Source organism: Lissotriton vulgaris, chromosome 7, assembly GCF_964263255.1.
Source record: "Lissotriton vulgaris chromosome 7, aLisVul1.2, whole genome shotgun sequence".
NCBI lineage: Eukaryota > Metazoa > Chordata > Amphibia > Caudata > Salamandridae > Lissotriton > Lissotriton vulgaris.
In genome coordinates this window covers 391,780,965-391,925,143 of record NC_141695.1, presented here as the reverse complement: position 1 = coordinate 391,925,143, position 144,179 = coordinate 391,780,965, and the positions used below count along the sequence as shown (strand labels likewise).

Genomic DNA, 144,179 nt, shown 5'->3' with positions numbered 1-144,179 from the left:
GCAACCTAGAACGAGAAAACCAGTATCATTAATCTAGCAAGATAAAATGTTCCATTTAAAAAGCACCCCAAGTGCTTTTCATTGTCGAAAGAAACATCCTAATTAATAAAAAACATTATTCTGAAGTCAAGGAATAATTAAAATCATATACTTTTAAATTTGTTTGGGCAAAATCTAATTTTTTCATACACAGCCAGAAGGGCTGGGGCATAGCAACACCCTAATCCTCTGTGAGACAGCCCCTCCCTTCAGAAAGATGTTCGTGCTCAGAGTTTTGAATCCGTTCCAAAAAATACACAGAAGCCAGGCTACAGTGTGATGTAATTTGAATCACTGCCAAGTGCTGATCTCATTGCAGGAGCAAGGCGCTGCCAAGCACTCGGTTCAAACATCTCTAGTCTCTAATCAGGGAAGCTCACCCAGGCCTACTGTATTTAACTAACTCCAAGGGCCAAGAGTCTGCCAACTATTCTGCATGTACAAGGATCCCTTATCTGAAGGCAATGAAGCTGTCTGCGCCGACAGCAAGGAAGAGCGACTTGACCCCTCCCTTACATAAACATTTCTTTCGCGGAAGAAATTGGAGGTTGGCCAATGATAACAAGACAGGCACTGCTCGGCGCTCCTAAAGGGAAAGGCCCTCCCTTCACAAAACAGCTTTTCTCTGAGAGCCGAGCGAATTCAAGGTCAAAAACACATTCCCTGGAAGTCAAAACAACTCTGTTCCCATGAGAACCACTGTTCTCAAACTAACTAAATTAAATTGAAACGTGACGAAAAGCATCCTAATATTAATAATTAATAAGGGCATATATTTTTTTGTAACTAAGTGACATGCAAGCATTTCAAAATAATTCAGTACTGCTACTAGCTGCAAAGGAAAAAATATTAGCAGACACATTACATCGTAGTTTTGGAAAATAACATGTGAAACACCATAATTTTGCATTGCAGGCCAGATTCATCAGTTTTTTCAAATAGTCATTTTTCTAACTGAGTGGGCGCACTCAAACAATGGTCTGCTACATATCAGAAACATTTGCATTTGAAAAAGGTTCAGCTTGCATTTGGAAAAATAATAATGAGAACACATTTGTTTTAAAAACACACGGTTGCATTTCACTAATTAAAAGCACATGTTACCATGCACTGTTGGGCAAGAGTAATAATTCACAATCTGTGATCATTCTAAAACACCGGTTGGCATATTTCTTCCTAGTTGGAAAACCCTCAACGAAATAATTAATGAAAACAGCCTGTAGCGTGCACTCTAACTGGGCCATTTATTTTTTTAATCTTTCACTCATTTTAAATCATGCATTCAAAAATAATTCTCCACACGGCTGTGGATGCATATCAAGTAGCACATTTAAAAGAACACAGCTCCCTCCGTGCAAACCCTTATCTCAATCCGACTGGTTGATTTATAACTTACCGACCTCTAAGGGTCAGAACATGAAATCATTAGTTCCAAGGCAAACCCACACAAATTCGTAGACGCATTTCAAAAAGAATGTCAAATGAACACAGCTCTACTCTCAGCAAGATGTTACATTTCCGTCAACAAGCTGACAAAGCACATAGGCAGACCCAGCAACCAATGAAAGTCAAATCAAACCAACATTCATCAAAACACTCACTGACTTTTAGTGTCAGCTCAAATAACCATACATGTTAAACAGCATGTTAAAATAAATACTGCCATCTCAATTCAAGATATTAACCCTTTGGCAGCTCAAGCACAATCATTCCCCAATGACTGCAGTACATGGGAAATTCAAGAACTTATCTCTCCACGTTTTCACATAACACGTACGCACATCTACAAAACAAATCCCCCAAGCATTTGAAAGAGAACCAGCTCTCTCCTACCTAACGCAACAATAACATGCTCTGTCCAAGCCATAACCACATGGCGCTATTCACAAGCCATATTTACAAGAAAGTCAACAAGTTCAAAAAATGACAAGCTCTTCACAGGGAATATATTCAAGGCGCAATTCACAAGGAACACAGCAAGTCAAAATGAGAACATGCTCCTCACAAGCCACAATTACATGGCGCTATTCACAAGCCATATTTACAAGGAGCTATTTACAAGGAACTCCACAAGTCATATTACATTGAACACATTTCACATTGCACAGCATAAGCAGATGCAGCAAGCAATTTAATGGGCAATTTAAAAGCATTTTTCACACACATTTGTACAATTGGATCATCACAAAGATGTTACTGGCTCCCTCATGTAATGTCATCCTTCAACCCTGACAGGTCAAACACCAAGATGAAAAGCATTTCTTCCACCCTGCATAAGCCAAATGCCATGATGTACTCCAATCTCCTTACACTGCAACTGTAAAAGCCCATAGGCCAATTTTCGTGCCAAGTGCAAACCATCAAGATAAAAACAAATACAGCGCACACAGGCTTCGTAAACGGTTCGTTGACGCCAGATGGAACTGGCGATCAGGGCACTCCCCCACAACTTATGGGAAACTATCCAAGCACATGGCCAGGTGACACAGGCTTCGTAAACTGTTCGTAGACGCCAGATGTACCGACAGGATTTTCGGACCAGATGAGATCAGCTCCTGAGAGCCCCTCTAACCCAGCCGGAACGTAACCACCTCCCTCCTCAGGACCATCTATCCAGGCACCTGGGTACCTACCTGAGGATGGGGAACTCGCAATATACAAGCTCATATCATCAGAAACACCACTAAATCTATAGGGATACTAAGAATACTCACTGATTACTAAGGACATCCATGCCCTACACCACACTCATACCTCATAGTCTCGCGACCTCATGGGTCCAGACTAATCTACCCTGGGGCAGTTCTGATTATCTACCATTACACACTGATTACCCTCAGTGCTCACTCAAGCCGCAATCTTGCGGGTATACACACTGCTCACCCTCAGTGCTCACTCGACACGCAATCCAGCTTGTCTACACACATGGGCCTGCAGTCCCAGTGCTCTCATTTACACACGTATTTACAACAAGGGGTGGTGAGGGACAGAGTCTCTGAATTAAGCAGAAAGCTCTCACCCAGTCAAGAGATCAGGGCTAGATCCAACACCGTTTTTTAGCTCACTGCACCATCCCAGTTTCAGAACCTGGCTGTATGCAAATTAGTCTGTTCCTGTCCCAGTGCATGATGGGACCAGGGCAAACCAAACTACAAAAGCCAATTCTTACACTGGGAAGGAAACAAGCTCCCGGGGACCGGTTTCTGGCATTACAGCCGTCTTCGGCCCGGTTTGCTTGAATCCTGATGGTGCAATGAGCAAGGGTCTCATTTACACACGGTCCGCAATCCGGCAGACCTACACACCCCTCTGTCTTAGGTGCTCTCATTCACACACGGTCCGCAATCCGGCAGACCTACACACCCCTCTGTCTTAGGTGCTCTCATTCACACACGGTCCGCAATCCGGCAGACCTACACACTGACCACAATCAGTGCTCTCACTAACGCCACTTACCAATGACGACCACTTTCCTATGAATACCTTCAGCTCTCTGTCTCTCTATGTTGGGAAGTCTCTCTCTCTATTCACTAAGGGCTCGCTACTACAATAATATTATGGGATGGCCGAATTACTTAGTGTCAACAATTCCCTAGCTCAAGGGCTCCTTGTTCTCCCTACTTGTTCAGACTTACCGGATCAGGGGCAGCATCTGTTCTGGCTGTAACATCTGACTAGAAGAAAAGGTTACCTGTTCTCTGAAATAGGAGACACTGTTTGCAGGAGTAAAAACGCTCTCTATCATAAGAAAACAACACACTAGTTCACTAAGAACTGGGGTCTCTTTATTTTAACAATGATGAAATACACATACATAAATCTGCGGGGTCTCTATGACTAACAGGAACTTTAACACACCGCTGAAAGAAAAGGATTAGACATACAGTACAAGGTTATCTGCGGGGTAACAGGAACTTTTAACACACCGCTGAAAGAAAAGGATTAGATATACAATAGCCTAGGGAATAAGGACAAGATTAAGGTGTAATTGTAAAGGGGACTAATTTAGACTACCTCACCTATTAGAAGGAAGATTTCTCTCTGACTCTGGTGGGATCAGGGCTCTCTCTGTCTCTCCCTCCGTCACCACAGCACCACGCCTCTGGTTCAATTGCTCCAGCTGACAGCCTTAGCTCCTCCATCTGCTTTGATGCTCTCTGCACTGCTCTCTCTTCAGCTTCAGCAATCATCTGCCTTCTTTCTCCATTCCAGAACTGCACTGCATTCTGCAGCTCCAGCAGACATCCTGCTCTCTCCTTTGCAAGAACCAAACTGCACTGACCCCAAACTGCACTGACCACTCCTCCTCTCCTGCAGCTCGCTAATATGGATTCCTCTCCCCTCATGGAAATTTCCAACAGAGGGCTGCCTCCCACCGAATTCCTGTGCTAGCTCCAGAGCTCTTTGCGCAACCGCAGTGGCCAGCTGCTTGTTACGTCTGGGCCCAAGAGACAAACACATTCCTCGGATAAGAAGCAGTCCTGACTGGTTTTCCTCTAGCAGTCAACAGCCTTAACTATAAACTTTACCTTTACCCCTGAAGCCTCTCAGCTCCATCAAAATGGAGTTTCTCTAGTTCTGGGCCTTGTACGCCTGAAAAGGATGAAATAACCCTTAGCTCTGTCAGAGTACCTACATAAACCATACCAATGTGTAATATAAAGTCAGGACCACAGGATCCAACCTCTACTATAAGCAATAATGACAGGCCAAAGCCAATAGGCAATAGATGGCCTCTTCTAGGTCTGGAAGAAAGGGCTTAAAAGGGCAAACACAAGCTAGGAATACATATCCTAGATGTGAGCAAGATTAAAGTCTATATCACTGCCAACTAGAGCCAAAAAGCCTGTCTATACAGAGACAGAGGCTCATCAGTTTAGAGAGAGAAAGTGGTAACAAGAAGACAAGGAGAGGTTACAAAAAAAAGTAGATGGAGAGGTGGGGAGAAGGAAAGGTGAAGCATCATAAACATCCCACACCATAGCCACATCACCGGCCACCTAAGATACCTTCACTGGCTACCTGTCAACAAAATATTCACCTTCTAGCTCCTCATACACCCCTACAAAGCCCTCCACAATGCTGGACATGCATACTTCAACCACCACCTCTCCTTCTACACTTCCACCAGACATCTCCGCTCCGCCCAACTTGCCCCGGGCCACCCTCCCATGGATCCGCAACACCATGGCTGAGAGAAGATCCTTCTCCTACCTTGCTGCAAAGTCCTGGAATGCTCTACCTCTGCACCTCAGGCAATCACCATCGCTGCCGCAATTCAGGAAGGCCATCAAGAACTGGCTCTTTGACTGAACCACAGATACGCCTCCCTCAGCACCTTGATTGATTGATTATTTGGAGGCTATACTGAGAAAGACAGTTGAGAAAGAATGGGACAAGGGAGTAGGAGGGTGGAGACAGGTGAGAGGTGAAAAAGAGACAACACGGGTGAGAGACGGAAATACATGAGGTATAAAGAAATTAATGAGAAAGACAGTTGAGATAGAAGAGTAGGAGACAGGAGGGGTGACAAATATACAGCAACAGGTGAGAAACACAGGAGAAACATAATAAAAAGACTCACAGTTGGGAAGCAGACAGCTGATGGGAGCATGACAAGTCAAAGTCAATTTGACATCACTTCCTCTGATGTCGTTGGGGGTCAAATGACATGTGATGCCATTTCTGCTGCACCCTACATTTTGAGGAATCAACGTCTGTTATGTTAGCACAATAACACGAGAGCTCAGTGAACATTGCTACTTGGAAATCTGGTCAAAAAGCACGACTGATATCGTATTAACAAACTTGCAATACTATTAATTTAATGTAACTGGCAGCGAGGGACCTGTTGACGAGATGCTCACATGTCTCTCAAACAAGGAGAAAGGGCAGGAGAGAGGAAGAGGACATGACAATGGGGTAGGCGGGAGAGGATTATAGAAAGAGACAGACAGAAAAAGGGAGAGAGAGGTGGAACCCACAAAATCAGGATGTAGATGGTGAAAAAGAGGGATAGAGAGCAAGAAAGACAGAGACAATGGACTTGGGAAACAGAGCAGTTCAGAGTAAATGGACTCACAAAGAGAAAGAAGAAATAGGGGCAGCGAGGGGAACAGGGCAAAAGTGAGACAGAGAGAGTGAGAAAGAAAGAGGGAGGAGACAGATATAAAGGATGAGAGAAGATAGAATAAGAAATCAGTAATGCTGAGGCAGGCATAATAAAGAGGCAGTGTATAGAGCGGAGACACAGACAGAGAGAGAGAGAGATGCTATAGGAAAGAAAGAGAAGAAAGACCATCAGAGGTAGGGGACGATAGAAACATGACCAAAAAGATATGAGTCGAGAAGGCTAGGGGAGAGGCAAAGCAAATGACAGGAGGGAGATATAAAAGGGGATAAGTGAGGGGGTAGAGCAGGAGAGAGAGACATATAAGACAATACATGTCATACAAGACAAAGTGAGAACAGAGACACGGAAGGGGAGATATACGACAGGAGGAGAAAAAATAACAGAAAGCAAGAAGAGTAAAGAGCCAAGAGAGAGTACATAGATCTGTTCTCTTGTACAAATTTCTCATGGACGTCGATTCACCAAAATACTACATGTAACAGTAGTGGCATTAAATGGCATTTGACCCACAATCTTCCCACAAAGCAATGTCACAGGACTGTAACCTTGAGTAAAATTGAAAAAATCTATAGCTCTTTCCAGGAATCTACACTGAATAATACTTCACAGGTAATTGGGAATTCCTACCTTCCTTCTAATGTTGTGCTCATTCAGGCTGATTTGTCTGGTGAGCACACTGACAAACTTGATTTCTGGGCACCCTTAGAAATTAACTCTTTTAGGCGGATTCTGGAGAGCCTTAAATCTGGCTCCCTTAGAGACCCCATTCCAGTCGCTGTACTGCAAAAGTTTGCACAATCTTCCCTGATACTGATCATGAAGTTGCTCAATGCATCTCTAAAAGAGGCCATTGTTCCATCTATTTGGAAGCATGCAATGGTTCTCCCATTACTAAAAAGGCCTCTGCCGACCATACTCAGCTATCTTATTTTAGGCCCATCTCCCTTCTCCCTGTGTTTTATAAAATTTTAGAAAAGCATATCAATTCCCAATTGACATCTTTTGTGAATTCCCTGAACTTCCTTCATGGCTCCCAATCAGGTTTCAGAGCAGGTTTTTCTACCACAACCGCTCTGCTTGGCGTTACAGACAAGTAGACGCGGGCGGCACTGTGGCACTTACACTTTTAGACTTAAGTGCCGCTTTTGACACTGTCTCGCGCACCGTGCTACTGCAGGCCTTGCAGTCATTGGGGGTGACCGATAGAGCACTGAAATGGCTTGCTGATTTCTTGACGAATCGCACGTTTCAGGTTTTTTCGCCAATAGCGTGCTCCGAGATTCACAAGTCATTGTATGGGGTTCCTCAAGGCTCTATTCTTAGCCCTCAATTATTTAACATATATGTTAGGCCTATGGCGTTGATTGCAGAGGAAGCTGGGATTTTTTATTTTTTCATATGCTGACGACACCCAGATTGTCTTCTCCCTCTTTGCTGATGGGGCATCTAAACCTTCTTTACTTCAGGCCGGCTTGAGGAATATTGCAGACTGGATGCATACTAACCTGTTAAAACTCAATAGAGAGAAAACAGAACTGTTGATTGTGGACAATAACAAACAGGGCCGGACTGGGTACCACATCCGGCCCCGGCAAAGTGCTCGGCCACCCCCCCCTCTCCACTCAGGGGGGTTGGAGGTGCCGTCGAGCTCTTTGCCGGGGCCAGTTTTTGGCCGATTTTGGTACAGTGCCGATTTTGCAGCTATGCTGCAAAAACGGCCCTGTAACAAAAACGGCCCCCAGGGGCTCAAAACCGGCCCCCACCCATGCGGCGCACCGGGGGATTGCCCGGTGCCCGCTATGGCCAGTCCAGGCCTGATAACAAAGATTTGTGGGGTCCACAACATTGGCCCGCTGAAATGGGTCCAGTGCCTCAATCCAAACATCAAGTCCAAAATTTGGATGTCTTAATCGACAACCAATTGTCTATGAAGCAGCAAGCAGTTAGAGTAGCCTCTACCTGTTTCACAATCCTTAGATGGCTAAAAAACAATTCATAGATGTTACCTTCCTCCGCCCAACGTCCAGTGGTCCAGGCTCTTATCACCTCTAGGCTGGACTACAGTAACATTTTGTACTTGGGGCCTCTAAGGAAGTGCTACGTAAGCTGCAGCTAATACAGAATTCTGCAGCACGGCTGCTTTGTAAGATTCCCAAAACCGTGACTATTTTAGGACCAATTCTAGATCTCCATTGGCTCAGGATCGAATGCCGCATCAAGTTTAAGGCTTTGAGTCTTATGTTTAAGATAAAAGCTGGTAAAGCCCCCCCTACTTGATGACCCTTGTTCACCCTTATGTTCCCTCCCATACAATTCAATCAGCTACTCAGGCTAAGTTTGTCATTGATGAGACTAGTGCGTAACGGCGATCGCTCTTTTTCCCACCTGGGTCCTTCTTTATGGAACTCCCTCCCGGTAGGTCTCCGAAGCGAACCTTCTATGAGATCTTCCGGAGAGGCATAAAAACTTGGCTATTTGATATGTAGATCTCCTTCTTTTTCTGTGTGCTCTTTTCAGGTGGCGCTGGGAAACCCTAGGGTAGCTGTGCGCCTTATAAAATTAAAATAACAATAACATCACCATAATTTGCATTGCTGAAGTTTTGTAATAACTGCATTATTAATATAAAATAACCACATACAAATATTTATCGTAGATTTCACTCATATTAGGGTGATAACATGATATACCAGGGGAACATTACTCTTCTGCTTTGTATTACATAAAAAATTGTGTGTTCGTCTGAAGAGGATATATTGCCACAAAACACAGACCAGCATTGGGAACCTGCTTTAGTATACCACAAACTTCCTTTCCATAGAGCATACTGCAAGAAAACGTATTGAAAATGTATAGGAAGAGGGGAAAAAAGAGATTAAAAAAACAATAGTAATGTCTACATGTATTAATTGATACACATTATATATTGAATATGTACTATGTCAATAATTATTCCTTACTATTAATGCATTTTGATGTCTGATCCTTTGCTAGATAATACCACTTGTGCAAAGTAAAAACATGAAATTTCTACTCAAACACATTAATCATCAAGCCTGCCAGACAGCACAGTGGTCTGTTTGAAAAAGTCCTATTGACAGATTATCAGATCTTAAAGTGGGTTTAACCCTGCCCCAGTCCTAAGGGGGCAGGGCGGCCGCGCGGCGGCCGCATGCTGGTGACGGAACCGCTCCATCACCAGCGTCGGTGGCACTGTGCTTATGACGGAGCGGTTCCGTCATGGCCCGTCCCGCTCAATAGAACGCTCAGCACAGGCGCGGAATTCGCGCCGCGCATGAGCAGCGAGCGGGCCATGACGGAACCGCTCCGTCATCAGCACAGCGCACCCGCATCTGATGACGGAGCGGTTCCGTCATCAGCATGCAAAGGGTTAAAGCCTGCCCACTGCTAACTATTGGTTGGCATTTTTGTCATCGTCATTTGCTCGATTCTTATTCAATGGCTTGCCTTATACATCATGTGTTTGTTCCTCTCCTGAAGCATGCCCTCTTTACTGTTGCTCTTCTCTGCTCATTTTTAAAGAACAGCCTTTTTCATTTTTCTTAAGCACTCCAGGAGACAACATGTGTTTTCCAGCTGTGTCCCTCATGTGCTTCTCTCCCAATCCTTCACTTTGTGCTGTCGCCTCTCATCAAGGTACTCCCCCTGCACGTCTCTCTTTCTCGCCCAGGTGCTTCTCTTCCCCAGTGCTCAGTGTTGCTCACTCTTACATATATGCTTCTCTCCCCATGACCCTTGTTGCACCCGCTCCTCTGTTGCACCGCGAACCTGGGTTCGGATTTGATGTGGCCACTGTTTTACAAAATAGTGTTTCTTTTTCAATTATACTGCACTATGTGTACAATGCAGTGCACATGGTGCAGTATATACAATATATTGTATTTAAATAAGTTTGACAGTGATGTCTGCAGGCTCGACTTTAGTGCTTGTGGCGCCCGGTGCCACAATATTTTGGCGCTCCCCCGTGACATCCTTCTCCACTGATTTCTTTGCTACCCCTTACTAAAGTGACCCTCCCCACGTCGTAGCCCCTCTCTCACCTGCATTTCATTTGTTGTATAGTGCTATTCAGGCCAATGTAAGGTGCAAGAGCATTTTACATCACACACACATTGTACAGAGAAAATGAATCATATGTGTATAAATCATTTTATAGGAAATGTTACATAAAAAAATGAGGATTCAACTATGTAGAGATCACATGTCATCCAGACTACTAGGCAGTGTATTTCAAGAGTGTTTAATGTGGAAAAGCACAAACTCAGGACTTAAAATGTAGCACAGTGGTTGGGGTTGGCTTTCCTAATAAGAATGTATTCTACCCAAACAAACCCTTTTCGGCAACATTAGGATAATGAAAGACTGGGGGAAAAAACATAACTTTCTAAGGTTTAGCAAGCAGTTTGCATGCAGCTTCTTGATGACAGTACATAGGTCACTTTCCTATTTTAGGATTGTAACTCATAAACTGCAAGTACGAAAAGTATCTTTGAGACAAAAGCACTAACCCACTGAGTGAGTCACATAAAATACATTTCTGTGATCTGCATTGTACACATTCTTTGCAGCAGGTATATGAACCCTCTGGGTCACTTTATGATGAGACAAATCTCTGATCTCTATACAGCAGAAACATTCATGACAAGAATTGTCTTGACATTTTTATTGTTGCCTGAAAACTGCTTGTCACGCAAGGAACTCTGCAACAGCTGCTATTAAACACATAAGGTATTTTGAAACACAGCGACCCCCATGAGCTCAGCGCCAGGTGCAGGTGCACGGGTCACACTGCCCTAAAGCCGGCACTGAGTGTCTGATTTCAAGAGCAGTTCTTTAAGTTCAGTTGTTATATGAATGCTTCAGTGATTTTTAACAAGTTAACTGCAGAAATATTAAATTTAATTCTCGCCTAATTATCAAACATTGCGCCTTACCCTCTTCCTGTGTGGACCAGGTTTCTGTATAATGTTGGCACTATTTAGCATGCAATCACCATTCTACACCCACCATCCTTTCAAATTTCATTCACCATCCATTCGCCTTCGACCATTAATCATTAACAAACCACCATTCTTCCATTTTCTATCTGTCACCCATTAAACATCAAGTAACCAAACAGATCAATTTACTATCTACCCAGTCACCATCCATTGATTCACTACTGCAGACATGACTTCAGCCACATGGCACACTACTCCATATGACCTCTCCAGGACTGCACACAACAGGACAGATATAACCTCCATAGCTGCAATGAAGCCTCCTAGTGTGGCCCCAACAACTGGGCCCTTAGGGCATAATTTATAACCATTTTTAGCAGCCGCAAATGGAAAATTGGGCCATTTGCGACCACTAAAAAGGGGTGTCGCATGTACAAACCCTATTTTGACTCAGTGAATGCAACCTATCACCGACTTGCAAAATAGGGTTTGTGAGTCGCCATTAGAAAGGGGCCTGCCTAGGGCATCCATTACTAATAGCGAGTCGCAGGGAGATGTACGATTGTTTTCGGACCGCAAATGTGGTCACAAAACAATTGCAGTTACCACCAATATCAAATTGATGGTAAGCCACTCACAAGCCAGAAGGTGTTCCCTTTTGTGTTTGGCAGCAAAAATGTTATTCTGGACCACTGCCTGCTCTTAAAAAATGAAAAGAAAACGTTTCATTTTTTCTTTTAAACGCTTCCTATAAGGAAAACGGGCTACAAATTGCAAAAAAAAACATTGCTTTATTTAAAAAGCAAATACAGACATGGTGGTTTGCTGTCCCCAGCAGGCCACCATCCCTGTGATTGTAGCCCATTCCCAATGGGTCGCAAATTGTGACCTGCCTCATCAATATTGATGAGGTAGGTCATTGCAATCCCATTGGAAATCGCTAAATGTGTCTCAGACACAGTAGTACACTCCATTGTGCGAGTCTCAATAAATCCCAAATTGTGTCCAGCAAAACGTATATTTGAACTCTAGTGTCATGCAGTCAAGTGGTTTCAACCACTGAGATGATACTGGAGACAATGCTGGACCTCCTGTCTGTACCGAGAACTACACATGAAAATACACCAATGCCCTAGTAAACAACAGGTACAAGGGGCTCTATGGGTTCATGCATCTTGGGGTGGGGGATCAAGTGCACAGGAATCACGGGGTTGAGGGGGATGCGTGCAGAAGTGCAAATGCAATGGAATCATAGGCACTGAGGGAATTGGTAGGGACATCATAGCAATGCCACATGGGTAATACAACATGTGCTCTACTCGCAAGGCTCAATACATGGACGGCACGTTACTATGGAGGTCGTGACAGAGAGGGAACAGGAGGGGTTCGTGACAACTAGACCCACACACATCACTTCAAATGAGGCCTTTAGTACTAAATGCAATGCAGAAAGGTGGCACCTACATTGTGACAAAGTAAGGCAGAGGATTGTTCTAGATGTAGGGGCAGGACTTAGCTGAGGGATGCACCCAGTACATTAAACTAGTGTACAATATCGCAAATGAGCCCCCTAGGTTTAAACTCAACACAGGGTCAAAAGTGGCCTTAGTAGCTTTTAGCAATACTCCAGGTGAGGAATTGTGTCTTGGCACAATGGTATAGATGGGGGCCTTAAGAACTGAAGGCAATGCTCCAGAAAAGGCCTTACTAGTGATGTGTGCATAGTACTGTTATAGCATAATAATAATTTTCTGCCATTTGATTTATTACTTATCTACACCCCAAAATGTACTTTGCTTTCTTTGCATCCTTCACATATTGTTTAAATACTTTATTGTCATCCAATATTGAAACTCAAAATTAACTTCAGGACGAGGGAAGCTTGAACTACTTACTGCCCTCCTGCAGCTATGTTGCGCATGTGGGGGGAAAATGCAGTACTGCCACCTCTGCTGTCAACGTTGTGTGTGTATGTGTGAAAGAAGCTTGCACTGTTTGCTGCACATGCTGTACCTGTTTTGTGTGACTGCGTGGGTGCGTACGCACTCGTCGATGCTGTTGGTGCTTGCGTTATAAGTGGTCTGTTTTTTAAGGTAGCTTGCATTGAAGCTTGAATGTTGAACTGTGCTGTGTGCTGTCAACGTTTAGTAAAATGTTTTCAGTATAAAAAAGCCAATATGATTGATTTGTCAAGGGTTGTTTTTAATTAGGGCAACACTGATTCTGAGTCAATTGAAGGAATGTAGTTCAGGGAAGAGCCATTGTTATGTTGCGCCTAAAAGACAGTACAAGCAAAAACCATTACAGAAGGTTTAAAGCCGCCCATTGCTTACCATTGGTTGGTTTTAATGTCACTGTCATTTACTAACTTCGTATTTTATGACTTTCCTTCTCCACCATGTATTTGCCCCTTACCTGGTCATAGCCTCTTTACTGACCTTTCTGCATGGCTGACCTGTATTCTTCCACTGCTTACTTTTAGAAGTTGATTTTTAGGTTTTACCTCTATGATAGGTTTTAGCTGTCTAAGGGTGAAACCTTATTGTGGACCATATCAAAAACTTAGGGCTTGATTTAGATCTTGGCGGGACTACCACTGTCCTTCGCTGGCAGTGATGGAGCAGGGATTCGCACGTAAAGCGACTTGCTCTTACTCAAGAACCTCGCCTAACCTGTAATAATATTAATTCAACCTGTCCATCATTTATTTCGCCTTTTTCCCCAACACGCGGGTGTCCCTAGGAGGCTTGCCTATGTGTTTTTCCATAATAACAAGCTTGCACTACTGAATGGCCGCTTCGCAGAAATCCAGTCTGCGCATGCGTCGATCATACCCACGTGATGTGACGCACTCGCATTTTGGAGGGATATTGTTGTTCATGCGCATTGTCGCTAAAAATGGCCGCTTGTATTTAACCATGCTCTCTGCCCGCTCCTGCTGCTTTTGCATATCTGTCTTTTTCGCACTAACTTTAATGCTATAGATATTATAAAGTAAGGGGTGCAGTGAAGCATTACCTGGTATACAGTGTATTCATTTTATCTGTGTTTCTAATTTGTTCTCGCTTACTTTTCATGTATTACACATCCATGGGCCTGGGTCAGGAGATTGAATCCATTTCGAAGCCTGTAAACTCCCCGCACACGTGATGAGGGAAAAACCCAACTGCGCAGAAGCAAAACTCAGCCAGCTGGCTCCTGAAGCAAGATGCGCCTGGGAACCTACCTAGGTCGTGGGAGAAGATGCTGCTATCTACCTAAATTGTGCTACAATGTTTCTATATTCTGTACACTCTCATTGTTTTCCATATTCCTATGCCTGGGAACGTGAACGCAAGGGGCGGGTATGAAAAATTAAATATTCATTGTGGGAACACAGAATTATAGGTGGTAACCATGACATAACCACCTCTCCTGACCAATCATAAGTTGGGACCTTGTCACTTGCAACATTTGTGGGTGGTCTAGGGGTCCCAAAAGAGTATAACTAGTCTAGTTTAGCTTAGAGAAATCGTCCGACTTGTCCGAGTAGCAGATCTGTCACTGACCCTACGAACTCTATAGGTGATTGATACAGAGCGCTGCGGAGCACTCTGTCCACACTTTCCACAAACTCCAAGGGGTGGAAATAGACCTAAGTGCTGGCGAAGCACTTTGCTGGGAAATTCGAAAACCCAATCGGGGTTACTGGCGGATTCCGTGCAGAAGAGGGGGTAACGCAGGCGTTGCATCCGAGGCTGCAGGTGTTGGTCGTGCCCTTTGGTGAGCCCAGTCCTGACCCAAATCCTGAGGGGTATCCTGTCTTGACTGTCCGTGAGCTGTACCTGCTCACCTTCTGGTATTCCTGATTCCTTGAGGGTCCTTGTCCCCGAACTTGTCCCAACTGACCCGTGGCCAGGGTTAGTCTTCATTCCCGTCCTAGGTAAATATTTTATGTGGGTGTCCGTCTGACTATACTCTTACCTTTCCTTTTCTTAATAAAGCACTCTTGCCTGTGATATTTGCCCTATCACCTTTAAAGTGATTTATATGCAGTTGTTTATTAGTGATGTTCCACTTCTCTCCCTACCTGTAGGATATTATTAAATTGTCATATTATTTTAGTGTGTTCCATTTTCCCTTTCCTTTAGTATGTTGCAGTGAACTTAGTAAGAATAGCATAAAGTTTAGAATAAGAAATAAGTGCACATGTTAGGTCCTTCTCACGTCCCTTGCCTTAGTTTAAGCCTGTGCTGAATAGCATGTTCCTTAATACTCATACTCTGTAGTGTTCCCTAATACTCCAATGGTACTTGCCCTAATCCATAGTTACATTGTGGCTTTAATCCTAATTATTGATGTACTGATTTGTGTCTGCCTCATTATCCTGGCATATTCATTTTAAAATTCTTTATATAAACTTTAAAAACCCATCAGGTGTCTGTGGTCATTATACGTTATCAAGTGTGGATAAATGTACTAAGTGTATAAAAGTTCTACTCCTTTTAAGGAATCTTGTTGCCTGTCCACTGCTAGCTCCTGATCCATCAGGAGTAATGTGCCTGTGGTAAGTCAGGTACATGAATAGTAAGTGGTGTGAGAGTCACCCCCCGAATTACTCATAGTAGCGTGGAAAAGGTTTCACCTGGTTCATGCAAAACCCGTCATCATATGCACGCCAGGGCCCAGTGCGTGGTAATTTGGTAAATTGGTGACCCGGGTGACCTGCGCGCTCTATCAGTAATTTTCTGGTAGCAGAGGTATGGTTAGGACTAGTTAAGATAGGTAGACAAGATAGTTAAATAAATAAACCGTAAAAATAAAATGTGCTGCTAAAAATTTTTTTTTTTATATTATTTGCATTGCTTCAAATATTGCGCAAATGTTTAAAGGATATATATATATATGTAAATGATTGTTGTATTGCTGCTATAAGTATTATATGTAATATTAACAAAATTGTCTGTAAGCGTTCAGTGTAGTCCGAATCCCCGGGGAAGTCTATAGCTAACGGTGAGCAGAATCCGGTTAGCTGATGAGGTAGCTTGTCGTGAGTTATTAGTGCATGGTTAGGAAGGACCGGAAGCACTAATTAGGGGCTTTTTGTATCTGGATAAATGATAGCCATGAGTCCTTTAGTAAAACTTCCATTGTGATATCACCTAGTAAGGGGCACATGCGGAAGGAGTAATAGGGTCTCCGAGGCTTGACTGGTAAGCAAGGTAGTCCGCTGGTGAAAGCCTGACTTAGTATATATCCCGGAAAGAAGTGGATGAGTCAGAGGAGTAGCAGGTTCTATATTGCTCGTGTGGGAGGTTAGACAGAGAAGTCTATCCGCAGTGAATGAAAAGTAGACAGAAGTGGTTTACTTGTAGTGAGAGAAAAATGTTCTTTCTATTTAGAACACTCAGACACAGCGGCGAACGTTGCATATTGTTAACTAAAATTTGCACTCGCACTTTAGGGAAAATTCAAAGTTTCCGTTACCTTGTGAAGGAGGGAGTCAGTCGGAAGACTGCCCTGACGTCACTCCGTGCCGCGCTGGTATTGGTCGAGACAGCGGGCGTGTAGTGGAGCTGAAATTGTAAGGGAGGAGTGAGTGCCGGAGCGTGAGACCTCGTCTCACGAAAGGCCGCGCACCCATTGGACAAGGATTTTTGTAGTCACAGCGTTGATTGGTTACTGCGAGATAGAAGTCGCGTTAGCATTGGAAGCACAAAGGTAAACAAAATTAATCAACAGGAGCTTGAGAAGAGTTTGGAAAGGTGTATGTGGTATCCTGAGTTTATACCTAATCCACAGTACTTAGGCTTTCATAAGGAACAGATTCTACGAGGTAGACCGCGCATAATGTACGGAGTAAAGAGAAAAATGTCATTTGCCGATAAAATAAAGAATTTTTTTAAGACAGACAGGCCCATTAGAACGAGGGAAGGTGTGATCATTCCCCCGCCAAATACTCCTGCCTCCTTCATGATGTTTGAAAAAGGGTATCATACCTGTGTATGGTTAGAAAACTGGGTAAAGTACACTGCAGATGACGGAGTCCTATCATTTCCTATTGATGGTACCTTTAATGGCAGAGTCCTGTTTAACTTAAGAACCTGAATGAATGAATTGCATCCCAGACCCAGATTAACCCAGTACGAAGCACTAGAAGAATGGGAGATTGAGGCTCTGGAAAGAGATAGACCCCGGATGGACAAGGGAGTAAGCAAATGGTATCCAAAGGTCCAAAATGAAACCAAAGAGCAGAAAATGAAACAGTGGAGACAGAATATGATGGTTGAGGGGTTGTTTCCAATGATGGGGGTACTCGAACAAGAGAAAGGGAAAAGTACTGAGAAAACCCGCCACTTAATGACCGTGGGGGACTCAGAAGATGAACACCTAGAGGATTTGTTGATGAAAAACCCCCCTCCCTATGTTGCAGAGTCAGAGCCTATGAGTCCAATGAACCCGTTCTCTAAATATCCCAGGTATCGCAGGGCCAGTGAGACAGACGTACCTGGCACTGAAAGTAAAGCCAGTGATGGTGATGGGTTTTGCAGACCTAGTACCGCGATTCCAAATTATCGCCCTTTTGGGGAAGACCGACCGAGTTTGGTCCTTCCGACTGCCCCAAATATCTATCCTACATTGGTACCCCAAGTGATGCATGACAATTCTTCAGAAAGGGTTTTGCGTGAGCGAGAAAGGGAAACCCTGAACAAACAGCGAATTGAATTGATTCAGACCATAGCTCAGATAAATCCCAGTCCGGATTCACTGACTATCCCAGTAACTATCGGTCCAGCCATACCCCTTTATGGGGATAGACTGGCTAGTCCAAGAACTCCAATCATAACTCCAATTATACCTACCCCTAGTATTCCTCCCCCAAGAAAAGAACCACTCATAGTCGATGATCAAGAAAGTGAATGTGAATCTGTAATCTCCCTAATGGATCTGCCTATAAGGGAACCTGGGACCAGTGTACCAAGGGCAAGAACCCAGGCTAGGACAAAGGAGGTCCTGATTGAAACCACTTCAGGGGTCAGAAGGGCCACTGTAGTTTCTCCGGAAGAATTGGATAGATGGACCAAAGAGTTAGAAAAGGACACCCCCCAACCGAAACCCTTAGAGATCTATAGACTAAGGATAGAAATAGAGGAACTAATGGCTGGTAATGTAGGATTGGACCGGTTAAACTCCTTTAGTGAAGACGAGTTACTGTTCATCAGCAAAAACCTTACCCGGAACACTAGATTGCTCCATGAGAGATTGATGGACACTGCCGCAGACATGGGAATTGATGTTAGTCGTTCCAAAGTCCTTCAGAAACCCTACAGAGCAGATTTTTCCGACAAAGACTTAGAGAACATGAATGTGTCAGAAAAACAAACCCAGATAAAAGAATTGTTGAAGCTCCTACAGAAATGGGGGGATGTAGAAAAATGGAAAACCCGGTGGGCGAAGAAAAAGGAAGATAGTAGGGCTAAACCCATGGCGTCAGAATACGTGCTGAAAGGAGTAGGTCCCACAGAGAAATTGTGTCCCATGAGAGAAGTACCTGGGGGAAAATATGTCCATGTTCCTTGGTCCCGACAAGATATTGTGTCATTTACTAATGACTTTCCAAAATTACGGGAGAAACCAGTTGACTGGTACCGACAGGTCGAACGCTTCATAAAAGTTCAGAAATGCCTTCTGAAAGACCTGGATGGGTTTTTCGACATTGTGGTGCCTGTAGATTTATGGACTGAGTGCAAAATTGAAATTAATTGGCCCAATGATGAATATGAGAGAGACGCCAAAACCGGAGCTCCCTCACCTGAAGTAATGAGGAAGTATGATCAAGTCATACAATATTTAAAGAAAAAGGTGCCCGCAAAAGAAACTGATTGGACCCGGATAGATAGAACTACCCAAGAGCGCGATGAAACCGTCCACTCCTTTTATGAAAGGTTACTGCAGGTGTTCAAAACCTACAGTGGAATTGATAATGTGGACATGAAGGACATGACCCATTTCAGTTATAGATTTGTGTTAGGATTAAGACCTGAAATATCCCAGTGGATTCGAGATAATAAAATTAGTTGGCAGGGAAAGCCCATAGATGATGTCTCAAGTATGCCAAGTACTGCGAGGATGAGATAGAAAACAAGAAGAAAGCCCTCAAGGAGAAGGTTATGTGGGCGCAGGTGAAATTGGCTGAACAGCAAGAAAAACAGTTAAGTAAATTGAATACTAATAATAATGCCCAAAATTCCAATGCTGGGGGAGGAGGGAAACCCCGGGTAAAAATGAGTCGGGAGGAGGCTATGAAAAAGTTTCCCTGTAACGGGTGCGTTCAGATAGGGCATTGGAGAGACGAGTGTCCACATTTGCAGGTTGGTAATGCCCCCGTAAATGGTTTAAATCCACAGGTGCAGAAAGAGGGGACAAGAAAGAACCAGCAACAGGTAAAGCTGCCTCCATTGCCTCGCGCTCCTAGACAGAATTATAAGAATCAGGCTCAGCAGAATGAAAGGGCCGAGGTATGGGAAGGAGAGAATGAGAGAAATGCAGCAATTCCGCAGTTTTTGTTAAATGATTCCTTCCTCTGTGATGATCAAGATTGACGGGGCCTGAGGGGGGAGGACAAGGAGTGCGTACTTGGCGCCTCCTTACCGGTAGACCAGACTGGACCATACATTGAAGGAAAGGTTGAGGGAAAAGACGTCACCTTTTTGTTGGACACTGGTGCTACCCTTTCTACTGTGAGAACAGTGGATGTTCCTAACCTACCCCTCTCGGGAGAAGCAATCCAAGTAGTGGGTGTCTCCAATCAGATAATCAGTACTCCAGTAACTGAACCCATGGAGATTTCCATAGGAAATTTCAAGGAAATGCACAGGTTTGTGGTCTGTGACTCCAGTCCCGTGAACCTGTTAGGACGAGATTTGTTGTGCAAAATGAACTGTACCATCTTTTGCACACCAAATGGTGTCGAGATTCAGACCCCAGATGAAGATGGCCTGTACAAATTGATGTTAGTAAGACCTGACACCGAAATTAGACCCCTGTCCATTGAAGACCTTCCTGAAGAACTGCAGTCAAAAGTGGTACCTGAAGTATGGGATTTCACAGGAAGAGATGTAGGCTTAATGGCAAATGTAGATCCAGTTAAAATAGCAATACAAACAAATGCTGTGTACCCAAGAACCAGACAGTATAAAATGAGTGCAGAAGTAAAGGCTGGAGTCGCAATTGAAGTAAACAGATTACTCGAAGCAAACATCATACAGGAAGTAATGAGCAGTCCCTGTAATTCGCCCATAATTGGAATTAAAAAGCCTAGCGGAAAGTACCGGGTAGTGCAGGATCTGCGCAAGGTAAACCAAATTGTTGTACCTTGCTGTCCCATTGTGCCCAACCCCGCAGTGATACTGTATCAGATTCCTTGGAATGCGGAATGGTTCACTGTCATTGACCTGTGCCATGCATTCTTCTCCATCCCATTGCATCCTGAAAGCAAGTTCTTTTTTAGTTTTGAATTTGACAGCCATGTATATGTCTGGAATCGTGTCCCCCAGGGGTACACCGAAAGTCCATCGATTTTCAACCAGATCCTAAAAAGATGCCTTGAATCTTTAGTACTGCCAAGAAAGTCTGTTCTGGTACAGTACATAGACGACCTTCTGGTGGCGTCTAAAAGTCAAACTGACTGTGTCACTGATACCATTGCCTTGCTGAATCACTTAGGAAAGGGAGGACATAAGGTATCACCAGACAAATTACAGTTCTGTAGGAACTCAGTGAAATATCTAGGGCACCAGATAGAGAAAGGGATCCGAAAAGTCACTGCAGAAAGGATCAAGATAATTCAAACTATGGACCTGCCCAGAACCCAGAAAGAAGTAAGAATGTTCCTAGGAGTTGTAGGATACTGCAGACAATGGATTGTAGGATTCGCAGCTCTAGCCAAACCCCTGATAAAAATGACCAAGAAAGGAGTGGAGGACCCAGTCAGTTGGGACGATGAAAGCATGTCCGCTTGGGTAACATTGCAAAATTGTCTGTGCTCAGCTCCTGCATTAGGAATGCCTGATTATTCCAAGAACTTCGAACTTTTCTGTGACACAAGAGACAATTGTGCGCTCTCAGTCCTAACACAGGAGCATGGGCTGATCAGGCGTCCCGTGGCCTATTTTTCGGCCACTTTAGATCCAGTGGCTGCTGGATTACCCGGATGCCTGAAGGCAGTAGCTGCTACTTGCGCTAGTCTGGAACAGAGTGAAAATATTGTCATGGGACATCCTGTCACTGTATATGTTCCACATTCTGTTGTAATCTTACTGACCCGAACCAAGACCCAGTATCTCACCCCTAGTCGGCTGACTAAATATGAGAGAATTCTAATAGGTGCTGAGAATGTAACTATTTCCCGGTGCAATGTCTTGAACCCTGCAACCCTGTTGCCTATTCCTCTGGATGTAGAAGCAGAGGGTGAAATGGAGCATAACCGCATAGATTTAACAGAATTCAGCACTAAGCCACGTCCTGATATCAAAGAAATAGCCTTACTTGATGAGGATATTACGATGTTTGAGGATGGCTCATGTTTGAGACATGAAGATGGAGGTTTAAGTGCTGCCTATGCCGTAGTCACATTGGCGACAACCCTGGAAGCATCTTACCTATGCAAAGTAAAATCTGCACAAGTAGCAGAGCTAATCGCATTGACAAGAGCTTGTAAGCAGGGGAAAAACAAAAGAGTAACTGTTTATACTGACAGCCAGTACTGTTATGGGGTTGTTCATGACTTCGGCCAACTATGGTTACAAAGAGAATTCATGACTTCCTCAGGTACCGCTATCAGGAATGGAAAGGTGGTACAGAACTTACTGGAAGCAATTCAATTGCCCAAAGAATTGGCTGTGGTCAAGTGTGCGGCTCACAGATCTGGAAATGATGATGTGACAGCCGGAAACCGATACGCTGACCAAATCGCCCAGTACTGTGCCCGATATAAAATGTCCCTCCAAATAAAAGCATGGGGGGAGAAACAGCTGCCAACTGATGTTGTTTGAAAGTGTATCTACGTGGGAGGAATTGAGAGACTTACAACAAGCAACAGACAGGGAAGAAAAGGACAGATGGAGGATGAACGAATGCAGAATCAGGAATGAGGATGGGGTGGTGGTTAACCAAACTGGTGTGCCTGTACTACCAGATAGCTTGGTAGATCCAATGGCCAGAATCATACATGAATACACACATATGGGGAGGGATGCAATGTGTCGTGTGTTTGAAAAGGTATTCTATAATTCAAAATTCAGGAACACAGCGAAAAAACTTTGCCAGAGGTGTCTAGTGTGCCAGCAATTCAACGCAGGAAAGAGGACAGTAGTAGAACAAAGTACAATTGGAAAGGCAGAAGGTCCCTTTGTCAGGATGCAGGCGGACTTTATCCAGTTGCCCATGTGCAAAGGATACAGATACGTCCTGGTCATAGTTTGCCTATTTTCTAGGTGGGTGGAGGCCTACCCAGCAAAGAAAAATGATGCTATAACTGTAGCCAAATTGTTACTTAGAGAATTGATACCTAGGTTTGGAATTCCAGAGACTATTGAAACAGACCAAGGTGGGCACTTTTCAAACGATGTCCTAAAAGAACTCTGTAGAGCATTTAAGATGGAGCAAATGCTGCACTGTGCATATCATCCAGAGGCTTCTGGAATAGTGGAACAAGTGAATGGTACTATCAAGTCCAGACTGGCAAAAATATGTGATTCCACCAAAATGAACTGGATAGAAGCTTTGCCCCTTGTGCTGATGAGTTTGAGAAGTATTCCGAACCGAAAAACAGGCCTGAGCCCCCATGAAGTGCTAATGGGAAGAGTGATGCGACAGGCATGGGTACCGGGACACAAACTGCTAAGTATTTCTGATGATTTGGTGCTAGAATACTGCAAGCAGCTGGGTGACCAAGTGCGTTCTATCTCTCACCAGATTGGAGAGACTGCTGACGAATGGCCCAAGACTCCAGCACATAAACTGAGACCAGGTGATTGGGTGGTGTTAAAGAAACACACCCGGAAGAGTTGCCTTGGACCAAAGTGGGGAAAGCCAAGACAAGTGATCCTTGTCACCACAACTGCTGTAAAGTGTGCTGGCGTACCGAAGTGGATCCATGCCAGCCACACGAAGCGGGTAACCGGAGAAAACGCGACTGAAGCTGAAGGTAGTCCAGCTGAGGAGACTCCCGAAGAGGGTCTGGATCTCGCTGACATCGAACTACCGAGCACAAGTCAAGACGTTGATTGGTTCCCTGCCGACGATCAAGTTCTAGATCCGATACGAACAAGAAAATATTCCTACCTAGATAGTGAGTGGGATAGTGAAGGTGAGACAGAACTAGAGGACGAAGGTCAGGTCGTCGAAACTCACACCAAACCTGATCAAGAAATAGGCCAAGTAGTTGCAGGTCAAGTCATCGACACTCCTCCTGAAACTCCAGAGACTGGAAAGGGTCAGATAGTGATTAAAGTTGAAGTTCATGCAGAAGAAAATCAAGGGATCGAAGTGCATGAACAGGAACAGATAGATATAGACGAACGTGTTCAGGAAGCAGAATCCAGATCGCCTGAAAGTAAAGAGCAAATACAACTCCAACCTGAACAAGGCCAGCTTAGAAACCAGGCAGAAGAAATAGATGAAAGACCTGGAACTAGTCAGACAGGAAGGGAAATAGACACTGCCAAGACAAAAGTGCCACAACGAAGTGAAATCAAGAGAGTTCACGAGGAAGGTCAAGTTTCCTCGACCACTGAAAGCCTCAAGAAGAAGGGTGAACCCCGATACATCAAAAGACTGAGACTCCGAATAAAAACAGTTGAAGAAAAACTAAAAGACCGAAAAAGGGCTGAAAGTGAAAGGAAAGAAGCCCGAGGCAAGTCTAACAGGAAAAGCACCAGAGTAAAGAAACTGAACAGGTTGTATCGGAGCCCTGAATGGACTTACTTGGTGTTGGAAGAAATTGACGAGCCCAACAACAGTGGCAAAAGTGATGAAGAGTCCATTGCTGATCGGAGTTCTGACGAAGACCCTCCTTGAAACACACCCAAGTGAGCCTCTGGTGTAAAGAGACAAAGAGGGGTCGGAAAAAACCACCTGTAAGCTATATTGTCTGATTCAAGTGTCAATGGAAGATCCAAATTTAGTTGTTGCAAAACCTGCTGTAAAATATGCTTATGTAGTGTAGCAATGTTGATAGTGATATGGATAGGACTAACAGTCTTTATACCCTTTATGATAAGTAAAGATCCTAACTTGTACCCTACTGAACCAGTGACGTTAGACTCAGAAGTTGTACAGACTGAAGAAACACCACGAAGTTTAGAAAAACGTGACAATACAGTTAGCCTGAGACACACACGACCTAAATTAGAAGCATCAGATGAGGGTGGACTACATTTTCACAAAATGAAAAACAGGACACACTTAAATGTCTTTGCTAACCTTTTAGTGCACTATGTAGAAGCTATGGAAATAGAAGATTGTTATGTTTGCATGAAGCTACCCACTTCAGTGGCTGAAGGCGTGACATATCACCATTTACCCCTGACCTACGGAATTTCCTATAGTATATTAGCAAGCTTATTCTATAGAGGCACTTTACAGTACTATTACTCAAACACTGACGTAATCTTTTCAGAACTTCCTGTTCGTGGAAACCTAAACCTTGTACATATTAGAAGTGAGGTGACCCGTTACATGGGAGAATATTTCCTGACTATAGGTGACATAGACTTAAATGAAGCTAGACAAGCTAATCTGACCTGTTCCTTGCAAGAGCAGGAAAAGATGTTTGTAAAAATGGCAGAGAGAAGGAGGGAAAAGTTTCAGAAAAAGGCCACTGACGAAAAGGATAGAACCCCTAGGTGGGCAGAAAAGATGGAAAGCACCTCAGAAGGCGAAGCTGCTCCTGCTTTGTTGCTGGATTTTGAACGGAAAGGGAAACTCTGTCTTCATAGAGAAAAGACTAGTTATTATAACAATGTATTCATCGGTTCCAGCGAGTGTGAACATAATTATAAGGTGATTGGAGGTTGGGGTTTCAAAAATGGGTCAGAACCTGTGTTTCCTGGAATATATTATATATGTGGGAACAAGGCTTATTTCAAATTACCGGATCACTGGTATGGAAGCTGCTACTTTGGCATTGTTTTCCCCAAAAATATACCATGTGAACAACGCTGCTGGAAGCAATGAAGATACTAATGGCTTAGCGCGTAGAAAACGTGAAAGTGTAGGAGAAATAGTAGGTGATATTTTTAGTGCACTGATACCTGGAATGGGGGTAGTTCTGAATACTCACAGAATCTGCAAATTGTCTACAGTAGTGGATCGGTTATCAACTGACACTGCTGCCGGATTCCTGCTGGTCCATACTGAAATGGTTGCGATCAGATCAATGGTTTTACAGAATCGCCTTGCTCTTGACACCTTATTGGCAAAAGAGGGCGGAGTCTGCAGGATGCTGAAGGCGCAACATTGTTGCACCTACATACCTGACAAAAGTATCGAACTTAAGAAATATGTAAGGAACATAACTAATTTGGAAAAAGAACTCAAACCATTAGAGGTTGACAGTGCCTGGAAGAGACTGACTGATGGTCTCTCCTCTGTAGGTAGTTGGTTTTCTAACTTAGGTAAAAGTCTTCTGTGGAAAATACTGATGCCAATAGCTGGAATAGGTGTGGTTGTACTGATCATATTCATCTGCTGTAAATGTCAAAAATGCAAAAAGAAGTACACTGTGAATAAGAGAGGAGTGAAGAGAAATGTTGATGAGCTAGAATTAGAAGAGTTAAGAAACCAGATTTATAAAAAGGCAAAAAATCACCACTCTCATAGAGAAGCTGAAAGAAAACTCAACAATAAATTTGTCGAAATAGAAATGAACGAATTGGAAGAATGAAGTTGGCATCTGTTTCCTTTATAGTGATGATAGTAAATATCATCAAAGAGGGGATTGATGGAGCAGGGATTCGCACGTAAAGCGACTTGCTCTTACTCAAGAACCTCGCCTAACTTGTAATAATATTAATTCAACCTGTCCGTCATTTATTTCGCCTTTTTCCCCCAACACGCGGGTGTCCCTAGGAGGCTTGCCTATGTGTTTATCCATAATAACAAGCTTGCACTACTGAATGGCCGCTTCGCAGAAATCCAGTCTGCGCATGCGTCGATCATACCCACGTGATGTGGCGCACTCGCATTTTGGAGGGATATTGTTGTTCATGCGCATTGTCGCTAAAAATGGCCGCTTGTATTTAACCATGCTCTCTGCCCGCTCCTGCTGCTTTTGCATATCTGTCTTTTTCGCACTAACTTTAATGCTATAGATATTATAAAGTAAGGGGTGCAGTGAAGCATTACCTGGTATACAGTGTATTCATTTTATCTGTGTTTCTAATTTGTTCTCGCTTACTTTTCATGTATTACACATCCATGGGCCTGGGTCGGGAGATTGAATCCATTTTGAAGCCTGTAAACTCCCCGCACACGTGATGAGGGAAAAATCCAACTGCGCAGAAGCAAAACTCAGCCAGCTGGCTCCTGAAGCAAGATGCGCCTGGGAACCTACCTAGGTCATGGGAGAAGATGCTGCTATCTACCTAAATTGTGCTACAATGTTTCTATATTCTGTACACTCTCATTGTTTTCCATATTCCTATGCCTGGGAGCGTGAACGCAAGGGGCGGGTATGAAAAATTAAATATTCATTGTGGGAACACAGAATTATAGGTGGTAACCATGACATAACCACCTCTCCTGACCAATCATAAGTTGGGACCTTGTCACTTGCAACATTTGTGGGTGGTCTAGGGGTCCCAAAAGAGTATAACTAGTCTAGTTTAGCTTAGAGAAATTGTCCGACTTGTCCGAGTAGCAGACCTGTCACTGACCCTACGAACTCTATAGGTGATTGATACAGAGCGCTGCGGAGCACTCTGTCCACACTTTCCACAAACTCCAAAGGGTGGAAATAGACCTAAGTGCTGGCGAAGCACTTTGCTGGGAAATTCGAAAACCCAATCGGGGTTACTGGCGGATTCCGTGCAGAAGAGGGGGTAACGCAGGCGTTGCATCCGAGGCTGCAGGTGTTGGTCGTGCCCTTTGGTGAGCCCAGTCCTGACCCAAATCCTGAGGGGTATCCTGTCCTGACTGTCCGTGAGCTGTACCTGCTCACCTTCTGGTATTCCTGATTCCTTGAGGGTCCTTGTCCCCGAACTTGTCCCAACTGACCCGTGACCAGGGTTAGTCTTCATTCCCGTCCTAGGTAAATATTTTATGTGGGTGTCCGTCTGACTATACTCTTACCTTTCCTTTTCTTAATAAAGCACTCTTGCCTGTGATATTTGCCCTATCACCTTTAAAGTGATTTATATGCAGTTGTTTATTAGTGATGTTCCACTTCTCTCCCTACCTGTAGGATATTATTAAATTGTCATATTATTTTAGTGTGTTCCATTTTCCCTTTCCTTTAGTATGTTGCAGTGAACTTAGTAAGAATAGCATAAAGTTTAGAATAAGAAATAAGTGCACATGTTAGGTCCTTCTCACGTCCCTTGCCTTAGTTTAAGCCTGTGCTGAATAGCATGTTCCTTAATACTCATACTCTGTAGTGTTCCCTAATACTCCAATGGTACTTGCCCTAATCCATAGTTACATTGTGGCTTTAATCCTAATTATTGATGTACTGATTTGTATCTGCCTCATTATCCTGGCATATTCATTTTAAAATTCTTTATATAAACTTTAAAAACCCATCAGGTGTCTGTGGTCATTATACATTATCAAGTGTGGATAAATGTACTAAGTGTATAAAAGTTCTACTCCTTTTAAGGAATCTTGTTGCCTGTCCACTGCTAGCTCCTGATCCATCAGGAGTAATGTGCCTGTGGTAAGTCAGGTACATTATTATTATTATTATTATTATTGGAGATTTATTAAGCGCCTGGTTACGCCACTGGCGTGTCCCCGCGCTATGGCAAGCGGAGTAACTGTCCCCCCTACTCCCAACCAAGCTACCTACTGAAACAGATAAGTTTTAAGTTTTTTCCTAAACTGAGTTTCGGAAGATTCAAGCCGAAGTTCCAGCGGCAGATTGTTCCAACATTTGGGGGCAAGGTATCTGAAGGATCTGCCTCCCATGCGAGCTTTAGAAATTCTGGGTACTTTTAGCAGCCCGGTCTGCGAGGACCGAAGGCTGCGTGTAGGCTCATAGTAAGCTATAAGACTTTGCAGCGGGAGAGGTGCCTTGCCATTCAAAATACGGTGGCAGGTGGCAAGGGCCTTAAACTGCACTCTCCTCTCAATAGGGAGCCAATGGAGCGCTCGCAGGGCTGGCTTGGCAGATGCCCTCCCAGGGAGTCTGAGGACCAGCCGTGCTGCCGCGTTTTGGAGAACCTGCAGACGACCAATGACCCTGCCGATGGCCCCCAGATAAAGTAGATTCCCATAATCAAGTCGGGAGGTGACCAGGGCATGCACCAGCGTCTGACGCGCTGAAATAGGAAGCAGATCTAAAACTTTCCTAAGGGTTCTCAGAACACTGAAACATACCCCCGCCACCCGACCGACATGTGGGCCAAAGGTGAGGTCCCTATCGAGCCACACGCCCAAGTTCCTAGCCTCGCGGCAGGGTACGGGAACTTCCCCCAAACACGGTGGCCACCACGCCGACGACCACGCCGACGGTGCACCCCCCACCACGAGCACCTCGGTCTTGCTCCCGTTCAACTTTAAGCAGTTGGCAGACATCCAGGCAGCGAGATCGTTCATGCAGTTCCTGAAAATGTCTGCCGCAAGACCGGGCGCGCGTGAGAGGGAGATGACCAATTGCGTGTCATCGGCGTAGGACACCAGGCGGAGGCCATAGCCCTCCACAATGGCCGCTAGGGGGGAGACATAAATGTTAAATAGGGTTGGGCTCAGGGACGAACCCTGTGGTACGCCCTGGCCCAGCTCAATCTCCCTAGAGTAACACTCACCTAGTCTGACCTGGAAGCACCTCTCAGAGAGGAAGGACTTAATCCACCCAAGCGCAGCTCCTGTCACCCCACCTCCATTCAGACACTGTAGCAAGGTGGAATGTGCTACAGTGTCGAATGCTGCGCTTAAGTCTAAGAGGATCAGTGCCATCGTCTGGCCCTCGTCGACTCCCTGTCTGAGTGCCTCCACCGCCACGAGGAGAGCAGACTCCGTCGAGTGACGGGGACGGAAGCCAAATTGCGAGTCGTGGAGTAGCGAAGCCCTCTCCACGAACTGCATAAGTTGTATATTGGCTATTTTTTCCGCCACCTTCGCCATGTAGGGGAGAAGGGAAATGGGACGGAGATTCTCCAATTTTTCAAAACTAACATTTGCCTTTTTTTGCAGGGGGAGTACCACTGCCTGTTTCCAGGCCTTCGGGACCACTTGCGACTCAAAGGAAGTATCCAAGAGCTGACGCACATAAGGCTCTAGCACTGGCAAGCTATCTTTGAGCCGATTGGGAGTGGTCGGGTCTCTGGGGGAACCGGATTTAATAGATCCACAAATACGAAGAAGCTCCGTAGTGGGGGGGGTAACAAACCCGGTAAGCCGTTGTTCCCCTTCCCTTCTTGGAAGTTCCAAGAGGGCAGTGCCACTATCTGTCCTCTGGGGGAAGGAATTATATATATTGGAGACCTTGGTTGCAAAGTACTCCGCAATACGGTTACAACCCTCCGTAGTACAAAGTTTTTCTGGTGCTGAAACAGATTTTCCTATTGCAATAGTTTTGTAAATAGAGAAAAGCTCCTTGGTGGACTGCTTGGCTTCCTCGATTTTATTGCAATAATATGAAGATTTAGCTTTCCTAATCAACATGTGATAAGCACGTCTACAGTCAGTGTAACCGTTTTTGGCCTGTATGGAGTATGCGATCCTCCATTTCCTCTCGGCGCGTTTGCATGCCGCCTTGGCCGTGCGCAGGTCCTCATTGAACCAGGGCGCCGACCGTTGTATTCGGCCGCCTGGTTTCGACGAGCCCAGAGGTGCCACCTGATTCAAGGCTTCCAAAATGCGTTGGTCCAGGTTGTAATTCGCTTCATCAGCCCCGTCACCCCCAGGATGACCATTCTCGGTAAGTGCCCGATTGAATTTGGCCAGAGAGAATGCTGCCCATCTGCGCCTGGGATGTTTATCAGCGGGAGGGTCATCGGGGCGGGGTCCCTGTATTCCGATGGTAAAAGGGACGAGGAAATGATCGGACCAAGCAATGGGAATCGGTGCTTGAGCATTCACTTGGCTCCAGTTAGCAAAAACTGGGTCCAGAAGGTGACCCAACTTGTGGGTAGATGATAAGACCTTCTGCTCAAACTGTAGACTAGCCATTGTGTGGCATAACTCGCTAGCCACTCTGTCCGAGGGAGTATCTAGGTGTAAGTTAAGGTCTCCTAGGACCAGATATTTATCTGAGCGTAGGGCGGCCTCAGTGACACCTTCGACTAGCTTTCCAACAAAAGCTGTGGAAGAGCCTGGTGGACGGTAGTATAGTAAGTGGTGTGAGAGTCACCCCCCGAATTACTCATAGTAGCGTGGAAAAGGTTTCACCTGGTTCATGCAAAACCCGTCATCATATGCACGCCAGGGCCCAGTGCGTGGAAATTTGGTAAATTGGTGACCCGGGTGACCTGCGCGCTCTATCAGCAGAACTTCAAAGTACTGCACTAAGCTTCTGAATCCTGCTGCTTTATTGTGATGTGTGCCGGTTGGACCACAGTCTACGTCGACAGTTTGTCCCGTCATGTAAACGGTTTGCCGCTGTTGGTGCAGTGGACTTCTCTGCTGACTAACGTTACTCTGTGCTGTCAGGGTAGCAGAATATTGCCAAGTCTATTTAGATTGTACAGTTGTGCTGGCGGTGTTCTAGAGGCGGGCTGCCAAAGGAGTGATTCTGTTATGGGACACAATCAACATTGGGCTATTCCTGTGGCTGTAAGATGGATGCAAGCATCACACACCGCATGTGTTTTGCCTAATTGTTAGCACCTGCATACCACTCTATGAAACACACTCCATTTCAGACCATGCTCCTTAGCCATTCCAACACGGCACAACATTTTCCTGGGGAAATTTTGGAAGAGTATTCTTTGTTTATATTTTTGCTTCCTCTGTTTTTTGTGCATTTTACAATTTATTTTATATTTACTTGTGGGTTCACAAATTCATTTAATTTAATTACATTAGCAGGGAGGAGAAATCTCTGTTTTACAGAGGGAGATTTGCCAGTCATGGTGGGTGAAATTATTAAAGTAGAGCCACAATTGTTTCGAGGCAAAGTCCAAAATACAACCATATCTCAGAAAAGGCAAATGTAGGCTAGAATAGTTGACAGAGTGAATGCTGTAGCAAACTATTTATTTATATAGTAAAGAGGTACGATGACGCAGGTTCTGGTTACACGATTTATTCCAATAAGAAGTACAGCTTTACAACCACCAAGGAGCAACTGGGAAGCACAACCAGTCAGCTCGTAAACCGTCTCTCCACCAGCCCACATTCCTTCACATTGGTCATGACATCACAACATTCTAACAACATTCTATGATCTAGAATACCACACACCTCCCCCCTCTAGAGAAAAAAATAAATTAATTAAAAAACAGTAAACACAAACAAAATCCTTGAGCTTAATAGGAACATGCTTAACCCAAACACTTCTTCTAGTAACATCAAGATCTTGATTGATATTTGACTCCTCAGCATTAGAATCACTAACATGACTAAAACTCATATTGTGACAAATAGGAACAACATCCCTGCTGACATTCTCTTTAGGTTCCCTAATAATCAAAAGCTTGATGGAAACCTGGGAAACCAGAGATATTGTCAATATGCTTATCAGATGAAAATCTTGGAAAATTATCTTTAACAATTTGTGACTTAGAATTGGTTAAAGCAGAATCATTAGAAATCTGTGAATTACAAACAGATACACGTCTAAAATTCCAAATCTTACCACCATCTACTCTTACCGCTTTACTGAAAATTTCTGTAATTTTCACAGGATCAGACCATTTAGCTTGTCTTCTGTTTACCTGCCCCCAAACTTCACACGGACCAAATCCCCAACTTTTAACCTATCATTATTTGGAATCATTCTCTCTTGATATTTTTACATGCATTCTAACTGCATCAAAATCTACTTTAGAATCAAAAGCGTTCTTGGTCTTCAACCACCACGGCATCAACTTAGAACCAGGTTTCCTACCACGTAACATTTCCAAAGGAGACAGTCTAGTAACAGAATTAGGAGAAGTGCGATATGTTAACAAAGTAGCTTGTAAAGCTTTCCTCCATTTGAGTCCACTTCTAACAGCCAATTGACAAGGTTCTTTCACAACTCTATTGAACCTCTCAGTCTGACCGCTAGCTTGCGGAAAATAATTAGAAACCCTTCTATGCACAATATTGCAATCTAAAATAAAGGACTCAAACTCTTTACTTACAAACTGAGGCCCATTGTCGGAAACAATTTCCTCTGGTAAACCCTCTCTGGCAAAAACTTCTAAAAATTCAATCACATTCCCAGAACAAACTTTTTCCACAATTTTCAATTCCGGCCATTTAGAGAAGTAATCAATCAAGACTAACGCAAACAATTCTCTTCCAGATTGATAATTAAATGGTCCAATAATGTCAATGCCTAATTTCCTCCAAGGACCATTGGCAAATTCAATAGGTGTGACTCCAACCTAAAGTGCTTTAGCAGATTTGTCACTTAGAGAACAAGGAGAACAATTCCTAACCCATCTGTCCACCATACCATCTAACCCAGGCCACCAATAGAACTCCCTGATTCTTCTCTTCGTTGTAGACATTCTCAAATGAACTTCATGGGCAAGCTTGCAAATAAGTTCTCTCAAACTCCTGGGGGGAATAATCTTTTCGGATCTCATTATCATATTCTGATTTAACATAAGTTCATCTTTCACCTTCCAAAAAGAAGCTAAATCACCACTCAATCTCCTTTCTTCAGGCCAACCTTTACTCAAAAAAACCTGGACTTCTTTCAAAACGTCATCACATTCCATTGCTTCCGACCAACTTGATTCAGAAATATGATCAGAGCACAAATTAAATTGACATCTTCCATTGTAAATGCAACATCACAATCATCATTGACAGAAGAATCACTTACTTCTTTGACAGGTAACCGTGACATGCAATCAGCGTGAACATTGAACCGACCAGGAACATAAATCACCTGACATCTAAATTCCTGCAATTTTGCAGCAATCCTTGCCAAACGCGCTGTAAGCGTCCTTCCACCTCCCACTGATAACATATTGACAAAGGGTTTATGGTCTGTTCTCAATGAAAATTTCGTACCCCACAAAAATTGGCGAAAATGTTGAGCCGCCCAAGTACATGCAAGTAACTCTTTTTCGATAGTGGAATAATTGCATTCGGAATCGCGAAGAGACCTAGAAGCATAAGACACCACATATTCACCCTCTTTGTCTCTTTGCATTAACACAGCACCCAGTCCCATGTTGCTAGCATCGACACAAACTATGCATGCATTACCCACTTTAAATGGTCTCAAAAATGGTGCACCAGAAATTCTGTCCTTTAAAAGATCTAAAGAATTTTGTTCTCTACCCCACATGAATTTTGCATTTTTCTTCAACAAAATATGCAATTGATGAATAATAGTAGAATCATTCTTGACAAATTTTCCGTAGAATTCCGTTAAACCTAAAAAAGATAAAAGTGTTATTTACAAGTACTAATGGGGCCAACTTAATACTCTTTATATGATTGATTTTAGGTTTGATTCCCTCAGACGAAATTTCATGGCCTAAATATTCTACTTTAAGCTTCCTAAATTTGCATTTGGCAAATTTTAACCTTAAACCTTTCTTCTGAATCCTCTCTAGAACAGATTCTAAATTCTCGTCATGCTCCATACAATCCTTCCCAAAAATAAAATGTCGTCTTGGAAAGCAATTGCACCATTGCAACCTTCCAACAACTCTTTCATCAAACGTTGAAATACAGAAGCAGCACTAGCTAATCCAAAAGGCATTTGTGAAAACTGAAACATACCCTCAGGGGTTACAAAAGCAGTGAGTTTTTTAGACTCCTCGTGCAATTCAACTTGATGATTAGCACTTGCTAAATCAATAGTAGAAAAAACAGTGGCACCAGCTAAAGTTGAAATTAACTCATGGATATTTGGAAGCGGATGTTTGTCCACCCAAATCTCAGTATTTAAACTGCTAGTCCACACATAAGCAACGATCGCCAGTACTCTTAAGGGATAATACAATGGGGGAAACTCATGGGGATGATTCAATAGGTTCAATATTTTGTTTAGCAACCAAATCCTTAGGCATTTCTTTGAGTTTAGGTCTATATGTTAGTGGGACATTCCTGACTTTGTGCCTGATAGGAATAGAATTATCATTTAAGATGATTTTGTGTTGAAAACCGACATATTTACCTAAAGCTTCCTCGAATACCTTGGGGTATTTACTCTTTATATTTGTAACAAATAGTTCATTGTTAATATTTTGTTCATTTTGGAGACAAACAGTGTTGATGACCTCCAAATTTTTATATGAACTACAAATCGGTCCTTTACTAACAGGAGGAGATGCATTAGGGTCTAATTTTAATCCCAAATCTGTGTGGTGTGGCCACCCGAGAATTAACACACCCCTAGTTGCCACATACACTTTGCCATTAATAACTCTACCCATGAATTCAATCTCCGCTCAAAAGTATCCTTCCATCTCTATCCTTTGACCCGTATACCTTCCTAGCTGTATATCGGGGAGAGATAATTTACGATCACTCCAAAACTCTTTGAAAAGTGTTTTTCCAATAATGGTATCACGTGCACAAGAATCTATCATTAATTGAGCAGGTATACCATTTATGTTGATAACAGAAGACGGAAACTCTTCACATTCAGACTCATCCACAGAAAAAATGCAATTCAAGCTTTGTAAGGCTTCTTCTTCCTCTTCTGAAATATAATTAACTCTCTGAAAGGTACGGCAGGCGCTACTGAAATGAGCTTTTTTCTTGCACTTCATGCAAACTTTATCCCAAGCAGGACATCCCTTATAGTTACCCACATGTTTCGAACTACCACATCTGTAACAAATAATACCATCTTTTTTGAAAAAAGTCTTATTATCTACATGCTTTTTCTCAAATTCTTTTTTAACAAAACTCTTCTTTGGACCGCTTGTTTTATCTTTCACTAAAGATACATCAGGTTCCACGGACTGTGCTCTAGAAGATTGATTCCTTATCTCAGACACAAACAATTCAGATTGTTCGATTCCTTTCGCAATGTTGATAACAGCACTCAGAGTAGATTCTGTACCCAACCAAAGTCTTTCCTGTATCTTTTTACTTTTAGTTCTCATCATTATCTGGTCCCTGAGAACTTGTTCATAAGAGATATTCTCAAAAGCACATGAACAAGCCAGTGAACGTAAAGCAGCCACATTGTATTCAATAGTTTCCTCTGTTTTTTGAGTACGTGAATACAATTTGAACCTTTCCATGACAATATTTATCTTTTTCCCAAAACGAATTTTCCTTTGTTTTGCAGCCTTCTCAAAAAGATCCATGTCTCCAGCCTCTTCAATTGGCGGTAAATTATCGAATTCTTTCATTCCTGCACCACCTAAACAATGCCTTAATAAAGCAAGTTTCCTTTTGGCTGAGCACCCATTTTTCTCCAAAACATCCACATAAGCCAAAAACATGGGAAACCATAAGTCCCACTCTATATTTCGATCTCCAGGAATTTGTAAGAAATGTGGTGGCGCTGCGATATTGGACATGTTTATGATAATAACAAATAAAAATGGAAAATAATACCTTTTTCCTTGGTTGGTGAAGAAATATGGAGTTTTGAAAAATACTCAATAACAAGTTTTTAATAAAAGAAGGTCGTTCTGGTGCATTCCGTTTCAAAATCGCACCAAAAACGCTGAGTTGCCATGAAAATTGACTGATTTGCATGCAAAATGGCCACACGTATGACGTGAGGTCAAAATTACAATGAAAGGGTTATAGGGATTACGCACACCGCTGTTAATCCAATTGAAAGTTTGTGGCGTGCACTAGAGAAATCACTTCCTGACAGAAGTGTAGTAATCAATAAACAGTCCGTGACACCCAGTGTGAGTGTCAGCTCTCTAGGCACAACCTCTGAAAACGAACAAAACGTTTTGAACAAAATAATCCAATAAATTCAGTTCTTTTTGTGATATCCTTGATAATCACGAATATTTATTGCATGTTATTATTCACATGTTTTTTAAGTTCATTGCATCGAGGTAAAGTATTGATCCAAGTATCATTCCAGATACAAAATATTCAATTCATCTTTAACATCACCCAATGCATTTCGGATCAAATCATTCATCAGGGGCAGTCTGCAAATAATACAAATAATACAAATATAATCCTTGTCAAAAATGCCAAAAATGCCTACTCAACACATTACATGTTTCAAAAGTGTGTGACAACTAGCAAGACAGAAAGTGTAAAGGTCACATGAACGGGATAGATGGGTGAATGAAAAATCAAACGGTGTCATTATGTGGGCAACTGAACGTAAATAATTTAGTAAAAGGGTGAACCCATGAAAGGAAACTCAGTAACGGAAAAACCAGTAAAGGTAACACTGGAGAGACCCCACAACATTGTGCGTCCTACGCTACGATTGAAAGTTAGTGCACTTGTTATATTTGTTATACTCCCATTTCTATGCTTCTATGTATTACGTTATTGATTCGTTCACTGTTTTGCTGCAATTTTACCCATCATTTTGTGTTTCATTAATATGAAGTTGTCTCTTTTCCATTTCACCCGGAGTGCTACACTCCATTCCAATATGGCCACCGCTCTCTGTCCGCTTTCTATGCGCACGTCACCTTGAATTTTAAACGCACACGCGGTATTGACTAACTTTCAATCGTAGCGTAGGACGCACGATGTTGTGGGGTCTCTCCACGCTGAATCTTTGGTGAGTTTTTGCTCCTAATGCTGGCACGCGTTTCGTTTCACCATAGTTTATTAACCGCACCGTGGCTATTTTGTTACAATCACGTTGAACGCTACTGTTTCTATATGCATGTCGCTGTTCGGCAACAGTGTTATCTTTACTGGTTTTTCCGTTACTGAGTTTCCTTTCATGGGTTCACCCTTTTACTAAATTATTTACGTTCAGTTGCCCACATAATGACACCGTTTGATTTTTCATTCACCCATCTATCCCGTTCATGTGACCTTTACACTTTCTGTCTTGCTAGTTGTCACACACTTTTGAAACATGTAATGTGTTGAGTAGGCATTTTTGGCATTTTTGACAAGGATTATATTTGTATTATTTGTATTATTTGCAGACTGTACCTGATGAAGGATTTGATCCGAAATGCATTGGGTGATGTTAAAGATGAATTGAATATTTTGTATCTGGAATGATACTTGGATCAATACTTTACCTCGATGCAATGAACTTAAAAACATGTGAATAATAACATGGAATACATATTTGTGATTATCAAGGATATCACAAAAAGAACTGAATTTATTGGATTATTTTGTTCAAAACGTTTTGTTCGTTTTCAGAGGTTGTGCCTAGAGAGCTGACACTCACACTGGGTGCCACGGACCGTTTGTCAAAATTACAATCCCATGAAGCAATGCGCTACAGCGATCCCAGCATGCAGCGCGCTAATAATTCTTTCCGTAATCGAACACAGATGAGTGAGGATGGCGCACGCAAACAATCGCTTTTGAAAAATGCCGCAGAGAACAGTTACACCGCTCGATAGTGCGGTCGATAGTAATGGTGATTCTAAATAAGATTTGAAATCCGCTCTCCACGCAAATGTGCAGATTTGAATTACACTCTCCAATCAAATGTGCAGACAGCACTAATTAGCAAAAGAGTAAATTTTTACGATACCTGTATCTTTCCTTTGGCTGTCAGCGCGAAGGGAAACCAAGCGCTAAGTTGAAGGAAAACACAAAAAATATGGTAATGTGCAACAGCCAAATGACCAAAATATGAAGTCGAACCGAAAAAAATAATCAAGTGAACGCTGTCTTCTTCAATCTCCCGATCGTCGCCAGTATTTATATAGTAAAGAGGTACAATGATGCAGGTTCTGGTTACACTATTTATTCCAATAAGAAGTACAGCTTTACAACCACAAAGGAGCAACTGGGAAGCACAACCAGTCAGCTTGTAAACCGTCTCTCCACCAGCCCACATTCCTTCACATTGGTCATGACATCGCAACATTCTAACAACATTCTATGATCAAGAATACTACAACAACCTGCGCAAACAGGAGGCCGCCTCTCCCACATTTTAGCGCGTGGACACGCCGGTGCGCGTAACTCAGCGCTTTATAAATGTCCCTATTATTATTATTATTATTTAGAAAGAGGTCTGGTGGTGGTTCTCCCAGTTTCTCATTGCAACTTTTTTCCTGGGTGAAGGTCTTGGAGATCGTGCATCCTGAAGGCTTGACAGGAATCCTTAGTGGGGTGAAGACTGGTGAATTATACTTTTGAATGTGTCACTAAACCTAAATCTTGTTTTACATTTTATTTTTGCTGTTGCTAAGTGTTTTGCACCTTTGTTAAACATATAAACCTGTTTGTTTGAATGTATTTTGTTGTAATTAGATTAGAGGTTTCAATCTGCAGTACAGTACATATGATGTAATAGTGCTTTTACACCAAATAACACATTTCTTAAATGGGATTTATATTCTAAATGTACATTTTTTTAATCGTACTTCATATTTTCAGACGTGGACCAGGGGGCCGAATGGTGGGGGCTATAGGGGTGAGCCTAGCGTATAGGTTTACTCCCCTAAGCTCATTAGAAGATTTCTACTGACGGTGCGAGGGTTCTTTGGACCCTGAGGCACCTATACAACAGAAAAAGACACAACCCCCAGAACAGGTATCCAGGATGAATGGAGGGTGTAAATGTATTTCCTGGAACTTTGCGAGGTTGGCGAGTAAAACAGAGGTCTCTGAATGGCTGTCTTTTGTTAAGAGCTTCAACATGATATGCCTCCAGGAAACTTGGTCTATAGAAAACAGCTATCACTTGGATGGCTATAAGACTCTTTTTGTGCCAGCGATTGCTTCCAGGGTAGGAGAAGCTAAGGGGGGGCTTGTTACCTTTGTCTCACTAGCAATCCTTGGCATCTATGTTAGTTCACTATATGTTTTCCCCAAATTACTTGCTATGCTGTAATCTAGTGGCCAAGGCAAGCTTCTGCTGTTAAATTGTTTTATAGTGCAGGAGCTTCATACATGGAGGAAGGCAATATTGCACAGCTGGGGTCTGTTCTTTGTGATATTAATTTGAAAGGTCAGAATTACCATCACATTTTTCTAACAGGGGGTTTTAATATTCATATGTGTTGAGATATCAGGCGAGGAGGAGTGGAAGCTGTGGGCTGCGTACAACAAGCTGTCTTGCATATGGAACACACACCCCAGGGAATTGAACTCAATTCTATCTTGAATGAATTCGATCTAACATCTGTTATGAACAAACTGCACCCGGGGAAAACTGATATTACTCCTACTTTTATTGAGAGAGGTTGCGAGTCCTTTATTGATTTTGCCTATCCACCCTGTTTTTCTCTTTGGTCATTGATTTTTCTGTCGAGGTGAGTGTACACATCGACCACAATCCTGTTTGTGTTTTAACAGGTTGGTCACGAGCACACAGTAACAACAAGAAGGGGGTGCGGGACCCCCAATAAAAGTGGGAGAAGCAGGAAGAAGCTTAAAGTGGGGGCACATAGTACCAGAGCTATTTCATGAGTCCCTCCAAACTCAGTGTCATAGAGAGTTTACCATCTGTAATGAAGGTGAGGCAAGTGCTTCAGACATTATGGACGCATTTGGGGTAATGTCTACTGCTATAGGGAAGGTACTACCGGCCCCAGGTGAGGGATGCAAGCAGTTAGGCACAAGATGATTCGATTCATCTTGTTCCCAGTTTACCAGGACCCTGAGTGATTGAGAATCCAGACCCCCACTAATCAAAGGAAGAAGGTGTCACTGGGAGGAAGGCACCCAGAACTGGTTTGAACAGGGGTCAGTGCCCCCCTGAACACAAAGACTTCAAAGTAATTTAGGGGTATAACTATGAGAGCTGAAACCCCTGAGCGTTGGAATTGGATAGATCAAGACTGAAAAGGATTGAAACTACTTCGTGGTCAAGAGGAACCTCTGCCAAGGAAGAAACAGCTGAAGAGATTGAAGGGAAGGACTGACCCTTGCTGTGTGTTCTGGGGCTGGCCTGCAGTTTGCTCCTTTAACCAAGGAGAGGCTAAGGGACTTTGCTGTGTGCAGTGTCCCCCTGCTTGAAAGGACTTTGCTGTGTGCTGTGTCCTGAAGGAACTTATCCCAGAGGGCCCAAGTAGAGCTGGCTCCCTGTTGCGGAAACTCAGGAACACAAGTTTCCAGGAGTGTCTCAGCAACGCTGTGTGCATGTGCTTTGTGCAGCTTGAGACCTTCGTGAGGATTGCCCTGTTATTGTGCACACATGGAGTCCAAGCAAGTCTCAGCAACACTGTGTGCGTGTGCTTTTTGCATCCTGACCCCTTCGTGAGGATTATCCTGTGATCGTGAGCACTTGGAATCCAAGTGAGTCTCAGCGACGCTGTGTGCGTGTGCTTTGTGCAGCCTGAGACCTTCTTAAGGATTGCTCTGGTATCGTGTGCACCCGGAACTCAAGTGAGTCTCAGCGATGCTGTGTGTATGTGTGTGCACTGTTGCAGCCTGAAATCTTCGTTTCGCCAGTGTATCGCAAGTGGCCCGGACTGGCAGCCCCAGAGGAAACCCAGAGGAGCTGTGCCACCCCCACCCACCTCGCCGGACACACACTCGACGCCGTCTTCTCATCCAGCACAGACATCGACTTCAGCCACGCCACAGAGCTTCAATGGACGGACCACAGCTGCGTCCACTTCACCTTCAAGAGAACGACGACCCACCAACACCAGCAACACACCGCCCGCAGGAGCTGGAACAAGATCACAGCAGACCAGCTCGCCACCTCCCTGAGCCAACACCCTCCTGCCAGCTCAGCGAACCCCAGCCAGGCCGCCGATAACATCACGAAGTGGATCAGCAACTGCGCGGACGAACTCGCCCCGCTGAGGACCCCGCCCAGCAGACCCGGCAGCAAGAAGGCCCCATGGTTCACCGACGAACTCAAGAGCTCCAAGAAGAACTGCCGAGCCCTCGAGAAAGTCTGGAAAAGGGACCCGACACCGGACAACAGGACCTCCTACAAACTGGCCACCCGGAAACACCACCAGCTGATCCGCGCCGCCAAGAGAACAGCATTCAAGGACCGGTTGGACAACAACGCACACAACAGCAAGGAACTCTTCAACATCGTGAAAGAGCTTTCCAACCCCAACGCAGGAAACAACGACATCACCCCATCGCAAGACCTCTGCAACTCCCTCGCCTCATACTTCCACAACAAGATCACAGACATACACAGCAGTTTCAACAACCAACCAACGCACACCACGACCGATCAGCCACCCCCCCCCACCACCACCCTCCACGCCTGGACCCCGATCAGCACAGAAGACACCATCCGCACGATGAACTCCATCCACTCCGGATCACCAACCGACCCCTGCCCTCACCACATCTTCAACAAGGCCGACGCTGTCATCGCACCCCACCTGCGAGACATCATCAACACATCCTTCGACACCGCCATCTTCCCCGAGAGCTGGAAACACGCCGAACTCAGCGCTCTACTCAAGAAACCAACAGCGGACCCCACCGACCTCAAGAATTACCGCCCCATCTCGCTTCTCCCGTTCCCAGCCAAAGTCATCGAGAAGACCGTCAACAAGCAGATGGCCGCCTTCCTCGAGACGAATGGATCCCTCGACCCCTCACAGTCCGGCTTCCGAGCCAAACACAGCACCGAGACCGCCCTCATCGCCGCCACCGATGACATCCGAGCCCTGATGGACAATGGAGAAACAGCGGCCCTCATCCTCCTAGACCTCTCCGCGGCATTCGACACGGTCTGCCACCGCACCCTAATACGGCGCCTCAGCAACATCGGAATCCAGGACAAGGCGCTGGAATGGATCATCTCCTTCCTCGACGGTAGAACACAGAGAGTCCGCCTACCACCGTACAAGTCAGAGGCCTCCGAAGTCATCTGCGGCGTCCCCCAAGGATCATCCCTGAGCCCCACCCTCTTCAACGTCTACTTGAGCCCCCTCGCGGCCATCGTACGCAAACACCACCTCAGCATCATCTCCTACGCCGACGACACCCAGCTGATCCTCTCCCTGACCAACAACCCCGCCGCCGCCAGAGCCAACCTACACGAAGGGATGAAAGAGGTAGCCGAGTGGATGACGACCAGCCGCCTGAAACTGAACTCGGACAAGACGGAGGTCCTCATCCTGGGCTCCTCTCCCTCCGCCTGGGACGACTCCTGGTGGCCTCCCGCCCTGGGCACCGCTCCCAAACCGACTGACCATGCACGAAACCTGGGATTCATCCTGGACTCCTCCCTCTCCATGACCAAGCAAGTCAGCAGCGTCTCCTCGGCGTGCTTCAACGTCCTACGCATGCTACGGAAGATCTTCTGGTGGATCCCCACAGAGACCAGGAAGACCGTCACCCAGGCCCTCGTCACCAGCCGACTGGACTACGGCAACGCCCTCTACGCCGGGACCACCGCCAAGCTCCAGAAGAGACTCCAGCGGATCCAAAACGCCTCAGCCAGACTCATCCTCGACATCCCACGATCCAGCCACATCTCCGGACATCTCAGAGACCTTCACTGGCTCCCCATCAACAAGAGAATCACCTTCCGCCTCCTCACCCACGCACACAAAGCCCTACACGACCAAGGCCCGAGCTACCTCAACAGCCGAGTCAACTTCTACGCTCCCAAACGCCACCTCCGATCAGCCAACCACGCCCTCGCCGCTGTCCCCCGCATCCGAAGAGCGTCTACAGGAGGAAGGTCCTTCTCCTACCTGGCCGCCAAGACCTGGAACTCCCTCCCGTCCGACCTGCGCCTGACCCAAGACCACCTCTCCTTCAGGAAGAAGCTGAAGACCTGGCTGTTCGAGCAGTAGCGGCACCCCCCCCCCCCCCCCCCCAGCGCCTTGAGACCCTACGGGTATGTAGCGCGCTTTATAAGTGTCAATGATTGATTGATTGATTGATTGCCACCGGCCCGAGCCTGCCATTGCCAGAGCGGGACTTTGAACCAACCCCGTCGGAGGAGGGCCGGAGTCCCACAGCCCGGAATCTACAAAGTTGCATCGGAGCCCCAAGTCGCTGGAAGAGGAGAGGAGAGCGAGGTCACACCCCACAGGTAACTGGGGCGGGGTGCAGGCTCGGAGGGAGACGCTCTCGGCCTCTCCAATTCTTGCAGAGCGAGCCTCTGCTTTGGCTTGTATCGCTGCCCGTACTTGCCAAGGAGTGGCAGTACCGGGGGCCGGAGTGCAGAGCTGCACTTTGGCTTGCACCATACCTGTGTTGGGGTATCTGTTGGCAGAAGCTAACTGCGAGTCAGTACGAGTAGCGGAGAGACCGACTAAGGCAAATTGATTGGTGCTGGAGTGTGTTACCGATTGCATTAGTTCTGCATTACAAACTACCTGATTGTTGTATTACGCATTGCATTATTTCTGCATTACGAACTACCTGATTGTTGTATTATGCACTGCATTATTTCTGCATTTCGAACTACCTGATTGTTGCATTACGCATTGATTTATTTCTGCATTTCGAACTGCCTGATTGTTGCATTATGCATTGCACTATTTTTGCATAACAAACTACCTGCTTGTTGCTGTGTGCTTTGTGCAGCCTGAGACCTTCGTGAGGATTGCCCCGTTGTCGCGTGCACCAGAAACTTGTGAGTCTCAGCGACGCTGTGTGAGTGTGCCCTGTTACAAACTGAGATCTTCGTATCGCCAGCAGCCCGGACCGGCAGCCCCAGAGGAGCTGTGATGCCAGCCCAAGCCTGCCGTTGCCAGAGCGGGACCTCGAATCAACCCCGTTGGGGGAGGGCCCAAGTCCTACTGCCCGGAATTCACAAAGTTGCATCGGCTGCCCAAGTCGTGGGAAGAGAAGAGCGAAGTCGCACCCCCCAGGTAACGTGTGTCGCTGCCTGGGGCAGGGTGCTGGCTCGGAGGGAGACGCTCTTGCCTCTCCCATTCTTGCAGCGCAAGCCACTTCTTCGGCCATATCGTGGCCCGTACTTGCCAAGGAGTAGCAGTACCGGGGCCGGAGTGCGGAGTTACACTTTGGTTAACAGCATACCCGTGTTGGGGCCATCTGCTGGCGGAAGCTGACCGCGAGTTAGTACGAGTGGCGGAGAGACGTTGGTGCTGGAGTGTCTTACGCAATGCATTAGTTCTGCTTTACGAACATAAGGATGAGGGTTTGTAGATATATATTTCTTAATATATTTTCCCCTTGAATTTGGTTTATGACTTTACTTGACAAACTAAGCAGCTGACTTGTTTGCTTTATCGCTGTATTTGTAACACATAACAGTAAGCGATCTGTACTTGTACAGTTGTTAACTGTGCTGTACCCATCCAGTGAGAGTGAGGGAATCTTGCAGTGCTGATGTCCATAATGCATCCAGACCTGCCAAGTAGTTCAAGCCATGTGTGACACCTCCAGTAACACCTGGTGTTTTAGTCATTAATTTGCTGCAATTTGTAAACACGTGTTCTATGCTAACACACAAACTACAAGTCCCAGTATGCAACTTGTTTTAACTGCAGGGGTCACACTGTGACAAGTTCCACTTCGCTGCAACACATACCTGTTACGTGCTTAATTTTGTAAGGCAAGCACGCACTGCTGCAAATCGTGTCTAAGCCGTATCTGTGAAAGAAGCCTTCAAAACATGTTTAGTTTATTTAAAGAAGCCAAAACGAATTCTTTCTTCCTCGTTATTTTTCTTTTCCTCACGCATATACTTTTTCCTTCGCCTCTTGTTACAGAGTTTTCTCCTTTTGGCTGTCTACCTTGGTTTCTTTATTGTATTCTCTGTTCCTTTTATTTATCTCAACTCAATTCCCCTCGTTTATTTAACACCCTCGTTTATTTAACATTATTTTCACTGCCCCCATGTCTTCCTTTTCTTTACTCGTCCATTTCACGTTCACTTTTTGTATTTCTCTAACCCCTCTGTCTGACTCATTTCAGTACGAGCACCAATAACTTCGAAGTTATTTACACGCTTCCAAAGCCGAAACAGGATATAAACTGAAATCAATCAGCACTAAATGAACCACAGCTTGACTGCCCAATAAAGGGAACGAACGTTGTATTTGGAGGCGGCTCGTGTTTTTAACAACAGCCAATGGGAGACAGTAACGTTTCGGCCAATCAGAGCCTGCGTTGCCTTTTCCCTTCCTTTACCAAGATGGCGGAGAAGAAGCAGGGCACGTGTAAGGATATCAGAGGAAACGAGGAGGAAGAAGACGAGTTTATGGAAGGGACTGGTAGCGAAGATGATGAGGATGACGGGGACATCATGGAGGAGGAGGAAGAGGATGGTGGTGATAAGAGCCCGAAGAAGGTGTATGTTCCTGGCCTCGAACCCCTGACGGATGGTGAAGAGCTGGTGATGGATCAGGAGGCTTATGTGCTGTACCACCAGGCGCAGACAGGTGAGGCGGATCGGCAGATTTTCTTGTGTCAAAGCAGTGCTTTAAATGGAAAAGTGCAGGTACTCATTAAATTGAGTTGGGGGCGTGGCTAGTGGCAGGGATGAGAAATGATAGAAACACTTCTATCGAGTATGCATTTGCCCTTGACAGTTATCTCAAACTTTCCGTATGTATGTATGTGGTCTTGTAAAGCGCACTGCTGCCCTGAGGCGTCGTGGCGCTGTAGATATGTGCAGATTAACAGGTACATGTGCTAATAAAGGGTGGTGTTAAGTACTTCTGGGAGCAATGCAAGGAGCTTCTAAACCCTGAATGCAGCCAGGCTATCAACAGTAGTAATAGAACTTTCATGTGCACTAAGACGAGAGAGACTGGCATAGCATCATTAATAACCAGTATTAGATGCATTTCTTTTCAAATACCTCCTGGGTGTCCTGATTCTCTTCCTCACTGATTTAGTTTCTCTCTCACACAGAACATACACACTACCAGGCTAACACACACAAACAAGCAGACAAAAACTCTATCAATCTTCACATCTCTAATCTCTCCATCCCACTCCCACATACTTCTCTCCCATGGGACTTTGAATCGGGTTACTGGCATTTATGGGCTTTGGAAGTGGCTGCTGCAGGATCGGACATTTGAAACGTAATGCACGTATTTTTCTAACCTTTCAGAAGCATGGAGCATAATGGCAGGCAGAGAGGGGGGTTCAAGTGTTGGGCACTGGCCTGGCAGGTTGTTGGCAGTGCATGCACCCCCTCCCCCCTGTGGCAGCTCGGGCTGAAACACCTTCCCCTTCCCCACCCCCACTTCGCAGGTCTTTAAAAGAAGATTCCCTTGTTAATGACGCTTTGTTGGTTTTTCACCCCTTCGAGAGCCCCTGCATCGCCACTCTTTGTTGGAAGAATTAGCACTTTACACAATACCAAACCCTGTCGGCTGAAACCCCCAAGGAATCGGGTTTTTGCTTGTAGGAATCGGGAGGCGGGAGACTAGCCTTCAAATCGGTAGTCTCCCGCCTGAATCGGGAGGGTTGGCATGTCTGCATCTCTGTCTGCACTTACCCCTTCTGTCTCTATGTTTTCCCCCTTTAAACTCTAATGTGCTCTTTCTGTCTCTACCCCTCTCTACCTTCTTTCACCTAATTCTCCTCCCTCTTCCCTCTGCAGAAGGCCACAGGGCAGGAGAGCTTGCTGTGGCAGGCAGTGAGCACTGCAGGGTCGTGAGCATGTGCAGAGGTCAGGGGAAGAACAACACTAGTCTCTGATGGGCAGGTCAGTACACCTCCTCCCCCCTCACCTGTGCTCCAGGCAGGCTGCTTTGGCAGGCCATCTCCACCACCTAATCCCTGTCAAGGTCCCAGCAGGTGGACAGGGGTGGGGGTGGAATTGCAGGCGCAAGTGAGTCAGGCCTCAGTGGGAGGCCAAGCATTTAATGGCACGGTCATTTATGCAGGTTCTCTTCCCTCCCACCTATTCACTGTGCCCCTGGCAGCTGATGTCCAATACACTAACAAGACGACCCAGCATGGAGGCCCAGCAGGGAGCGGCTGTCTGAGGACAATGAGAGCATCGGGAGCAGAGGCCACTTACCCTGTTGCAGGCCTCCAGCAGGCACCAAAACGGAAAACATGCTGCCAAATAAACGGGGCACAGCTGGCCCAAGGGCATTGGCCCAGTGCCCATCTGATCAATCCGAGTACCGGTATTCTCCTTGGCACTGGAAAAGTGCCGGTACTCAGCTTGATAAAAACAAGAAGTGCCTGTACTCAGTACCTGTGAGTACCGGCCCATATAAAGCACTGGGTCAAAGCAGCTTTAACCTGTACACATGACATTGACATAGAGCTCTGCAAGGGAGAGTTGACCCTGGCCACTTCAACAGAAGGTGCAAAGAAGCTCTTGTACAGTACTTTGCGCTGTGGAAATGACCATTTGAGTCTCCTATCCTGAACAAGTGAATAAAGTTAGGAGTTTGAAATTAAAGAATGATTGAGATGCCCCTCCTATGAGAGGCGCAACTAGAGCCAGATTTCGGAGGGTGGAGGAAGGGCTAGGGCGTGGAGCCTGAAGACTTTTGAGTCCTATTTTCTCCTGCCTCCTATATACAAGAAAGACACAAATGGTACGCAATCGGTGGAAAGTTTATTTCTGTAGAATGGGGTATATTTCAATCTTATGTTAACTATATATTATACATTGTGGAATCAGAAATCGGGTAGAGTTTGTTTGAAAGGCCTGCGCCATAGCATCTGTTGATAGTGAAAGCCTCTTGGATAGAGCGAGGTGTTGGGACTGCGTGGCTGAATCGACCCAACTTGCCGTTTTTTAATGCAGTGAGCAGGTGAATCTGTGTTGCAAGTTACACACTATGGTTTATTTTCAAGAGACCTGCGCCGCTCAGGACACTCAATTATATGTATGAGGCGACGCAAAGCTACCCTGCGTGGCTTTGCATGGCCTTATAGATATGGAGTATTGCAAGGCAGCGCTTGACTTAAGCTGTGTCAAGGAGGCGTTCCGTGGGCTTTCCCACGCAACACTCATGGATGTTGATGCTGCCTCAGATTTACAAAATCACATAATCCTGGGGCGGCGGCGAAACCTAACGCCTCCTCAGAGCAGGTGTAACAAGGATAAATGTTATAATTGCGCCTCGTCTTTTCCTCTTTCCAAGTGTGCATAGAATGAAGAAAACTCCTCTCAGGATTGTTTTTGTTTAGGGAGGTGCCCCTTCCTGCACAGAAACAATCTTCCACTCCTCTAATGTTCAATATCATATGTACGCGGACGATATACACATCTACCTAAAAATCCACTCACCATTGTAGTGTAGTTCGTATATTCCCAATAGGCTCTGCGCATTGGAATAATATATCCTATAGATGTGACGTAGGACTTATGTCTGCTAGGTCTCTATCGAATATATTAAACTTAATTGGAAGTGCCAGTTCGCTCAGAGGTCACTAGAAACTTTCTCGAATAAACAAGAAGGGATTGGTTTCTGACAATGCATGAGCATGACAACTTTGTTTCCCCAAGATAAAACGTATCTTCAGAGTCGTGGAAACAATAGATAGATATTTTACTCCGTCATTCGTGCATGCTTCGTTTCACTAGAGGTGCAGAGAAAATAAAGAGACTGGCGTTTTCAATAAAAGTATTTATTGAACAGTCTTTCTCATGCAGAAGAAATGAACTGTTGCAATGGTAATACTGGCTGTAAAGTATAATGCATACAGCAAGAAGAGTATTATAAAATAATACTGTAAAAACATGGTATGGTTTCTAAACCATAAAATACATACATAACTAAATAAAGACTAAAAGTTCTCAACTGGTGCTTCTAAAATACGCCTACCCCGATGTACCTAACCTAAGTCTAGTACGAGGGAAGAAGTAAGTGAGGTGTAGCATAAGTGTAGTATTCTTTTGCCAAGAATCTATCCAAGATTTCTCTTAGGGTCTAATCAGCTTCGTACCTGGGTTTAGAATGAAGGAGGTCTGGTATCTCTTTGTCTCCAGACTCGATATCCCAACACCCCGCAAGGGGAGCTTGGAAACACTGGAGCTGGATTTCTCGGCAAGAGAAAAGACAGCTTCTCTCTCAGTGCGTCTGCTGGAGGGTCGGCTTCCTTCGGCACTTGCTGTAGTGAGATGCGTCGGGCAAGTAGATAGTCGAACTGCTCCAAACCACTGTGTGTTTGCTAGGGCAAGTGTGGGCATATTTATACTTTGAAGGTGCCCAGTTTGACGTACAGTTGGACATAATAACGTCATCAAAGAGTCGTAGTTCTTTGAAAACTCCAAGAGTTCTTGGACAAATCAATATTCAAGAAAGGGGAAGTCCCTAACTGCTGAAGCAGAGTTTTCCAAGAAATCGCTGTGGCTTATCGGAACTAGTGGAAATAGCCATGCCATGTTTGGACTGGATGGGTTATGTCTAAATATGGTTATGATTTCTATGCCTATATAAGGACCAGGTGATTTATACCTATATAAGGGCATGAAGCGGGAAAATTACACTAGGGTCCTAAAATGATATACAACACCCACTCCACTTTATTATGTTCGACATTACTAAATGTAAGCACTAAAAAATATCTAAAGCATGTGATTATAATCCCACCCAAAAATACATAAAATGCAATTGAAATGGTTATACATGAAAAACGAGTATTTGTACTGTACGCATTTCAAAGCAATTATGAAATGGCTCTTAAATACAGAAGGAAAAGGTCGAGACCATCCCATAGCAGAGTATATAAACTGGTTTGGTTTTTGGAAAAGGCCAATATTGTCTCTAGGAAGTATTCAAAGAATTCTTGTTCTCTAAGAATAGTTCTACTTCAAGCAGATTACTTTGTGCCAAAGTTCAATTTTGGGGAAAAAAACAAATCGTAGAAAAATAAAGTTCCAAAGTTAGACGTTTTTGTTTAGAAAAACGAAGGTTGAATTCAAAGTTGATAGAACGCTGTGTGCTAATTTCACAAATTATTCTCGTGTCGGGAGAAAGCATTAAATCTTCTAAGCTGGCAAAGAAATAGTCTACCACAGTAGGTGAAAGGTGAACCACTTCATTAAGTAGATCAATCGTACACAGATGAGAAGCATCCCCATCAGCGTCAGTCGCATTAGCAATGTTCACAGTAGATGGTACTTGTGTGCCTGTTGGCTCCACTTATCTCACCCTCAGCTGGAATTGCTGGTGAGACCTCAATGAATGCGGTCATCAGGATTGGGAGCCGCTGGGGACAACACAGTGCATGAGCCGTTACTGAACCAAGCAAAGCGTCAACATCCGTTGGCAGTGCTGATGGAAGTGTCAGACAAATATCCAACACGCATTCCTCTCCACTCAGCAGGCATCGTAGAACAGGTAAGGTGCAATCTTGCCAGATTGGTCTGAATGATAAGAACCACGTGGTATTCAGATCTCTTAAACGAGCCAAGCCAAGAATCTGTGTTATGCGCTCACGATACTGCATTGCCAGAAGAGTGTTCTCCATGGTAATATGGGTATCGCTGGTGACTGGACTTGCCATATCGGAGCAGAAGGAACAAAAATAGTATCCCTGCTACGAATCCCGAAATGAGTCAGACTGCCAAACACAGAGTGCACGAAGTTTGGAAAAATGCCTAGGAGTACCTTAAAGGGTACTAACAGTCCCGAAACAATCATCTTAAATACATGTACAATACCACTGGTATCAGACATGTTTAAGATACAACCTAACATTTCTGCGAAATGTATGGGGCAGTTTGTTGATAATAGGGCATGTATCTCCGCAGAGGACCTTGCAACTTGCAGATCATACATCTCTCTGGACGAGGTCAGTGGCATTAAATCGCTCAACGTAACGCTTCTAAAAACCCAGTCCTGGCTAGCTCGAAGCCATCTGAAACTAAACGCCCTCAAAACAGAATTCCTCCTTATCGCTCCCCCCAATAAATCGACTATCATCACTGTCTTGCTGAAACACCTCAAAGCACTCAACTGCCAACCTCTTATCATTGACTCCACTAAATCACTGGGAGTTACCCTCGACAAAAACCTTAACATGCTGAAACACATCAGCAGCGCAACAAAAGGAGCAACTTATCAAATGAATATCCTAAGAAAACTCAAACCCTTCCTCTCTGCAAATGACCTCAAACTTGCTGTTCAATCTATTGTACTCCCCAGAATAGAATATGGGAGTGCTATCCTTTGTGGGCTACCAAGATCAACAACGTCTCCCCTAAGAGCCTCAATCAACTCCGCTGCCAGGCTCATCACTGGCTCTAAAAGAAACTGTCATATCTCCCCAGACTTAAGAGCTATCAATTGGTTACCTTTTGAAGCTAGAGTTCAACTGAAAATCGCATGCATGACACACAAGGTTATTCACCACAATGCTCTGAGCTACCGCACACATAAATTGGTACTATCTTGTGGCAATAGATTCTCCAGAAGCGCCAGTAACTTTCTTCTAAAACCACAACGATTTTCTAAGAAGAAAACATACAATCAGGTCTTCTTTGGGGGTGCCCCTAGGATTTGGAACTCTTTACTCCCTGAAACCCGACGGAATCCCTCCACTCTATTGTTGACAAAAGAAGTGAAAGGTATTTTCCTGTCCAAGTTCACATGAACTATGTTTACATGCTGTCATTCTTTGTATGATGTGTTCGTATCATAATTATTTTAGTTTGTCTATAATCTGAGTTTTATTTGCTAAATCTGCTTGTAAAGCGCTCTGATACCCGCAAGGGTCTTGTCCGCGCTATATAAAACCTTCAAAATATAAATAAATAATTCTGATAGGAGTTTTCCTCGTTCTGTGCAGAAACTCTTGTACTATGGGGAAAGGGTGCTTGGTTGGTGCTTAGATGCTCACACCCCTGATAGTAATGCTAGGTGTCATATTACATGTCTTGTAGGCGTATGCCTACTAGAGCAGAGCTACCACCCACGTGATATAGATACTATAGTATCATGCAACTCACAGCAAACATATATATTGTGTTACATATTGTACAGGCTTATATCTATGACAGCGAAGCTGGCCTTCAATTTATAAATGTTTTGCAGGGTAGGGTATGTCATAGCACAAACATTCCTTGGTTTATTCAAATATGCAAGGTTCAACCCTTTGAGACAACAGAGCTATCATTCATGTTACCGACTATTGCCTATGCAGGCAAATGAAAGCATAGCCATCCCTCTGTTACACTCTCCTGCGGACTAGGACTTTAAACATCAACCATGTCCCTATACAGCAGACCATCCCTTTGAGTTCTTACACACTTGTATTCTCAAAGCAGATCTATCTCTAGGGTTACACAGATCTTTCAGGACTATATCTATAACACAAATATCCTTAGGCAAGAAATAACTTGTCCATGAGAGAGATGCTCTAAATGACTGCCTGAAGACTGGGCAGTGAAGCAGCATTCTGGATGGTAAACCTTCAACTTTAACAAAAGTCTTCCATATTCCAATTGATTCCGTCCCAAAGAGCAGAAAAATAGCTCCACTCTAGATAATTGAGGTTGAATACATTTCAGTCAGTCAAATGAGGGGTTTGTATAGCGAGGCTACTCAACCGTGAGGGTCTCAAGTTTACTTTATTAAGGCCATTGTTTTATTCAGGCTTTTAGTAAAGGAGACCCACTGAGGTAGAAGTCATCAACTTGATTGATGCTTTTTTCTGCATTTTGTGGTGCAACTGCGCGCTTCCTCCACCCCCCAAAAACACTCTTGTCATACACGGAGCAGGTGCTGCACTGGCAGCAGCACGTCTTCTCAACTTAAACTGTTGATTATGAAATTTTGGATACTAAAGCCCCATTTTCAGTGCCTTAATATATCTCTTGATGGAGTAAGTCATCGTTGGTCGGAGGAGACACGTACTAGATATGGATCAACGGAAGACAGTGTTGAGTTAGGCACTGTCATGAGGAAGAAATATCCAGTGCAAAGACCTAGACCAGCAGTTTTTAGGTCTCGTGACCTACAATGCGCGCAAGCGCATTGAGGGAACGAGAATTCAAGTGGCGAAAATCATCGTCAAACCAAGGGCTTTCAGCCCCGCGGTTTTCATGCAGTTCACGTGAATCACGTGATTAAACATGCACGTGCATCGGCAGCATTTCTCCTGCAGGCTCGCAAAAGGATCTCCTCCCTCCCCACATCAAAGTCATCAATCACCCTCCCACAGGCTTCCCCAGCGCTGCCCCGCCCCCTGCTTCACGGCCAGGCCATCTGTTCCCTGCCTTCTCTTCTCTCTGATCTCCCCTCAGGCGCCCCTCCCAGCACTGCCTTGTTTTCCTTGAACCCCTGGCTTAATTGAGCAGCTCTGCTCATACTGGGGAGCTTGTTTGTTTTGTTTCGTGTTTTTATTTATTTTGTGCTTTCCCGTCCAGTTGCTTGCCCCCACCTCCCTCGCCCATTCTCCTGTTGCTCCACCATGCCTTCCAGTCCCTTTTTCTCTTTTTTTTAAAACTTCCTTCAAAATAGATATGATGTATGCTTCCCTACTTCGCCATTTAGAGTTCATTCTAACTACCAAAACATGGACAATTTCTACACATTGATTGATCGCGCAGCGGTGGGTTTACAGCAGTAGTATCATGTTGGCGCTATGTCCCCGTGTCTTTTGCAGCTCGCCATGGCCCCCGCTGGGGCGCATTCAGTGCCTGTACATCGCACGCCTCCGAGCGCCCCAGCTCGGTGATTCTGAGTGCATCTGCCCAGCTATAAGCTGTGCAGGGACAGCGCGTGCCTCGGGGACATGGCAGCTGTCTGCATGTCTCTGCCATTTGCTCTTTCTGCCTGTGAGTCCATGGTAACACCTAGTACTTCCCATTGTCCCTTTGTGCCTTTTAGAGCAGCACGGCCTTCAATGTATAATCCACGTGATTCTGACTCAGATGGAGCTCTTGTTTCAGGCTAACCGGTTCCTGTGATTTATATAATTTCCACTTGTGTTCAGTTGATGTTTATAAAGTCTTGAGAGATGGAGAGTGTGGCAGCTTGCTTTCTTGTCTCCTCCACTGCCTTGAAGTTGTTTGCCTGGTGTGATTTATCTGCAGGTTGAGTTCCGGAGCAGAACACACACACATCCAAGCATATTGCACTCACTTGCACAAAGTGCCTGAGAGCTCGGCCCGCTTGTTAGAAGGCATTGTCGGACTGGGAAAGATTACGGCCCCGGACATCAAAATAAATGCGCCCCCCATGTGTAATTAGATAGATAAAAAAAAGCGGCCCATATTTCGAACTTGTTGCAGGTTTGAACTCGTAAAGACACGCAGTACACATGATTTTTCAGGGTATAGAAGACTGCATGGATTTGAGCTTTCTACAGGCTGTTATTGTTTTAACATCAGGGAAGTCAACAATAACCAGCATTGGCATAGACAATAGGTCTCGCTTGTTATATTTAATTAGCAGCAGCAGCATTTCTCCTGCGCCAGGCCACATCAAAGGCTCTGTGCCACTTTCACCCACACAGCAACACTTACGGACACGCAACACCACTCACACCCACGCAAGCCCACTTTCATCCACGCAACACCACACTCACCCACGCAACGCCACTCACCCACGCAACGCCACTCACCCACGCAACGCCACTCACCCACGCAACGCCACTCACCCAAGCAACGCCACTCGTCCACGCAACGCCACTCGTCCACGCAACGCCACTCGTCCACGCAACGCCACTCGTCCACGCAACGCCACTCGTCCACGCAACGCCACTCGTCCACGCAACGCCACTCGTCCACGCCACTCACCCACGCAACGCCACTCACCCACGCAGCACCACTCACCCACGCAGCGCAACTCACTCACTCACGCAAAGCCACTCACACCCACGCAGTGCCACTCACACCCACGCAGTGCCACTTTCACCCACGCAGTGCCACTTTCAGACACGCAACTCCACTCACACCTACGCAAGCCCACTATCACCCACGCAATGCCACACTCACCCACGCAACGCCACACTCACCCAAGCAACGCCACTCACCCACGCAACGCCACTCACCCACGCAACGCCACTCACCCACGCAACGCCACTCACCCACGCAACGCCACTCACCCACGCAACGCCACTCACCCACGCAACGCCACTCACCCACCAAACGCCACTCATCCACGCAACGCCACTCATCCACGCAACGCCACTCACCCACGCAGTGCCACTTTCACCCACGCAGCGCCACTTTCAGACACGCAACTCCACTCACACCTACGCAAGCCCACTATCGCCCACGCAATGCCACACTCACCCAAGCAACGCCACTCACCCAAGCAACGCCACTCACCCAAGCAACGCCACTCACCCAAGCAACGCCACTCACCCAAGCAACGCCACTCACCCCCACGCAGCGCCACTCACCCCCACGCAGCGCCACTCACCCCCACGCAGCGCCACTCACCCCCACGCAGCGCCACTCACCCCCACGCAGCGCCACTCATCCCCACGCAGCGCCACTCATCCCCACGCAGCGCCACTCATCCCCACGCAGCGCCACTCATCCCCACGCAGCGCCACTCATCCCCACGCAGCGCCACTCATCCCCACGCAGCGCCACTCATCCCCACGCAGCGCCACTCACCCACGCAGCGCAACTCACTCAAAGCCACTCACACACACGCAGTGCCACTTTCACCCACACTGTGCAGTGCACAATAGGTCTCGCAGTACGAAAGTTGGAGCTATTGGTTTTGTAAATGACAAAGCCCTTTATGTTTTTAAAATGAAAACAAAAATAAAAGGCATTGTTATTTGCAATTGTAATAGCTCCAACTTTCCTACTGCGAGACCTATTGGCAATGCCAGTGCTTGTTAACTTTTTTGACTTCTCTAGACCCCCCCCACTAAATCATTATTGTAATCATCAGGCCTTCACTGAGTCATTATTGGAAGCTAGTGACCCCGGATAAGCAATTTCCAGGATTGATTTTCAAAACTATGCACAAAAATTAAAAAAAACAAGTATACAGCAAATATTCTCAAGTATTGAAATATTTGGTTGAATTCACAATCCAATGTAGAGAACGTTTTTCCATTTTCTATATTGCTTCATTATTGTTATATAATTCTTGATTTTAATGTATTCATTTTATTATTATATAATTTGATAAGTCTCGGACCCCAGGGTCCTCGGATCAGGGGTTAAGTGTCACTGGACTAGACAAGGCAAATGTTGTACTATCATCGCTACAACATTTTCCTGCACCCACTCCCCCCCAACCTGCATATGCGTTCTGTTTGGCATACCACCAACCTCCAGGTCTACGGACAAAACACGGCTCGCTTAGGGGAGCAACACCCCTTGAGTTTTAGTGTTGTAATTTGGACGTCACTAAGGGTGGTGCAGAGACCGCACCTGCCATATTGCTCTGATTTCGAACTGCCCAATAGATACCAGGTATTGAGAACCTTAGATGATAATGAATGACTTAGTCGTGGCAGATACCATTTTGGGGGCTCCGGGAATTATTGAAGAAGGGATTTTATTACCGTCCAGGCAAATCATCTGTATTTATTTCTGGGACGGCATCAGATTGTAGGTTGGCTGTAGCTAAGGCCCTAAAGGCAAGCTTCAACGAACATCCTAGTCCCCTAACACATCTACCTGTGCTTCAAATGTGGATCCGGTAAGTCACTACTCTGAGGTAAGGTTTAAGTTTGCAACATGGAATGTGAATGGGCTAACGAACAAGATAGGAAATGATGATTGGATTAGCACTATATCGGGATATGATATTATATGTATGTATGCAAGAAACCTGGTGTACAAGCCCAGAACACTTAGAAGGTGTTTCCTCCCACTTTTTGGAATTTAGCGCCTCAAGCAGGGCGGGCAAAAGGGGGACTCCAGGTTCTTATTCCTGTAAAAGCTATGAAGATCTCATCAGTGGCTCCCCATTCTCCATGATTGTGACTGAATAAAAAGGGCAGGAGAGATCTTGTAATTGTGAATTTTTATAATAATATCTTTGATTCACGCATGGTAGTGTGTCTACAGCTCTTGACCATGGCCTCGAAGCCTTCTGAGGTTCTATTCATATGGATTTTGTAGTTGGAAGGGGTAAGTGATTTTAATTTTCAGGCATGTGCATCATCTGCCACCCAGGCATGCAATCATATTTATCGGGATGGGGTGGGCAACGATCACTTCTGCCACAATGGTGAAGCACTGTACTCTATCTCTAAATATGACTGTCAATTACTTTGGCATGGCTGTGATATCAATGGAGAGTTAGCCCCAACATTTACCGGGAGAAACTTATTTTCCAATATAGATCATGTATTGGTGTCTGTCTCTGCTAACCATATGTGTAGTAACCCCAGTATTGTACCCTCAATTTTTAGCGACCACAATCTACTTACATTATCCTTCTCTTGGGGTCAGAGGCAGGCCTGATTTCAAATAGTAAATAGTATTAACCCACCAGGGTAAACAGAGTAAGAATTAAGTGGACTGGTAGTGACCCAGTAGATGTTTTTAAATCTGCCCCTGACCTGTGGGGGCCTATCCTTTGGTGTTTAATACAGCCGTAATAGATATGGTCCGATCTTCTTGGGGCATATCTACTATTGTACCCATATTTTAAACAAGCATTGGCATACCCAATAGGTCTCGCCTTTGGGACCTTATAAATGTTTAGTTATCCAGCACAATATCCTTGGTGCAACAACATCAAGTGTTGCATGGCTAAACTCTTATAAGGTACCAAAGGTAAGACCTATTGGCTATGCCAATGCTTGTTTTGAGTGAGTGGCTCATAAAGGTATGTCACTGTAAGGTAGAGATGCTGCAAGTGCTTTTTACAGAAGCCCCTGTGACATTGCGCCTCTTCAAAATGTATCTTGGGTCTGGTGTAATACTTCTAGCTCCTATTCCCGTCTTCTCGCAACCAATGCATCCTTAAATGTCCCATGTACAGCTGGGGTTGACACTCCTATTACCCCTGCCTTCCAGAGACACTTTACCTGCCGCGGGAAGGAGACAGTGGCAGTGTCCCCGACCCGTTTAGCGTCCTGACCTTGGGCAGTAAGATAATAATAGCGCTCGTTTTTTTAATACTTTGTGAATTTCAGTTGTAACTTGTGTAACCTGATTAGCGCTTTGTAAAATCGGTGACTTTTTAAAAATACACTTTCCCCCTGCACCACACGCCTCACTGACTGTTGCTGGACCCGCCTCCCTGCATCTCTTCGTAGGGGCACTTCCGGTCGCCCTGCAGGAAGAGCGGTTAGCACTCTAGTGTTGTACTTCCTGTAGGCTACTTAGCCCTCGCAGTCCCTCGGGCGCGCAGCGGTCGCGCGCAGCCCCGCCGAACACCCGCCAAAGAGCTGCCCGTCTGCGCCCGTCCGCGCTAAGTCAGCGCCAGGCGCCAGTCTCCCTGGTCTTTTAATTTTTATTAAAAGGTAAGATGTGCTATTCCAAAGCTGAGTTGTTGGGTCTTCAGCACCCCACTTGCTCCTGTGCTAGACGCAACACGGCCCATATACGACATCCCTTATTACATCCCTCTCAACTCTGCTCCACTATAAAAACTAAACCCAAACCCCCCATGACCCACACTTTCAGCATAGGTCATCTTAATGTTAGATCCATGCATAAGCACCACTCCGAAATTTTTGACCTTCTAGCTGACCACTCTCTCGATGCCCTGTTCATGACTGAGACATGGCTTCTTGATGAAATGGACTCGGTCTGCAACCTGGTGACCCCCACGGGATATACCATTCACACGGTGAATAGGAGCACGAGAGGGGGGGGGGTTGGCGCTTATAATCAAATCCCATCTTGATTGTCAATTTAGCAAAGTGGATATCAAAGGCAGTGAAAGCGCGCGTTTCTCGATCAAAGCTAACTCACACTTCTGCGCAACTGGCCTTTTGATCTACAGACCCCCTGGCGCAGATACTCCTTTCATTAATTCACTTTTACAATTTCTGGACAGCAACATTCTTAAAACAGCTAATTTTACGATCATAGGTGATCTCAATTTACATCTTGACAGGGACTCCGAGCCCAAAATTGCCACCTTTCTTGCAGATCTTGCGGCCTTCCAACTTAATCAACTTGTGACTGGCCCCACCCATAGAGCGGGTCACCTTCTTGACCCCATTTTTTCCAACATCACAAGTTGCTCCGCAGGCTCGCCCATCCCCATGACCTGGACCGATCACCATCTAGTAACTCTGTCTATCCCTTGCAACTTGAGATCTGCAGCGGTGCCTAATCCATCAGTTCAGAAACGGCCATGGAGAAAACTTTGTCTTGAAGACCTACACAACCTCCTGATATTAAATCCCCCACCCCCCAGTGAAGATCTGGACATAGGTTATGACCAGTTCTGCCTCTGGATCACCCAGGCACTTGATACCTTGATCCCGGCCAGATGTACCAAGGTCCGCACCCATCCAGTTAGCCCTTGGTATAATTCCGAACTAGCAACCTTGAAAAGGGAATGCAAGAAGGCAGAGAGGGGTTGGAGGAAAAACTACGACGCTAACCTCAAACAGGACTATGTCCTGCTCCAAAAAACCTACCATCGTAAGGTTTGCAGAACAAGGGTGGCATATTATGCCAATGAAATCAGTAACAGCTCTAATACCTCGAAAGCTGTATTTAAAATTCTGAAAGACCTTACTGCAAAAAAAACCGTTAATACCACTATCAGTTCTCCTGACCTTTGCAATAATATGGCTAATTTCTTCACCAATAAGATCAAGAAAATTTATGACACCTTTCCTAAAGGCCCGCAGCCATTGGCTATATCTGACCCTACCAGGTCTTCTCTCTCCTACTTACCTACGCTCGAGCGAGAGAGTTTTCTAAAAATCTGCAAAAAGATCAAATCTGGCTCCCCGGCAGACCCCCTAAAACCGGATACCTTTTGTGAAGCCCACGAATTTATCACTGAACACATCCGAGACTACATCAATCTGTCCCTTTCGACCGCCAAAGTTCCTTCCAAGTGGAAACAGGCTTGGGTTTCCCCCATCTTAAAAAAAACCCACTTTAGACCCCTTGCTTCCTGAGAACTTCAGACCCATCTCCCTGCTTCCCTGGCCTGCCAAAATCATCGAGGCACATGTCAACAACATCTTATCCGATTTCCTCCTCACCAATAACATCTTGGACGACTCCCAGCACGGGTTTAGAGCCGGTCATAGCACCGAGACCGCCTTGCTCAGTGTTTCAGAGGATCTCCGTACCATCCTTGACACCGGCGGCACGGCAGCACTGGTCCTGTTGGACCTTAGTGCTGCCTTCGATACGGTGTCACACGAGGTCTTCTTGACGAGATTGGAGGAAATTGGAATCACAGGGACAGCCTTGGGATGGTTTAGAGACTTCCTCTCCAACAGGTCTTTCAGAGTCTCTACCCCCCCTTACATCTCTGAGGAACATAACATTGGACAGGGAGTGCCGCAAGGCTCTTCCCTGAGCCCCACCCTGTTCAATGTATATGTCCGCCCTTTGGCGGAGGTGGCTAGAAGAAACGGACTTGCACTGGTATCTTATGCAGACGATACCCAGTTGGTGGTGGCACTTAATGACAACAGTGGTCTGGAGGCCCATCACTTTAAACAGACACTCACTGACATCACCAACTGGATGACGGCGAATTTTCTTCAATTAAACGCCGGGAAAACGGAGATACTGCTCCTGGGGAAAAACACTTCGTCCTGGAGTGACAACTGGTGGCCTGATGTCTTAGGCCCACCCCCTATGCCTAAGGAATGTGTCAAAAATTTGGGAGTCTGGGTGGACTCTGCTCTAAAGTTCACTCACCACACTAAAAAAGTAGCTGCCACGTGCTTTGGCATCCTTCGTAACATCAGGCCCATTCTGAAATTCTTTGACTGCCGCACTCGCCAACTAATTGTCCAGGCGACCATCCTTTCCAGACTGGACTATGCCAGCTCTCTCCTATTGGGGGCAAATCTAGCTGAAATCACTAGATTGCAGAGAGTTCAGAATGCGGCAGCCAGGGCTCTGGTAGGTCTTCCGCGCTATTCTTCGGTATCTGGAGCCTTGAAAAAACTGCACTGGCTCCCGGTGGCCAAAAGGGTCCAGTTCAAGGCATTGTGCCTAGCTTTTAAAATTCTTAAACCCCCCCCCCCCCCCAATGCTTTGCCCGCTTTTGTCAGAGTACATCCCTAGAAGATCGCTCCGTTCAGAGGGGCAGCATCTTGCGATTATCCCCCGCACCAGACTGGCCAGAGTGGGCGGCCGATCCTTCAGCTTCCTAGCTGCCAAGTTATGGAATAGTCTGCCCGAAGCTATCCGTGGGATACAGGATCTCTTAGCCTTCAGAAAGGCTGTCAAAACTCATCTTTTTCAATAACTGTCCCATTTTCTGCGCCTCTATCTCTCTGTAAACTGTCTGTTCGCAGCGCCGGGGCGCCCCTTGGCTGGGGCAGCCGTGCGCTATACAAATCACCATAACATTAACATTAACTGGATGTGGTGGACATGTTGGTGTTGGTAGTGGACGTGGTGTTGGTGGTGGACGTGGTGTTGGTGGTGGACGTGGTGTTGGTGGTGGACGTGGTGTTGGTGGTGGACGTGGTGTTGGTGATGGACGTGGTGTTGGTGGTGGACGTGGTGGTGGTGGTGGACGTGGTGTTGGTGGTGGACGTGGTGTTGGTGGTGGACGTGGTGTTGGTGGTGGACGTGGTGTTGGTGATGGACGTGGTGTTGGTGGTGGACGTGGTGGTGGTGGTGGACGTGGTGGTGGTGGACGTGGTGGTGGTGGTGGACGTGGTGGTGGTGGTGGACGTGGTGGTGGTGAGTGTGGTTGTGGTGGGGGATGTGGGATGTGGGGGAGGACGTGGTAGTGGTGATGGTGGACGTGGTGGTGGATTTGGTGGTGGACGTGGTGGTGGTAGTGGAAGTGGTGGTGGTGGTAGTGGAGGTGGTGGTGGTGGTAGTGGAGGTGGTGGTGGTGGTAGTGGAAGTGGTGGTAGTGGAAGTGGTGGTGGAAGTGGAAGTGGAAGTGGAAGTGGTGGTGGTGGTGGTGGTGGTGGTGGTGGTGATGGATGTGGTGGAGGATGTGGTGGAGGACAACTATTGGGTTGGAGGGTGCTGGCACAATGCGGAAGGAGAGGAAGATCTCGAAGGGGGCACATGTGAGAGCAGAAAGAGGCCGAATATTAGAAACAAAAAATGGAGAGTAGATGGAACACAAAACAGATTTAACGGGGTGATACCTTTTTTATAGCGCATGTGAATGTTCCTTATCACCCCGTTTTTAATAAACAAATGTAAATGTAAATGTACAGGAATTTATATAGCGCAAATCACCGAGCGGTTTCCAAGCGCTTGCTTAGGGAACCCGTCCTGGTATTCCCCCGTGAGATAACCCCGGCAGGGTATCCGCAAGGTGAAAGCCAGGCATCCCGCCGCGAGGGGCCGTTGTGGAGATTAAGCAAGCTATTGCCCAGAGTCGCAGAGTGTGAACCCGTGAATCGAGTCGGCACCAGAGCGAGAATTGTCGAGTCCATGGACATTTTAGGACTCAAGACCCCGCCGAGCCGGGAATTGAACCCTGGTCCCGGGCTGACCTCTGCTTCCAGGTCTGCCTCCTCTAACCAGTGAGCCACACTTCTCCAAACAAGGGGGCACTGGGGAGATTAATTGATTAATCACGCATGATGATTGCGTGCGAATAATTGATTAATCACGCCTGATAATCGCGTGCGGAAGCTAGGGTTGTTCGAGTCACGCGTTGGCTTACCAATGTGTGATTCTGGGCAAATTAGTTAATCTCCTGTGCCTTCTAAAAGGCAATGCGTTCCTGTGTGAATTTGCTCTTGTGTAATGTAACTGGGTGTCTTGTAAAGGTCTCTACTACTCTTGAGTTCTGTTTGCTCTGTATGAATTTGCTAAACAAACAGCCAGCAGACCTTGTAGAGCAAGAGCCTATTATATCCGTTCATGTAGCACACGCACAGCAATGAGGGCTCTGTACAGCCCAGTACTGCATTTAAATTTTAAAGCGCAATGGTCTGTTTATAAAATAAACATGTTGTGCCTGCAGTGAGAGTGGCTCACAAAGATAAGAAAAAAAGTTTTTAGCAGCTAGTCAGGGCTCGAGAAATTCACTCGACCGCTCGCATTTGCGAGTGAGATTGATTAAGGACGAGCTATTTTTAGGTCCTACTCGCCCTTTCTGGCGAGTAGGAATACAAACTTGACACTTGACCTCTGCCTCTGAAAGCAGAGGAAATGTGACAAGAAAGCAAGATTTAAAGGCATCTTTATTGCTCACGAAGTAAATGAGCAATAAAAATGCTTTTAAGTCTTGCTAACTTGTCACATTTGCTCAGTTTTCAGAGTTTGAGGTCAAGTTCATTTAAGTTAGGTCGAGGAGATTTTGTAGTTTACTAGACCTGCAGGTCTAGAGCATTTTATATGATTTGTCGAGCCCTGCTAGTTAAGAGACACTGTCTCCCGCCGCAAGTAAAAGATCCAATCCCGGTGGGCAGGCCAAAAGTGAACAGGGTGGTAACCAGGAGGGACTAAAGCCTGCTGGAAAATTGTAACATCCGGTTTTGCATAATTGGTGACGCAAAATGACGCGCACCAATGCAAAACACAAGCGGAGCAGAAAGCGAGCTTCTGCAATCGTATAGATTCCAAGAAGCCCTCGCAAGGTGAGGTCAGCGCATTCGCTGCTCACGCCAGGCGAGACCTAAAAAGGGGATAAAGCAGACACAAAAAACGATTGCCCTATTTCTCTCCTGGACTACTCCCTGAAAGTAATGAGTAGAGTCCTGTTAGTAAGACTGGAGAAATGGGATTCAAATCGGTAAATATACTAGGGCTATATGTTTTGCCGATGAGTTGGTCGACAATATTTTACTTTGGCCAAATCTAATCTCCCTGGGTGCTCCCAGGGCAATCATTATGTTTTTTCCTGTCTTTATGAGAACCTAACTAGCCACGTTTGGTTTGGACCCAGGGGGGATGTTTGACCAAATTTAAAGTGGGCTGAGATATTCGGCAAAGGTGTGTTAGCCCCAATATTATTATCCCTTTTTAATATTAGGGTAAATAATTACAGATGCCCTGAGTGCAGCTGGTCGTCTGATACTTGTACTGTTATATGCCGACGATACGATCTTATTAGCACAAACCCCAGTTGGCCTCCAGAGACTGATGAATGCTTTCGCAGATTTTATGACCTCCAAGAAAATGGTAATTAACAAATCCAAAACATTCTCCATAGATTGTGGGTTTAAGCATACATTGTTATTTAGGTCGAGCCTAGAGGCAGCGCACATGCACTGCTCTGCGAGGCATGGTGTAATGTCTCTGTGAAGTTAGAAGACACCCACCACACGCCCACTGCTTGTGATTGTTATATAGTCCGTCCTTCTAAAAGCTATTGTTTTGGTTTGTGAATACATTACATTTGTCCCACCTTGTAGCTGTTATGTGTCCGCACTTGTGTTTGCCTCTGCTGCATAGATCCTTTCAATACGGCCCATATGTTTTGGTACCCGCACTACTTTTTCTTTTGCCTCAGATTTTTTAAATTTTCCTGTTGTCTTTTACTTTGCTCCTGCCCCCTCCCGTTGTCTGTGTTAAACGTGCTCCCGCCCCCCTCCCATTGCCCTCATTTGCTTTGCTCCAGCCCTCCTCCCGTTGTCCGTGTTCAACATGCTCAACATCTGCTGAAGTGAGTTAAAATGGTGGTATACCACTTTCACCACCCCACCATCAGAGTTGTGGGCTGACTAACACAATCCCCCACCCGCCCCCAAAAAGACACAATACCCACCCTGAGGAGAAACAAGAGTGCATGAGCATAGATGGAGCTGGAGACTGCCAAGAGAAAGGATGGGCAACAATGGTCCGTCATTGATTAAGGGAGCTTAACCCGCCGAACAAGCGGCAAACTGCACTCCCGAGCACTGTAACTTACGGGGTTTGTTATGACACTTTCATGGTACTCAATTTCTCTGCTTTTGCAAGAATGGAGTAAAACTCTAGATCTGGAATTTACTGCATGTCTCAATGGTGAGCGTTCAACTTGTCGATCCAACCTGCAGCCTAGCGTATGCACCTCTTTGTTTTGTAATGCTCAGCTTGGCGTTGTGGGGGTCCTCAGAGCACAAAGATATTATCACTGATTCCTGTTAAAAGGCACCACATTGACATCTATAGAATTGTTTACTGTACTGTTAAGTTAATTTGAATGGTGATTGTGTAGCGCTTATTGTAAATATTGTTATTGCATTATCACCGTTATTTCTCTCCGTGTGGTGCATGTGATATTTTTGTTTGCTCCTGGGGGTGTGTTTGCCTGTAGCTTCCCATGTTGAGTTCTAGTGCCATATGGTCTCATGGGACCTCCCTCCCTACCCCGTCCCCCGTGAGACGAGGCTCCCATATGGCCATGTCTCCTGTCTTGTGCCTGTATGTGGGTGAATGAATTACAAAGTGATGAGAGGGAGGGGATCCTAGGCGCTCTACTGGGGCTGTGAATTCACATTCTGCAAGTGCCCCTGAATGAATATTTTTAATTAGGTCTTTTGTCAAGCCTCAAAGAGAAAGCTTAACAGATTTCTTTGATAGTGCACAAAGTCATAATATTCATGCCACTGGATGTTTGTGAAGATTCGTTTCTGGTTCGGACCAGGAAAACTAAGACTTTTTCAATTCCACTATTAATTACATTTTTTTTTTAACTGAACCTATTACTCTTTAATGATTTCCATTTTTACAACAAAAAAAATGGAGCAGGCAGCTCCAAATGTTTTTAACCAGAGAAACTGACTCCCTATTAGTAGTTTTTAACCAGAGAAACTGAAGTGCTATTAGCTTTTTGTTATTTATTTGTGACATAGCTGAAATGATGCAAACACGGCTTTCTCGCTGACCGTGTGCATATTCAGGCTTTTTCGCAGTTTCTGATTTGATCTTTTATTGAAAGCTGTTACTCTTTAAACAAGAACTCAACCATACCCGGAGTTCGATTGTGAGAAAGCTCAACACTCATCAAAGAAAGAGTCCCCAGTAGAAAACAAAAATTTCCTTTGCCGACATCGAGGAAATTCAGCCAGTATTTTTCTCCGGTTTAGTATATTTACAGACTAGATTTACATCGTGATCGTCCATCTAGTTTCTGACATGCAGTGGTTTTAGAATAGTGTGGTTGAAGATAGAAGGGTGAGAGGCAAAGCTAATAGCTTCAGCTAAACGCTTATAAGGTCCCAAAGGCGAGACCTATTGGCTATGCCAATGCTTTTTATTGTTGGCACCCCAATTGTTTTAGTGAATTAGTTTTGCTATTTGGATATCTTATTTGCAGGCAATGGGTAATGGTCACAACAAGTTTTAAATATCAAAGCTAAAATTAGCAGGGCTTCGTAAGGGATTTTTTAATTCTTCTCAAAATTGGGGAATCGACCCATCACCGAAATGGTTGCAACATATAAAGCAAAAGGAGTGACTACAGCCGTATATGGGGCAGGTCTTTGGGGCTATACGAACAGCAATGCCCTGCAAGTAGAAACAAATAGCTTTTTAAAACATGTATTATGCTTACCTTCATCTGTATCAAATACTATCTTACATCATGAGGTCAGCATACAGTTTTTAGAAGATCTTCTTTTGGCCAGACCTCTGTTAGTGTGGGAATTCCACGAGCTAAGGAAGAAACTGGTTTTACCAGAACAATAATTTCAGATTGTTTAGCTTTGAATTATGCCCTAAGGATCCCCTGGCTACTGTATATCCACTCACCCTCTGCAGGCTGCTCAATTTATCTATCTGGTCAGAGCCTACAAAGGTATTATTATTAACTAAGAGAAGAATTAAAGAAACCTTTCTTCAGTGCAAAGTGGATCAACGCTCGATGGAATATAGGAACAAATCGACAGTCGCCTTTTGGAAGTCTTTGAACCTGGAGATGGGGGGAAATAGCTATTTATCATATGTGACTAATATGCAGCATTGCTTTGTGCTAGTAAGAATGTGATGTGGCATCGCGCACCATTTAGTTGCCTTTCCAACTATGAAGTCCCGTCCACCTGATATGGCTCTTTGCCCCTGCGATGACCAAAGCAAAGAGCGCACTGCACTTTTTATTGTTTTGTAAATGTTATCAGAATCTCGGGTTTTTATCTTAAACCTGTTTGTTGCACAGAATATTAGGTCACAAAGTAGCTTTGAAATATTTGGCGATACTAAGTGAACCTTTTATGTGTTATAATGTTGCCCTATTTATCTAAAAAACTATTAATGTAAGGAAATGTATTAAGTAATAGTGCAGCAAATTAATTTTATAGCTATTTTGTATGTTTTACATCAAAAGGTCTTAATTTTTTTATTTGTTTTATTCCATATGTACATTTAGCCGAATAAAGTTTTACGACCGATTACTGTATGCATATGTTATGTCATTGCTGAGATGTAAAACTTTTTGAAAAAGAAAAAATATATTGTACCATCATGAATAGGTGTGATATGGGTAAATGCTGCGAGTGGCACTCCTGAGGTGAAGAGGGTCAAAGGGCTTTGCCAGGGTAAGGCTAGATACTTCCACATAGTAAGATTTTACACTGTAGGGCAGGAGGAGTAAGTGATTGTGTTCTTGCTGGGAAAGAAGTACTGATAAAGATGGTTTGGTACAGATGAGGGTAATGTCGGTGGCAGGAAAGAGAGCACTACTTGTTGAAATAATTCTGATGCTCTAGGAGCGCACATGCAGCAAGTAGGGAATTTTTTGTTTGAGACAAAAATGGTCAGGAGATTTGAAAGTAAACATGTAAAATTATTACTGTGAACTTCAGGGGGATATAAACTAAATAATTTGTGTCGAGGAGCAGCTAAAGGTACACACAAGCATCCTGTACCTGGCATGTTCCTCGAAGTGTAGTTCTGCTGAAGTTTTTTTATATTCATTAGAGTCCGTGAACATGTGCAAATGTGATTACATCATCCTGAAACCTTTTGGTGCAAGTAAAACAAAGGAAATGGACTTTGAAGTTCTAGATTTTGTGCTAATTGATAGCCAAAGAATTTATATTCTGGTTGGCCTGGCAGTGACGTAAATTTGTGCCTTCTTCATAGTGCGCGCATTCTGCCATGGTTGCAATATGGGGAGGCCTTGCCTGGCAGTTTGGGATGGACTGTTCATATGAGGAGCAGAGTCAGTGGCACTGTGTGTGAAAAATGATGGGTAGACATGTTACCCAGAGCAATTACATGTGGTGTAAACTACCGGCAAGCTTTCCTCATCACCTTTTATTGGTTTGTTGCAATTTGGGGTTGCCAGCTATAAACAATGGCATTGTTATCTGGTATGGTCTGTTCCGCGGCCCCGGGCTTTTAATTTGCCTAGAGCAATTGTGGTGGGTACATTGAATCTGTATCGCAGCTCTTACACTTTTATTTTCTAAATGTAAGTGGCACACTGGTCAGAACTGTTGGGTAACTGCTATTTAGAGTGGCTGCAATGCATTGCATCTGAATATGACCGACATAGCACTGTAAGCGCAGGAACCCCACAATTTTAACACTCCAGAATTGACCTCAACACAACATCCAAAATTTGATGACTCCGAGTCAGTTTCATGTGACAATGTGTTCCCGAGGTACCCAAAAAATCTGAAATACTGTAAAGTAAAAAGGCCCACTCAGTAACTGCGTTCTAGATAAGCGAAATAGTTGAAAGGATTTAATAAAAAAAAATCTAAAAGGTGGTACAGAATAATTCCCCTCGGCTTAGAAGGTAGCAGGAGGCACCGACGGACGGAGCGGGCCTCTTTTTTTGACCTGAGCGAGTGCCAGGCGAGGTGAGGCCATCTCCATATAAATTTATGGGAGAGTTCTTTGTTCATGATGTTGAGACCACCACATATTAAAAATCTAGTAGGTCATTTATTTTTATTTTCTCACTTTTTACAGTTGCAGTAGTGTAAATCTAACCGGTCCTAACGAAAGCCTTGTATGGCTGAAACATGTTGACCATATTATTTTCACAACTGGTAGTGATATTTATTTAACAAACTATCTTCACTCTATTTTTAATCTTGCCAGTATGATGATCCCCTTTAATAAAGTCGTTTCTTGGCATCACACTAGGCAATCTTAACACACACATTCTTTCACCACTTCACAAAATTTCTTTTCAGCACTGCAACAATACTCCATCTTCAACCCACCTATACTTTTTTGTTGGCTCTCTATCACTGATGGATCTGTCGCTAGTATTCCTCTACATACAATCAAGGAGGTACTTAGCTGATACCAGTTCTTAACAAAACCCAGATGACGAGACTCCGCCATTGGATGGGCTGATGGGTATTATTCCACACTCTTCTTGCTCTCCTTATACAAACTACTTATGAATGTACTGGTTCTTTGTAGCTTTCTCTTTAGACCCTTAGCATCCCTGTTGTGTTTTCTGTTAGTTAGATTGGGGGATAGGATGCAAGCTGGTCTTTAAATACTCCCCTTAGACCCCTCTCACGTTGTGTTTTTTGACGGTACAGAATAATTGCCATGAAGGCTCACAGCAAATAGAATATTTTTGATTCTGCACTTCTCTTAAACCCCTTCCATGTGGGCGTTTTTCACCTCCTGTGCGGGGGGTGAGGGGTGCCGTGCGTGCCGACGCCGTGCTGGTGACTAGCTCAGCTCGTCATGAGGCACAGCGGAGCTGCACTCATGACGAGCTGAGCTTATCACGGCCACACCCGTTTTTCGGACGTTCAGCACAGCGGGGAAATTATCCCCGCGTGCGAACGTTCCAACGGCCGCGACAAGCTCAGCTCGTCATGAGTGCAGCTCAACCGTGCATCATGACGAGCTGAGCTCGTCATTAGCACGCAACTGGTTAATTCTCCAAGCATCAAGCGGGCAGCAAAACAAAAGGGGAAATGAACAGGGTACATAGCATTAAGGAAAGCTCTGGCTAACCCCCAAAATCGACAGTTTTTATACATTTATTTACACATCGGAAATTAGTAAAACTCGAGGATATATAGTGGCATGGTCAAATGAGTTACATTCTTATCAAATCAGAGCAAAGTCTCATTAAATGTCATATTATCCTAACACCATCTCACTACATGAATATTGATTCTGCCCACTCTATGCTGTCCGGAGATGGTTGAACAAACTAGATACATGAACAACAGCAAGCTTTTATGAATGAACAGTGAGCTAGCAGAAAGAACTTTAATTTTAATAACAGTTTTGTAGCTGAACCGGGGAGAAGAATCATTGCGAACAGCAGGAAAAGTGAGAATGAAAATAAACAAAAATGATTCTGCTTGACGGTGTGCCACAGAAATAATAAACATTGAAATGTGCAGGTGGAAGACGAAGGTGACATCCATTTTGAAAAAGATGGCTGCTAGACCCAATTTGAGGCTTAGTTAACCAGGGATTAGAAAACATACTTTTAAACATCATAGGAGTTGTTTTAAAAAACTATAGTACTGTCTCAGTGTGTACATGTTATCAAGTGTAAAACCAGATTCTGCGCCTCTATAAATAATAAATATAAGTGCTCAAAAATCCCCCAAAGCGCTAGTATGTGTTAAATCATGTAAACACTACCAGAACTAGTACCCACACTTCAGCCTAATCAGTATTCTGGACAAAAATCCATACCTTGTGGCTCCATCTGAGACTGTTGATTAGGTGTAATGTTCTAAAAACTTACTTTAGTGTGCTTTGTACTAATAGTTGTGCAAATATGAATAAAGTGCACTAGCAGTCCATGCACAAATATACATTATCGGCCAATACTAAACTAATCAATAAATGGTGCATAATCAATTGATGTGTAAAGCATGGTGACCTGTACAGGATCTCTTAACTGCGAGCAGTTGAATCTTCAGCTCACTCGCTCTTTGTGTGTAGGTAGAGTGGGGTAAAGGTTATTTTAGGAAGAACCTGCTTGGACAGAGCGTTCACATTATCACTACAGGGCAGCCAGGGCACCATTGTCGAGTTTTATTCACTTCCTCAATCGCTGGCAGTTCCCGTACTCCTTTAAGTTAACAGAAACAGCTAGCCACCAAGTTTTTTAATGACCACTGTAGACACAGTGGTTTGTTGGCCCTGCCCACACACAGCAAAGCTTTCATGGAGCAGGGGTAATCTGCCGCCTTCACAATTAAAGAATGAACAACTGTTTTCTCTCCTTCCTTAACTAAACTGAATAGATCTTCAAATTCAAATGCATCATTTCAATTCAGTTTATTAAAGCTTTGGAACTCCAATGAGGTCCACTTAAAAGGAGGATACATACCAAATAATACATAAAATACAATAGAACCATGTAAAAATACAGAATGACAAGGTGGTCCGAATACAACATTTTTCAACATATAGGAGTATCAAAGGATAACATTTGTATTTAGCAACCAACAATGAGGAAACCGCAGCATCAAAGGATAATATTTAGAATTTGGCAGCCAACAATGTAGAAGCAGAGCATATCTTGGGTTGTGGAAGTAATAATTAGGGAGCAGCCTAGGCACCTTAGAACACTTTCATGGACCAAAGTTTGAAAATAGCAGCCAAAAATGAGAGAACAGGGCGTATCCTGAGATGTGCAAATAGCAAGCAGCAAGGTACCGAATCAGGTGCAAAATTACAAATTTAGGGTTAAAAATTAGAGCAACAAAAAGCCTTTAGAGTAGAAGCCAAAACAATGCGAAATACATTCGAAATTAGGAGAGGGTAAAACGACTACAAAGAAGGTCAACGATTCAGAAATTCTATCCCACTAGGTAACTATACAATTAAAATGTATACATAAATTCCCTAAAGTTAAACAATTTTACGCACACTGCTTCATTTTTGGGATTAAAAAAAAAGTTGCAAGCAGAAACTACATCTGAACACCATTTTGTAAAAACATTGGCCTAAGCCAGCGACGGCGATGAAAGGCCAGTGCCGGACAAACAAACAAAACATGATCCAAATTCTGGATGTTCAGTTCACAGAAATTACATTTTTTCCATGTTTGGAATTCTGAGACCGGTGTGCTGCTAAATCATTTAAAGGTAGGAGATTTAATCTAAATAAAAAGAACCAGCGTCTTGTTCCATGATCTAAGTTCCAAGTTAAATATTTCTGAGGCAGTTTCAGGGAACTAGTCTTTGCTATTATCTTTTGTCTCTCTTTAGTATTCTAGAACTCACGATCTATTAACCCCGATCTTAGCACTTACGTTTTTACAGAGGATTTGAATTCTAATAGCGGGAGGGAAATCACAGATTCGTCCTGAACGCAAAACAATTTTAGAGCCAGAGAGAAATCTTGATTTAAAGAGTATTTCTCCCCCATACTACCAAAAATTTCCTTCCACATAAAACCTCTTAGTGAATAAAATTCATTATTTTTAACTGGTATCCCCAGCATAAAACTCTGGAAATGCCTTGAATATAGGTGCTTATCAGTCGAAATACCTTGAATATAGGTGCTTATCAGTCCAAATTCAAATCTAATAGCAGGTGAAGAAACTAACGTATTAAAATTACACCATTTTCGTAATATCTGGCCTGCAATTTAAAATGTGCACTCTGGGTGGTGGTTAAAACTTTTTGCATGTGTTTGTAGATGTGGGTTGCAGAGCTTCCAATAAATTGAATTGAGTTTTCACTATGTTTTTAACAATCCCTTTGATTTAGGAACGAGATCTGAAACCTTAATCTCTTTTTCAGGCGCTCCATGTTTAAGTTTTGATGTCATCCCAGATCATCTTGGAAATGATAGAACTAACTTCCCGCTCACTGTTTTCCTCTGCGCTGGCACGCAGGCAGACACTGCTCAAGCAAACAGGTAAAACTGCTCTGTCAATCAAACGGTCCTCCTTCATGCCACCAGCAAGAAGATTCATACACACTCTAAGGTCTGATGAGCAAAAGAGCAATTTTATTGGCGGCGATGACACCCGAACCGTTTTGATCACGGGTCAGAGAGTGCACATTCGCTCACAAGAATTTGGAGTGTATGCAAATCTTTTTGCTGATGGTGTGAAGGAGGGTTGTGATTTAAGTGGGCTTCCCACCCAATCGCTTTTTGCCGAATAAAAGAGGGCAGAAAAACGGTGGGATAACCGTTCTGAAAAGTGTGTGTGTGTGTGTGTAAATATTGGTGGACCAAGCTGAATAAATCTCAAAACAAAATCTGTTGTTTGTGTCCGTTACAGTGGTGTACAGTGATTCACGATTGGTTTCGAGAATAGATATATATGTGTGTGTGTGTGTGTGTGTGTGTGTATATATATATATATATATATATATATATATATATATATATATATATATATATATATATATATATATATATATATATATATATATATATATATATATATATATATATATATATATATATAGTTTAATGGTGCCCCCCCAAATATTCTCCTCCTTTTTTTAATGAGACCCAGATTGAATCACCTTTTTTTTTTCGTGGTGTGTGTTTTACATAACTCTTTCATTACATGATGGTACTTGCTGGTTACCAAAGCACTGACAGGTTTACAAAATCTCAAGGCATAAGATTTATGCAGGTAAACGTGCATAAGAACATGGGCAGACAACTGCCTTGAGTATGATATTCAGAGGACGGGGCTGTATACTGGAAAGCCTGTGAACAATGGATTTTAAGTGATTTGCATTACAGAGTGGATGGTATTGTTGAAAGCACTGGAGAGTCCAGAGAGAAAGGTTGATGTTAGTCTAGGGCTATTTATACATTTTATTTGAATGGGACCCTGAAGTCGATATAGAAACTCGGGACCATAGCCTTGATGGAGAGGGCACACAAGCTAGCAGCTTGTTATTAACCAATCCCTTGCTCTGGGGGTTGAAGCTTGCCACTGTATGAGGATGAACTCTATGTTGGTCAGATTGTATTTGGTTGACTGATGAAATACATCCTGGATAATGTTCAGGCATAATCTGAGGTTGTGGATCAGATTCGGGCCAAACGTTACACTGCAGCTGTGTGACCTTTGTGTATTGATGAGAATATCCTGTTTGACCAGCGTTCTTTGTAGAGATTGAAGATCATTGGATAAATCTGTTACTTTGGTGCTTGATGCAGAGTACTTCGTTTTGAAGAATGTGAAGTGTTTGACATGATGGCAAGAAGGAATATAGCCAGCAGCAGTGCTTAAGGAGGTCTCATGAACTTGCATTAAAACTTTCGGGGGGCACACTGCTTGATTGACACAGTCAAATTCTTGGCATCGACAGAAAATTCCAGTCCATTGACTTTCTGAAAATACTGCCAGTAAGTCTCCAGTGCAAATATATCTTTTACTTCGACATCAAGTTCTTCCCTCTAAAGCTAAATATTTGTACATAATTCTTTACAGTAGGCATCTTGCCAGGCACCAACTCACCAACCCCTTCTTCTTTCACTAGCAGAATTCTAGGACTAGACAGTCTGGTCCTGCACTGTATAGCAAGCAAAAAGATAGTGAGAGCAAAATACCTGAGGTACATTATGTGGCCTGCACAGTGAAATCTGGCAGAATCCACGTCTACTGCTACCCTCTGGAAGAGTTTGTCTACCCATATTTGTGGTCACACTGTTTGTCATCTATTGTGATTGCTGAAAACGAATGTGACCTCTGGCCAACCTTGCACCATCTTTGTGGCTTGTTAAAGGGGGAATGTAGTGCTGAAATAGGTGTAATGTGTAAACAAAATTCATATGAATTAAACACTTTTTTCAGGCTGATGGTGTTGAAGATGCATAACCTCCACCGGACAGGCAAGGTGCCAAAGGAGGGCTCCGATTCAGAGAGCAGCGATAGCAGCGACGATGAGGACGACGAAGAGAAGAAACCACGCCTGGAGCTAGCCATGGTGCCTCACTATGGAGGGATCAACCGTGTCCGGGTAAGACTTTGAAATCCCTGACAAAGAGAGCTCCATGCCATAGAGGATGTGCTCCGCAGGATCCAGTTGCCGCAAGTAAGGGTCCACCTCCTGATATCACCAACACCCCAAATATAATATACAGAATGCTCGAGCGATCAGGTGAGGGAAAGGGAAGGGACAGCAGGGAAAGGAACCTGAAATAACAAGAGACAAAGATATAAACAGAGCAAGTAAAATAAGACTACTCTCATGTATTCTCACTAAACACTTCCTATACCTTTTTGGAACAGATTGCAATCTCAGCTCAGGAGAACCCCCAGGACCCTTCTCAAGCCGTGTCTTCTGTCTGTAATCAGAGAATTTCTCATAAGTAGCAAAACCAAAAGCACATAACATCAGCATATCACTGTTTGGTCATCCCCCTATACATATCCTCATTCCAACAGAAGCCTTTTAAATGATTGTTCTGTGTGTTCCATCCTCATACAGTGGAGACCTCTCCACTGAATCCTCAATGCAATATTAAAGAAAAGTTAGGATCCCTTCCTTCCAGAGTTACCAAATCAAAATGTAAAAAAAAAAGCAATAAGCTGGGATAAAGCATAATCCACAGACTTGGTAGTGCGTGGTAGAATACCACCGCATTCCGCTCTGCTAGTAAGTTCGTAAAATGTATCACCAAGAACACGGCAGCGTGTGGTTCCTGTCACCATTGCGCTCTGCTCTGAATGAATGGCAAAAGTCTCAAGGAAATGAGAGCTCAGAAGTCACAGCGCAAATACAAGGTTAAATTCACCCCGCGGTGTCTCTGTAGATGCCAAGAAAACAAAACTAAGAAATCCAAAACCTCCCACCAAAACACGGAAATGCGTAGTTAAGTCACCACTGCATTCCGCTTTGGGAGCGCACTGAAACTAACCCCAACCGCACTGTCTCCTAGCTCTCCCTCGAGACAGGAGGGCTCGCCGCAATGCAGGAATCACTGGAATGCAAAACACCAGCTAACTCTTGCGTCTGTGAACACCACGGAGGCAGGAATAACACTCCCAACCGGTGGACCGCTTGCTCCCTCTGCGAGAGCGATTACAGCTTTGAAACCCAGAATTATGCGCATCGGCCGATGCGCGACCTCAGGTACTTCCTTCCCTCAGGGCATCATGGGAGATGTAGTTTGAGTACTTGTGAGGCAAGCGGAGCTACGGCAAATCCTGTTTGCTCACTGTATTGAAAGCAGGGGTGTGTGAAGGTGGATTCTTTTGCATTCTGTTACGTCTGTGCTCTTTTTTCACTTTTATAAACTTCACCAAATCAAATTTGTGATGCCAAACAACTATGGCTAATTTGTACCCACCAAAAACATGTGCAAACTTAACCAAGTTACAAATATTTACTGTCCATTTTAAATTTCACACTTTCCAAATTGAGACGTTCCATAATAGATGGTGTTTTTTTTTTTAAACGTTTAAGAAGCATTTTGTAATTGCTTTCCTGGATGAACAAACTTTCATGGAACATTCCTTCATCACCATTATACAGGTTCTCACAGCTCCAGCTCTTCTTTGCTAGCTAGGTTCGCACGCATACCAAGACATACATACAATCTCCAGTTCACGTCCACATCAAAATGTCTTTTCAGAACTGGTTTCAGGGGTTATTTGATCATAGCAGCTACTGCATGTCTCAGCAGGGCCTTCTTTACGGCCCAGATGCAGGAGATAAGGTCCCAGTTACAATTAGTCTGTTAATGTTCTCACAGGCTGTCACAACTTTTTCTGTTCTGGACCATCTGCTCTATCCAACTTCAGGAAATAATTTCTGCAGCGTGAGCAGGCTTCACTGTTGGTATGAACCCTTATGTCTTCAGCAGGAACAAGGGGAGCGATAGTTTGCCTCCTGTAGCGGCATTCAAGTCCTAGATGGGGCCAAGTCTCACCAGGCCTCCCAGACAGTTAAATAAAACGTCTTCAGGCGGCTGACTTCTTTTCCTCTTAGACTCCATCAGGCCCATTTTTTTGGGGGGGTGGGGGAATGCAGGGGAAGTTCCAAGCATAGTCCCGCTAAATAGTAGAAACAGACTCTAATTGGCAAATTCTCTGGGACACGCTGCAATTTCCATACTTTCTCTACTCTAGAATCTTGGCAAAGTTGCCCAGTTCCTGTTCTGTCTGGCAGTAACTAGTACTGTGCCCCTTACAGAAAACCAAGAGCAGGACTCTACCTGTTTGCTGCTTTTGATTGTGCTTTACTGGAACTTTTGTAGGCTGTAAACTCGATATATCTATATATCTATCGAAGAACACTCTTCTTTCTCATTTTTTTCCGGCTTGAGTATAAAGAGCACGGACAACAGGATTCTTTCAAATACCGTTCTGTTCATTAGGATTCACAGACAGAGACGGCAGTCATAACGCGTTTCATCCCTCCCTGGGGACATGATCACATGACGCAATGCTACCTATGGCAATGATTTTTAAAGGTTACACTTTTTTTTTCTTCTAAACATCGTTTTTCATTGGGTAATAGTGTACCACGTGATATAATGTGCAAAACTGTTACTGCTACTTCTTTGTTATTTGCTTTGGTCCCTTTTTCTGGTTTAGCGCTGGGATGCTTCCGGGTAACTATGCGCTCTATAAATCTTCATTCAATTCAATTCAATTCATTCAGAACTGTGCTTGGTGCTATTTAGCTTACTAAAACTGCATAACAGTACATTATGACATCCATATTCATTTATGACTCATCATTGTGTCATTCTTAGTTAATACTGGGATAATACCCAAAGTCAAAGATCACAATTGATTTTCTTGGCATCATTTCAGTACTTACTTTGTTTTGATGTGGATTTATATAGCGCGAATAGCTGCCCAGAGGCGTCCAAGCGCTGAGAATACCTGATCCGACAGAGGGGGGAGGCACGGGAGAAGGGGGAGGTTAGACAGAATGAAACGGGAAGGTTTTCAGTTGTTTACGGAATGTCGTAAGGTTAGAGTTGGATCTTAAATGCGGTGGAAGGGTGTTCCAGGCCCTCGCCGCATTGTAGGAAAAAGACCTACCTCCAGCTCTAGATTTCCTTACTCTCGGGGTGACTGCTAAGAAAGACTGATCTGATTATAGGTTCCTGTTGGGCCTGTAGTGATGGATTAGGTCCTGTGTGATCTTGGGGCCAGAGTTCCAAAAAGACTGGTGGGCTATGCATAAGGCCTTGAACAGCACCCTTTGACGCACAGGTAGCCAGTGGAGAGAGACCAACCCGGATCTGACTGACTGTCTGCGAGGGATGTCAAGTAGCAGACGTGCAGCACAATTTTGCGCTATCTGCAGCCTCCTCAGAGTGGATTCTGGGGCTCCGAGGTAGAGGACGTTATTAAAATCAAGGCGGGATTGAATCAGGCCTTGTATCGCTGCTTGCTTGGCTTCCATAGGAAGAAGGGGGAAAATTTTCTTAAGCATCTTCATGATGCCAAAGCAGGTGGCCGAGAGTTTGGTGGATTGTACATCGAAAGAGAGTGATCTATCCATCCATATTCCCAAACTTTTAATACTGTTTTTGGGGGTAGGTGGAGGGCCCATACTGGGTGGCCAAAGGGTGGTCGGGAGGCTGGAGACCGAGTTGCCGAGGACCATAAGCTCGGTCTTGTCTCCGTTTAGTTTCAAGGATGATAAGGACATCCAGGATTTTACCTCCTCTAGACACTCTCTGAGTCCGCTCTGTACAGGTAGATTGGTCTCCTGTGTAAGGGAGACCACTAGCTGCGTGTCGTCCGCGTATTGCAAATCATGATGTTCAGTCTACTTGGGTGGCAACTAGATGAGGCAATAACTGAAATGATCAATTAAACTATTATTTTTAGGTCTCGGCTAGCCGCGCGGAAGCGCGTCTCCGCCGAGATCTTTTGTTAGCGAGTGTGCTTCCCAGGAGACAGTTTCGGCCGCGGGCATCCTTGGAGCCGATTTGAAACTGGAACGCGCGCTGTGGCCAGGCGCTGTCTCCTGGGAAGCTCAAGCACCACACACGCATGCGCATACACACACACAAGCGCCCATACACGCACGCACATACATACATACAGAGACACCCCACCCTGACACATACACACACACATGCGCACACACAAGTGCACCGAGGCCCTCCCTCCCTCCCCCCCCCCCGCCGTCACCGTCACACACATACATACACACACAAGCATACACGCACACACACAAGTACACCAAACCCCCCCCAGCCTTTTGGAGCTTACCTGGCCAATGTCGGGGACTCTGCTCTCAGCACGCGGCGCCCAACCTCCTGCTGGCGCGGCCCCGGGGCTCCACACCGCTCAGAGGAGCCCCGGGCGCGAGACGCATTTGACTCCGCCTGCCTCCTTTTCCGGTCTGGACGTGGCCCCGCCCCCGTCACAGGCGACCGTGCCTGACTTCCGGGGCGGCCGCTGCGGGATTCCGGGGGCATTTAGGATGCTCTCTCAGCTTGCACTGGGCACACTCCTTAGTTACTGCAGTCAAAATAATGCTCATGAGTCACGTCTTTGGTAACCCCACTCTCCCTTCGAGTAATTCTCCAGCAGCGATTTCTGCACCCGAGGCCATCGCCTGTGACTGCCTCTCCGTCTCCTGACACCCCATCCATCTCTGCTCTCCCCTCGTGCACCCTTCTAATTCTCAGGTCTGCTTCTTTTGAAATCCTCCTTTATTGTAGCTAAAACTGAACATACACCGCCGGCTGCTCTTGCATCTATGGTGCATACTTTTAATTTATCCTGCTGTATTTATGTATTCGGAGACTCTCCTTGCTGCATGACGCTCTCTAGCGCCCCTTCTCGGTGGTCGTTCGTGGCAAGAATGTTAAATAACTAAATACAAGTAAATACATAATGCTTCTAACGTGCACTTATTGTCATGTCGCAGAATTATACCCAACATCAGCCTTATTCACGCTGTGGGTGGCTGGTCACAGTCAGGTTTAGCGAGATGTGGTGAACATCAACTGTTCGAGGTTCAGGCCGGTGGTGCACGGGTAGCTTGGGGACAAGCGTGCACCGGAAGCCGAGGGTGACGTGCACCTCAGATAGTGTGGCTTGGTGATGGACATGCTGCTGACTTAGGTTCAGGCCGGTGGTGCACGAGCAGCTAGGGGACAGGCGTGCACCGGAAACCGCGGATGAGGTCACGTGCACCTTCCGCAGGCGTGGCTCGTTGAAGGAATCTGCTGACTTTAGCGCTGCGCGAGGACGCCAGGCCAGCTTTGGCGAAGTCCATGAACTCTCAGCCGTGAGTTGGAAGTTCACGGGGGCGGAACCTCACACCCACTGCGAAAGGGGCTTGGGGAGGGTCGGGGTGGTGAGTGCAGAGTGGTGAGTGCAGAGTGGTGAGTGCAGAGTGGTGAGTGTGCAGAGCAGTGAGTGCTGTTGAGTGCAGAGTGCTGTGTATTGGCAATGTTAATGACAATGCCATTTATTTTTGATTTAAAGAAAAAAAAATGTCATGAGCAATGCCAATAGCTCTACCTTTAATGATGCCGAGACCATTGCATTGCAAATGCTTGTTTAGTCTGCTTTGCCTCACGGGACAGTTCATTTTCAATAAATATAGATATAAATATAAATCCATAAATATATATAAAAATACATAAATAGATATATATACACATATCCATAAATATCAATGTAAATCCAATAAATATGCATTAAAACAACCCATCCTCTCAATTGTAAAAATGAAAATCATCTAGTTCACATAGTCTCGTTGTGCAAATTTCGGAGAAAAATTACATATAAACACTATATCATTGAGACAATTATTTTCACCACTTCCCAATCTCTATTTTTTTTATATATTTTTTGTGGCGTTTTGGGATAAATCCCTATTGTCTCTTGGTGTCCGATCTTTACATTGAGACCCTTAGAAATTGTCCAGTTGTCTGATCTTTATATCCTAGTTGGCTAAGTTACAGTTGTTGCTGGATGTACCTGTGCAAAAAAGGTGCATGTGCAAAACATAAGAGAGCAAATAGTGCACATTGTGCCTATTAAAAAGTTTAAGGTAGCTTTAAAAAGACTATGGGGGGAATGTATCTATTGTAAGCAGTATAAATACATTGAGGCTATACTAGATCATTTTTGATTTTTAGTTTGTTGTATGATACTTCATTTTAGCAAACTTAGTAAAATTAAGTGCTAACAGATCTTCAATTGATCTGTAACTGGTCTAAGACACTGATCATATATACTGTGGAATTGGAGCTGACACCCTCACTTTACAGGCGTGCATATAGTTCCTCCGAACTTTTCAGTCCATTAGGATGCTTACTATCTAAACTTAAAATGTAATGCATCTCTAACAGTCTGAGGGTTTTTTCTCTGTCACCTCCTCTTTTGTTTTTGGGGACCGAATCAATAAGAAAATATTTGCGATCCTTTGGGATACCCTCTTGTTTTTCTTGAAAGGGGTATGATCGAGGTTTTTGATGGCTCGTATGTGTTGGAGCATCCTTTTATGCCCTGGTAGGATGGTACTTCCGATGTATCTTAAACCACATGGGCACTCCAACACATACACCACATGATCAGTCTTACAATTTAGGGCTTTGTTTTTGTCCCTATTTGGTCCACCGAAGGGCGTAGAGTAGTCAGTGGTATTCTCCCCATGTTGGCAGGCATTACAAACCTTGCATTTATAGAATCCTTTTCTTTGCGCCAGCCAAGAGCCCTTCGCTGGCGGAGCACAGGGGTCATTATCCACTAATACATCTTTCATAGATGCCCCCCTTCTGTATGTTATAGAGGGTCTTTTAGAAACGGTTTTACCGATTTATAGGATCCTGTTTGATGAAATGCCTATTTTTTTATTGATTATCTTTCTCGCTGCTGTTTGTTATTGGTTGTAATTAGTATAATTCTAAAACTACTTGAAGTTTCCTCTTGGACACTAGGAACATGTTGAGTATTTATTAACATTTCCCTGTCCACTAGATTACACTTGGCTTTGAACCTCTTGATGCATTCACCTTGCGCTGATTGTAATGCTTCGCCAGTGCTGCAAATTCTCTCCAGTAGCTCACCATAGGAAATGCTCTGTATTAGGTGATTAGGGTGTGCACTACTGGCATGCAGGATTGCATTCCCTGCCGTGGGCTTTCGATGTAATTTAGTTTCCACCCTTCCTTGGTCTGTAAACACCTCAACATCCAAGAATGTTACCCTGGTTTTACTCATGTTCGCAGTAAAATTTAGATTTAGACTATTTATGTTGAGGGAGTCAATGAACTCACTTGCATATTTTTCCGTACCTCGCCAGACCAAAAACAGGTTGTCAATAAACCTCCACCAGCACTTTACATGATTGGTCAGTGTGTTTGAGTGGTTTGCCTTGAGGACCAGCTCCTCCCATCAGCCCATGTGTAAACACGCGTAGCTGGGGGAGAAGCTGGCTCTCATGGCAACCCCCCGCAGTTGTTGGTATAATACATTTTGGAACATAAAGATGTTATTAGTTAAACACAATTCAACCATGTTGATGATCATTTTGCTGTGCTATATATATATAATATAATATTCCTGGCAGAAGTTAGCACTGTAGTTTTTTTATTTTTATAAGTCCACTTCGTCATCGACATCCCCATTAGTTTCTCAATACCACTGTAACCTGATGGCAACCAAGCGCTTATTAGAGGTAACCAATCCTATTGGTAAAGTTTAGTCTTTTAGCTGTTTAACTGGCAGCTGTTTCAGCAGTTACTTCCACAGATTATAGCTCCCTCCTCTGCATTTATCCTTTACAGTCAGAAGAACCAGATGGTTCTTGTCATTGGAAAAGATAGTCGCATAGGAGTGATGAAATTTTTATTTTTTACATATTTTACTACACCGCCACAAATTTTCTTTTGGGTCAGATTTTTATACTTTATTCTTTAGCCACAGACGTTTTCAAAGAACTATATTTCTTTTTGCTGATCGTACCACCTTGCTTGGGCCATTTGGTATTTCGCAATATTAAGTAATGAATTACCACAAACCATTTTTGCACGATATATTGTTCTGCCCATTGTTTTTCACGCCGGTTGCTTCAAAGGGCCTATGCAGCAGTTTAATACGAGTGAATATTTAATCTTTTACATTAGTTGGACAGCTTGAATCAAATATTATACTCCTGCCCTTTTTCTACCCATATTGATAGTGTGGTGGGTTTTTTTCTTTCTCTTTTCCCTGAGGGACTCCTCACAAGTGCCCTTTTAATTCCTTCACCTGCTGCAGTAACAATTCAGTCTTGACCCTGGGCCTCATGGGAACAGTCCAGCCTGAACCACATACAGCTGGGTCTGAACTGAGATGGCGAAGTTTCAGCATTCCACCCATCATCTCCTTGTGTTTGCTTAGTTCGCCCTAAGTTGGCAGAATATGCCCAAACGGGGGTCCCTTTCTCACTTTACCACTGGATTCAAGCTAGCCTGGCTGATGAAGGGTGTTACCCAGAAACCGGTCCCATGATGTTTGTTTCTGGTTCAGGGAAGACCTGGCTTGGCAGTTCAGCTGGACTGTTTCCATGAGGCACAGAGTCGAGACTGATTTGCGTGAGTGTCTGAAAAGTTTAAGCGCTCCGTCAAACATCTCCTTGTGGACACTTTATCATATTCTGACATGATCTTTGTTGTGTGATTTCCATGCCGACTATTTTCAAGGCTCTTGCATGGACTCTTTGAGCCTGAATCGACCTTTGGCACGGCCCTGGCTTGGCACTCCCTGTTAACATGTTGCGTCATCCTCCCCTATGGCCAAGGAACCCTCTCGCAAATTGTACTACTCTTCTCTCCTTGAAATTCAATTGCGCTGACTTTGTTGTCCGGAACTTTAGCTCTTGTGCAAGACTCTTGTCTGATTTACTGTTTTGTCGCACCTGAAAACGCTTGCCCACTAGATAGGATGTTATCTTCAAAGACGTTCTGGATCGTTCAGCACTGTTCAGGTGAAACCTGGACTCCACCATCATTAAACAAAGGGTTTGCAGTTCTTGCAGCGTTTTAAAAAGTTCTTGCATGAAGATTTGAGAATTCCGCATTGATTCTAAAAGGTAGCCCTTTGTATAATTTATTTATTTGTTTGCTTCCTGAATGGTCTTCTTGCATAAGTTCTAGTCTCTGTCAGCGACTGCTTATTTTTCAAGAAGTTCCACAGGTTTTGAAGGCACCATACATCTTTTTTCATAACCCCCAATTTTTCATAGAAAACTTTTTATTCTTACATTTTAGGTGCATATTTATACTGTTACTAGCCCTTTCAAGGTGGAATTGCAACCTACTCGGAAAGAGTTGGCTATCACAAAATCTTCCATGTTGACACCCTTCAGATTTCTCTGTATCAGATGTCCCGCATTACATTCAACTTGGGTTTATTTGCCTAACCTCGAACAGGATTGCTGTGTGATCTGACCATAAAGTCCTGCTATGTAACTCTTCTAGCCGAATGGGAGAGTAACCAGTCCAGTATATGACATCAATACTGGATTGGACATACATCACCACGTTGATCAAACCCCAAACCCCAAACCCCCGGCCTCCTACATACCTCCATTCTGTTAACATCAGAGCTTTTTGCTAGATCACTGATTAAAATATTTTGACTTTGATGGTGCAGATTTAACGTTGTAAGCTCTGGCAACTCTATTTGGAACATTTTGTTCCTTCGTGAGGGTCATTATGAACCCTCACCTACTTGACAGTGTAAGCTGTCTGGTTGCGAAAGACCTGTTTGTGGGCTTACTAGGAACTTGCAGTGGGCTTACAGCCCGCCCATTGCTTACCATTGGTTGGCTTAATTGTCAATTGCTTCTTATTCCATGTTCTTTCTTGTCCAGCTTGTGCTTATTCCTCCTCTGAAGCTTACCCTCTTTACAATCATTTTGTTTGTCTGGCTTGTACCCTCCCACTGCTCACTTTTAGCACACTCTTTTTTTCTCATTTTCTTTTTATTCAAGCAGTGCAAATGGCTGTTTCTACCATTTTAGTGTTTGCAGGACTATTTACAATGTAGGGAGAATAAACAGCTGGGTGAAGAGGCAACACATTTTTACCTCAAACTCTGTAAGGCTTCTGTTTTCTTACGCAGCATCCCTCCACACCCCAATAGTGTTCTGATAGGCCCAAACAGCCGTACATACACTTTTTGCCTATTCCATCTGTATATGCGTCCTGTTGATTACTAATGACTATATTCTTATTGCGCCATATGTGCCACAAGTCTGGAAATGTACTTCTTGTTTGCTGCAGTGGTTGCAAGGAACTGAAGTGACCCTGTCGGGCCCTTATCCTAGTTCACCTCTTAGCTACCCCAGACTCTAAATCCATGCACCACCGTCAAGAAAGCGCGCCCCAATTACAAACAATCTCTGTTCTTATAAGAATCAAAAAAAAATTGAAGCCACAAAGATCACAGGGACTTCAGCGGAGAAAACAGTGGAGCGACGCTCCTCCACCCACATGAAGGAGCCGCCTCTGCCTATACAACATCTCTCGGGAACCTGTTGGATACTGATGGCATTATTAGTTTTGCACTCTAGGTGCCGCATGTATTCAGGTTCGGCAATGTAGTCCCAGCTGCGGCAGCATTAACAAAGAGATTATATGGTAGATCAGCCTGAAATTTTTGGCTCTTGATCCCCACTTTTAACAGAAGTTCTTCACTGGCTTGCAAGAAACATTGGATTTTAAGTATATCTTTTTAGATGCAACTGGGGAAAACATTCTCTTCATCCTTGCATCCTATAACGGAACTTGGTTCAACTGCACACAACTTTTTTAACAATTACATTTGACTTACAAAAGTGTTATTTATTGCAACTTTAAAGCAAGGACACTTTTCTTTTTGAGCCTAAGCATATGTCGAATGGGCCTGTTCGGCGGGCCTCGGCTCCTCCAGAAATTAATGGTAGATGCCCAGAGTAAATAGATTTGGGGAACTTTGAGAAAAAGACACTTATTCGTTTTTTATAAACTGTGGTAAGTGAAGTCAGACACTGTACTTCATTGCATGAACATATCAAATTATCAACTGTAAACAGATGTTAAAGGTAGATGTACAGTAAAAAGGATAGTGTATTAACTTTTAGGGTCCAGTAAAATGAAAAAAAGCGGGCCTAGAAGAAGCACTTCAGCTGCGTAGGTGCCTACTACTGACAGCCTTCCTAGCAAATGTGTGTAAAGTGAAATTTAATATGATCACAAACTGGGAGCCAGCATAGATGTGATAGACAACCTGAGAAATAATGCAGTAAAACACCTGGTCATCAGAGCAAACAAATATTGAAAAAAAAGAATAGTGTAATCTTGAAACAAAAAAATGTCAAAGGTTAATTGTGAAGTACACTATCATTACATCTGAATGACTTTGATATTGACAATCGAGCAGAGAGTGACCAGAGGCCCCTTAGAGCATCTTTCAGTCTCTCCATTGCTATATCTTGCACATTCATACCTACAGGCGAATCAACGGGCGAAGATTATGATAAAGTCCAGCGCAGGATAAAATCGACCGCCAATCTCGGTACACAATTGTCTGCATGGATAATTAACAATCAAAAACTGCTTTGTTTTGCAAGCCCTCTTAGACTACTGGCCCACTCTCCTGTTGGGCTGCATCGGGGGTTGGGGGGGGGGGGGGGGGACACCGTCTGCACAACAAAAACAGGGACCAAATGATCTAAACCAGCACCCAAATAAGGAAAAGCCGGAAAGCAAATAGAAGCGCCAATATATCCCAAATGCAAGACGAGGGGGAAAAGTGTTGCAGGGTGCCGCAAATTGATTACTTCGATCTGCCTACAAGACACGTGCATGGGAGCAACGTATTAAACTAATTGAGGATGCCTGGCTTAAAATCTTCTCTCTTAAGAAAAAAATCCAGCTCCATTTTGGAAATATATTAACCAAGTCAGCAATAGTGGCCAGTCCAAGGAGAACGGGGTACCCGAGAATGTTTGGGTGAATCGCATCAATCAGCTCTATAGCAGTGGGACAGAGGAGCTGTCAGCCCTCAACTCGCCTCAAGCACCAAATCATGAAAACGTCCAGGCATCTCCGAAGCCGAAGTGATCAAGATCATCAGTCGTATGAGGAAGGATGGCGCACCAGGGCCAAATGGAATACCAGCTACAGTTTTTAAATGAAATCGATCTTTCTGGGCAGAGCTGCTTACACCGCTCTTTAAACAAGCCTTTCTTACAGCTACAATTCCACCTACCTGGCAGGGCTCAATATTACATCCACTTTACAGAAAGGGTAACCGTTCAGATCCGGCCATTATAGTCTAATAGCTTTATTGGACATCGAAGCTAAGGCCTATGCTAACGGCTTGTTGGCAGAACTCAAAAACTGGGTTACAGAAAACAGCATCCTTCCCCGCACTCAGCCAGGCTTCAGATCAGGCTGTTCCACGACAAATAACATAATAGCACTGTCCTACCTGTCGTGGAGAACCACTCTGGCCAATCATGTACCTCTATTCTGCTGTTTTGTAGACTATAGTGCAGCATTCGATAGTTAGTGTCAATCAAGGGATGTTATGGAACAAATTAAACTCCCGGGGGATACCATCTGCACCCCTCTCTGCACTAATGTCACTGCATCAGAAAACTTGGGTGAGGATTAAACCAAGCGCCCACTGGCGTAACGAAAAGTGAGGGGGCCTCCCTGCACGGTACTTAGGGGGGGCCCCCTCCGGGCTCAATCAGGAGCTCTTACGGCCAGAGTTCAGTGCCGAGGGAGCCCCTTGGATCTAGGGGCCCCCGCACCGCATGGGCTGCGGGGGCCTGTGTTACGCCCCTGCAAGCGCCACAACAGTATGTGCAAAAATTACAACAAAAAATGGTCTGAAGCAAGGCTGTGTACAAGCCCCTCTACTATTTAATCTTTATACCACCGACTTGTCTAAAGAACTGGCAGGCGCAACTCTGGTAGCTCCAAAATTGGGTGGTATACGACTACAGATTATGCAATATGCCGACGACGACATTATTATGAACCATACAAAAATAGGTCTACAAAGAGCACTCATTGCCCTTAATACATATAATACAATCTTCTGATGAATGAGTCCAAACCCAAAGTCGTGATTTTTGGGAAACATTAAAAAAAGAAAATGTTGTCTTGGCGAGCAGGAGGTCTACATATAGCGGCCTGCACTAGCTATAATTATCTAGGAGTTTGGTTTAACGAAGGAGGACATCAAGTAGCCCATCTCAAACACCATTGGCCCAAGGGAGCAGGGCTCATACATAGTCTGAGCCACTTGAATCAGCATTTAGACAGTCCCACAGCCGAATCAATCATGAGGGTCCTACGAGCCAAACTACTTTGGGCAGTGTCCCTGGTAAAATTGACTAATTTTTAGTGAATTATCAAATAATGGCCTATAAGAAAATATTTTCGGCTCCCCAGCATGCAAGGAGGGCGAGGCTGCGACTTGAGCTGGGCCTGGCAAGTGCAGATCTTCACTGTCTAGGGGACCTAACTAAATTCTATATCTACAATTTACGTGCACCAGCTCAATCCATGAAAGAGCAATTGCAATCCGTGTTCACGGATGAACTCTCCTTGGTACAGACAGCTGCACTTGGCCACTTCCACATTGAAGATTGAAATCATGAGCCTCTCTAATTCAATCATTCCCCTTTAAACGTGGAAAAAACGATTAAAAGCCAAATTACTTTAGTGTCATTCAAGAGAGACATTGCTCGGCTTCCCAAAAAAACACTCCTTACAGCTCTTGATGCCTCGTATATTAAGGGGAAACCTCAGCCATATTTTAATTACTCTCTCCAATCACAGGCTCGCAAAAAGTTATTTATATGAGGCTCTTCTCCCTTCCAATTTATGATTTTAACCCACTCTGGGCTCGGAGGAATGGTCAGTTAACTCGTAGGCTCTGCAATTATCTACATGAGTCCTAGTTACATCTGCTATTTTGTTGCCCCCCTCTTGCCAACGAACGACGACGTCTCCCAGTCTATCGGGAAAAATTACTGAGACATTGCAGGGACGCATCTGATTTGTGCTTCAGTAACAATTCAGCCCAAGTTCTAGCAAGGGCTGGGAAGTTTGTTAATATTATTTTAACTGCACTGTATAATGCCCAGTACTAAGAGAAGACAAGTTCTATCCTTACTGCATAAACGAACATTAATGAAAGTTAACTGTCAGTAATAAGCATTGTGACATTTTACTATTGTCTTTCACACTATGTATTCCCCCTTTTGGACTAATCGGCTAATTGGGATATATTGCCATCAACCTGAAATGCTGCTTTTGGAATTTACATTTTTCGTATTGTCAGATTTTATAAATGGGTAAACAGTTTTTAATCTTTGAAATTTTATTAAGTATCACTATACAGTTATTTCAAACCGTAACTTACAAACTTCATAATCAAATACTAATTGTGAATGTATACTTTTATAAGAATATAGATTATCCTAGAACAGAGTGACTGGAGTTAATAGCCAATGGTTTGAAATAGGTGTTTTTAATCTCAGTATATGTTGTTTAACTTTATTTTCTGTGCTTGGGCAGGTGTCTTCTCTCGGCAGCTCCCAGGTAGCAGCTGTATGGTCTGAGAAAGGCCAGGTGGAGATCTATGATCTGCAGAAGCAGCTGTGGGCAGTTTCAGACTCTCAGGCAATGAGCACATTTTTGCGAGAGGATCAGGCCAAAATAAAGCCAGTCTTTTCTTTTGCTGGACACATGACTGAAGGCTTTGCTTTGGATTGGTCCACCAAGGTCGAAGGTGAGCTGAATATATTGTAAGGTGGTTTTTTCCATGTTCGTCTAGTTTATTAGATGCAATTTCAAACTGTTTTCTGATGTATATGGACAAGGTACGCTGTCGCTGTCAAGGTAGCACAATGGCCTGGTGCTACAGTTGGTTGACTAAAACCAAGAGACCTTTACAATAAACCTGACTTTCCCATTTACACAAACTGTACGACTGTACCCAGATACCTTCTCATATGTACAAGATGTAGTCTGGTGCTTACATTCTGACTTGGCACCCTGGAGACCTATGTTTCACTTGTAGCCTAGACTTAACCAAAGAATATGTGGCTGTGGCCAAATCACTTTGTATGTCTATGCCTTTTAATTGTATTTTTTTCTCAGTTGTATTGAATGTTCTCATGTATGGTCTAAATTACGTTACCTGCTCTTCCTTATTACGAACTAGTGTTTTTTTGTATTCTGGGTTTAATCCGACTCCACACACAAAATCAATGTATATCAGCTTATGTTTGAGATATTCCTAATACAGTAGAAATGTTCTTAAGAAGCACTTATCTGGTCATATTGTATCAAATAGCTAAAATAAAATATTTCCAACTTCTATACATTTGCACCTGCCAAGAAAAATATATCCTGTTATTGTTCTCTGTCTTGATTATTCTTCAAACCTACTGGTGTGTTGTCAACTCAAAAGGTAAAATATTGATTTTCTCAAACTCTCAAATGATTGTTACTCCCTTCTCAGGTCGGCTGCTGACAGGAGACTGCAACAAAAACATCCATCTCTGGAACCCAAGGGAAGGAGGATCATGGCATGTGGATCAGCGTCCCTTTACAGCCCACACCAAGTCTGTGGAGGATTTGCAGTGGTCACCCACAGAAGCCACAGTAAGGAAATTATGTATTGTGGGATGATCGGGCTTTTGGTAAAGCAGGAAGATGCACCTTTGGAAGATGTTCTCCTTCCATAGTCTAATTATAACACACTTGCAAATTTTGCCTCAATAAGTGAGCCCATGAACTTCAAAAATGCCCTTGATTGCCTGCAGCTTATTTTGTTGTAAAATCCCTAATTTATATCTACACATACATGATGCAGTCTGAGGTCACCCCTTTTTCTCTCACATATGCATTGTCAGCTTTTTAATGCACAATTGGGTAATCTTCTTACAGTGCCCCCTCTTCCTATCCTTCCTTTGTATTTTGTTATGACGTGATAGTTAATACTTTGCCCTCACCCCATCTTACTACGCTGGTTCAACACATCTAGTGAGTTTTATTTATTACACTTATAAAGCGCCTGACTCACCCCAGAAGGGGTATCTCCGCGCTGAGTACATCGCAGAGAAAGGATTTTAAAAAGCTGAGTTTTGAGTTTTTTTCTAAATGCTAGATAGTTGTCTTCCTGTCGTAGATCTGTGGGTAATTGATTCCACAACTTGGGAGCCAAATAAGGGAAGGATTTGCCTCTGAGTCTAGTCTGCTTAATGCGAGGAATGGTAAGCAGGCATTTACCTTCAGATCGGAGTGGACGCAAGGGGGTGTATTTGACTAACTTTTCTGACAGGTATGTGGGGCCCATACAAATAATGCCTTTAAACACCAAACAGCACACTTTAAAGTGAATCCTCTTGCGAATGGGCAGCCAGTGTAGGTTCCGCAATAGAGGGAGAGAGGGGGTAAGGAGTATTGGTTACCAGGCGTGCCGCAGTGTTCTGCACCACCTGTAAACTTTGGAGATCTGACTCCTTGGCCGATATCAACAAGGCGTTACTATAATCCAAACGGCTGAGAATCAGAGCATGGATTAGTGTCTTACGAGTGTTCATGGGAAGAAAATGGAATATTTTCCGAAGAAGACTCAACGCATAAAAGCATGATTTTTTAACTGCAGCGATGTGGCCTTCTAAGTTAAGGTCTCTGTTAACCAGCACCCCTATATTTTTTACCACGGTTTTGGGGGTGGGGGCATCGCCCAATTCTGCAGGCCACCACCCGGGAGACCATCTTGATATGGCATCTTTAAATAACAGAATCTCAGTTTTCGCGGTGTTTAACTGCAAAAAGTTGCTCTTCATCCAGGCAGTTATTATGTTCATGCCCTCCGAGAATATTTTCTGAACGTCAAGGGTGTATTTATTATAGGTGAAGATCAACTGTGTATCATCTGCATAGGAAATTATGAGAAACCCAATTTTCCTAAGCAGCGCAGCCAGTGGGGCAGCATACACATTAAACATGCACATTAAACAGAGACAGACTGAGACATGAACCTTGTGGCACTCCTTTTGTGACATGGCTGATCTTGGATTGGAAAGGGCCCAGGTTTACAATTTGGGTACTATCCGTTAAGAAATCCTTTATCCAGTTTAAAGCAGAATTCCTAATCCTTGTTGGGCGAAGCCGGTCAACTAGGATCTGGTGTGATATGGTGTCGAACGCCGCGGACAGGTCAAGCAGCACCAAGATTACAGCCTGACCTGCATCCGCCAGCATTCTTATATCATCTGTTACCTTCACCAGAGCCACCTCAGTACTGTAATTTGGCCAAAAGCCTGATTGGGAATAGTCCAAACATTTGGCAGATTCCAAGAAGGCCGACAGATGGGTGTTAACGTGTCTCTCCAGTAATTTGCTATAAAGAGGTCGCAGAGATATGGTGCGGTAATTGGTGATAATGTCGGGTGCTACTGTGGTATTTTTGCGAATTGGCATGATTTGGGCTACTTTCCAGGCATTAGGGAGTTTCCCCTCCTCGAGTGATTGGTTTAGAACAGGGCAGAGTGGTGCCACTAATACTTCCGCCAACATTTTGGAAGAATTTGCGGGGATTAGGTCGGTTGGAGAGCCCGACTTAACTGATCTTAATAATAGTGCAGTATCTTGGAGTGTCAGCCGTGGAAATTCTCTAAGAACACCTGGTCCTACTGGCACAGATGGTAGGTTGATATCAACAACATCCTTTCCAGTATCAGAGGAGGTTATTTTACTATAGATGTCTTCTATTTTTTGGACGAAATAATTGGCGATTTTATCGCAAAGCAGTTGGGTGGGTTTTTCCTCTGTGTCAAGACTTTTGGGATTTACAAAGGAATTTAAAAACTGGAAAAGCGTTTTAGGCGAATTGTCTGACTGTTCTAGCTGCATTATGATTTGATGTTTGCGTGCTAATTTTATGTTTTTATGATAGGTGAGCAGTGCTGTTTTATAGCGCTCTTTACATGACATGTCTTTAGTACGCCTCCAATTACGCTCCAGTTTCTTACACTTGCTCTTCTCTTCCCTTAATTCCATTGTGTTCCATACATGCTGTATGCGGTTAGTCATTGGATTTGAAACGTTCTCTGGAATAAGATCGTCTAGGATGGTTTTTGTATTAGTGGTAAAGGATTCCAGATGATCATCCACTGTGGTTGGAGGTGATCTCTGCTCAATCCTACTAAGCCTTGCCTTCAGTGTATCTGAAGGCAAGGCTTAACATAACATAAAGAGTTGTCCTCTTTATGTTGCTTCATTTGTTCCTGCCTTTTTTCAGCTTACCTTCTATTTCCTATACTCTCCCACTCACAGGTGTTTGCTTCCTGCTCTGTGGACTCTTCCATCCGGATCTGGGATGTACGAGCAGCTCCCAGCAAAGCCTGCATGTTGACTGCAAGCCAGGCCCACACGAGTGACGTGAATGTGATCAGCTGGAACCACAATGAGCCATTCATAGTCAGTGGTGGAGATGATGGAGTACTGAAGATTTGGGACTTGCGTCAATTTCAGGTTAGGTTACAGGGCGACTGCTATACCATTGTCCAGAGCTAATAGAATTATGCTACATGAAGAACCAAAATATACAGCAAAGGTTTCTTGCAGATTATGTATTACCATTCTTTGGCAGTATTAATTCAATCATTTTTAACTACAAATACCATTTCTAATGAATTTGCAAATTGTGTGGCAAAATATGTGGTAAATGCACGCAATCTGTAATTGTGCGGAAAACACTGCAGCCACAGAATAGCATGAACCCTCTGGCCCTACAAAGCGGGATAGTACTCATTGGAGATAGTGGGAAATGGGGTAAACTATAGGATAGTCGGATATAGGGCCCAGCAATAAGTATAAAATGAAAATTATTTTTATATAACATACTACTGCCTGAAGGAGTCTATGCGCTTCCTGCTGCAGAAGGAAGAAAATTGAAAAAATGTGGAAGTTAGTGGAGCAGATCCTGACGAGAGGGATTTAATAAAAAAACATAGTGATTTTAAAAAGGCAAGTTTTCAAGGCTTTCCTAAAAGCAGAAGACATGTACATTTCTTAAAATCAAGAGGAAGGGAGTTCCATTTTTTGGCTGTATAGTGAATGAAGCTCCTACCTCCCTAATGAGCTCTTTTAGCTTTGGGAACTATCACATTGAGGGCTGAGGAGGAATGCGAGATTCTCAACGGGCAGTACCAAATGAATCTGTTTTTTGTATATATTCTGGTCCAAGGCCATTCAAAGCTTTAAAAGCGACGCATTTGAAGTCAATGCGCTAGCGGATAGGTGGCCAGTGGAGCTGATCCAAGGATTCAGAACCAAAATGAAGAGAGTGAATCTCTTCTGAAAGGCAGCAGCCCCAAGTTCTCAGACACAAAGCATTGGGGCAGTGATCGAGTGCACCAAAAATAAACACACAAAAAGATGACTGAGCACAGATTCATTTGTAAACGGTGAAGTAAATCCTCGAGCAACCACTCAGTTTACTTACAAGCGCAGTGTATTATGATTAACAGAGCTCATGAACACATAGAGATAAGAAAAACTACAAAATTATTTTATTATCATTATTCAAAAATATATATAAATATATCAAATACACAGCTCTAAAACAGACAAGTACAGTCATCCATAACTGTCATAACCCACACACATTTTATAGATTGCACTTGATAAACAAAAGATGGGAGTTCTAAAATATTTGTAAATCGTTTTCATATTGATATACAAGTCCTAATCAGAAAGATAACCATTGAAACATATATTCTTAAATGGATTGAGATATGGGGTATGACACAAATTTCAATAGCGAAGTATCTTTGACAATTGATTAATGTAGCTGCCGTCCGAAGATCTCTCTACGCATGTTTCGACTCGCAGGTCTTAATCAGGAGAGCCATATTTCGTAGCTTTGGATATTACCTAAAGATATACAATGAAAGTTATAAGAGCTCTGAAAATTAAACATATTTGAATGATTAACTGCACGTCTCGATGTTGCCCATAAGTCATGCAAGTGAATAAATCAAGAAAAGTTAAGGAAAACTTCCCATATAATCACCCAAGTGTATCTCATATACAGATGCGAGTATCTCCCAGCATATTTAATAGTTTGTATGCATATACACTGAAAGGAAAAGTGAAAGGAATGAAAAGAATATTAAGTAAATGTATAGTCCCAAAAAGATAAATAGAAAAGATGCTATGAAAAGAGCCAGAAAAAGGCTTCTTCCGCATGTGCATGCATTTACACAGATCAAGTGTCATTAATGAAAAGTGAACCAAAGGAAGAGTTGTATCATGCACATTACTACTCTATGACCATCTTTACTTGAAGTGACAAAGATCTCACTGTCCTGATTCCTGCTTATAGGAATTTATGTATCACGCTGTCGATGCAGAGAGGTGGACACATAACAAGTGACTATCTTTCCGGATATACAAATAATTGCATATAAAATACCTATTGTATGGAAACCTCCATATGTGTATTATGTCCTAATACGCTCCTATACATACCTCAAATGATTTTGTATAGTTGTTCATGTGACAAAGCACTAGGAATAGCGGCTGGGATTAAGTAGCATTCAAAACTTGAAACACGTTGCTTGATGTAACTGTGCTATGATGAGACGGCGTCCTAGCCTCCTTAAAAAAATTCAGATGGATTTTCACCTTTGAAAGGGGCTTAAGAACTAGATACTTTAGGTAAATGACGAATTAACAATAAAATTGGCACACACGTCTGTACCTAAATGTTCTGTGTGCCAAAGTACCACCAGAAGATAAATAAAGTCATAATGGATAAACCGAAGTCCTTAGAGATAGTGCCTAGCACAAAAGATACAGTGCAGGGACAACTAAAAGTACCAAAATGCTAACCTAAATGAAGAATACCTAGTCCATAGTACTTGAAGAAAACCTTGTCCCTTTCTCTTTACAATACTTTTTTAGGGAGATAGATTTCACCATTGGAGAGATCGTGGATGTTAGATGGATATAGAAGATAGTTGCTGCCGTTCTTATTGTAAAAAAAATTTAATTACCTTAAAGGGACATAGAGATTGAGGAATGTATTCGATCCGACTGCAGTTCAATCCTTAAGAATCATGTAGGCTAAAAAACAAAAAATAGAGAAGCCCGAAATCAACGCCGACTTAAACAGATTACAATCGTGAAAATGCACACTTTCATTTTATCTCCAGATCTATTTTAAGTTGGAATCTTTGTTGTGAGGCCTTGCATACTTTTCCATAATTGTTCGATCTTTAAGAGGATTAAATTGAGTGTGTATTTATTAAAAATATACAATTCCTCCATGAAGTCATTTGTTTTCTACATAACAATGGTTTGACTTGAATCCTCAGTCTTCCTGGAATTCTTTTTGCCTGCGGAGGCATTCAGTTTGTATCTTATCTTTTTTTAAAAAGAACATACTGCTACTAACATATATTCTGTTCACCTGGATTTTATTGTGGGAGGAGGCAACCAACAACGCCATCTAAGTCTCTAAATTCAGTGATACTTTTCAACATTACTTCATACTTCTCTTCTTTCCCCCAGAATATTGCTTCTCGTGGTTGATTGCTACCTCCCTTCTCTTAGGACAACTCCAGCTTTCAGACTAGTACCAGGTCCTTCTCAGCCTGTATGGGACCTGTATCACAGTTTACTGTGGACTCATTTTGTTTTACTCTGAACCTTTGTATTGCCATGAACCATGAAGCTGCTTCTCTGTGGGGAACTGAAAGATTTTATCCTCGTCTCTAAAGTTTAATAACTGTAGTGTCCTCAAGGTGTCCAATTTGGATTATGTTAAAGAGTCCTGATGTGCCCAACCGTATTTTGGGGCCTCCCTAGTGTTTTGCTGTTAGCCCTCCAACTCCTGTATTCTGTGCCATAGGATTACTGTACTTGGTTGTCTCCTATAGTTTGCTAAACTGGATCTATTGTTCTCGTGTTATGGGTTCAGGACTCAAACCTGCCTTCCATTTATGACATCTGATGCTCATGATGTGTAACTGTTTTAAGAAAAGTTATTCAACGAAAACCAGTAAAAAACAATTTTATTTGTATAGAAAGAGAATGACTATTAGGAGAGTTGTTTTCCTCTGGAAAATCTAGTAGCATGTAATCTGTGAGCAATAAAGAGTGTATATTTCATACACTCGCCGGCCCGGTCCTGGGCCAGCTTTTCATTCTAGTAAGCAGGTGTTGGAAAGTTATTATTAGTGGTGTTAAACATGCATCTACTACTGGCAATAAGGCAACTACACAGTCTGAGCGCTCAAAATGGGTCACAGAAAATTATTCCCATGCTTAACCCTTGGTAGTTAGGAAAAAATCCACTGTAGGGAACCAGAGGTATGAGTTTGTAAAGATTAAACTCTTTCTAGTGCTTAGAAATCAATAGAGTCTCTTCTGGACATTTTTGTCGCCCTTGACCAAGACAAAGTCAAAGCTTGAGGCCGACCGCAATGGAGCCCTTGTTGGATACAATGAGTGGGAGGCCCCGGTCAAGATTTTACCTTCACACTTAGATTTTTTCTGGAGGATTACCCACCAGACATTGTGCAGCCTCCTCCAGTAGGCTGGATTTGGTGAGGGTTCGCAGAATTACCTTTCTGTGAGGGTTCAGTCCCCCGCTGAAGCTTTTTCACAAAAGTTCACCAAGTTTTCCAACCTTCTGGAACTTCGTCCTGTAGTTGCTCTTGATGGTTCAAAGTGTCCAAGACACAATCCAAGGGTCTGGAATCTTCAAGATGGTCCTTGAAAGGTTTACCACAATTCCCACAATGCACCTGGACAACAACCTTAAGTCTACTTGATACACTCCAGACAAGGGACTCTTGGTGGTGTTGATTCAGGTGAGCTCTGTTAACCTGTAGCTTGCAGGGAGTTCACTCTTTATTCTTCTTGAAGCAAGGTACATCCAAAGGGCTATAGTTCTAGATAATGCAACAGGCAGTCAGTCAGAATGCAGGGCCTGATGGTGCAAATCAAGTCTCCAGCTTGGCAATCCTTCTTCTCTCAGTTTCAAGCAGCAGAGCTAAGAGGCAATGCTCCTCATACGTTTTCAGTGTTCTCTGGGGTCACATAGGAGGGCATTCCTGTCCAATGTGGTGCATGACGACACCCCAGAGCATGACCATTTCCTCCAAAGTGTGGCACAATGATATCCCAGAAAGCACTATTTAGCCAAAATTCCGTATGACTCCAGTATCAACAGAGACAAGAGCTGGCTAAACCAACCTCCAGAATGGCTCATCTGCACATTCTCTCTCCTGGCATCTGCACATTCCTTCCTTAAGCGTGCTGTTTGGCTAGGTTTAAAGAGTAGGGGTGTAAATGAAACTGGTTTATTCATCCCATTTCCTCCTCCTCTTATTGAAGATTATTGTTTGACCTCTCTAACCTGCTCTGGCCTATATGTTGTAACCTGTATTGTATTTATCTGGTCACTTTCTCCCTAGCTGCTCAGCCAGTGTGAATGTGATGCATGTAATGTTGGTGTGAGACTCTTGAATGGAATGTTGGGGTTCCTGGATGCTTGAGTGTTACAGTTGGATTATGGCCTGAGCAGCAGGTAGACAGCTCCTGTGGGGCTGCATCTCCACAACTCAACTACCTGTAACTGAACTCTACTTAAATCTGCATCCTGGCTATGGACTTCATTACCACAGAATTTTGGCAAAGAGGATGGGATGAAACTATGCATGTCTTAAAAAGATCTTACTGAAACAAGAAATCATAAAAGGAAAGCTTCAAAGGAGCAGAGCCCTCTCCTCTCAGAATGGCTCTTTTACCCCAGGGGGTATTTATCACCTCATCAAAGCAACCTGGCTAATCCACTTAACTCTGACCAATCGGGGCAGATCACTGGAAGTCCGAATTTTGCCTTATAAACAAGAAAGGCTTAACTTCTTGTCTGTACATTTTATGATAAATTCAACAATAGTATTTTGTCGGATTTATCAATATTATTCTAGTAAGTCCTTGAATTATATTTTTCTGATTATCCTGGTGGGAAATATTAGTTAATAACGTCTTGCCATGTTAACCTATGTGGCTGGGGAATTGCAGTGGGGAAATAACAATTTCCCCAATACCAGGGCTTTTAAAACTAAAATATTTTAAGGATCCTACATATATCTACAAGGACCCCTGGAACACCTAAGGGAGACTTGAGGGGTTTTAAATATGTAAAAATATTTCAGATCCTCACTCCACTGGGCTCCTGGCACAAAAGTCGATTTTGGGCAGCACTTTACTACAATGTGGGGAGTGAAATGTGTAACTTCACTAAACCCATGCCATATAAATCTATTTATAAGGGTCCTCCTTATAAGTGCCTGACTCACCCTACCCCCTCACCACTGGGAGACCTTGGGGGTATCCAAATGCCAAAATATTGTTTATTAGGTTCTACGTGCCCTGAACACTAAAGTAGAGTTTGGCCACAATTTACATGTTAAAAGCAGTCCTGCAACAGAGGGCTGCTTTTAAACTGACCTCCGGCCTCTGCAGTGCGCACATGCTAGTGCAGAAAGGGCTGCTGGCCTCAACCGCCATGTCCTATTATATACTTGGAACTTAAAGATAGTTTTGATACCCCTGCCCTATTATGTACTAGGGCCTTATAGGGGAGGTCATGCCAGTCATTGGGGCACACTAACCCATAGTGTAATATAGTGTATGTGGGGGTTTTCACTGTATTCCAAGTGTGTTTTCAGCGTAGCCCTAGGCCTGGTTAGCAGAGCCCAGGAACAGTCAGTGTTGTTACATAAGTACTAGTCAGCAGAAAATCTGGGGGTGCCCAGGGCAGAGGGTGACTTTGCAACACCAGGGAAGGCCACTTTGATTTTTGTAGCAGCTCTGGATCTGTCTCACCCTCTGAATATGGGCTCGGGTACCGCCATGGCCTGCCCCTTGTTCGCCTACCCCCTCCTCCCCATTCTGTGGAGCCTACTTTGTCAATTCACCTGTGGCACTCTTCAGGGCTCTTATGCCACTCTAAAGCACACTCTCCCACCCACAGGAAAGCTATTGGGCATGCTCTTGCAATTAGGACTTATCGTCCTAATTCTTGACTAGTTCCCCTCACTGATGTTTTACTCTCTGCAGTTGCCCATCCCACAGTCCTTTGCCAGCAGACTTTTTCTGGTCATAAGTCGCAGCTCTCCTGTCTGTGCAGGCTTTCCAAAAGATCTGATCCTGTCAGTGGGGTTCTCTGTTATCACCCCTCCCATGTTTCATAAGGAGGCTGTGTTACAGCAAGTAAGCATCAATCTGTGTTTCTTAGTGAGCGCCATAAAGGTCTCCTGTTCAGTTATAAAGAGACCCCCTGTCTCGAATAGCCAGGAAGACAAAGCACACATCACATCATTGGCAGATTTTGCTTGTTTATTCAAGCTCATGTGCTGCTTGAAAGATGTTCTTAATTTCCAAAAAACTTCAGATGATCACAGGCGTATAACTAGTGGTTAAAGGATCATAAAATTCTGGAAAACAGGGTGCTGCAAGGAGCACACTAGGTACAGATAGTCGCTGCTGTCCCTCAAAGGTGCTGCTCTGGGATGTGTCCTTTAATTCCCGGCCCCCGGCACACATCCCCCACTCCACGCTAGGGATGGATTGTGGATTATATTGATACAGGACCGTGAATGGGAAGAATAGAATACCAGGTGACCTTTTTAAAGCCAATTCTGACGGTTGGGCAACTTATTTCACCACTCTGATAAATGCACTGCTAGCAGGTTCTCCTGTCCCTAACTCCTGGAAGGCGGCTGAGGTGATTCCTATCTACAAGAAGGGCCCTAGGGGGGGTCCTGCCAACTATCACCCAATTAGTCTTATAGATGTTGGGCAGAAATTAGTTGGCAGGGTTCTCCTGGAGAGGATCCTCTTGTGGGTAGAGGAGAATAACATCATCTATCCTTTTCAGGCAGGCTTTAGGACATGCACGGGTAATATTGACCAGGTATTTAGGTTGTTACTCCTTCATTGGAAGGTGGTGACCATTGGCAAAGGCGGTCTTTATTTGGCATTCATTGACTTAAAGACCGCCTTTGACCTGGTTCCCAGAGACCGGCTGTGGTTAATCCTGGAGAAGATGGGGATCCCTGCACCAATTCTGAATCTTTTGGCCCGCATGCATGATGGGACTTATGCTTGTATTAGATGGGGATCTCAAGGCCAAAAAACTGACTGAATACCCGTGAACCGAGGGGTACGCCAGGGCTGCGTGCTAGCCCCAACACTTTTTTCGCTATTTGTCAATGGTGTGGTCTCTTTTTTGCTTGAAGCAAATGCAGATGCTCCGGTTCTGGCGGGTGATAAAGTGCCCATCCTGCTTTTTGCAGACGACACGTTGTTGGTCTCAAAAACCCCCGTGGGCCTGCAAAAGTTGTTGAACCGCTTCTGCCTGTTTTGTAAGCTTAGGGGCCTTGTTATAAATACACTGAAAACCAAGCTCCTTTACTTTAACCCAAGTAAGTCTTCCAGATCTACCATCACTCTTGATGGAGCACCTCTGGAGCGTGTAAAAGAATTTGACTACCTGGGGATTAGAATTACACAAAACCTGAAGTGGCAGCCACACATGGGCACAATGGTTTTAAATCATAAAAGGGTGGTTGGTGCTCTAGGGCGTGAACATCGTATGTCTAGCTCTAAGCCAATTGCCCCTGCCCTGGACATCTACACTGCTAAAGCTGTGGGTGGCGCACTTTATGGTGCAGAGTTGTGGGGTTTCGATTGCACCAATAGCCTGACCACATCTGAGGACAAATTCCTTAGGGAGCTGGTATCCCTCCCAAGGGGCACCCCCATAAAAGCACTTCTGAGCGATCTGGGTCGTCACTCCATTCAGGAGCTAGCCCAAGCTACGGCCTCTTTTATATTGGGCTAGGTTATGGCAGACCCCGGAGCTCTCAAAGTATTTAGACGGTCTGAAAGAGGTCATGAGCGTTCACGGCGCCCATAAAATTAATTGGATCCGCAACTTAAAGAAGCTTCTGCACGAAACTGGCTTGCCAATTGATTGGGAGCTATGAGTCCCTTTTATCTAAGGCCGAAATTAAACGAGTTTACTGGAACTGGGTTGCAGAGCAAGATCTAAGAAACCCAGCCCTAGGAAGGCTGAATGAGGAGTTCAAACAGCACAAACCAAAACCCCGCTTGGAGCCTTACTTGGATTTCATTAAGAAACTAAGAGACAGATCCCTGTTTATTTAGTTCAGGTTGGGAAATCTCCCCCTCCATGAGTACACTTGCAAGTGGAAGCCCCCATATCAAACCTCACCAGACTGCCCAATTTGTAAAGGTGTCACGGAAAGTATCGCCCACTTTTTCTTTGTTTGACCGGCCTATGTAAAACCCAGACACAAATGGCTAAGACCCGCATGCTTATTGCTCGGGACTAGGGACCATTCCTCCGCACTTAGGATACTCAAGACTGATACTAGTACAAGCCTAGTGTGTGGGGTTGCCAAATTCCTGAGCTGGGCTTGGCTGATTAGATTAAAGGCTATGAGATGACCCTATTTTTAGCTGATTTTTTAATATTCACAAAGCTGCTATTGTTTAATATGCCTTTTAAACTATTTATTGTAATACGAATGTTTTTATTGTAAACCCATTTTGTAAATTGTAACCTGTATGAACTGTGGCTTTTATATTTTGTAAGTGCTTTTATGATATCTTGTATATCGAAATAAAGCTTTGAATGAATGAATGGAATATACTCTGTAAATTCAAAGGACAGACTTAGTGAAGTACGAAGAGAATGATTTCAGTGTTTAGTCAAGAAGGAAAAGGTTTCTCAACCCATAATTACTTAAGTATGGTGGCTTGCAATCACCAGCTAAAGATCCAATATACATTTATACTCCCACCAACCTCTCTAATCCTCCCCTACCTGCCGGGCATTTGACATACATACTAACCCAGAAGATACATACGCTATTCAGTACAGTCCTCCAGTCACCCCTTCAAGAAACTTGTAATTAAGTACAGCGGAAATAGGCACCTCACGGTGGTACATTGCCATTCACTTTACTGACTGCACAGCCCCACAGATACTGATAAGACTCTGGTCTTCAGTTGAAACCTCTGAATCATTAGAAAGTCACACCCAGTACCATAGGTGGACTAAAGATATTGCAATTAACGGTGTGTACATCAGTGGAATATTGTGGCATACTCCTAAAAATTACAGATGTGGTCTGGGAAGTATTTTATTTTATAAATGTTATTCTTGTGTGCGCTGTAATTTTTAATACAACATTTTACATTATTCAAAAAGTATGGTTGTGCTCTTTCAAGCTCACTACAATTCTGGCTAACTGCTTTCCTATTGTCATATCTTTTTGTAGAAGGGGTCCAGTGTTGCTACATTCAAGCAGCACACAGCGCCTATCACTTCAGTGGAGTGGCATCCTACAGATGGCAGCGTGCTGGCAGCTGCGGGTGCTGACAATCAGATCACACAGTGGGACCTGGCAGTAGAGCGGGACCAGGAGAAGGAAGGCGAGGGAGACATAGAGGACCCTACACTGGCCAGCATCCCCCCTCAGCTCCTGTTTGTGCATCAGGGAGAGAAGGACATCAAGGAGCTGCACTGGCATCCACAGTGCCCTGGTGTGGTCATCAGTACTGCGCTATCCGGGTTTAATGTTTTCAGAACCATCAGTGTTTGAGGGGCTTCAGGAATGGATGAATTGGGAACTCAGAGCAGTGCATCCGGTTTTGGTGATCGGTAAAATTTGGATAACTCACAATGTATTTTTGTAACCTGACTGGACTTCCATGTCACATTATGCATATCCGGCAGCTCCATTGTCTACTTGGATCCAAACTTAAGTATGGTTCTTAAAGCCTGTCAGGGTTGAAGTACAAGATTTTTGTTTTTCCAGCCATTGCTTTGAAGATGGACACCTTGAAACACCTCTTTTTTTTAAATGTGTCCTAGTTTATTTTAGAAAGGGTTATTTATTATTTCGAAGTAGTCACACTCAACCTAGGGTAGTGACTTTCTTCCTAATGCAGTCTTTTCCTTGGGTCCCTAGATTTTCCTACTGTACACTGATGGAACAGGAATGAATTGGAACTGGGTACAATATGTTTAGGCTGTGTATGTGACTTCATCTGCGACCCAGGATTAGCACTGGTAACATTGTGATAATCATGAGTGTGGGCAGGCTTATGTGCGAAAAGGCTCTCTTTTCATTAGCATGTTCTAGTTGTAGTACATGCCTGATTAGGTGTGTAAAGCGATACACCTAATACTTCTCTGTGGATTGGAACCATGTACGCCATATTGGCGGAGGCTTCTTTGCTTGGCATATGGAAACTTCTCTGCTCTTGCAGACAGTCTGTGAACATTCTGTTCAAGCCCTTCCTTTTTACAGCTGCCCATGAGAACACCGTGTTTGTGTTATAAGATCAGCCTCCAGACTGACTACTGTCTTTTTTCTTGATTATTGCCCACCAAATAAACACTAGATGAGACTCATTTGTTATTGACAATTGATATGTACAGACTACATTGACAACAAAACTACTGGCCCTGTGCAAAATCTTTAAAACATACTTGTGGTTAGCTCTGAGACATGGTTGCACATGGCTGGCTATATTTTCTTGAATCCTGATCTACAAAGTACAGCATAATTACATTAATCGAATTTGCACTTTTGTTCATAGTTGTCTCACCCAGAGTTTCTGAAATTTCTGTCCCTGCTTGATAAGGTGGACTTGCAATTTTACATGTTACACATGCGTGATAAACAGGTCTACAACAAAGAAACAGTGATGGAACCAGGCAAGGTCCTGTGTTGGGCTATAAAATGGTGTGCTGCAGCTGTTAAACCATAGAATTCTGGTAGTCCCTCAGTTGAATTAGCTGAGTGTTCCAGTACTGTAGCGATATTAAAAAGGAACATTTGTAGCTTTACGCAGTCTAATCTTTGTATATAAGTAGTTTCTGGCGGTGAGAAATGTGTTGCAGTGACAAAGCTCTTCCACTATTAGAATAGCCAGAAGTAGTGGAGGATATGTTATGATCACAGCAGAGATATGAGGGTTCACTCTACTGAAATAATGGGGTTCTGTGGGTCTCTTGCAGAGAAATGGCTGTTTGAGCTCAGGGTGACCAGACCTTTATTTATTTATTTTATTTTGAAAGTTTTATATAGCGCGAACAAGATCTTTGCAGATATCAGAGCACTTTACAAAACATAGAATAACACCAGGAGAGTGAATAACAGGCCATTAGGTATAGCGTAGTTGTAGGTAAAAGTGGGGTGGGGTATGTACATGAGGGAGCATAGTAAAACAGATACATCAATAATGCAAATAGTACAAAAAGGTGTGAGCATAGACAGTCTGGTAAGTCAATAATACAAGTAATACGAATAATCGAAGGGGTCGATCAGATTATACAGATCGGTGCAGAGACTTTTAAAAACCACGTTAATAAATCAAGTGTATTTAGCCATGAGGATAGCTTTTACTTCTTTCTTAAAAAGTGTGATGGAGGAGATGAGTCTGGTTTCAGGAGGGAGTGAGTTCGAGATCCTGGGTGCCATTCCTGAGAAGGAGCGTTTATAAGTTTTTTCCTTCTGGAATCTTCGAGGTTTTAGCAGAAGATTGTTTGTGCCTCTAGTGTTTCTAGAGCCGCCAGAGATTGTCAGCTTCTGGGTGAGGTAACCGGGTGAGCTCAGGCTAGTAATCTTCCGCACAGAGTAATATTGGCACCTGCCACCAGTTTAGATCTGTTTCGGTGTCCTGGCATGGCTTGGAAGGGACAGATGTGTTAAGCAAGTCACAAGAATGGCCTGCGGAGGCAAGGCATGGAATAGGAGTGGAAGTAAAAGTGCATGGGTGCCCTGATGTGGTGTGATTTGAGAAAATATTCAAAGACATGACTTTCCTGATGATTGTGAATTGTTTGCGGTCTCCACAGCCGACCCTGAGCTGAGTGCCTGTGCCCTGAAGGATACGCCTTCACATTTGTCCGTTTCAACCTCTTTGATGAATGTGGAGGTGTGACTGGATCGACGTGTGTGTTTTTTGTGTTATGATGTAATAGAGAACTGGTTCTCTTTCACCAGAAGACCCTTTCACTGCTGTACTAAAACGCCTTTTGTAAATTCTTGTGTGGACAGGTCTAAGACTCTTACCTCACCTTTATGCCACTTGATCATGACATTTGTGTGCATCATGATTACCCTTTAATGAATGTCTGGTTGTGTTTGTACATATGTGCACACACGTGTGTGTGTCCTTATACATATAAACATACACACTCATACAGAGAAGCATTTGCACTATAGTTAAGGCTGGCACTGCGCAAAAAGCTGTTTTCAACCTCCCTAATTAATTCAACACCGCTTAACCTTATTCAGCAGCACTTTAGAGAAGTAATTTACTATATGACGCTGTATTTGATTTTCCCAAATGAGATGCAGAATGGCCAAGGATGACCAACATATATTGGGACTTAAAAGTATAACTGTGCCGGGGGATGTAGTAAGGAACTTCCTGTACTAAAAACTCAGCTTAACGATAAACAATCTAATTTTAGGTTTGCTGAATTTTAGTACAGCTATTTTGAAGAGAAATAAAAAAATATAGCCGTCCAGTGCTATTGCGAGTTATGCACATGTTGGTTATTCTGCTTCGGAAGAGTCAAAACCCCCATCTCTTATTGATCTGTGTGCAATTTTATTGAATTTTTTGTATGTAAAATTGCAGAAAATTACACATAAACAATAAAGGGGTTGAACAGGGCATGAGGTGCACTTCTTTTTCGCGTGGCTAGGTAATCCGATATAATGCTATCACTTGCAGTAGCAGACAGCCTGTGCCTGATGTGGGCTGACACACTGCGTGCTTTATGCTTTCAAAATAACACCTTCCAAGGTGATTTTAATATTGTCTTCGGCAATGACCGCTGCACACCTTTTTAAAATTAATTAAAGCTGTACTTCATGTGCACAACCTATAATGCTGCTTACTCCAACACACACACACACTGGGTCAAAGTCTTAATCCCATAATTGCAGTGGTCTTCACACTTTTAAATCCCCCCCCCCCCCGCCCCACTTCCCACCCACCAAAACAGAAAATCACCACCCCCCAGTTCCATTTCAACTCTGCACCCATTTTATCCCTAACTGAAGCTCCCTTAGTGCTTTAGTCTAGATATACACTGGTCATAGCATTTGTGGTTGTAGATACACATGCTATGCATAGTCTTGCCATCTAGTGTTGAATGAGGACGTTTTTATTTTATTCAAACCAGTTTTCGAGTCTTATTAATTTTGTTACTCCACGCATAGCCCACAATACACTAGGACAAAGACTCCTTGACAGATTGAATTTTTCCACCGTTGGGCTCTGACAAGGAAGTGCTATACCCGGGACTGACAAAGTTTCTTTCCTAGGAGCGTTGGTGCCAGCCATCAGGACTTTGATCCCTGTGATGTGGAAAACCTCAACCAACAGATTCTTCGGTGTCAAAGCCTCCATTCCGGGGACCAAACTGTTTCAATGATCCACCAGAGAAACTTCATTGGCTTGACCAAAGACTTTCACCAAGGACTGATATTAATGACCCTGAGGATTTATATCGTATTTGGAGAATTACTTTTGGAGAGGGATGTTTTTGAGAGAATACTTTTCTAATTCTGCCTTAACTGTAAGAGTAAATTCACCTGTTGTTACCAGCATAGGTTGTGTAACCTAGATGGTGGGAGCACCCTGCTTCACATCCCAGCACTTGGATCCCCCCAATGCATCATGCTAAATGCAGTGCATGATAACTTACTTCAGTGACCGTTTTTAGTTTTTCCTCCCTTGTTAGTGCAGCCAGTGCTGTGTACCTCTAGAAACGTGTTTCATGATAGTTGTCCTTCAGCAGAGAGCAACACATTATTTTGGGGGTATTGTAAAAGCTGCCCAAGTCTCCTCAGATCTCTGTACCACTCACTCAGCGCAGTTGCATCAGCGAAAGTTCATCAGCTTAAAGAAGCCTTTTCAAACCAAAAGGGTGGGCCCACACTGCCTCACATTCCAGCACTCAGATCGCCCGATGAATCATGGTAAATGCAGTGCATAATAGCACTTAAATGACTCTCTATTTTTCACCCTGGTTGGTGCAGTCAGTGCTGTGCATCTCTAGACACGTGTTTCAGGATAGTTGTCCCTCAGTAGAGAGCAACACATTCTTTGGGGTTGCAGAAAATGCTGCCCACAAGTCTTCTCAGGTCTCTGTACCACTCACTGGGCACTGGTGCATCAGCCAGAGCTCATTAGCTCAATGGAGTCTTTTCAAACAAGGTTGTGTACTGCAGGTGGTGCAAAAATGCGGCTGCCCGGGTGTTTTATCCGGTCCTGAGGACAGTGTCAGTTGATGGCTCTTTTCGCGATCTTCACTGGCTAAAAGTGGAGAATCATGTTAAATTTAAAGCCTTGAGCTTTATGTTCAAAATTAAATCTGTAACGGCCCCACAATACTTGCAATCTTTAGCCCAACTCTATATATCTTCTCGTCCGCTGCGCTCTGCCGGGCAGTCGAAATTCACTATCCGAAGAATCAAACTCTCTCAGATGCGCAGTAAGTCCTTTTCCTTTCTTGGACCCTCCCAATGGAACTCTCTTCGTATTGCAATACGGGAGGAAACCATTTTTGTCAGCTTCCGTAGAAGTGTGAAGACATGGCTATTTAACCAGTAATTTCCTTTTTCTCTCCCTTTCTTACCTGGCTAGGGCGGGGAAATCCCCTGGAGTAGCTGTGTGCCTTACAAATCTAAATAACTTGTTACCAGGTACCTACTCTGCATGCAACCCAGATTTGGTGTAAGAAGACCCTTTGGTACCGAAAGTAGGGGTGTTGGTCATATTGGGAAAGAGAACTCCAAGAGTAAACTGACACTGGACTTTTTCAGGCCCGGAGGATGTCTTCGGTTCTGAGGGAAAGGAAGCAGGCCCTTCAAGCCTACAGCTGCCAGAAGCAAAGTAGTTGCCCTACTCCAAGGAAGGACCTCAAGGAGGTGGAGTTCGAGGCATGCCAGCGCCTGAGGACAAAGGACAAACCCCGGGCCTCAATTTCACCTCGCCGGTTAGAGGGTCAAACCCAGTCGGTTTGCTCTAATGCCGAGATTAAGCACTGCTCCCAAGGGAATTCGGATGGAGACCTACACTTCACTCAAAATACTACTGACCTTCAGGTCTATCTGCAGACGCAGGCTTCTGAGAGGCTCACACAGCAAGTCTTCAGCTAATGGTGCCAAGCCTCATCACTCATACACTCCCGCTTGACCCCGGGCTACAGATTCAGCTGCTGGGATCTGAAATCTTCTTTGAAGCCAGCAATCCAACCCCTTACCTAAGTTGCCCTGAAATATACCTTGCCTCTAAGATTGGATACGAGTGAGGCCTACTCAACTTGCAATGCCCTAAAGGTCCTATGTTGGGCAGGAGAAAACATTCATCTGCCCTTCCATGGGGAAAATCCCTGCTAAATCTCCCTTGCAGGACATCTACACAAAACTCCAATCCCTCCAATTCACACCTATCAACCTTTACACCCCTCAAACATCAAAGAAAATAAGTAAGTCTGGAGTAGGACCACCAGGACACCCCCACCACACCACCTTGGCAGCACACATCCACACCTTTTAAGTCACCTCTGTCTTCACTACACCCTGTGTGCAGGGACTTGGATTAGGGCAGTCCTGCAACCATGGAAATCCATATTATGATCCTACCCCACATAGATGGTGAATGACCTCTGGGACGAATACTGGTCTGATCAGCAGAACAACCTGGACCTAGAATTCTACCTGGTGAAGGTTTACCCCTATATGGCATAACTGCATACCAAGTTGTTATACAGAGGACAGTAGAACGTTATAATGTGAAGATGCATGTTGTGCAAGAGGGCAAAGACTTCTGGTTAAGACCCTCCCCACGTCTTAGCGGTGTGCACAATACCTTCCCATGCTACATAGCATGCTCAAGACCTCTGCAGATTATTTCAAAGACCTGGCCAAGACGAGAACGGTCACTGCCCAGGTGGAGAACAAATGTAAACCCTAAGCAGATTGACCCTCTTTACATCAAGGCCAGGTTCCAACCAGCTTTCAAGTGGTCAACATTGCTAGAAAAGGGACTTCTGCCCAGGGATGCTCTTTCCCACGACAAAGACCGCAAGAAGATTGATGGTGTGAGAAAGCCTTTGGCTACACAATCAAAAACCACCAATTCAATTGGACTGGTTGCTTTATGATCCTCCTCACTAGGAAGAGAGGGGAGGCATCTCCCTGAGGCTAATCGCAAGAGGGCACAAGAACTTATGGTGGAGGGAAAGATTATTTCCAGTGTCCATATCAGACGTGTGCTGGTCTCTGCTGACACTACCTCAAGCGAAATGAACACTAGTGTTCTCATCTGGCTCAGGGTCTCTGGCTTCGGATCAGAAGTATAGAAATACCTACTCAAGGTTTCCTTTGACAGTGAGCATCTGCTCGGCCCCCATTTCAATACTATGCCAGAGCAAATAAAATGTGACACAAACAGCCCTGGGCACCCCGCAAAGCTCAACACCTAGTTCTGCCTTTTGGAAGCAGCAGGCAAAAGGAGGTGCAACAATAGCCAGGTCTCCAACTGAGATTCCAGCACAAAAAGTCCTTTTAGGACACTGAGTTTCCCAGGTTCCTTGGCAGGGGCAGATACCGTGGCAATGGTAGACATAAGGGGAGAGGTGGCTCTAACAGGGGCAACTATACCTCTAAGCAGTGACTCCCTAATTATTCTCAATCAGACACGTACTCGGGAGAAAATAAGGTTTATCCTTCCCCAATGGCAGGAAAAAACCTCAGACAACTGTCGGTGGTATAATAGTTACTGCATGGAGTTCCATACTATGCTTCCAAACATTATGCCTCTTTGCTACATCCTCAACCTTCTGAGACCACTGAAGAAAGAATTACAGTCGCTTCTTACCAAAGGTGTCATTAAGTTGGTGCCTGTATTTCATCTTCAAAAAGGACAAAACCCTATGCAGTGACTCCCTAATTATTCTCAATCAGACACGTACTCGGGAGAAAATAAGGTTTATCCTTCCCCAATGGCAGGAAAAAACCTCAGACAACTGTCGGTGGTATAATAGTTACTGCATGGAGTTCCATACTATGCTTCCAAACATTATGCCTCTTTGCTACATCCTCAACCTTCTGAGACCACTGAAGAAAGAATTACAGTCGCTTCTTACCAAAGGTGTCATTAAGTTGGTGCCTGTATTTCATCTTCAAAAAGGACAAAACCCTATGGCCCCACCTGCACGTCAGGCTGTTCAACCACTACATCCTGTTGAACGCTTCCACATGACTACTCAGCTGGATGTCCTGTTGCTTGGAAGAAGGGGGACTTCATGGTGGGCCTCAACCTCTAGGATGCCTACTTTCACATTCCCATACACATGGCTCACTGTCACTACCTATGCTTTGTGGTTGGTGTACAACTCTACATTTCTACAATTCAGGGACACCATAGCACCAAGGGTGTTTACAAACTATCTAGTAGTGGTGGCTGTGGATCTGCGTAGAATCGGCATTCATGTCTTTCCATAACTAGCTGATCGAGCAGTAGCAAATGCCCAGTACACACACAAAACGTGGTGTCTTTGCTATATGGGTTTGGTTTTACCATTACTGCCAAACAGTCCCGCCTTTATTCTCCGCAGGCTCAGCCCATTTCGGGATCTGTTCTTAATGTAGTCAGAGGGGAAGCCTACTCCAATCAAGAGAAGGGTGATGACGTTTCAGAACCTACTACCTCTTGTTCAGACAAGATGTCCTCTCATTGCGAGAATGGTAATGAGGTTGTTTGGGATGATGGCTTCATTTATGGCAATTCTACAACACAACTGTGAAGTCTTAGTCTGGATACAGAGAAAATCTAGAGGATTGTATGCAGATCCTGTGTGCAGTACGTAAACCCTCCATCTGCACCGGCTATGCTGCTTAGAATTTGGCTGTTCTTGCAAAAGCAAAATTATAGCCCATCTGTTAAAAAATGTCTCTCGAGGAGATAATATGCTACTTTCTGTAAAAAGTAGGGTTAGGAAGCACTTCTATCCATTTACACGTAGCTCCGGTGGCACACTATATACAGAAGGGGGAGCCATTAGTTCCTTTTCAAAATCCCTGTCACCAAGGCATTTATGGAGGAACATAAAGGAGTAATTCCTGAAAGAATGTCCCCATCATCCACTTGGAATCTTACTAGACTCGTAGGTGCTCCATTTGAACTACTGCCCTCACGTGACATGCCATAGCTGTTATGGAAAGTGGTCTTTTTATAGGCCTTCACTTCTCAAAGGAGAATCAGTAGGTTGTAGACCTTGACTCTAGATCAGAGGACTTCAATCTGTGGGTGCGACCCCCAGGGGGGCCGTGGAACCCTGGGAAGGAGGTCGTGCATTCCCCAGCTTCACTTATAACACTGTGTTATTTATGCTCAAATACATTGGCTCGCAGTTTTTATAACTGTTTAAAGCTCACGTTACTTGATTCATTGATGAATCTCCGATCTGCCCATCTATAAGGTTCTCCCAGTAAACACAGATGTCATCTAGCCTCCCACTTCCTGTACGTGACGCGTGCCCACCTGTGGTACCCACATAGACGCACGCACATGTACACACACACACAAACAAACAAGCACCCATACACGGAGACCAACACACATGCGTAGAGGCAGCCAAACATACCAGTACCCTTGCACATTAACCAACATACTTACTGACACCGGTGCACACAGGGACTATGAGCATTTAGGCACACGTGCACAGGTAAATAAAAGACCAAAATGAATGCCGGCACCCAGAGAAATAAACACAGAAATAAACATGTACACAGTCCACATGCAGGCACTCATCACAGATCAGTATGCATACAGAAACCCTTGCACACACACTACCATACACACACACACCCTTGAACATAGGCCTAGAGACACACACGTTCCAACGCACACACGCTAACAGATAGACACAGATGCACACGGATCGTGGTTACCCAAAGGCCTCCCAGCGCTAGAATACTCTATAATATCAAAGTTTCACCTGTTACACATACAGTCACCAAGCACAGAGCACAATAGACATACAGACACCGATGCGCACAGAATAACACAAAGGCATCCAAGCACAGACAACAATAGGCACACAGGCTTCAAATTCCCAGTAGCATAATAAAAGCAATAAAGCAAAGCAAAGAGGCCCTGGAGGCTGCAAGGGCGTGCTTCCACATTACAGGCTAAGCTCGTAGATGACCGTGCACTTATCGAATTTAAAGTGCCTTCTCAGTGTAGGAAATGTATAAATAAACACAGGTTTTTGGACTAGAGTTAAATACACTATCCAGCTGCACCTCTCAGGATGTGGGGAAGGGAGAGATAGGAGGACGGATCACTGACATAATATCGAGAACCAAAATATAGAATACACAAAATATCGGCGTCAAAATATCGACTACAATAATATCAAAATAATACTTATTTAAAGAAATACAAAAAATATTGAGTACAAAATATCGTACATAACAAATATCGAAACACAATATCGAAGCAATAAATATTGTTAAACAGGAAAATAAATACAAAGTAACAAAAATATTGAATGCAAAAATATAGATAACACTAACATCGAATTTCTAAAAATATCGACTATGTAAAAATAAGCAAATAAAATATAACTCTTAACAAAACAATATATATTTGCATTATAATGCACCTCAAAACATTTAAAAAACATAAAATAATCACTTACTAATACATATACATATAAAAATTAAACTGTCACACAGAAAAATAAATATATTCTTTAAAAAGTTCACAATTTTTATACTTGCAGAATATAATAAATAAAACAATGTAAAATATATTTAAAAGAGAAAAACGAAAATAAAATACTTTTACTCTAATTAATAACTAAGTAGCGTTTCCCTTATATGAAAACAAACAGCCAAAATAAAAAAAATAAAAATAACCAATGAAATGCTCCTATTTCAAAATAAACCAATAAAATGAAGCAACTAATCAAATACACAGTATAAAAGAACGAAATGTTTGCATATATTTTAAACTTATAACTCAAACAAAAGAAGGTGAAAGAACAATTCTTCAAGAAATTAATATTGCAGAACTACCCAAAGTAAGTTAAACTATTCTTAAAATAAAACAAAAGTATTAGCCTAGAACTAAAACTATTTAGATCAATTTAGTAACCTTAATTTTATACCATTTATATCTCCTCTACAGACATCTCCTAAACACAGCACAAGACTTTCTACATCTTCCCCAGTACAAAATAAATGAATGTAAGTATATTTAAAATTTCTATGACACACCTACAACAATTATTAAACTAAAAGCTCTAATACATATTTTATTTGTTTTCTATCTCCTTTAAAGAACACTTGAAAAACATCCAAAACTTACTTCTTCAGACTAAACAACTCCACAAATTAAAAAAGTAGGTATATATTTTTCAATTATTAAAAAAGCCTAAAATCCTAACTCCAAAATAGTTTCCCCTCTAAAAACCTATCAAAATTAAACAAAAGAATACAATAACTAAATGTTTTTTCCTCACGGCAACAGAAAATACATCAAAATACAATCTCTCCTAGGATAACAAAGACAAACATGACTGAAGGTGCTGAATTTGTAATGTCTCAAAAAAATAAGATGTTATTATGTTATATGGGGTATGTGTATACACAAGAAAAGCAAACTGGACTCAAAGTTTCTGGGAAGTGTTGCAAATACTACTCAAACAAGTGCTATGGTAGAGCTATTACTGAAGAACTACAGTATTGTCTAAAAAAGAACATAATCCCCCCCATATAACCGAGATTGAGGTCAGAGATGCTCTAGAAAGCATTACAGAAGCAAGTACTAATACTGAAAAACCTACCACTGAAATACTAAAAGAGGAACTATTAACCACTTGGCTGCTAAGGCAATATTTTACTTTTCATTGAATTTCCATTGAAATCAATGAAAAGTGCATGACGAGTTACCCTTGTCATTAGCGGCGAAGAGGTTAAAGGTACCTCAACATGCTTTTGGACAATTACCCTCAATAGATTCTTTGAAAAGAACTATTGCCAGACAAAAAAGAGAAACAACAAATACTCTACCTAACCCTAAAACCTTTGAAGAAGTAGTGATTCCCCCAGAATTAAGCATAACCCACAATAAGGAACAATTTCTTCTTTTTGACAACAAATGACCTAACTGAATAATAATGTTTGCTACTGCAAGCAATTTAATTAAATTACAGCAACGTCACAGCTGGATGATGGATGAAACTTTCAAAACCTGCAAAAAACCATTTTACCAGCTGTACACAGTGCATGGCTTGTACCATCATTCTAACATATCATTTATCTACTGCCTATTACCAAATAAACAACAAAATACCTATATAGATGTACTAAATACAATAAAACAAGAATTGGCAATGATAAATTCTATCTTGAAAACGTTTCCACACACAGCAATCCAGAGTTGCTATTATCATTTTAACCAAAGCTTATGGAGACATCTCCAAAAATCAACACTAAGGGCCCCATTAGGATGTCTGACGGATCACCACCGCCAGGTGGGCAGTGGCAATCCGTCCGACATCCTGCCCCGCCCGCCACCCATTTCCCCCCCACTATATTACTATGGCGGGAGACGGCGGCGGACGGAAAGCCGCTTTTCCGCCCGGTCAACGAGTTGACCGGGCAGAAAGGGGTTTCATATGGTGGCGGTGTCTGTTAGACACCGCCATCCATATTAGGATGTGGGCGGGAACATGCTTGCAGGAATGTCTGATGGGGGCCCGTTGCGGGCCCCCAGGGACTCCGGGGTTGGCTGGGGGGTGCACATAGGGGGTACCTATGGTACCCCCCTGCACTTCACTGTACAACGTGGCAGGCACCGCACGGTGCCTGTCACGTTGTGCATTGAAGTGCGCAATGTTAAAAATGCGGGATGTGCCAGCCAGTGTGGCTGGCGCATCCTAATGGCCCCCACGGGACCGCCGCCCTTATGGCGGGCGGTCCCATTTTTCATCCGCCCGCCATCCTAATGGGGCCCTTAGTGTACAATATGCTACAGATAGCACTTTTGTCTACCAGGTTAAAAAGCTAATAGCCCTAGCATATGTACCTGTGACCGACGTAGCAGAACACTACAGTATACTAATAGACAGCCCCTATTACAAAAGAAATTAAGACAAATTAGCACCACTTCTAGACTACTTTGAGGACATATGGGTGGGAAGACTGCACCAATCTGGACATAGAAGACAACCAAAGTTCCACATTCCTTGGTGGAATGTGTACCTAAGTACACTAAACAAAGAAGCCAAAACAAATATTAGTATTGAAGGATGGCACAATGTCTTCCAAGCAACTACAAGTAGAGGGAAACCTACCATACAAAAACTACTGCAAGCTATACAGAAAGAACAAAGCTATCAAGAGTTACGCATAGAACAATCTGTAACTCACATTGCTCTTAAATTAACCAAACAAACTAAGCAAATCTTTCAACTACTACAAAGTCAGGTAACCCTATACCCATCAACAAGAGGCCTAGACTATCTATCTCTAATAGCCAAAAGCATCCTATAATTTACCTATCCACAAATAAAAATACACAATGTACAAAGTAATCAGTTAACAACCATAAATAAATATTATATTTTCAGAAATTATCTATAATTGTCATAAATATTTTATTCAATATTTCTCAAAATATAATATACATTACATCCAATTGTAACAACATTTCCCACCCAAATAATTTTGAATAAATTAACAATTCATGTAGCAGTAGAAGATGTAGTCCAACAAGCAATAATCTTTACACTGGACTGGTAATCCATGGTAATTCCAAAAAATGCCCAAAAATAAAATGCAATAGCACCAATAAAAATTGTTCCTCTATAAATCCAATATATCGAAACCCTCAAAACCCCGAATAAATGTAAAAAGAGTAAAAAACGCTCCAGGAAATCCCGAGAAAGAAAAGTGTGATAACTTTATTAATTAAAGTAACATAAACACACTTTTATAATAAAAAAACACGTCTTCCTCTTCAGCGTAAATTCGAAACGCTTAAAAAACCCGAAAGAATTTAAAAAGTAAATAAACGCTCCAAGAAACCATGAAAAATGAAAGAAAGTGTAACAATATTAGTTTAATCAACTAATACACACTTTTCTTTAAAAAAATAAAAACGCATCCTTCTCCTGAACGTAACCGCAATACACAGGAACCTGCAAAAAATATCGAAAACATACCCACCCACACAAAAACCCCAATAACATGCAATAAATAGAATAACATCAATGTAAAACATAAAAACAACACATATTTAATAACATAATAAACAAAACACACTAGGCCTAAAAAACGAACTCACAACACCTCCGTAAAAAATTATGAACACCTAAAATACACCAAAAACACAACCAGATAACAAAAAGAACACTACAAACCTCCTAACTACACTTAAACATAATTATTTTCTAACCTATAATGCTTAAAATTCACCATACCTAGCTCAACGCAACGTAGCTTCGAACCGCAAGCTTCTCCAGCCCGGACCTGAATAAAGCAAAATAACATTATGCGTCTAGAAAATAGTCCCAGTGAAATATAAATGGCTACTTAAATATATTAAATATAACGTTAAAAATGAAAAACATGGATTATACTTAACTGTAAATGTTACAAACATGTTTCTCTATGTTTAAAAAAGACTATGTAATTCATTACCCTTTGTAAATTAATAATTAATATTAATTAATATTGTTTTTTTCTGTATACAAAAATTAGACAAAATACATATCAAGCATTTAAAAATTGCAAAAAAATACCTGTTTAAATTTTTTTCCGATACAATAAAACAATGTAATAAATAATATTATTATATTTTATATATTAATATTAGTAATTAAATATTTAATGAAACACAATTACAAGTTTGTTTCTCAAACTGTTCATTATTGTGAATAACAAAATCATTATGTTGCAACATTTTTCTAATGTGAAATACACTGTATATATTTATAATAAAAATGTAATACAAAATGTAATACTTGAATGCAAAAACGGTTATAAATGTTAAACAAATATGTTTTTTCATTGATTATAAACACTTATATTTTTAAATTATAATGTTATCAAATATTGTTTACCTAAAACTTCAGCATTAATAAAAACAATATGTTCATATTTTCTGTATTTTGACTAATGTATAATCCATACTGTAAATAAAAAAATTGAAACTATTCCTCTCTACTTACTTCTACAAAAATAAAATGTGTTTTCCCCAAAAATGTTTTTATTTAAATATTTGTGTATTAATATATATTTTACTTACATGTTTTTAATCTAGAAGTATAATTTAATTACATACATTTCATAATATTTTTCTCACTTAACTATAAAAGACACTTAAGTAATATAATAAAAGACCTTGTGGATCAACGTAGTGTAGCAAACGCTAGGTATTTAGGTGTTGAGATAAGTTCCAACCCTACTGCTAACGTAGATCTGAATCTCGCTCCATTATTATCCAACATGAAATCAGATACTTAGAGGATGTGTAATCTCCAACTGATGCTTATTGGCAGATGCAATGTTATTAAAATGATTTTTTTGCCCAAGATATTATATTATTTTAGAGCCATTCCTTTGGAATTTAACAGGACATGGTTCTGGAAATTCGACCAGGTAGTGTCATGATTTTTATGGACGGGGCAGCGCCCTAGACGGGCTTTAAGGTTTATGACTTTACCCAAAGATCGGGGAGGTTGGTCTGTGCCTAATTTCTAAACTTACTACTGGGCTATTACATTGAAGTACTCCGGGGAACTGGTGAATGGGGTTAACCCTGATAGCCCAGAAATCTCTATTTTTCATCTTATTTGCAGTGTAGAAGCAAGTGGCCTTCTATTGAGGCAGATTGATTTCGTATACTATAAGAGGGTCAAGTTTAAGGTCCTGATTGGGCATATAAAGTCTGGACCGTACAGGAAAAGGCTTGGGATTGGACGGCTCCATAGGTACTCCCCTTTAACTAATAATAATCCCTTACTTCCGGAAATGTTCTTTGATGCATACTTTAGAAGATGGGGTGATAGAGGGATTCACCATATAGGGGATCTTCTATGTGGCGACAACCTCCTTTCCTTTGATGCCCTCAAAGACAGATTTGGTATAGAAAACTGGGATTTTTAGAAATATTTACAGGTTGGGGATTTTTTCGAGAGAAAATGTCCCGTCAGGAATCGAATCCCGCCATTTGATCTGCTTGAGTGTAATCATCCAATAACTGCTGCCATATATAAATTATTCACAGATAGAATGGGGGATGATCTTAGAAGGCACTTTGATATATGGCAAATAGCACTACAGGCGGGGCAGGGTGAGTGTGAGGACTCCCTGCTCTTTAGCCAAACATCATGTATGTCAGCCAATTTGCAAGTGTAATGCTTTAAAACTTGGTGTGATCTGAATGTAACCCCTGCACGTATACATCGATGGGGGGAGCACAACAGGGATACATTGTCCACGCTGCAGGCTGTTGGCCGTGGACAGCACACATATGTTTCCGACATGTCCAGGTCTTTCCCACGTATTATCTAAAATCGAACAAAGACTTGGGGCTATATCGGGCTATAGGGTGTCATTGACCCCGCAGGTAATAATGTTGTGAATATCTAATCAAACCATGGAAGAAACTGATAGAAAAATGGTGTTCATTGCAATGGCGGTATTTCGTCTGTGTCTAGCCACGGTTTGGCTCGATGCAGATCCCCCGACAGAATGTTTGGTTTAGTACATTTTTGTCTATATATAATTGGGAGATTTCGGTGTACAAAAGGAAGGTAATGCGGGGAAGGGAGAAAGGGGAGAAATTGTGGCTGTCTAACTAATTGGCTTAATAAGGAGGCATGAATGACCTTTGTTTGTGGTATGTTTATATTTCCATTTCCATTTTTTTCCCCCCGTCTCTTGTAATTTTCTGTCTTAGGAGATGGATCCATCAGGATGGGGGCGAAAAATATGGGGTATCAGGCACAGTCTCTCTTTTTCTGTTGTATATGATATTATGTTTTTTTTTTACTGTGTTCTGGCATCCCAATTAAACTTTAAAAAAAAAATATATATATATATTAATATAATAAAACCTTTTAAAATATGTCCTACATAAATACATATAATTTTTTATTTCCAAAACACTTGACTAAAAAGAACAAAATATAGTTGACACTAACCATATATAACTTACTATTCATACTCCAGTTAGGTGACCGTCAGGAAAGGTGCAGGACATTGACCATACATAATTTACTATTCCCACTCCAAGTGAGTGAAAGTCAGGGAAGGTGCTGGACACTGACCATACATAATTTACTATTCCCACTCCAGGTGGGTGAAAGTCAGGGAAAGTCTTGGACAGTGACCATATATAATTTACTATTCCCACTCCAGTTAGGTGAAAGTCAGGGAAGGTGTTGTGCACTGACCATACATAATTTACTATTCCCACTCCAGGTGGGTGAAAGTCAGGGAAAGTCTTGGACAGTGACCATATATAATTTACTATTCCCACTCCAGTTAGGTGAAAGTCAGGGAAGGTGCTGGACACTGACCAAATATAATTTACTATTCCCACTCCAGTTAGGTGAAAGTCAGGGAAGATGCTGGACACTGACCATATATAATTTACTATTCCAACTCCAGTGGGGTGAAAGTCAGAGAAGGTGCTGGACAGTGACCAAATATCATTTACTATTCCAACTCCAGTGGGGTGAAAGTCAGAGAAGTTGCTGGACAGTGACCAAATATAATTTACTATTCCCACTCCAGTTAGGTGAAAGTCAGGGAAGGTGCTGGACACTGACCATATATAAATTACTATTCCTATTCCAACTCCAGTTAGGTGAAAGTCAGGGAAAGTGCTTGACAGTGACCATGTTATGTTATGTTAATTTAGTCTTTTATAGCGCGCGGCTACTCAATAGTGTCCCGGCGCTTTTATTGACAGCCAGAAACAGACAAACACAACACAGTGAAATAAAACAGAGCAGTAAGAATAAAAACAGACCCAGCAAAAGAAAAAAGAGCGCTAAAGGGCAAAGAGACATGTTTTGAGGCTCTTCCTAAAAGTCAGTAAAATAGATGTGCTGCGCAATGCCAAGGGCAAAGTATTCCAAAGCTGTGGTGCCCGCAACCTAAAAGAGCGCCCTCCAATGCGGGCCTTTTTTTTTTACTCGAGGAACCACAGCAAGGAACAATGATTCAGATCTCAGAGATCGGGCCGGATGGTAAAAGGCAAGCCTCCTTTGGAGATATTTAGCTCCCGAGGCACAAAGAGCCTTGTCAGCCAAGGTCAAGGCCTTAAACACTATCCGCTTCCGGATAGGCAGCCAGTGGAGTGACTGCAAAAGGCCAGAGACTCTGGCTCGCCTGTGAAGGCCAAAAATTGCCCGCGCGGCCGTGTTCTGGACCACCTGCAGACGATGCAGGAGATACTCCGGCAGGCCCAGACCGTATATAAATTACTATTCCAACTCCAGTTAGGTGAAAGTCAGGGAAGGTGCTCGATATTGACCAAATATAATTTACTATTCCCACTCCAGTGGGGTAAAAGTCAGTGAAGGTGCTGGACAGTGACCAAATATAATTTACTATTCCCACTCCAGTTAGGTGAAAGTCAGGGAAGATGCTGGACACTGACCATATATAAATCACTATTCCAACTCCAGTTAGGTGAAAGTCAGGGAAGGTGCTGGGCACTGACCATATATAAATTACTATTCCAACTCCAGTTAGGTGAAAGTCAGGGAAGCTGCTGGACACTGACCATATATATTTTACTATACCCACTCCAGTGAGGTGAAAGTCGGGAAAGGTGCTAGACACTGACCATATATATTTTACTATTCTAACTCAAATTTAATTCAAGTCAGGGAAGATACAATACACTAAACAGCATATTTATTTGAAAATAAATATACATTTTAAAAATTGATTTTTTGTTTAATTTTACTAATGTGATAAAAATGTATATTTTCCTAATACACATTATACAAAACATCGTACATTAAGCACTAATAACACAACATCCCAAAAATAACCAAAAAATAAAAAATGTAATAAAAAGTTCTAAAAATTTGAAATTACTAAAATAATTTCTAATTCCGAAAGAATTAGAATTTTAAATTTTAAATTTATTCTAAATTTTAAAAAAATGTTTAAACCACCCCCCACTCTTATCCCCTAATAACCCAACATCCCGCTCCTAAAAAATAACTATAAATTCCAAAATTATAATAAAATTTTATCCCACAAAAATGTGAAATTATAAAAATATTTTCTAATTTTGAAACAATTAGAAATTAAAATTTAAAATTTTATACAAAACACTCCCCACTCTTATCCCCTAATAACCCAACATCCCGCTCCTAAAACGTATCTTAAAATACATTTATAACAAAATTATTACATATATTAATACAATTAAAATAATTATAAATTAATAATAAAAAATAAATAATTTGATATTTACTAAATCGATATTTTAAACACTCTATATATTTAATTTCGATATTATTAACAACACTAAACATTCGATATTTTAGAAAAACGATATTATCAATTCGATATATTATACTTCGATATTTATTACTTTAAAATGAAAACGATATTTATAACAGCGATATTCTATTATTCGATATTATGGTAATATCTATATTTTTACTTCGATATTACTTACATTCGATATTAAAAATTCGATATAATGACTACTTGTATTTGTACTTTTCGTATTTGGTTGTATAGCGCTAGAATCAACCCCCGGAGGGGTATCTCTGCGCTTTAGCCGGACTGTGAAGGGACGGCTGTATATTCAGGGAGAGAAGGGAACAGATCAGTCACGGCAGAAGAGGAATGTCTTGAGCATTTTCTGAACTGCAGATGTTCAGAGCATTGTCTCAAGTGCAGCGGGTGTTTCATTCCATAAGAGAGGGCCGCAATAGGAGAGGGCTTTTCAACCTCGTCTGGTCTTTCTTATTCGCGGTACCACCAGAAGGTGTTTAGCACCTAAGAGTACAGAACAGGGAGGTATGTAAGGCACTAATTTCTCAGCGAGATATGAGAGACCCAGGTTGACCAACGCCTTGTGGGTGATACAGCATGTTTTGAGCTGAATACGTTGGTGAATAGGTGGTACGTTGTCATCTACAGTTATTTTCTTGTATATGTGTTCGATCTTCTGGGCAAAGAATGCAGAGATATTATCACACAGTTTCTGGGATGGGGTCTCCAGATTTTTACAAGCTGTAGGATTAGTGAAGGAATGGAGGATTTGGTATAGTGTTTTTGAAGAGTTGCCTGCCTGCGTCAGTTGAGACAGGAGGTACGTTTTACGTGCTACTCTTATGTTTGCATGGTAGCTAGTCATGAAGGTAGAGTACTTTTGCCTATCCGTCTCATTATGTGATGAGCGCCATGCTCTTTCAAGCTTCCTACATAGTTGTTTCTGATTTCGTAGGAGTGGGGTGAACCAGGCAGCTTGCGTACGATTGGGGCGACTCAGAGAGGGTTTAAACGGCGCAAGATGGTCAATTGTTGTGGTCACTGCTGTATTAAATTTTGACAATGCTTCCTCAGTGTGGTCTGATGTGAGAAATTGCGGATTCATGAATCTGCTTTAAAAATTATCTGCAGATACCTCCTGCCATTGTCTCCGCAGATGCGGTGTGGTTTGAGTGTAAGTTTTCAGTTTATTAAGGTACTGAATGTCAAATTTGATGACAGAATGATCTGACCAAGTGAATTGTTGGGGAGGCTTGCACTTGATCTTTGAAGAGTTGGAGAAAAGAATATCCAGGGTGTGGCCTGCTATGTGGGTTGGCCCCTCATTAAACTGCCATAAACCTAAAAGAGATAGGTCCGTCAGAAAAGTCTGGACGTCTGGGTTAGAATGACATTCGCTGTGTATATTGATGTCTCCTAATAGTAGAAAGTTACTTTCCACTTTCACATGGGGAGCAAGACATTCAACCAGTTTAAGGGAGAAGTCTAATAGGGGTCCTGGGGGACGATGGACTAGTGCCCCTTTCCAACTATCCTGCTGGGGCAGGTCAATTCTAAAAATCAGCATCTCTACAGTTGCATCACAGCATTGATCTACAACAGAGACGTTTATACTTTCTTTATGTACAATAGCTAGGCCCCCCCCAGTTTTTATGGGCCTGTCTAATCTTATCATGTTATATCCCTCTGGAATACCTAGAGTTATAGCGGGGGCCGAATGAGGTTTCATCCAGGTTTCACTGATAGGCTGGACAGAGGACATGGACGCCGGCCTGGCTCGAATAGGCTCACCAGTGACATGTGAGCTGTAGGCCTGGTGAGGCACACTACTCTTCGATCTCTTATGATAAGTGGTTGTTGTGTTCATTAGGATGGCTGGTCCACGCAGGTGGAGCACGATGCTCTCAATCATATTAGACAGTCTATAAACTTCCCTTTCATTTCTCCTCGTTTTTTTCCTCTTTCCATGTGTGCTGCAATCTGCAGCTCACATCGAAAGAGGAAAACACCTCTCCGGATTGTTTTTCTGAAGGAAGGTGCTGTACAAAAACAATCCTGTCTGTTGGTACCTGGCAGCAATTTATGCACCAACGCAAAGGAAAAGGACAGAAATGCACCTTATTTTATGAATACTGTGCATTCCTGCTCTTTCACATTGGCATAGGGCAGCGCAGCAAGAAGAATTGCGGTGCTGCCGAAGTCCAATTCCTCATAAATGAGGACCTTTGTTTTTAGCTACACCTTTGACTATACCCCACGCTCACTGACCTTTGGTTTGCTAAACACTGTTTAATATTATTTCCCCACCGTAAAAATAATTTGCTGTGGGAATTGGGGGCGTTTATGGTTGTCAATAGTTGTCTATGATGAGGAGCACAAGGTACTAGATATTTTCGTCAGAAGGGTGTCCTTCCCGCTAAAAACGTTTGACGAGGGGATCTTGGCATTAAAAAGTTTGAAGACCTCTGCTCTAGATGATCTGTTAATTCAGGTTTCTACAGATGAGATGGTCTCGAGGGCAAACACTAAATTCCTCCCACAATCACTTGTCCCTTCCATGGTAACTAGGCCCTATACAGCTTTCCATCTACTTTTTGCACCCAGACTCAGTTGCAGAAAGTGCGTTGGGACTTTCACAAGATTAAGCGATTGTAGTTTTTGCAAAGGGCTATGCAGGAAATCCTATTTCCAGGAATGGCATTGCTAGGTAGGTTGTCTAATGTATACAAACATGTAATGTTAAGCCTAGTATAGGGTGTTTTACTACCTAGAGCACCTTCAGCATGAAAAAAGGCAGCCACCATGGCCTTCTTGACAAACATTACTGTAGCAGATATCTTTAAGCCTGCTACATGGCCAGCATCATATATGCAACACAAAAAGATTATGGGCGGAATGTTGAACATTGTCAAACATTCACCCCCGTCACAGATCGGGGTTTAATCCATCGTTATTTTGCTCATCACGTCATTCCAGTTTGGACCCAGCCATCTGCAAAATAGGCCTTGACCCTGTTCCTAATGGGAACAGTCCAGCGTGAACTGCCAGTTCAGGTCCTCTCTGACCAGTTTCAGGGCAGCACTCCATATCAGCCTGGCTAGCTTGAAACCGGTGGCGTAGCGAGCACGGGACCCATCTCTAGGCATACCCTTCCCACCTAGGGGGAAAGTGCAACACAAGAAGGTGATGGATATCCTATGTGTTCCTCAAAGACTACTTTGTGACCATTCTAGGCCATCTGCATGCTTAGCTGGCCAGAACGTTTTAAGAACATGGTTTCAAACATCTGCTTGCTGGCCACCATTTAAGAGATAAATTGCTTTACAATCTATGCGGAGCAACCATATATTTTATGAACGGGAAGTGTTACTTTCCCTGTTACCATCTTTTCATAATGTGCAGTGCGATAGAGTAAGTAACATTTTCCTTTGAAAATATATCCAGGTCAGCACTTACAGAGCACCTTTCACGTTCATGCTGTCTTCTCCCAACTGATGAAATTGGCATGTTTGGCAACAAAAGCATTAATTCACAAATAGACTCACTAGCCCTCCTCAAATTAAAAAAACTAAGATTGAAACCCAGGCATCATTTGTTCTTGAATTAACTAATTGCTAAATGAGGAATTTGAAACACTTTGGCTGCTTGGCAAACCTCTTCAACGACCAATCCTTTTGACAAAACTAAAATCATGAATGAAAAAGCTGATTGCTGACATAACATCAGTGACATTTAATTTCTTCACAAGTTGGTAGAGAAATCAGAAATTCCTCCAGTTTTTGTGTGTATATTATATAATACCCGTATCATCTCTTTCTACTTACAAATAAAACAAGTGTCTGTCTCGCTCACAAGAATTAATCAACTAGAGACTCCCTAATTCTCTTAAAAACAATTCAGGAACCAGTCTCTCCCAAGAGAACCAGCTATTGGAACTGCTGTAAAGCAGTAAGCCTAGATAGCCTCATAAGGATTATACATAACCTCAAGCCTAACTTGTACCATCAGGATTGGATACTGCCAAATATATTTAAAGACAACTTCCACTTATTTGAAAAGGGGTCTTTCCCTGAGCTCCTTAAACAGATCTAATCACACCCCTCCTGAGGAAGCATAAACTAGGCCCATACCTCTTATCTAACTGCAGACCTCTTTCCATTGCCATAGCTAGGCAAGGCTAACAAAAAACTACATGAGTTTTCAACACCTATTATTAAACTGCACAGGTTACAGTATTAAGAACTGCTTTAAAAATCCTAGATGATGGTTATCAAATACTGGATGGTGGGGATTCATGGCTCTTTGTTCTCCTGGATATAACTATAGCCTTTGATTCCGTGAATTGTGGGTGCTTGCTGTCGTGTAGTTCCTAGAACCCCCCCAGGAACTGGACGTTTTGTGTGACCTAAACTGAGGGCTTGCTGTGCAGACAGACCCTGGACCCCCCTCACCCCACCCACAGGAGGAGTCAGCCATTAGACCTGCTGGCTCTACAGTGCCACTAGCACTCCCTGTAGTATACAGTGTGTAAATAGTTTCTGGCAACCACTGATTATGACAACCCTGATTCCTCGGGTATCATGGAAGCATTACAATATTTTTCGTTCAGTCGCTCGTGCTCGCTTTTCTCAGAATACATAGAATGACGATTGGAACATTTTCAATAATTATTTATTGGTCAGGCGTCAGTCTAGTATGAAACATAGTACCTGCGACGACAATCAAAAGACAGGAGCCGACAAATGTAATCGCTAGCACCAATACTGTAAAAAGTAGATACATTTCTACCATAGTGCTAGTAAGATGAATAAAAGCATATTGGTGTGCAGACAGACTCTGGACACCCCCCACAGGATGAGTCAGCCGTTAGACCTGCTAGCTCTATAGTGCCATTACCACCCCCTGTAGCATACAGTGTGTAAATAGTTTCTGGCAACCACTGAACATGACAACCCTGATTCTTCAGGTATCGTGGAAACAATACAGTATCTTTTGTTCAGTCACTCGTGCTCGCTTTTCTCAGAATACATAGAATGACGATTGGAACGGTTTCAATTATTTATTGGTCAAGTGTTAGTCTACTGTGAAACATATTACCTGTGACAATCAGAAGACAGGAGCAGACAAATGTAATCGCTAGTATCAAATTTGCAAAAAGTAGATACATTTCTACCATAGTGCTAGTAAGATGAATAAAACAATAGCATTTGGCTTACTCCTACGATGTGTAGCCTACCTAACTGTACCTAGTCTAGGTTTGTGGATGAAGCCAGTGTATGTAAATGTCAGGATAGTTCCTAGTGGAGCCAAGAATCCCCTGGGGAAGTGCTAAACCCTCACCTGATGGTTCTGAATGAAAGACAATGTCTCTGAGTAGAGGATGGCACCCCTCAAGGGATGTCTGATCTCTGCTTGTCGAAGGATCAGTTGGCAAAGCCTCCTCTCAGCTTGGAAGGAATTCTCTGCTCTGTAAGGGGTCGTGAGGGTCTTTTATACTAAAGTGGGGATTTCCTAGAATCGATATGTTTTGAAAACATTTGCTAATCCTTTTCTAAACAAACCTGCTCATACACCATGGCCATGGATGAAAAAAGTTGTGACCCTTGTACAGAATAGATCTACTATGCCTGGGGACATGTTTGTGTACGTCAGGTACAGGGATTAAGATATTGTACCAAGAGTCTGGTGTCAGAGATATAGAAGTAAGCCTCTAGGTAAAAGGCCACCTGTGTAAGACCGTTATGTCGTGTGGATGGAAGTCGGTATGTACATGATGGAACTAGGTAGCAAATCTTTATTTCGGCTCAATAGAGCCATACAAGATACATAAAACCAACAAAATCTATACAGAGCATTAAAAAAATTGAGCTATCCATATCCAACACGGATACAGGTTGGAAATCTTACCATTAAAAGTTTCGTTTAAATAGGCTAAAAGGCATGTAAATATAAAAAACACTTAACAATGATTGCTTAAATCCATCTCATCATCAATTCCCAAACAGTGATAACACGTTGAAATCTAAAAATATATATACACAAGTAGCAGTAACATTTTGTAACCAATTACAACCAATTACATTAAAGTTGGATTACTAAGCTTCAGACCTACTTTATTTCGCAGAAAACTCGCTGCGAATAGGAATCTACTGGCACCAAAAACTATCACCTGTCTGGTGTTGGCCTTAAGTATCCTTTCCGCTTCTTTATATGAGCGCACACCTAAGTTGCGACAAACGGGTATAATCCATCTTTTCCTAACTGCATCATAAAAAGGACAAAAGAAGAGAATGTGGGACTCGTCTTCTTTTGTATTACTTTTTCACAGGGTACATAATTCGCTAGTCTTTTCTTTACAGGAACTTGTCCACCTGGCTATGGTCTTATTTGTTTTCAGGGTTCCATACCTAAATGTCATATATAATGATTTGGCCAAAGGCGGTTGAACCTCATCTAAAAACTGTTCAAAGTAGGGACTATCTTTAAATACAAGGAAGTTACTTGTACTTGTCAAGGTTCCACCTGTTTGATCGTTTAGCATGCTGCAGTTGATATATGACCAAAATGCAGGTTTCAATATTTTCGAGTTTTGGGTCCGTGTTGAAGGCTCTTCCAAAAACTGTACCAAGGCAATTCTTTTTAACCATGTGCGCACATGTTTTAACCAAACATTTCTAATATTACAGTCTATTCTCATTATTTCTTGGAGGCCATTTTTATAATCAACTAGCTCTGGTGTCCACCAGAGCCTTACCCACAGTGATAATGGTCTCAAGATAGCGTGATGGTCCGTGTGTTTCATATTTAAATCAATCTTTGCAGGTACTAATGGTGTGCTTATCGGCAAGCTTAGAAGCGCCCTATAAAATTTATTTTCACTGTTTCTAAAAACATTCTTACACATGGGTTCCCAAATTTCCGCCCTATATAATGCAGTGGACTGGGCCTTGAACTTAAAGACCTCAAGTGCCAGCGAGACAGCCTTACTGAGGCTCTTTCTGTGTTTTTCATAATTGGCAGTGTGTTCTGTTTTAGTAACATTCTACTTGCGTTTTCAAATAGTAGTTTTGAATCCAATGTGACTCCTAGATATGTAAAATTCTGCACAGGTTCTATTTTTTCCTTTAAAAAGTTTTATGGGGATTTATGGCCATGTATTTTGTCTTCTTAGCATTCATTTCAAGGCCCTTCCTGTTGCAGTACATTTGAAATGAATGTAAAAGAGATTGCAGACCTCTGGGCGTTTGGGATATCAATATAGTGTCGTCTGCAAATAAAAGGGCAGGAACCCTTTGTCCATTCAGTTTCGGTGCATCATTGTTACAGCCCTCCAAGTATGATGGAATATTATTAACAAGCAGTGAAAATAATGTGGGGGCTAGCACACATCCCTGGCGTACTCCCCTCTTAATTGGGATAGCTTTTGTTAATGCACCGTTTGGGCCCCATCTTACTTTGGCAAAGTTATTTTCATGCAGCCTTATAATCTGATGCAGAAGACAATCGGGAAGCCCTTGAGAATATAGTGACTCCCATAATAATTTGCGTGGTATGAGATCAAAAGCAGCCCTAAGATCTAAAAATGCGACATACAAGTGTCCTTTCCTTATGCTAACATATTTCCAGCATAAGCAACAAAATCTAAAAACCTGATCTACAGTGCTTATTCTAGGTCTGAAACCTGCTTGGAACATCGTGAGAACTGAGTTATCCTCTAACCATATATTAATACGAGCTAAAATGTGCCTTGAAATTTTTTTTTTAAATGTCCATTAAACTAATAGGGCGATACTTCTTGGATCATTCCTATCGCCCTTCTTAAAAATTAATATGATGTCCGCCCCTCTCCAGCTATCCGGCAAATCTGCGCCTGCTGCTAGGGCATTGCATAAATAATTAATGTAGAGAGCCCACACATTAATTTTGTGCTTATATTAATCACCCGCAACTTTATCAAGTCCAGGTGCCTTTCCACTTTTAACTGCATTAATAGCTAGGACTGTTTCTTCCAGTTCGAACTTCAGTTCAATTGCACTTGGATTTAATGATATTATATCTTTATTCAGAACCCCAGTATTTTCTGGCGCCCTATATAACTGGGTGAAATGTTGAACCCACGTAATTTTGTCAAGAAAAACATCCCTGACCACTTCTCCCATTTGGTTCCCTTTCGCCACCAATCTCCACAACCCCACTTGATCCTTATTCTTAGCAGCCATAAGTAAATCGGACCAACTTTCCTCATCTCAATTTATCCTTGCCTTCTCTTGTATTTTCTTGTAGTCTCTTCTAGCCTCCTTGATCTCAGTGGAATCTGTTTTTTTAATTGCTTGTAGTAGTCTGGCCTTGCCGTTGCGGCAATCCTTATCATACCAAAGTTTCTTATTTGTCATATTTTTGGGTCACTTTTTTGGCATTCTAGTTAACAGTGGTATTAATGATTTAAGAAGCCATTATGTCGGGCTACAAATATACTCCCTTCAAGTGGTATACTTAGGTGCTCTGCAAAGGTATCAGCCAGTAAACTATACATTTCAGCAAGCGCTTCCTCATGTTCCAACATATGGGCCCATTTTAATGAGCAGTGGTTATTGATGGCTAGTATGACATCATTGTTTCATTTGCTGTGTTAACTACTTCATTAATCTTGGATGTACTGGGAAGTAGGCCACTAAAAACTAACAGTTGAAGTGGGCGATGATCGCTCTCAATCCTAGGCATAATCTCTAGGTCGTTTACGTAGGACCAGATGTAGAGAGAGACCATAAAAAAATCTATTTCGCTTTAGCAATTATTCCTACAAAAAGCAGGAGCTTTTAATAGGTCTGATGGTAATCTCCCATTAAATGCTCTCAGTCCATGGGTTGCTGTTAGCCTCATGATTTGAACTGCTAATACAGTACAGGGGACCGGATTAATGTTATTTAACATAGGGATAATATTAACACTATCTTCATCTTCGAAAATATCCCCACACCCTATGATTGGCTCATAATTACAGTTCAGGTCGCCACCTAATATTATGCTTGGTTTCTCATCCAGATGGTTTAGGAATGAGTCCAGATTTTCTATTATCAGTGACTCTTTTGATAGGGGACCTGGTCTATTATACACTTTAAATAAGTATAACACCCTTCCATCCTTCGTATGTATTCTTAGGCCGAGTATATCCAGCGAACTAATATTTAATACCGTTATTCTAATCTCAAGGGTTACTTTTACCCATATTACAAACCCCCCCGAAGGCCTGCCTCTTACGGAGGACGCTGCATCCACATTAAACGTTCAATACCCCACTCTATGCGGGGCCTCTAACGCCCACGTTTCCTGCATAAGGCAAATAACACTTGTTTCGATATACTCATTCCACTCTGGGTCACTAACATTTTTCCTAAGCCCTGCTATATTCCATGAAATAAACTTTAATCCTAGTGGGTTACTACCACTCCTAGCTATGGAACGTTCATCTAACAGAATATCGCTTGAACATATGTTTTCTACTAACACAGATACTTCATCACCCTCATTCAGTGCAATTTTTTCCAATCACTAGGCTATCTCCACCCACATCTGCCTCCTGTACTGTCGACACATTGATCTGTGGTACAATATCTAAGCCCACCTTTACCTCCCTACTCGCTGTTCCAGCTCCCAAAGCTATTAGGGGATTCAGTCAATCGACTGGCCCCAGGGAAGATAGCTCTATAAACCTTTTTGAGGTAAGAAGGGGGAAGGAATTATCGCAATTCTTTCATATTTCTTCCCCATCCGGTCTATAAAAGTACCCCAGTGGGAGGGCATGGGTGTTAGTTTTCTGTATCGAAGTCTCCTCTTGGATTCTTGGGAGATTACGAACTGTGTGGGGACGTCTGAAATTTACGACTATACAGTCGCCTTCAATATTTTTCATGTGTGCCCCCACCCACCCTAACCTACGCACCATTATAATTTCGCTCATTTTGCATGGACTAAATCTTTTATACCTTTGGAGCCAGTCTACGACCTTATTCCTAAGAGTTAGCCACTTTTCGGTTTGGTCCTTCCTTAAGGCCGGCACGCCAACTAGTATTAAGATGTACGAGCATGCAGCTGGGGAAAATTTTAATTATTGTAGTTGGGGATCAGGTCGGTTTCATTTACGCTTGGTGCTAGAGCCCTTGGATTACAAGTATCGGGCTTCTCTCACTTGGGCGAGATATCTTAGATTGAGATTCTCCTATTCTTGATGGCTGTGCTCTTCCTTCCAGAGTATCAACATTGATCATGGGGTCTGATCTAGATTGAACTAATGTGTTTCCTTCAGGGCTCACATCCTTACCTTTATCGTAACTATTTCTATACTCTAGAAGTAATTTAGCCCCTTCTCGATATTATCTCTCCCCTTCTCGAACAAAGTGTCAAGTTTGTGTATAGCCTGGTTAATATCGACAATTTTATCATCTAGATCCTTCATTCTAGTACCCAGACAATCATTTATTTGGGACTGTACAGAGGCTAAGGTGGTCTTAAGCATATCTGCAACAATATGTTTTAAATTCTCAATCATACTATCTGCTTTGTTAGGGTATAGGGAATTATCAGTTTCAGTTTGTGTTCCAAAGGATCTACTTGGAAGCCCCATGCATTCTACCAACTCTGATTGTCCTTTATTAAACATTCCCAGTCGCCCAGATTCCCCATTCTTGTTAATATTCCTTTTTCCTTGTTGATGTAGTCTTTGTTTTACTCTTCACTGGACCTCCCTGTCTTAACCCTCGATGCCTTGTTGCTATAGATGAGGTTTATGGCACTTCCACCTCAGGTAGTGCATTAACATTTGGGGTGTGGTTTGTCACAGGGCTACCTGAAATAGGGGAAATTGATACAAAGCAATTACTCGTCGGCATTTGCAATAAATCGGGTGAGTTTGGTTGGACAGTTTCTTTGTATGTTGGGAGTTTCGATGGATCAAGAGATAATCTTCTTTCAGCAATAGCAGTTTCATGAGTTATAATGGATTCAGCTCTTAAAATAAAGTTGTCCAGAGTACCTGCTATGCATTTTTGCTTGCTCATGGTAATGTGCTATATTTAGACTCTTAAGTATTCACAAGTCAAGATTATTTCGGCGATCTATATTAATAGGAATTTCTCCTGTTCTCAGACCAGATACAAAATATTCCTACACTTAGTTTACAATCGTAACTGTCATGGACCTTCAATGCATTGACTATGCTATATAAACAGTAAAGTACACACCCTTAATTCTAGTCAAGCAAAACATTGGCAGCTAATATAAGTGGGTTGTAATACAAATGTCAGCGTAACCAATGAAGTTCTGTAGTTGTGGTAGTCAAGGGGGGTGGCCCAGCCTCCTTCGGCCTCTGACGGCCGCAGATGGCCCTGACCTTGTCTCGGGCTTTTCCCGGCGCGTTCCCGTGCGCGTTCCGCGAGAAGTTATATGGCGGCAGCAAGGTCCTGTGGGCGGGCACAACACAGATGGCGGTAGTGCACGGTCTCCGGGGCTCCTGGGACTGGTAGTCTGTCGGGATCACCTCGCTCGCACCCCAGGTAATGTCCACAACAACAGAGTCTCAGCAACAGGGTCCTTGTTAGCGAAGTGGCACCCGCACAGCGGGTGCCGCAAGAAGTTATATGGCGGCAGCAAGGTCCTGTGGGCGGGGTCACCTCGCTCGCACCCCAGGTAATGTCCACACCAACAGAGTCCTCAGCAACAGGGTCCTTGCCACCTGTGTAAGATCGTTATGTTGTGTGGATGGAAGTCGGTATGTACATGATGGGACTAATCTAAAGGGCATGACACCCACTCCTCATGAAATGCCAGCTAGGTAATGATAGTAAATGCTGAAAAAATGAAAACCTTTATATTAAAAGCATACTGAAAAGCACTAAAAAATGTCCATAAGAGTAAGGTCTATAGTGAAGGCATTCTTTCATAAAAATCCTTCATAAAAGGTCCTCTATGTTTTGAATATAATGTCATTGTTATTCTGAGCACCTTGAAAGCCACTATGTTCATATAGAGCATAGAAGAAATACAAAGTCTGTTCGACCTTCAATTTCGTACATGTTTAAAAATAGCCCAAACGGTTCCCAGCACCGGAACGGCCAGATTGTTTAAGAATCCTGCGTTGAAGATTTAACATCAGTGTACATGTCATCCACAGGACGCAGGCCTTCTAGTGCCTCCAGTATGAGATCCAATGAGCAGAGGTTGTAATCACTAGTTCCCACGACAGCCGTTGTGAAGAATTAGATGCCTGTGTGCCTGAGAGTGATGCCTTCACATCCATAATAGAGCCGATCTCCGTTCTAACAGGAGCTGAAAAGTCCAGTGGATGCTATAGGAACGTAGTCATCAACATGGGAATACACTGTGGAGAACTGCGTAATGGCGCCAGGAGCATGTCTATGTCTGGCAGCGCAATCGATGGAAGTGTCAGACAGAGGTTCAACACGCTTCCAAATCCGCAAAAGAGGCAGCGGAATACTGGCAGAACGCAGTCAAGCCAGGAACCAATGCTCACTCAGCTCTCGAAGCCGAGGTATACCCAGGTAGAACACCAATCGCTCACGACAACGTCGCTCCACTAGTGTTCTCTCCATGTCTCGAGTGATGTTGACATCCATTGCAAATCAATAGTAGTAAAATCAGAATGCCCGCTACTGAAAGCAGGACCAAAGGAAGCCCTCCAAAAATGCTTCCAAGTACGGAGTGTATACATGATGGTATCACTCCGAAAATGGTTTGAAAGGTAGTTACCAGAACTGATCCAATGCTCTTAAATAAGTGTACGATACCATTCGTATCAGACATGTTAAAGATACAATGGACCATTTCTCCGAAATGGAGAGGGAAGTTTGTATGAACCAACGCCTGTATCTCTGCTGAAGACCTTGCCATGTGGAGATCAAATGTCTCTCTGGCAGAAGTTAAGGCCACATGCTGAAACAGCATGGCTTTCAGTCTGCTCAGAGTATCAAAACCTATGTTGGATACATTCACTGAAGGCCACACTTGCGTACAACAAATAACCCTGGAGTTGATGGTCACTAGATAAGCAATGCCGGGGGTCATACCACAGCAGCCTTGGTCATTCAGCATCAAGTAACTCCTGTTTGAAAGTAACTAGAAAATCAGGTGAATTGTGGCAGCCTGTGAACCCTACAGGTAGCATGACAAGTTTGCTATTGACTCATTACATGCCCCTGCAGCAATATTTCTTTACACACTAAAGACCCACTTAAGGCCTTTTTTGCAGTTTAAACCACTCAGACAAACTTCCTTCTCTTTGTTCCTGCACCTATATGTGTACGGTAACTCTCAGGTTTCTTGTATGTACCCTTCGCTCAACGCTTCATACCTGCCTACTGGGTAATATTTCAGGCAGTATTGGAACTGGAATATCTTGATTAGAAGTGTGATATAGCCATGGATTAACCAATCCGTAGATGGTGACTGCTACAGTAAAAGGTAACTTCTCTAGCGTTTCTGTGAGCAGAACGGTGTACTTTGGATTTCTGCGAGTCATGGTCAATTGTCTGTCGATCAGATTGAATGCCTAAAACAGATTTGTGTCATTAATATTGCGCCATGGAACGTGGCCAGAACGCAGTGATTGAAGTGTCCAGCTGAGAAGCACAATCGCGCATAGCTGTGATTGCCCATGTTGTAAAATTGACAAATCTTGTTCCATTATATCGATGGCTGAGGACACAATGTTGCCAAGTGAATAAATACGAGACAAGAGTGTGGTCATGCCATTGTCTACCACAGCTAAGGCCTTTTCTATGTTAATTCTATCGATTTGACTAAGTCTCTCAGAAGCTTCCTGTTGGGAGATTCTCCACAGTTCATTTTAAATGGTATACAAGAAGCGTTTCCTATGTGGTTTCTTGAGCCTAACAAATAATCCCTAAGATCCATGTTGTCTGACAAAAGGGTCAAGTGTTGTTTCACCTGTGATAGTTTTGTGGTCTTTAGCCAAATTAGGCACAACTTCCCGACAATATAGGAAGTCACTACCCCTGGGTCGTCTATGTGTACATATCGTGGGTCGGGCCTATGGATACTAAACCCTTCAGTTGTACCCTTCAATCTTTCATTACGCATGTTTGTGTCTACATGCCATACTAACCAACTCTTCCAATCTAGAGATGAAGAATTTTATGTACTTGTACCATGTGTCCCCCCATTTGTTAGTGTGTTATTTGTGAAAACCTTAAGTGGTGCGTGTGAGGGGATGCTCGGTGTTTTCAAGTCTTTGATTTTTGCAAACCCATAACAAGTAGTCTGTTGCACTGTTCTGTTCATGAAGATCATCTGTAATGGTATTTGACAAGCTCTAAAAAATGCCTCAGTTCCCTGAACCTGCCACTCTCTTATCCCCCAGATGGATTTTGCGTCTATGGTGTCTCTCCAGTAGTCGAAACCTTGTATACAAAGTTGGGTGATAAAAGGTGCTGAATATATCAGCTTTGTGTTTGTTAGCATAATTTTCAACACTGTTGCATTAGATTGTGAAAGTTTGTAGTAAAACAATTCTGTGTCTAATGTATTGAACCCTGAAAAATATGCAAATTTCTGTGCAAATGTAGCAGAACTACCTTTTGGTGGTGTTAGTTAATGTTCCCATTGATGGCACACATTAGCAGTGCGTGGTACACTTTCTCTATGCAAAAAAATGATGACCATATTGCTGGTTACAAAATAGGGTATTGTAGTCCGTTGTACCTTCATACAATCCCCTCTAAGAAAATGCAGCAGATTGTACTAAATCTATGAGCACAGTATTTCCAATCATCAGATAGTGTACTGGGGGTAATTAAATCATTTAAAGAAATGTTAAACAAATGTGGAATTTTCAGATGTTTAGTGGGCTCATTTACATCATAATAAACTTTATCCCAAACTATACCACCCGGTATTGGAATTGCTGTAATGTTCACCAGGGACAAGTCTCTTTGATCACAGTGTGATGACATATGTGGTATCAGACAAAGTTCACAGATTGTACTGCAGAGCATTCTGGGAGATAATGTCCCTTCAGAAGCAGTAAAAAGACATTCATTATGCCAGTCCAAATTAACAGCTACACTACTCCTAATGCAAACCTAATATGCAACCAAGGTGGCACTAATAAGTAAGTCTTTTTGAGCAAAAGATAGAATTGGCGACATTTTTCTTTCTTTGAAGTGGGAGGCGTTTGATCAGGTTCACTTGGATCTGAAGAAAAATCATTGAAGTAGCCGGACACAGTTCGATCTATCTTTGGTATCTCAGCAGGTTTTGTGGAACTGGCAGATGTGTTGTTTGAAGGCACAATAATGTAGACCTCATTGTTTGTCCCAATTGCTTTGTTGATGCTTGACAGTTTCAACTGGTGTCATTTGTACTCCATTATTCGTTGCTGCATCACTCTGTGTTGTGGAGTCTTGAAAGGTTATCAATCTTTCCATCTGAACTTTCTATATAGTAGCGAGAGGAGATCTTCGGTTACTCAAGACTCCACGCAGTCTACTATTGAGAATCAGCCTCATGATGAGGTTTGATCAAATCAAAGGAGACAAATCTTTTTTCTCTTTTGCCGGCAAGAGGCGGAAGAAGTACTGTTCTTGTTCCTATTACTGCAAACAAATGATGAACGGAATGCTGCCAATGCAAACATTCTCCCCCAGTTAAAAGATCTGGGTTATATCCATCGTTCTTTTGCTCACTATACCACCCCAGTTTGAACCCAGCCTTATGCAAATCAGTCTTGACCCTATGCCTCATGGGAACAGTCCAGACCGAACTACCAGGCCAGGTCCTCTCTGGACTGTAAACAAGGATCTCAGTACTGCATTGTCCATCAATTGTTCTTTTTGCATTTGTCACCCAGAGTGGGGCGGGTATACCCAGACGTTAGTCCCGTGCTCTCCATGCCACTGGAGTCAAGCTATCCTGGCTGATGAGGGCTGAAAGCCAGAAACTGGTCCTATGATGCTTGTTTCCAGTCCAGGGAGGACCTGGCCTGGCAGTTCGGGCTGGACTGTTCCCATTGGGCGCAGGGTCAAGACTGAATTGCATATGGCTGGGTCTAACTGGAATGGCACGGTGAGCAAAAAAAAGATGGAATTAGGCCCAGGTCTCTGTACTGGGGTGAATGTATGACTTGTTCTGCATTCTGTACATCAAGTGTTCTTTTTGCACTTGTTCCTATTACCGCCAGGACAGGTACAGCTGTTCTGTATGATGGCCCAAACTCTCTTCCGTGTGTGATGTTTTCCCTGACCAGGTCCCCAATTTTTGGGACCCAGGCAGGTCTTACCGGAACTGGTTTCACTTCTCCAGTGGCAGTGCGCTTGACTTGCACGTTGCTTTGTAACACACGGAAACCATTGAGTTCATGTAAAACAGCCAAACGCTCATGCAGTTCAAATGGTTTTGCATCCGCTACTGTCTTGGCACAATCGAGATCAAGTGCCCACATTCTTGTCCGAAACAGGCTTTGATTAGAGGTACGGCCTCTCAAGGATTTTCTTGGCATGTTGTTGAGTGCCCTCTGGACCCTACATATGTGATTGACCCATGTACCGCCTACGCCTAATACCCTTGCTGTTAAGGATTGCTTTAGGTCCCGTTTTTTCCTCTCCACCACCGAATTTCCCTCGGGATGGTAGGGTGAGGTGTACCCCAAAGCCATGCCCATACTTTCCATGGCTTCCTTGTAAGCCCTAGAGCTAAACGCAAGACCACGGTTGGAATGTAAAGTGCCAATTGCTTCTGTCCCGATGAAGACTCGCAAATCCTTTATAACAGTTTGAGCGTCAGGTGAGCGCTGGAGCCAAACCCATAGGAGCTAGAGCATGAATACACTGACATAAAGATGTACTTGTAAGCCCTGTATGAATTTAAGGGTCCGCTGTGGTCCGGATAGACACATGCGAGTGGTCTGTCTGAAATCATTAATGGTGCCTGTGGCAGCCTGTGAATGGTGAAACCCTTCATCTCCTGGCAAATATCGCACTTCAGGACATAGCCCTTCATTTGTTTAGTCAGCCCTGACCACCAGTAACGCTGCTTCAATAATGAAATTGTCGCAGAGACTCCTGCGTGCGCTGAGCCCAGAACCTTGTGTGCAGCTAGTCTTAAACCTAATCTGCGATCTTTAGTTGGTATTACTCAATCCCTCACTCCTGGAATTTGAGCATTTGGTGTGTTATGCGCATCTAACTTGTAGGAGTACTTGAGTGGAAAGCCTTTTGGCAGGATGACTGGGCCGTACTTTGAGGCATTGATAGCTGCTAGTATATCTCCGTCTATTCTGTTGTGTGAATGAGTGATTACGGCAATGGCAGCAGTTCGCACTGTAGCCATGGCAGCTTCATCAGCCAGTGTTTTCCCTTTAACCTGTACGCCAACATGCTGATGACTCAAGGTGTGAATAACCTGAGCTTGTGGAAGGCATGCTTTCAGCTTTGCCTCTTGTTCCCTTAACAATTTGTCTTTTATCGTGCCACCCTTGTCGTCTTTAAACCCATTTGGGCCCCAGTAGTGAAGATATTCATTGTAAGATTGCACTCAGAAAAACGAATTTCACACAATCAGTGCGGGGAATTCCCGATCTGTATACTGTAGTGCTAGTATCAGGGCTTTTATTCTGCCAGCTGCGCAGTACAGTCTTCTAGAGATTGTGTAGTCGTACTGCTTGGGTGGAACTTACACTCAACCATCTGACCTTTCACAAAAGTGCATGCAGCGCTATATTGCTGTTTACTTACTATGGCAGGTTGCGCAGAACCTTCAGTGTAAATGATGTATTCATACTGGTCTAGAGGCAAGATTTCATATGGGAGAGGGTATTCTTGTTCGGATTGCAGGAATGCTTGTGTTCTAAGTCTTGGATCATATCTGTATTCTACATCTGTTTCATTGAGACAATTAGCCCATTGTATCCAACGTGGCTGCAGTGCCTTTACATTTGGAAGGCTGGCTTTAGTTACCGCTTCTAAAGTCGGTATCAGGGTTACAACAATGATGTGTTTCCCTTGTGCTAGTGCTCTTTCTCTCACTACAGCAGTCTGTACTGCTTTCAGAATTTTTTCTGTTGCTGCAAATCGAATTTCAGCATTCGTGTACAGGTGAGATTTGTATGCGAGAGGAACTGTCTCACCTTCATTGAACGTGATTTAAGTTAACCTTGATAGCCCGGGGATGACCTGTATTACCAGGTTGCGGGTGTTTACTCATGTCTGCAAGTGTTTTGAAGCTATCATGTCCGCTTGAACTGAGCGTAGAATGTCTGCATGTATTTGAGTCCACTTGCTTGCTGTGAAATCAGGTCTGATTAAGTTGTATACATTTTTGACTCTTCCTGCGTAGTCTGGAATGTATGTTCTGCCGAAATTTAAAAATCCTAAAATGGATTGTAAACCCTTCAGAGATTTAGGAGGCTGGATTAGTGCGCACCTTTCTAAAAAGTTGGCAGCATGGCTTTTGTCTTCACTTGGCAGCTCATAACCCAAAAATAAGACACCAAGATGGGCAATCTTTGATTTTTTTACATTAAATTTGTAGCCCAAATTGGCAAAACCAACAATTATGTTGTTCACCCTGCACAAGTGATCAGGTAATTCATTGTACGTCAGATAAATATCATCTACGTAGGACACTGCCTCTTCATTGTACTTTTGTAATCGCTCTGATACCCTTGCGGAGAATTACCCGGGCTGTTCTTATAGCCTTGGGGCAGGCGACAAAATTGATGCTCAGGGCAGAAAATCCCGTCAAATATCAGCTTTCAGGAGCTATATTTTAGCAAAAGAATCCATTTGAGGTATCTAGTGTTGTTTTGTATTACTTACGCACAATGTTATTCATCAATGCGGCGCTGTGTGCGCTCTGAACTGCAAATGTTTTTGTGCATGTGCTCAAGTGTCTGTAATCTAAAACCAATCAATATGTGTTTTCATGTTTCAATATGAGAAACAGAGGGCTGTTTATTGACGAGGTGCAAGTTTCAACCACGCCTTGGTATTTAAATTGGTCTAAGATTTCTTTGACCTGTTTTTTGGCTTCATTTTTAATAGGGTACTTTCTCTGTGGAGTTGAGTCTTTTTTAATGGGATTTCGTGGTGTTTGGACTCCACATCCCACCCTACATGGATGCCGGATCTAGCGCTTGCGCCCACTCCCGTGCGTAGGGGTGGTTTAAGGAAACAGGAACGAGATAGGAAAAAGCAGGCAAAATGAAGCTTTCCCCTTTGGGCAATCCATTATAAATTCAGCCGGTCAATCTTTTTCTGCTAACAGGATGCCATATCCAAATGTCAAATTTTCCCTAAAGAGACCTTTTTATTTTTCTTGATGTCTCCCTCTATTTGGAGATTAATTTAATGTAGTCTGTGTGGGACACTCACTCTTGTATCAGGTGTTTCCACCGTGATGTATTCATTCAATACTGCTGTCACAAGAAATTCCTTCAGGTTCTGGTGAGCTATTGTTACTTCTCCTGCACTGTCTAGCATCATCAGAGCCCATTCCCCATTCAGAAACTTAGTCCTCAGTAATCTGGGCATTTCTCATTTTTAAGCCATATACGTTCTTCTTTTTGAATTGAGCCTTTACTTTAGGTTGCTCTTCCTGTTTGATAATGAAATCTGAAGTGCGATGTGTCCCCCTTTTTCAGTTTGGTCGAGCTTCAATTGTTTGCTCTTACCATCCTTGCCTCTCCAAGCTTTTTGATGAACCCTGAAAGGAACATTCATCAGTATCCTGATACCTGTCAGGTTTGCAAATGTTATCACGATTCCTAAGGTTGATCCTCTTTCCAGAGGACTCCCGTTGGGGAGACCCACCCCTTCATTGTGAACTGTTTTTGTTAATAATATTTTTAGGTTGACTATTATCCCACTTCTTTTTAGAAGAAGTGGGTGCTTGCTTTACGTTCTCTTTTTTTCGAACTACCCACCACTAGTGGTTTCCCTGGTTTGGCTATCAAACTATCTCTGCCTAGCGAAGCATAGGTGTCTTCGGAATTTTTGGTATGCAGGCTCCTGGTTCAAGGGGGTGTGTTTCCCTTAGGCGTTGGCATATAGCCACCGCTGCTGCTTCCCCCTTGATGTTGCTCAGTATAATTGCTTTGACTTGATCAAAATTACCCATCAATTTCATCCCCAAGTCAGCCCTGTACTCGTTCTGTATCGGTTTCAATACTTCAGGAATAACTGATATGGTTGGGGTACCATGTATTCTAATATATACTGCAGCAAAGATTGTTCCCCTTGGTCTACAATCATCAATTGATGGAGCCATTCCTATTGGCAAGCAAATTGTTAACGTTCAGTGTTTTTCCTGCGGACCCGTATGGGGAAATACTGCTTCTAACTGTGCTAATTTTTGGGCAATCCAGAATAGTACTTATTTCCTTTTTGATGAGAATGCACCCATTACTGCTTTTAGTGTTTGTGAACTAATTATTGGTGTGTGGTGGGACTGGACTGCAACATGTGGAGAGAGCTCTCGCAGGTTGTAATGTGAGTGTTCACATAACGAGCTGGACAATATGTCTGTATAGCCTGACTACTTCTTTGTAAAGTGTACGCACTCCCCCTACTGGGAGTGTGTCTATCTCAGGATGTGGAGTGTAAGCCGCTAAGACCGGCCACGCCGCTCTTTCTATGCTGAGTGAACCTAGTCTTACGACTGAAGTTGTGTGTTTTAGGGCGCCTTTAAACCAGTTTTTATTTTGCTGGTAAGTTAACTGAACTTTGATGTCCTCATATGGGATGTATTCTTCTGGTGGATCCACTTCAATGTATTCATGGAATAAGTGTGTCTGAGGATCAGCAGGTGGGAATTTCACCCAGTAATAGAATACCTCTGATCCGAACACCTGGTGTGCCTAAATCACGAAGGTAATATGGCGCCTGTTGCAGGTAATCCATATTATAACAATTTCAGAGTTACTGTTGGCAGTTTTCTGTAATGTTAAAGGCATTAGAAAATTCACCTCCTTTCTCACTTCAAGCGCTACTTGCGGGTTCAGTCATTTTGGAATGAGAAGAAAGTAAAGGTTTAAGAGATATGGTTTTGCACAATAGGGGAACTTTTAGTCCTTACAAGCTTGTTTAAAACCTTCAGCCAATACACAGGGTGTGCCTGCTCAGCTGAGGTGGAATAACCTTCTCACTTCATTCGTCTCTGGAAAATGTGAGTAGGATTGTCTGAGAAAGCAC

At 43.3% G+C, this 144,179-nt stretch overlaps 1 protein-coding gene across 1 annotated transcript; it reads left to right on the top strand.

Moving 5' to 3' along the window:
• Positions 1-45,544: 45,544 nt before the first annotated feature.
• GRWD1 (glutamate rich WD repeat containing 1) lies at positions 45,545-104,798 on the top strand. The gene is made up of 7 exons (XM_086930348.1): positions 45,545-45,881; positions 73,105-73,222; positions 75,129-75,294; positions 89,831-90,044; positions 90,780-90,922; positions 93,605-93,802; positions 103,660-104,798. The coding sequence occupies exons 1-7, from the start codon at positions 45,572-45,574 to the stop codon at positions 103,981-103,983; spliced, it is 1,473 nt and encodes a 490-aa protein (XP_086786474.1). The 5' UTR covers positions 45,545-45,571; the 3' UTR covers positions 103,984-104,798.
• The last annotated feature ends 39,381 nt before the right edge of the window (positions 104,799-144,179 follow it).

Excerpts from the sequence above, each read along its gene's own strand:
- GRWD1 (XM_086930348.1), top strand. The coding sequence starts at position 45,572 with ATGGGAGACAGTAACGTTTCGGCCAATCAGAGCCTGCGTTGCCTTTTC. Across the intron at positions 45,882-73,104 it reads GTACCACCAGGCGCAGACAG|GCGCTCCATGTTTAAGTTTT; the intron begins GTGAGGCGGATC and ends TCTCTTTTTCAG. Across the intron at positions 73,223-75,128 it reads GACACTGCTCAAGCAAACAG|GCTGATGGTGTTGAAGATGC; the intron begins GTAAAACTGCTC and ends CACTTTTTTCAG.